Source organism: Mytilus trossulus, chromosome 7 (genome assembly GCF_036588685.1).
Source record: "Mytilus trossulus isolate FHL-02 chromosome 7, PNRI_Mtr1.1.1.hap1, whole genome shotgun sequence".
In the NCBI taxonomy this organism is placed as follows: Eukaryota; Metazoa; Mollusca; class Bivalvia; order Mytilida; family Mytilidae; genus Mytilus; species Mytilus trossulus.
Genome location: NC_086379.1, coordinates 14,731,820 through 14,836,348, shown reverse-complemented (window position 1 = coordinate 14,836,348; position 104,529 = coordinate 14,731,820). Strand labels below are relative to the sequence as shown.

Below are 104,529 nucleotides of genomic sequence, written 5' to 3'. Positions count from 1 at the left end.
AAACATAGTCTTTTATAGTAATAAATAAGTGTTTACACCATTTATCAAGCTCCAAATCACACCTGACAATGTATATTAAATAGAATATATTGTAAAAATTTCCTTTCAAATCGTCATTGTTCTGAATAACTTATTGTGTGTTGCTCTACGCCAATTGCAAGTCAGCACACAAAAAAATGCTCTCGAAAATAGAACAATAATCGTTGCTCTTTATAAATTAATATTCTGTTTACATAATATATGTATACATATCTGTCTTTTTATATTTACATTTATGATATAGGACATTTCATGGGGCGTTTTGTGTATGAAAAAAACATGAATGTGGAAAAAACAGAATTTTTCAGAATATTTTTTTTTTGGTTAAAATTACAGGACTGGTACACAAATAAATTGTTGCTGAAATTGTGCCTAAGTCTCCTTTTATCCCCCTTCCATGTTGAGCCAGATGCATACAATGTGGGTAGTTTGTATTGCGTAACAGTTTATTGTGGGGTCCTCTTCACAGTCCTTGTTTAAAAGGTGTCGATTTCTTTAAGAATACAAAGAAATTTATTTGGATTTTAAAAACAGTTTCAAGTGCCTGGTATATATTGCAGGATAAAAACAATATATCTACATATAAAGAAAGAAGATGTGATATGATTGACAATGAGACAACCTTCATCAAGAGACCAAAATGACACAAAAATTAACATGTACAGGTCACCGTACGGCCTTCAAAAATGAAAAAGCCCATACCGCATAGACAGCTATAAAAGGCACCGAAATGACAATGTAAAACAACAAACGAGAAAACAAACGGCCTAATTTATGTTGAAAAAAATGAACGAAAAACAAAAATGTAACACATAAACAAACGAAAACCAATGAATTACAGGCTCCTGACTTGGGACAGACACATAAAAATAGAATATGGCGGGGTTAAACATGTAAGCTGGATCCCAAACCTCAGAATAACCTGCGACAGAGGTATAACAGTATGACAGTGGTATAAAATGAATTTGTACTCGCTACGGAACAAGAGAAAAGCTCGGTCAGGCTCGCTTTTCGTCTTGTTTCTAAATCTCGTACAAATGAATTTAATATTTCCAACAATGTATACATATTGCATATTTAGGTTGTTTATTTGTACACATAGACAAGTTATACGCGTTAGCTCTTAGTTTTGGAAACGTTTTAAACCTTGAACTCACAATGATAAATTGCAAAATTTATGTCGTGCGCATGAATTTGTTTTACCCATTTCCCCTTGTATATGCTAAAAGAGTTCTACTTTAGCACTTATGTGTGCATTGTCTTAAATTGAAATCAGCAAAGTGTACGATCTTTTGAAACTATTATGAAATTCGAGGTAGTCTGGGATTGCTCTAGCGTTCGGATGCTTTTTTAACAGAACAGCCACGGGATGTCAGAACAACCTCGGACTTTAGCCGAGCTTACTTAGATTTTCTCGAACGCTTGGTATAAATAAAAGCGTATTACAACAACGAATGAAATGTCACTTTGATGCTTAAGTTAGTTGTACATTTGTATTTCCACTCACTGCAAATATTGCAGACGCCTGACGCGTCTGGACGCGTTCCAATTTTAAACACAATATGTTCAGTTATTAACATTAGTGTTCCACATTGAACGTCTGCGTTAAAGAATATAACACATTGTGTTCAGTCTTTTAACGCACATATTCAAGACAAGTGTTCTAAATTGAACACTAAAAATGTTCTTATATTGTAATGGGTAGTGAAATTTTTTTTCATCATTTCAGAGTCAAACAGACGATGAATAAGGGTGATTCGTACTATGATTTGACGATAAATGTATTTTAGCTGTATCGGCATATAAGCAAATTATAGTTTGGTAAAAAAAAAATGAAACATTTTACAAGAGCGTATTTATAAGCGTGCAAATGATTGATTTTTAATATGAATCTTTTTCTAAACTTAATTAAGGTATTTTTTTTAACAATGTAAATGCGTAAATGCTCATGAAAACGTTGCTCTTGTAAAAGCGTTCTGGTGTCGAACATGATGCGTTCAAATTTACCATTTTCCCTGAACGCCATGTGTTCCAAACATATCCGCGTACATAACAGCGCATGACGTATTAATGTACCGGAAGTTTGGTTATTGATCGTGATTGAAGAAGCTTCACTGAAGAAAATTAACAACAAAACTTGATATAATAGGTATGTTTATCTATATTTATCTACACATGACGAACATAAAAAATATCTTTTTTAGTCATGAAATCAACATATGTCTACTTGGACAGGACACACTGAAGTATAAATGGAAGAACGTTTTGTTCGAACATAAAACTGCCCCCTCCACTTCCACTTAACTGTGCTGTCATAATTCGATTAAAAAAGTAGAGGTTCTTTGAGAGATTACATTCAAATTATCATGTTTAAAAAAAAAAATTAACCTCTGTAAATTTATACGTAAATGATGATATCGTTGCTATTGTAAATGTGTTCTGGTCTCGAACATGATGCGTTCTCAAACATTGTGTATAGAAAGCATTAAGAAGATCAAACGATCATCTTCACTTTTGAGGATGTACATTTTTTAATTAAATAAAACCAATGCATAAAGATTTGTTCACAAATGCAAAAACTGTCATGACATTGCAATGTCAAGACAGAAGTTTGTAAAAAAAGGCATACTGCAACACTAATTTTAAATTTCTCATGTATATGTTATTTATAATAGCTTTGTAATTAGTAATTCATTTTAGCAAATGTCCACCCTTGTGCACTGCATTCATGTATTGTAATGTATTCCTATGTTACTTTTATAGGGTACAAACCCAATTATACTGTACTTAAGGATAATTGTTCGTGCATACCTCGAGAATAAAGAGAACATGTTGCAGTTCAAGAGATGACTACTTATCCTGCACCATAAAAGTACTATATGTAAGTTTAAGAATTTTGAATAGGAGTGCATGTCCATTGACTTCTTACAAGTGTTGTTATTGCAGATTTATCAATAAAATGTGCACCATTCACTTGTTTACATTAATCAGAAAGCTATTTGAGCTAAATTTGATGCAATTACATCATCCGTCAATTATCCGTATACAGATCATAAGTGAAAAAATTACTAAATATCTTTCAAAATAAAGGCAAATGGTAATTAGTTTCTTGAAATGTTAGCAGTTAATTTAGTGACAAGTCTAAGTTGACGATAAAGTTTTGCCTAAAAAACATAATAGCACTTGCTGGACACTTTCTATCATTTTTTTTAAAAAGATATAGAACACGAGAGCACATTTGACCACTCAATTACCACTCATTTGCAAATGCATCTTATCTTATAATGCTGACAAGTATAATGGAATTACAAAAACGAAATAAGATTTTCTAATATTCTTAAAGAATGTCGACATGATGAATAATTTTTTTACTCATACACTTCATATTTCACATTTTAGAACTTACGGTTGATGGATAACAAGGTTAAAGAGTAGTTAACCCAAGGAGACGAATCCTCTAAAAATGGAAGCTCAAAATCAGTTGTAAATGACTCAAATCATGTTTAAAAGTGTCCAAGGAAGCAGTGTTACATGAACACCGACTCGACTACTAGCATCATATACACAGGGTATTTTATGTTTGATATTGACTATCTGAGTGCTATGCAGCCAGTGGATTATGGAACATTTTGGTGATAAAAGAGTCAGTGGCATCAGTATTTTGTAAAGAAATTCAGAACAGTTCTTGACTTAGGAAGTTGCAAACGATGAGTTAAACATAAGACACTTGACTTTGTTGTAACATAATAATTTTAAATATATGACGAACATTTTGTTTATGAGTAAATATTTGGACACATTTTGCAAATTACAAATGTTATATTTCTAACTTGTCTAACTTGTCATTTTAAAGTTGCTTCAATATTTCACATTTTATTGTACTTTTTTTTTTTAAAATGTTGCCTTTTTTAATCAATTAAAGACGTTTTTAATCAATTAAAATATTTGTTTTACAAGACCACAATAATGTTTCAGAGAATATAACACTTTTTCTGGAACATGTAAAATTGTGTTCCAGTAATATACACTATGTGTTCTGGATATTAACACATATTTCTGGAACACAGTCCGAGCGTTCCAGAAGTGTTACAAGGCTTAGAACGCGTAACGGCATACAATTTTGCTCACAAGGACATGTTCCAGATTCAAACACTAGGCGTTCAAGAAGTACACGCTATCCGTTCAAGAATAACACATAGCGTTCGAAAGATGCACACATGATGTTAAAAACTGGAACACGAAAGTTAATATCTAGAACACTGTTACGCGTTCCAGATTCAAACACTAGGTGTTCAAGGAGTACACACTATCCGTTCAAAAATAACACACATAGCGTTCGAAAGATGCACACATAATGTTAAAAACTGGAACACCAATGTTAATATTGAGAACACCGTTACGCGTTCCAGAAGTGTTACAAAAGGGCGTTCAAAAAGTGTTCAGATTCTTAACACTTTTATTTACAGTGAGCTTGTATGACATTTTTTCTGTCATTAATTAAAATAACAAAAAGTTCCTAAAAAATTTTGCATCACAATTTGAAAAAATATAACATGAAAAAAATGACTTTTACATGACGTCAAAATGTTTTTTGGAGACAGATGTATTGTCATTATGAGACAATTCGATTGAATATAAATAAGTTTAAAAACATTTATTTAATTATTTTTGTCATTCCCAGACGCTATCTATGTGGGTTTTTTTTCTTCTTCTCAAATATAAAGAACTTTGTATGGATGTGTACCGGAAGGTATTGTGGTGTAAATTGGTAATGCAAAGTGTTTATTTTTTTTAAATGACGTGTATTTTATTTCAATGTAATAACTGTAAAATATTTAAATTCAACTTACCATTAAGTTCTAAGCATATAAATAATATTAATATAGTTTTCATAACTAGTTTTTCATAACATGACTTTATCATAGCAGCACCAAAGGTAAAAAAGATCCGATAGAACAAAATCACAGAACCATTATAATCCTATAGAGATGTGGCGTTTTGTAACTATGCATTAAAATTATCTTTGAATCATACTACCAGTCTTTTAATGTTCTCGCGTGATTTATCGCAGAAATTCAATGATATCTCGTCTCACGATGTGTAATTAAGAAGCTGTTGATATTCCAATTTTGCAATTATTTTAGGTAGTGTCCCATTATCTAAATTGATCTAATCAAGTATCATTAAAAATTCATAAAATTACATCTCTTATCAACAAGTGATTACTTTTAATTCGAATCTTCATATAAACAAAGAAAACATATAAAGACGAAATAAAAACAATTTCTATACCAAAAATAACTCTTTTCTGACAGTTTTACTTGCATGTAAAATTGTTCAGTTTCCTTTAAATATTATTGAGCAATTGCAATAATACATAACTAGAGACATGCAGGTTCAAAGAAACAAAGTTCCACAAAACAGAGCACCTGCTAAAACTGGAAAACGGAAGTGGGTGTCTTTTTATTAAAATATCTAAAAGGCATCGTTATATACAAGGATGTTGTGATTAAGAATAATTACAGTTCTATAAACCGCTTCAGTTGTTCCGTGTTAGCTTGCAGTGCTGGAAGTCATTGGCTCGATTTTTGGACTGGGTCAAATCATAGACTTGTAGGGACATATGTATGTGTTATATTTCAGCTAAACATCCGGTATATTAGAGATAAAAAAACAAAAACAGATCGAATTCAGAATAGAGTGTCTGTGTAAGGTGAAACATCTTAAAATAACTATTGACGCTTCCTGTACTTAAAGGGGTTTCCGAGATATCCTTCAAAACGTAGCAAGGTCAAATGTCAAGGTCAACGTAAAAAAATCTTTAATTTTTTTTAATAAGGTCTAATCACATAATTCGCTTTCTTAGACATGACCTTATGACCTTTGTCAAGGTAATTGGTTCAATCTATAATTGCTAAATAACCTGTCCGTCTAGGAACTGTGATTTAATAGTTAAAGTTAATTTTGTTTTTTTAGAAACCGTTAATTGGGGTTTTACCTCTTACGGCAAGGTCCAATCTCTTGGGGAAAATGTGCCAAACTTGCGCCTTCACAATGTTAACATTTTCCACTCTTCAAGACTTCTGTAAGTTTTATGGTTTCTGAGATTGTCCCACAACAAGGAATAAGGTCGATGGTCAATGTCAATGTTAAAATTTGACCGTGGGAAATTATAAAGATCACCTAAATAAGTGACCATTGATTAAGATCCTAGGTGACTACGACTTACGGTTTCTGAGTTTGAGATGCTAACCGATATCGGTTAACTTTCGAAGGAAAAGATACTATATTACCGATGTGTCTTCAAACCTTTTCATTCAAAATGTAACGAAGAACCAGGAATGGTCCTGAAAAAATTGCACCCTCTCGGTGTTTTTTTCTACCTATAACAGTAACGATGTTTGTTCCATAACAATGATTTTAGATTTCTGGCAGATAACTCAGGACGGACAATATTTTACGACTCGCAGAAAAGTTCCGGTATTTTTTAAACCTGACTGACGCAAAGGGTGAACATGAAAGTAACATGTTTTAACGGTAAGGCTGCTTACTATGTCACAGTTTGGCGAGAAAAGAAAAATAACGATCAGAAAATAGGAAAGACCTTAAACATGACTTGTATTTTGAGCATAACTGAATTATGTATGTTGACCGCGAAATGTCCTTTAAATTTTATATTTGCGTTTTTGTTTCTGTTTTTTTTGCTGTGAAATTCATGTTCACTGATTTGACTAAAGTTCTCATATTCGACTTATAACATACTAAAACGATTATCTAAATTATGGGAAGCCTAAATCCATCAATTTACGATGCACGAACAGGATAATATGTGTCATCATTTCTTATGCATTTTAGTCTAGACGCCAGTAAATTAACAATCGATGTGATCTCCGATGACCTCCTATGGTAATTTAACCCGATATAAGCCGTAAATGTAGAAATAAATAGATAGAGATCTCGTGCAATTGGAATTTTCTAGGTCTGCTTGATTTCATATTATAGGTTTAACAAATATGCTAATCGTCGTTTTATAGATATAGGAAGATGTGGAATGAGTGCCAATGAGACAACTCTCCATCCAAATTACAACTTATATAAGTAAACCATTATAGGTCAATGTACGGTCTTTAACACGGAACCTATGCTCACACCGAACAGCTAGCTATAAAGTGCCTCAAACATTGTGTAAAATCATTCAAACGGGAAAACGGGAATCGAATCAGTCAACAAATTGGTTTACCCTTGTTCTAGTTTAATATTGACTTTCTGTTCCTTTAAATAGATAAATATGCGTTGTTCAGGCGTAATCATCAACCTCAAGCTAAGTGGTTAAATCGAAAGTCACATGAATGCGGATCCATTGAAGTATTCACTTGCAAGTGAATAATTCTACAACGAAGTTTCTTAATCTATTTCGATTAAATAGAACCAAACTGTCCTCAAATCAAAATTTTCACTATTTCACTTTCATTAATTATTGGGGAAAAAACATCATATCTTTATCTGTTTTTATATCTCGTAGATAATGCACCTTTGAAAAGCATGTTATAGTTTGTTGATTTTTAATTTCTTGATTAAACAAGATTTTGAACCTTCATACAATGGTGTATTTTTTTAACGCTGAGTAAAACTAATAATTCCTGATTGACTGTATTGAAATATTTTTGATGGAAAGAAAATCCGCAGAATTTATCAAAATATAAATGTAAATATTAAATAAACTGCTTCGTTGAGCGCAGCAGAGGTCTAAACCTGAACAGTAGGGGCAAAAATGGACATAATATTCAACCTTGATACAGGTCTGAATTTGGATTGTAATTTACTATTTGACATATTATAGGTTTCTGATAAATGTAGTCAAAGAACTTGAAATTGGTTATATGAATTGAGTGTATATTCGATTGAAGATTTCTTGCTGTTGTGCAATACAATGTGCTGTTGCGCAATACTTAATAAAGCTGTTGTCAGACTATAAACAAATAAAACCCCATAACTCAGAAATGTTAATCTAAAATTTACGAAATCCTAAAGGGAGCTTACATCAACATATATAAACAATTCACCAAAGTTTCATGAGAACTGTTAAAGTATTTTTTAGTTATTTCCCGAAAACTGGAAAAAATCCCCCTTCTTTATAAATAACCCTGTAACTTGGAAATGTTAAACCTAAAATTCATAGAAAACGTAAGGGAGCTCACGTCAATTGATATAAACAATTCCCTAAAGTTTTACGCAAATTGGATAAAGCTTTTTTTAGTTTATGTCCGATATGTTGACGACGGACGGACAGACGGTCAACGGTATACCATAATACGTCCCATAAACTGGCGTATAATAATGAAAAACAGTTTTTTTGTGTTCTCGTATCTTTTTTTTTTTTTTTATCTTTTTTTTTTGGATAAGTTTTAATTAAAAATGGATGTCCACAAGTTAAAATTTTTAAAAGTTTGAATAAAAGAATGGATTCGGATAAATACAGTCAAATGTATCTGGAAAAAATAAAAATATTTTTTATGTAGGCTTGACATGCTGATGTCCAATGAACTTTTCAGGACATAATTTAAAGTGCAGTGATGGTTGAATATTTTAGATAACAAAGTAATTGTTTGAAATCGTAAATATGCATCAGTTCTATCAAATAACATGGATATAAACAGTTACATCATTTTTGGGACCCTCTATAGCCTTCTGTTCGCTGTTGGCCAAGGTTTCGCGATAAAGACCGTACTTTCACATGATATAGTGGTTTCCTTAACAAATTGCAAATTGGATAGAAAGTTGTCGCACTGGCACTCGATCATACCACATTATATCTTAAGTCCTACCTCAACTCTATTAAAAAAATGCTATAGGTTTAATTTTGTTTTGTAAAGGTAAGTAAATATTTGATAGGTGGTTTTTTTTACATATTCAAAATATATGGAGAGGTGGGATGCTGGATGTCTCAGCTTCATGCCCATCCCTTCCAGAAAAATATTGGAGGCGTTGTGACTGCTAAAATGCAATTAAGTTTCATAACGATCTTGCTGCATTAATTCGATTACTGTTGTTCTATTTGAGTATATGTGTATATCATTAACTATGCAGCTATGCTCCTTCCCTCATTGATACAGTTTTAAAAATGCCATAGTTTGCAGTGATGACATCATTGGTTGCAAGCGTCGTCTCCTCAAATTGATATTTCAGAATCAAAAGAAGTTTTTAAACAATGCCAAATCGGTAAAATTAGTATCAATGCAATAGCTGTATAAACAAAGAATATGGATTGGAGCGCATAAAATGAGCCTTAATTCTAATGGAATACTCTATGGCATACAAAGGGTCGTGATAAAAAATATGTTTTAAACAAAAGCCAAAAATATATAAGACCATGCAAGACCGAAAACACGTATTTCCAGATGTCTGAATGACAATTATATTTTGTTTTTGTCTCATAGAATGTGATTGCAGAGTTAAATGACATCCAGCGGTTCCTTTGAATTCTACGAGTTATTTCTTGATTTTTTTAATTGACGTCCTTTATACATTCAATTTTATAGTTTACGGGTGTATTTGTAAAGGTTTTTCAGTACACAAGGAAAATAGTACCACGTCATCTGCCTTTGGGAAAGTTCAATAACATTTTGTCACGAAATGGCACCGATAATGTTTTAAAATACAAATAATTTAAACATTGGTGGACACGCAAATATGTCTCGCGTTTCCAAAATCCAATAATGGTGAAAAATCTGGAATATCACTTTTGAATGTAGTTTAAATATATAGTGTGAACTACACATGAGAATTACATTGCGAAGAACTTAACAACATTTATAAATCTCTATATAGAATTAACTAACGTGTTATATACAAACAGCTATGGATTGATTGTTTAGTCTTAGAGGCATGATTTTTTTATTGGTCCTCAGTGGCGTTGAACTAGCTGCCAGATAACTGCGAGTACTCTCAGATCTGTTCATTGTGTCTTTTTGTGTCTGGATGTATAAGTACCCGGCCAAGTCCACTTGTATGTTTAACCTATCTGATGAGTTAAGCCTTTGTCAACTGATTTTTATAGTTCGTTCTTATGTTGTACTGTTATACCACTGTCCCAGGTTAGGGGGAGGGTTGGGATCCCGCTAACATGTTTAACCCCGCCACATTATTTATGTATGTGCCTGTCCCAAGTCAGCAGTCTGTAATTCAGTGGTTGTTGTTTGTTTACTTGTTTTTCGTTCATTTTTTTACATAAATAAGGCCGTTAGTTTTCTCGTTTGAATTGTTTTACATTGTCTTATCGGGGCCTTTTATAGCTGAGTATGCGGTATGAGCTTTGCTCATTGTTGAAGGCCGTACGGTATAGTTGTTAATGTTTATGTCATTTTGGTCTTTTGTGGATAGTTGTCTCATTGGCAATCAAACCACATCTTTTTTATATAGCCGTGTCACCTCGCATTCCAAGAGTTGTTACACGAATTGTTGAACATTCAAAGACCAATACGTACAGCTTTGCTATGATCACAAAACAAAACAAAACAGAGAAGACAAACTTAAAAATAAAAAAAAACTACGAAACATAACCATTCATTTTACAAGGTCAACGGACAAACGTTATGCCATATACCATGCTTTTATCGCCCAGAGCCTTGAACATTTATAAATTAACTTCATCAGACTCATATTCTCATATTTGATTTACAACGTACTAAAATGTATATCCAAATTGCAACAAGTCTGAAACAATTTACAATACATGAACTCGATAATTATTACCAGCCTTTAGTGTGTATTTTAGTCTAGATACCATGTAAGTAACTACATGACATCCGGTGGTCACTTAACCCTATCAAAACATTCAATTCTTTATTACTTTGAACAATACAGTTCATCAGTAAAATATGCATAAATATACAATTTACAAGTTGTATACATGAGCATGATATAAAAGAAAGTGACCACGTGCAATTGTATTTTTCTAGGTCTGTTTTATTTCAGGTTATAGGTTAAAAAAATATCATGGTTTTAAACTGTATAAGAATGATTTTTGTGGATCAAATCGTTCAACGAAATGGTTCATTTTTGTTTCGCTTTCAATATCGAAATTATTTTCCTTTTAATGGGTAAAAAAAAACATATAAGTATACATGCGTGACCAATCTCAAGCTTAGGCATGTATTGAAGGTCACATTGATACGGATTTAATGAGGTCATGCAAGTGAATAATTCATTAGCGATGCTTCTTATATCTTATTTTGGAAAAATTGAACAATCACTGATGATTCAACAATGCTAATGCCCCTTTAAAGTCGCGTTATCCGGGTGACATGTAATTTTGTTGATTGCTAGCCCCTTGGTCTAACACTTCACTAAATGGTTCTTAATAATAAAAAAAAAATAAAGAAAAAAAAATAATAAAGAAAAAAGCACCACAGTATAACTGATTGATTTATTTTTGGTTGCTTAACTTCCAGTGGCAAATATGTCATGCATGTTCAGGACGATACACGGTATAACTGTTTTATTTTCTTAGATGCCAGGCAATGCCATAGACAGCGTCAATTAATCATATATAAGGTAGAAGTTTGTTCAAGAGATTCTTTGTCTGGAAACAGCGGGAACTTTTAAAATGGATTTTACCATATTGAGGCGATTTTTTTAATTTAAAAAAAAATCGAAATTATTTGTTATTTAAAATAGGTTCATAAATTTTTTATGTGATATCTTTCTGTCAGATTTGTTTTTGTATTGTCACTATGATATGCGTGTTTCCAAACCTTATACTATGTTGAAAAACAGATTTTCATACCCAGGGGTAATATTTAATTACAATATTATTAATTAACGGGAAATAGTCTCTTTAACAATGCGTGTAAATTAACTGATTAACTTTTGTGTTTAAAGATAGAGTTACGTCATGGAAGATAGAATTTAGTAATAGCATTACACACCCAATGACACCTCGACAAACCCGATTCTAAAAGAATAATTTTCATTGTAGTTGTAATTGATTGATTAGTGTGTGATTAACGTCCGTGCATGAGCTGGTTCACGGCTGACTACTACATGCAATTTAGGGGCGGATACAGACATTTTAACCCGGGACAAAAAGGAGGGGCAACTACATATCCCCATTCCAATGCAATGACCGTTAAAAAAAAGGGGGGACCCCCCCCCCCCCCCCCCGATCCGCCACTGCAATTTGTCCATAGGTTAAATAAAAGCGTATTCCAGTTGACGTTGTAATATGACTTGAGTCTCAATTGTGTATTTAATTAAGAAACATTGTACTATAGACGCCAGTATGAAAATATCACAATACAAACATAAGGAGATGTACAGTTGCAGATCCAGATATGTTTATAAGGGGAGGGGCGGAGGGGCACTATAATGCCTTAGAAGGTCCCGGCTCCAGTCATGCTTCAGAGATTCCCTAAACAATGAACTAAGTTCCCCCCAAAAGGGGGTTTCTTGGAAAACCTACTAAATCTGCTTCTAATGTATTATATAATTGCAAACGAGACAGCTATCCACCAAAAATAAAATGGAGTGGATGTAAAAAATTATTTTAATAACCTTACAGCCTTTAACAATGAAAAAACCCATATCGTAAAGTCGGTTATAAAAGATCCCGATTTGAAAAATATGACACAATTCAATTGAGATAATTAACTGATTTTAGTTTGACAGTATAACATATTGCTGTGTTTGTACCAGTTTTAAATATCGGCAATTCTGTTGAGGTAGAAGATGAAAAGGAAGATGTTTCTGATATTGTAGAACACTCTTAATTCGTCTAATAAAATGTGTCCTCAATCTATATGGAAAAGATGTACAAAAGCGGTATACAGAATCATTAATCTAAAGAAGCCGGCAATAAAAGGGTAATGCTACAAAATTGTAATGTATTTGCTGACCCTGATGGGCAAAACTGGACAAACATTGTTTCGAAAGCGTGGAATTGAACTGGAGAAACAGATACCAATCATGGTACCGCAGGGGAAATTTTACTGACAATAAAATATTGGAACCGCAGGGTAATTCTGTGAATAAAACATTGCAACCGCCGATCAATTCTTTAAATAAAATATTGGAACCCTAAGGAAATTTTTCCCCTAATAAAGGATTTTTCTATATTTTTTCATAAATGAACTTTATCATATACTTAATGAAAAAATGAAATAAAAAAATGGCCGGGTCTTCGTTCATTTAAGCTCACAATCTGCCTCCGAAATAAGCATACATTTTTGTTAATGTCCTTTTTTCTGTTGAACAAATAGGAGAAATAAAGGTCATATCGAATTAACGTAATTTATACGCTACCTAAAAATAACACACAATTATAGACACACAAGAACCATACAAAAACGCTACATAGCGGCATAAAAGATGGACTAAAGATTCCAGAGGGACAGTCAAACTCAAAAATCGAAAATAAACTGCCAACGTAATGGCTAAAAATGAAAAAAGTCGGAATGACAGACATAAACCAACGACAACCATTAAACTACAGGCTTTTGATTTGGGACAGGCACCGACTATAAAGAATATGGCAGGGTTAACCATGTTTATGAGCTCTTAACCCTCCCCTAGTGGTGTAACAGCACAGTATTAGTAAGAACTATAAAAATCAGTTGAAAAATATGCGAATATGTTGTTATTAACAGGAAATAATGGAGATATTAACTGATTTGTCTTGTTATTATTAATAGATCCGTGTTTTCCTTTCTCGGATACTAATAAATAATAACTATATATTTCTACGTACATGGGGGGCATATACTTGCCTCCCCATGCCGCCAACGTTATACATGTAGTTGCTTAAGAGCAATAAAAACACATCTATTTCCATAGCACGTTTATTTCAAAGAGACAGATAACATCACATGACAAATATGCATCAGCATCATACAAAGGGACACAACTCTCACGACTAAACTAGAAAACACATACGACTATACAATACAAGCGAAGGGGGACAACAAGTTGGTATAGAAGTATATACGATACAATATTTGAAGAGAAGTACTTTGGTTCCTTCTGGTATTATTCGGCTTAACTGTAAATGTCATAATCAGGAACAACGGAATCGATTAGAGATGTGAATTGCGACTTGAAATATGACAGACATAAATATAAACCAACGACAACCATTAAACTACAGGCTTTTTATTTTGGACAGGCACCGACTATAAAGTATATGGCAGGGTTAACCATGTTTATGAGCTCTTAATCTTCCCCTAGTGATGTAACAGCACAGTATAAGTAAGAACTATAAAAATCAGTTGAAAAAGGCTGAACTCGTCAGATCGATACAAACAATCAAAATAAACACACAGACTGAAAGTAGCAGTTTATATACATATCCTTATCTCTTTTTACTATTTTAAAATTTGGCTAGATTTTCATTTTAATCAAGTTTCATACTGCGTAAATGCGCAAAGAAATATCTATACATCTGACCAATAAGATTGAGAATGGAAATGGGTAATGTGTCAAAGAGACAAAACCCCGACCATATCTGCATTCAACGGCCGAAGGCCGCCAACGGGTCTTCAATGCAGCGAGAAATTCCCGCACCCGGAGGAGTCCTTCAGCTGGCACATAAACAAAATTATATGTAACTATAGTTCAGTGATAATGGACGTCATACTAAACTCAGAATCATACACAAGAAACTAAAATTAAAAATCATACAAGATTAACAAAGGTCAGAGACTCCTGACTTGGGACCGGCGTAAAAATGCGACGGGTTTAATTTTTAATGTTAACTATGGGTTAAGTACATTCTTTTACACTATAACTGCGAATATGTGGTTATTGACAGGAAATAATGGAGATATTAACTCATTTGTCTTGTTATTATACAAGCGAAGGGGGACAACAAGTTGGTGAAGAAGTATATACGATACAATATTTGAAGCGAACTACTTTGGTTCCTTCTGGTATTATCACATCTTCGTCGTTTGTCTTATATTTTGAATTTTCATCTATGTTTGTCTCTAGACACACCGAAGACTCTTAGGATAATAAATTGTCGAAATGTATTTGCACCTGTTGCATTAAAATGTGTACCGTCGTTAATGTTGATATTCGTATTACTTTTCTATGGGTTTTTTTCTTTGAAAAAATTATCGGTTTCTTATTTCAAGAAACCCTAAATTAACTGTAAATCTCATAATCAGGAACAACTTTATCGATTGGAGATGTGAATTGCGAAATTTCTTATCTTTATCCAGTGTTTATCTCTGAAATATTTGCCACTGGGAGTAAAACACACCACATCTTTATCTCATCACAAATCCAACACGACTATATCAATACTATTTTCAAATGTCAATTATGGTAATTCTGCATTTATTGTTATGGTACATTAAAGTAAAGAATGAACGATACATCCTTGTATACACAAAAAGAAGACAAAATAGGAAACAGACGAAACCGTCAATCTTCAAACTAATTATTAACATTTTTTTTATCTGTTTATGTAGGAGAAGAAATGAATTTGTGGAAATGTAGAAGTTGAATATAAATGTATTCTTCAAAGAAGTTTTGAAAAAATAAAGCTAATTGTAAAATGTAGAAAGTGTTATTTCTGAGAGGATAGATCATAAGAATTCAAGATAAAAAGAAATTGTAAACATAGTAATACATTGTAATACATGCCAGAAGATCAACATTTTTCCTAGCATCCGAACATAATTTTTTTTTGCAAATTGAAAGTGATAGATAACTGAACTATCTATCCAGGATTGACAGAATCAAATAAAACTAAAACAAGTGCAATTGTAATTTTGTAATAACAAAAAAAAAAGCAGTTCTCAGTTCCAATGACCATTCATTAACTGAAAGTGGCTCTGGTATAAGGAGATATTCCACTCCTGCATAAATATTCATATTGTAAACTGATATATTTTAGGACTTATAGTTTAGTATATTTGCACGTATTGCTTCTTAACTTGATTTCCTTAACTTAATTATCTTCAGAATTTGTTTCATATGGCTTTATGGAATATATCCAGAGCTGCATGAACTTAATGCTTCTTTTTATTTCTCGACTATACTTGATGTCGTTAACTACAAATAAAAGCACAGCAGGAGTGTCGATTGTCTGTTGAAAAATTGCTTCTCTATATATAGCAATATAACAATATAACAAGTCTATATATAAGCTGTATATGGGTTGTTTTTTTTTATCATTGTTGGGGCCCTACGGTGACCTACAGTTGTTAATTTATATGTCGTTTGGTCTCTTGTTGTGAGTTGTCTCATGCATTGACAATCCGAGCGTACAACATCGTTTTATTTGTATTTGTAGTTAAATACACTAGTTCAAACATTTTGTTGATTAAAATCTCATACTTTAATGTTTCTATATGAGGATAACTAAATTATGAAGCTTTAAAAAGTTGAAAAATATTTTCACGAGTCAAACAGTTGACGTGCTTTTTTTATCATGTTCTACGCATGCGAGAGTGTATTCTTAAAAAATCTAATAGACACAGAAAACGTTATATACGAAATCATTCAGTATAAAATTAAACGAGAGACACAAATATATGATCAAATATATTTTGATTCAAAAATAGACAATTCCCGCCTTTTTATTGAACACCAATCTGTATATGAATCTGGATTCATTCTAAATTTGTTATCCCTTGTCAACTACTGATTTCATTTCGTTCAAAAATCGAAGATAAACATTATCTATTCTTGATCAGACTAGACTAATGCTTTAAATTTAACAATTGGATCTTGTGTTGTTCTGTTGTGACTACATGCAGTGTATATAATATGTCTAAAATTCATTATGTATATCGGTTCAAAAAATAGCTCAGAGACTATGTTGTATTGTATTGTTAAAAAATATTTTGTACTGTTTTTTTTTTCTTTTTTGACATGCCGACTTAAAATAAAGCCTATTTGGAACTAAGCGTACATTAGGGTTGAGAAACATGTTTAACCCGTCGCACTTTTGCGTCTGTCCCAAGTTTCTTGTCACGGTAGAATTCGCAGTTTAGTAAGACGTCCATTATCACTGAACTAGTATATATATATATTTATTTATGGGCCAGTTGAAGGACGCCTCCAAGTGGGGGAGTTTCTCGCTACATTAAAGACCCATTGGTGGCCATCGGCTGTCATCTGCTCATTAGTTGGGTTGTTGTCTCTTATACATTCCCCATTTCCATTCTCAATTTTACATACTAGTATTGGTATTTTTTTACAAAGACAAGTGCCTTTGTCCATATATAAATATTTCATGGGTAATCAGTAATAAATTGGTCACAGCATTGTACTTTTTAAGGTGGTATGGGTGTCTCTCGCCATCATGGCTTAGATTGTAAAAAAACCCAGAGAACATAAGGTTCAGATTTTCAATCAAGTTAGCAAAACTTGATTTAGGAATGCAGATAACTTTTGTTTTCAGTCAAAAAAACACATTTAGCTTCTAAACTCATAATGATGCTTTTCTCCCTGTATAATCCATACAAAATGTGTCACTTTTTTTGTCACAACCTGAAGCTTCAGAAAATGACCGCCGTGACCTATCATTTTTATTATGTTTTTGAACATATTATATATAGAGAATAATACATGGCAAAATCCGTATCATATGTCGTATCATCCCGAGACATCAATATCAGCCCGAGGGCCTTTAGGCCCGAGGGATGATATTGGTCGAGGGTGATACGGCATGTGATACGGATTTTGCCATGTATTATACACTTTATCATATATTTCAACAGAAGAGTATTATAGTATATGAACTGTTTTCTGATCCAGAGCACTGGGTTACCTTCAGTTCTGCTTTTGTCTTGTTTCAAAGCTTTTTTAAATAACTGCTCAATTATTTATACGAAGCACCTAGGTTACCTTACAATCTGTTGTTTTGAAAATATTTTGTTTATTATTGTATATATTTAAGTGTTTTGTATTTTTTTTAGTTGCATTGAGTGTGCTAAAAAATATGTTGTAAAAACTTGCTGTTCGTGACGTCACATACAATATGAAAACTTGATGCACGTGACGTTACATACCAAACAATGACGTCATTCAAAAAATTACCTATTTTTAGAAAAAAAAATCTTAAGCAAAAAAAAACCCCTAAAAAACTGACTTTAGTTAAAAAAAAAAAAAAAAAAAAAAAAAAAAAAGGTATGCGATACGGGTTTTACCATGCGATACGGGGTATGCGATACGGGTTTAGCCATGCGATACGGGGTATGCGATACAGGGTAGGTGATACAGACTGGAAAAAGAACCTTTATTAGATATACAAAATAGCTGTATTTTGTACTAAATATATGATAAATGTATATAATACATTTTTTAATACCTAAATAAATCATTTATTTGAAATAGCTTTATAAAAATATTCAAACAAATAAGAACAAAATTTATTGTATTTTAAAAATATTTTGCGCATCCTTTTTGGACGTAGTTAGAACACTGAACGACTTAATTTAGCTAGTTCTGTAGTTACGGAGCATGCGCAAGGAACAATCATTACTACAAATCCCCGGATGTTGCATTTTGATGCATCGGATTTTTATTCAGGTAGGTTTGTTATGAAATTTCGTGTTCTAGCTATCAATAAACACTCCTGTATTTTATTTTGATACCATTTATCTTTTACAACACAATGTCAATGTTTGTCAACTCGTATAAGTTCAGTTGTAGCTCTCAATGGGTGGAAACCGGCGCAGTTGACAGAAGCCATGCTGTCGACTAGCTCGTGTTCATTTCTGTGATATTTTCTTTGCGTTATGTTGACTGCCTTCTAATATTTCGTGATGCCATGTTGGATTCTAATGTTTTTCCTATATGTGTAGTAATATTTGTACATTTTAAACTTGTATTGGCTTCCTAAAATTGTAAACAGCAATCAATGTCCATCAAACATGTAAACAGACTAACAGTTCACATGTGCTGATCCCCAAATATTCCTAGTATATTCCTAAAATACACATGAGACAAATGAAAATCATTTTAAATGTAACAAAAATCATACATCATTGAAAGATGTGTATTCAAAAAATGTCATTATGGTCAACTAAATTCGGAATTTAAGAAAGAACGTTTTGGGTGTGTACCTGTCAACCCTTGAAATCTCAAACTCTGCTGTCAAAGCTAAGAGTGATATCTTCCTCTTTCACTCTTAGCTTTGACAGCAGAGTTGGAGATTTTGTTCAGGGTTGTCAGGTATGATGTGTAACAGGAGGCAAAATTTGGGGTCATTGACTTTGATATAATTCATAGGAAACATAAATATTTTGATAACATTTTATTATTTTGTTGACTGAAAGTATTATATATTCTCATCTTTTACAGAAACATGCATGTGACTTTAATTTAAAAAATGTAGTCAAAAATTAGATACATGTACAAAACGATATACAGTTTAAACATCCAAGTTTTTTTTTGTTTGTGTAATTTTTGACAGTTTGTCATTGATTGATTTTAAATTTATACTACTGCTCTATGTAATACAAAAAAAAGAAAGAGGTGTGCCAGTGGTATGATTGCAAAACAGATAAATATCCACTTGGCAGATTTGGAAAGGCAATGTCTTGTACATAAACAAAAGAATGTGGTTTGATTGCCAATGAGACAACTCCACAAGAGACCAAATGACACAGAAATTAACAAATACCGCATAGTCAGCTAAAAAGATGCTAAATGACAAATGTTAAAGAATTCAATTTATCAAACAAGAAAACCAACAGCCTAATTTATGTAATAAAAAATGTAACAATAGTTGAGAATGTGTTACAGTTGGCATCCAAGATAAATGAGCGTAAAATTTATACTTTGCTTGAATTGTGTATCTAGTTCTTGTTTTGATTGGATGTGAGGAATCTGTTTTCTTTCTGATTTTCGCCAGATCTAATATCTATTTTATAAAGTAGATTATGTCAATGTTAAATTAACCTTTGAACAGATTGGGAACTCAATGTAAGACCTTTTTATGTGAGGTACATTTCAATTGATTTTTTGTTTGTTAAAATCACCTCTTAGTACTATACAAACATGTATTAATAGTATTTAAAGAACATTTTATGACTTTATGTCTGTCATTGTCTATCTGATATTACAAATTATTTTGTAATATTCATGGACTAGTATCTTCTGTAATATTAAAAATAAGTGGACCTCTCTTTTGTTGCCTTTTAGGAGAGTTGTTCCTAATATAATTAATTTTGCGTTTTTTGAGCTGAAAAAAATAAAGTTTTTCACTATTCTTTGAAAGTCCCTCATTTGTGGAGTTGTCCCCAACCTGTTGAACTAACATCTGAATCATAAGAAACAAATAACTACATGTACGATAACCTTGATGATCTTAGTGTAACATGTGTTACATAAATTGTACTACACATACTTGCTGTTTTATCAGTAGTTACTATTTATTAGTTCACATGACTTCTGTGTTAATAATTATCATCTGCATTATTTTTGTTCTATGACTTCTGCTATTTTTTTTTTAGCTCCTGTAAAATTTATTGTGACCTAATTCAAAAACTTTGATTTTTATTCAGATTGGATTAAATTATCAATGCTATGCCTGCAAGTTCTTCTGACAATATCTACCAAATTGAGGAGACTTTAAAGTCGTCCCTTTCTGGAGGTGGAGATTTAGATAGTGATATTACTTCATCATCTAAAAGGATTCTACTGACCCAGATTGTATTCAAACCTGCTGAGAAACCATATTCATTGCAAATTGATTCCTTAAGAAAGAAGTACATCCCCTTAAACCCTTCTCAGAACAATCAAGATCGTGGAGATGCTGAGCATAATAAAGGTCAGTACATGGAGAGAAAGTGTATCACATAAACAGTATCAACTCAAGATAATTATTTTAGAAAAAAAGAAGAGTAAATATCGTATTGATAGGTACATTCAAACTAGGTAAAAAATAAAGCAACAAGTAACAACGTCATTAAAGAAGAAAAAGACTAAAAGACAAACAAAATTATAGAAAAAGAAACAATATAGAAAACTAATCAACATGAACCCAACCAAAAAACAAGGTTTAAAAATCACTTAGTGATAGCACTGAGTTTGAAAAAGAAAGATACATTAAAACTTGAAAAATTTGACTTTTGAAATCTGTGCTGTTGTACTTGCCTTTGCATTAGTTAAATGTTTAAATGAACTGTAACAATGATCTGAGAAGAAATACTTTTTTTATAATTTTAATGTAAACAACAATTAAATTTTCAGAACGTAAAATGAATGGTTCCGGAGATGTTGAAGATGGTCTTCCTGTACCAAAAGTAGTGTTGTACCCAGAGGAAAACGTCAAGTTGGAATGGCGGAAGATTCAGAGGATAGGTGCTGGTCTGGTCAACATGGGCAACACTTGCTTTCTTAATTCTACACTACAATGTCTGACATACACAGCACCACTGGTTAATTACTGCATGAGTGATGAGCACAATTCTTCATGTAAGTAATATAATATTTTGTAGGCTCCTTTTAGTAATGTCTATATTGTCTGTTTCAAGTTTTAAACGGGGGGCAAGTGGTCTAAGTGGTTGTACTACTGTAATCACTAGCCAGTCAACACTGAGGTTGCAAGTTCAAACCCTGCTAATGTGGGTGCACTTGACTTCAATATTATTTGACTAGGATTGTCAGTTTTCTTTTCGAATAGAGTTCTAAACCAATAGTCATGCAAGAGGTTGATCTGGCTTATGAAAATTTCACTTTGAAATGTGCACCTTTTCTAGCTCTTTTATGATAGGCAATAATAATTTTTTTATCTGAATGGTATGTGTAAAAAAAGATTGAAATGGAATATTTTATGTAGATACATATATATGTAACATAATCTAATAATAATAACTTAGACTTTGATTTGACTAGATTCTTTCTATAATTACAGGCAAACAAGCAGGATTTTGCATGATGTGTGAGTTACAGAGGCACATCAAAAGATGCTTTGAGAATTATGGAAATGCTATTAAACCACAGTCAATTCTTCAAAAGCTTAGATGTAAGCAAAAATTGATAGCATAATGTGTCAATATAGAAATGTTAGGTTGAAGAAATTATACAAACAATTGGTTGTTGAAATTTGTAGAAATATTTGTAATTTCATTTCAAAAGCAAAAGACACCAAACCTCAAATTTTGTAAAGATTGTACATTGAAGTCGCATGGCTGCCCCATATTTTAAAGGCAATATGACTGCACTCAAACTTTTTCCTGATTTTATTAACGTAAAATATTTAATTTTAGTCATATGAACATGATGAATGTTAAAAACAGTAAAAATTAAGTATTCGCTTTATTTATTGATATTAAAATTTAGAAAAAAATCCTCTTATACTTGTTCCATGGAATGTTCTGTCTTATGGACATCAACCTCCAAGGATAAAAACAGAAAGAGGTGCCCATACAATAGCCTTTTTATTCACCATTTAACTATCTTTTAGTGATTGCCAAACACATGCATTGGGGAAGACAAGAAGATGCCCATGAGTTTCTACGTTATCTGGTGGAAGCCTTACAGAAGTCCTGTCATAACAATCTAAATGGATACGCTAAGTAAGTTAGAAAATATGACTAAACATATTTAAATAGATAAGATGTGGTAAAAACTAAGTTATTGAATACAAGATAACTGTTTCTAAAACACAGGAAAATACTCTTTAAGATGCAGAGTGCATGTTCTTACATGGCTAAAATATTACAGTTGTAAAAAAAACCACCAAGAAATATTTAAAATAGCTTGAAAAACAAAGAAGCACAGTAAACAGATATAACATGAAATGTGGACAAACCAGATTTATATTGATTGTCTCAGTCAGGGTTTCCCCTGGGTCAATTATTTTTTTCGCCACCTCTTTCGCCAAAACAATATATTTTTCGCCACTTTATTATTTTTTTCGCCAAGTAACACAAATATATATTTCTTAAAAAAAATCCTTTTTTTCCAGCACCCCCCCTCCCTCACCGCCCAAATAAGAATTGTTTTTTACAACAAAATGAAGCATCTTATCACTTGGAATTGATCCCTCGTGTAAGGTGTAGTCATTACATTGAAGGGTTACTCTCATGCCAACCTTTTGGATAGATTTCATAACGACAGTTTTCTTTTCTAGACCATCGATAATAAGTAAAACTTTATGCTTGAAACATGTGTGTAACTGAAACGACTTTAAAGTACCCACTCAAATCAATGATCTATATGAAAGTTTTAAATAAAATGATAAAGTTTTAAATCAGACCCTTTCTTGCTTTGAATATTTTTCGTCATAACAACAATTTTCTTTTCTGGACTATAATTAAAAGAAGGAGAATAAGCGTAAAAATTTTGCTTTAAACACGTGCGTTGCAAAGTTGTTAATAAATCCCTTTTGTGACATGTGACAGAAGCCATTTAACCATAATTTCATTTTGTAATATCATACAATCAATACCTTTATTAATTGGTCCTTTGATGTCGATAGCTTTGAATGCAATCAGCTGATTATTGATTTTCTGTCAAAATCTTAACGAGTTCAAGGTGAATTCCGAGTCTGGTCGGTAAAGTCAGAGAAACCCGTAAAAAGTAAATAAACAAGATGGCTGAAAATAAATCGTTTTATATATTTCTTTCGCCAAATTCTTTCGCCAATGACGAATTTTAATCGCCACAATTATTATTTTTTCGCAAATTGCGAAAATGGCAACCGCCAGCGGAAACCCTGGTCTCAGTACTATGATATGTTATGGATAATTTCAATATTTTAATTTGTTATAGTCTTATAGATAATTTTTATATGTTAATGGATGGAGAATTCATATTATTTATTGAAGAAAAAGAAAAATGGCCAAGATCCCACCATATCTTTTTTGGATATTAGTAATAATGAATGAATTAATGTATAATTTAAGGTTGGACAAATTTAGCAAAGAAACAACAGTAGTTAATCAGATATTTGGAGGATTTCTAAGAAGCCAGGGTATGTTTATGTGTTTATATTATTACATTGTTGAAAGGTTTCAAAACTTATTGATATAATTTTAAGTCTCTTAATATGAAACAAAGAAATTAAAGGATTTGAAATTGAATTCAGTTCACTTAGATAATGATAACAAACCCAATTTGAATATATTTATAACTTCATGAAAGTGAATTCATGACATTAAAGAGATATGCTTGAATAAAATAAGGAAGGTATGGAACCTTTACCAAAACATGATTTTATGAAGGCATAGAAAATAATTTAAAAATATGTGGAATTTGTAATATTTTGATTTTTTTACTTTTTCAGTGCAATGTTTGAAGTGTAAAGAGAGATCCAATACATTTGATCCCCTTCTGGACATTAGTTTAGATATCAAGGTATGGAAATAGAGGTTTTACTGGTAAATGAACAATGTAGTATTTTGCTAAAGAAACAATTACAAAAGTGGTTGTGTGCTATTTGCTTAATTTTGCTTGCTCAATTTTCAATTATGAATTATACAGTTGGGCTTAAAAGACGAAACACAATAAACATATGTTGATACACAACTTTATTTTGAAGATGTGAACATTTCTACTTTTGATATTCATGCAAATTAACAAGTAGACAAAGATATGAATATAAAAAAAACCTAGAAAGAATGAGTAGAAATTAAGTTCTGTATGTCTGCTATTCCCGAACACTGTCACTGATCTTGACTGATGATCGCATTTGTTTTCAGAATGTACCAACACTAGAGAAAGCTTTTGAAAAGTATGTGCATCCTGAGATGTTAGACAATGACAACGCTTACATGTGTACCAAGTAAGTGATATATGAAATTATCTATAAACAGTGCAATTAAATAAGAATTTAGGCTTGATGAACAAATCAATATATGAAGCAGAGCGATGTTTATGTGTTGATTTTGACCTTTCTTCAATGGGTACACCTATCTCATATTTGAAGATATTTTTTTTTCTAATAATAAGATACTGCCATGAAGGTTTGTTGAGAAATTTTGATACAGTTTCTCTTGGTGTGCAAAGAAGTGACTATTATTGCCATTTTAATAAAAAAAAAAAGTCAAGCTAGGGAAGGAATTAAAACACAAATGTACGCATGTAGAAACTATTAAATGATTTATATGATAAAAGAATGATGTTGATTAGGCATCAATTTCTTACCATGATATATTTTATTGTAGGTGTAAACAGAAGGTACCAGCTCAGAAAAGGTTCTCTGTTCATAAACCTCCAAATGTATTAACAATATCCTTTAAAAGGTTGGTATTATATTGATTTATATCTTGACATAGGTCTGAATAAAAAAGTTGTTTGGCATATATTGATGAGATACAACTAGCCTTATCACACAGAAAACAACTACAAAACTTATTTAGAGTTACCTGTTCAGTTGTCGACAATAGACATGAATCTAAAAATATGATAAGCTATAAATCTCAAAGAGTCTTAAAAAATATGGAATTCATTTATAATGTCAACACATTAAGATATGACAAATGGCTTTAGAACGACGCTTTTCATCTGGTCGTGTGTCAGGATTAAACTACCCTTCTCTTTTTCATATCAATCAAATTATTTAATCTTTTATTTTCTAAGTTGTTATATTTTTTCTCTCACAGGTTTGATTTCCATAGAATGATGGGTAAGATTACCAGACATGTCAACTTCCCAGAAAAGTTAAACATCAGACCTTACATGAGTATAAGACAGGTAAATATTCATGGCTGTAGGCTCATAATTTCTCGAATTTTAACAAATCTTTTATTATTATGTAATGTATTTCTCTATTCTGTAAACTGCATTTATATGTTTTTTGTTTGGGACAGTGTCGTAAAGTACCATATTATTGCCGTGTGACTTGAACAGAATCTATAACGTTGTGTGTTTTAGAAAATATTTACTTAAGCAAATTTAACTGGGGGAATTAATTCCATATAGATGTATTTGACTTATTAATCTTAGTGCATTTGAAAAGGTAAGAAGATGTGACTTGTACTCTTGTAGCATATATATATATATATATAATTTTTTCAGGGTGAACCTGTTCAGTATAGTCTGTATGCTGTGTTAGTACACTCAGGAGTACATTGTAATTCTGGTCATTACTACTGCTATGTAAAGTCTCCAAGTCAAGTATGGTACTGCATGAATGATTCAATGGTAAGTTCCACTCGCTCATTTATATTATACAGAAATCTGCCAGAGTCTTTTGATGGAATATTTTGTCCAGATAAGGACTGTTCCAGAATATACTATGCTTCTCAGTCCTAATGAAAATTCCTCAACTTTGTAAACATAAAATATAAAAAAGAAGATGTGGTATGGTTGCCAATGAGACAACCGTCCACAAGAGACCAAAATGACACAGACATTAACAACTATAGGTCACAGTACAGCCTTCAACAATGAGCAAAGCCCATACTGCATAGTAAGCTATAAAAGGCCACACTAAGACAATGTGAAACAATTCAAACGATAAAACTAACAGCCTTATTTTTATAAAAAAATGAAAAATAAAAGCCAATATTTTTTAACCATAGGTTTTACAATTTACTTTTGTATTTGTAATTGAAGAAAGTTATGTTTAAGATGTGAAATCATCTAAGTTTTATCAATGGAAATTAAATGTTGATACCTGTTTTTATTTGACATGTTTTAGGTTACCCAGGTCAGTGCTTCTAGAGTCTTATCTTCTGAAGCTTATCTGTTGTTTTACAGTAAAGTTAAACCATCTGCACAGAAACAAAAGGTAAATAAATAAGTTTTTGTTAACAAGAAAATATGTTTACAAATATGGTAACAAGTAGCACAATTCTTAAGGATAAAGTTCAATTTTGGAAAATAAAGTTTTAAGTTGAATTATTGAATTGATATTGAAACAGACCGTATTGTGGATTATGCAGTTAAATCCTCTTTGAGAAAATCTGAAATGTAAAGCTGAGAAATCAGTAATATGCAAACCTCTGAGATACATAAATATCAGGTACATGTTGTGTTGCTTTTTATTTCAGCCTAATAAAAGAAAATTAAAAATTAAACTGTTAATTTTTAATCTTTCTGTGTGTTTTACAGCCACATCTTATTGGACCAGTTCAACCTAATAACCACATTAACAACAAATTCAGCACAGCTGTAAATGGAATAAAAGGTAAAAACTTTATAAATACATTGTTTATCAAAATGTTTTGGATGACTAGTACAGCATATTCTATACAAATAAGTTACTGTAAAAGGCATCTATACACCAAACCACAACAAATTTTCTTTTGTATTTTAATGGTTAAATCCCAAGTGTTCTTTCAGGATTATTATAAACCAGCATGCTATTTTTGACTGATTCACTTTTTACTCTGCTGCAGGATCTTAGTCTAAAATGTAATGTTGTTTATGTTTTAACCAAAAAAACATTTGAGAACATTATTTATAAACATATAAATGAACAGATACAGAGGGAAGTTAATTATAAGTTGTTTTGAATTATAGCTAAAAAAATGCCTTATTTGATTAAAATGATTTTTCTTTTAATAGGTTTTGAAAACATGTAAAACTGTGTGAAAATCTATTTCATATGAGATATTAAGTGCCATTAAATTTAAAACTTTTCAAATTAAAATACATATGTACACATGAAATTAGACAAAAGATTGATCTGTCTCCTAATAGGAAATACATTTTCTCCCTTCAAAGTGCTATAAAAGAACAACCCTTACAGAAGCAGTATTTTCACTCTATTCTCTGTATTGAAATACTTCCAGTATACTTTTCCTATCTTTATACTTTTTTTTAAGGTGGGAATTTATCAATGGAATGCCATTCAACAATTGAAACAATCTATAACTTGGGAAGTTTTAGTAAAAAACTCAGAAAGAAATGTAGAAAATTGGCAAGAACGCCATTATATTATCTTTTATTGAAATGGGTTCTCGATAGTTGACATTTTGAGGTAAATATACACACTCAGACATTTAACCAGGTGATCATCTAATTAAAACTAAACATACAAGCCAGGGAAATGGAAAACTTTGAAAAATAATAAAACAGTTACAGTACTTTAAAATCATGCTGATCTATAAAAAAAAATTTGGTAGGGCTGAAAACTGCAGCGTATAAATAGCCTGAGAGAACACTTATTTCTACAAATTGATTCCTTGATTAGATATCTTTCTGAATTGTTTCAGTCATTCTTTGAACAGTGCGTAAGACTAAGATGAATAATTAAAAAAAACGTCATGAATATGCTGATAATTTCATTTCAAAAAAAATTCTGGTTTAAGTAAAGACAATTTAATTTCCACTTAGGTTGCAGAAAAAAGTATCTGACATCTGAATCATCTTTGAAGGGAAGATTTTATGGCAGTGGTGTATTTATTTGTATATGTTTGGCATTTTAGCAAGGGCAACTGATTAAAAAAAATATATATATGCAAAGTGTTTTTGAATGTGTAAATCATATTGCACATAGAAAAGAATAAATATTTAAAACAGAAACACTGTAAATGTAAATATTTGAACCAGATCAAAGTATAGCATCATAAAAATTCTTATGAATATAATTGGCATCATAGCCTTCAGTATAAACATTGCTTTTCATCAAATGATAATTGCATACCTATGTTTGAATATGTAGAAAATGAATGCAAAGTTTAATGACAATAATACAAGTTCTATTCTCATAATGATAAGCCAATGTTTTATAAGTATAAAAGTTTGATGATAAAATTGTGTTTTTTTTTAGTTCATCACAGCAATGATGTTGGAATGCTTGTACAGAGGAAATCAACTCCAGTCATTAAACCCCATACTAGTGCTTCTTCATCTATATCTCACATAAGTCATGACACAAAAAGACCGCCAGCCTCCACACCCCTCCCTGCAAACAGGGAAAAAGTAGCCTTTGGAATCAGGCCGAAACAAATGATTAAACCACATGATGAAAATCCAAAGGAAAAACCAAGAATTGTTATGCAGATTAAAAATGGTAAAGTGACAACTTATGAAAAATCTCCCAATGGAAAGTCAAAGTTGGTTCCCTATGACGGTGATAGTGATTCTGAGGAAGAAACTAGTCAAACTAAAATGAATGGTCCTTCAGCAAAAGTACAGATGGATAAAATGAAAGTAGACAATGAAAGTTCTACAAAACATAGAAATGGAAATGGTGTCATCTTTGATCAGAAACTGAATGCAACAACTTCTGTCCCGGGAAATCAGCATTTGTTGGAAACGTCACAAAAAGAGAGCAGATCCAATGGTGGGACGAAACAGAAAAATAATGGACATTCACAAAATATAAATACCAGCAGAGATTTAATGTCTGATAAGAAAAGTTTGCTTGAAATATCTAGTTTGTCTTGTGTTACCAGCACCAAGATTAATGCAACATCAAACTGGCATGTTTTAAATCAAGATTTGATCCTCAGTTCTTCGCGAGGCTCTAATTCCAGTAAAGAAAGTAACAATTCAACCACAGAATGGCAGATCAAGGATTCTAAAGATATTCCTCAATTTCCAAAAGTGCCAGACTGCCAGCATCCTGGATGGAAGGTCACAGATGGCTCCAATCAGACAGACTCTAGAAAAGGTCTTAAGCATGTAGCAGAAACATTTAAGGAGTCATTGGAAGATGTCAAGGTTCATGATACTGTTTCAGATGTGAGATCGGACCATAACTACCAGATATCTTCAAAATCTTCATCTGAAAAAGACAATCTTATCTCTTCGTCAAATGCAGATTCTTCAGAAGGTAGTAAGAAACATAAAAAGAAGAAACGTAAGCATGACAAAGAACATGAGGAGAATAAACATCAGGAATCTGTCAGCAGTTCTGACATGGAATCACAACGTAAAAAACATAAAAAGAAAAAACATAAACATAAGAAAGACAGAGAGGAGGAAGAAGTAAGTGAAAAAAAGAGGAAAAGACATAGGGATGACGAAGACAGAAAACATAACCATGACGACAGTAAGAAAAAGAAACTTGATACAGAGTCAGACGATAGTACAGAACTTGTCTGGGTAGAGAAAACAAAGGACTCCTTGACCAGTAAAACAATAGACTCTTTGACCACTAAAACAAGTGAGAGTGGTAAGTTACTTTGTGGTGTGTTGCAGACCAAAAGAAAAACCAATGTGGCAAAAACCTTAAACAAGACAAAAATGATAGTTAGATAGCAGATGATTTTTTTCATTGAATAAAGACTTAATTATTATTTACAAATGCACTCGGAAATGAAGGATTAGTTGTTGGTTGCTTAACATCTAGTAGTAAATATTTTATGCAGATTCAGAACAACAGTGCCATATATACGAGTGAAATGTTGTGAGAGTGTGATATGAGTAATGTCAGTGGCATTATTTCCATAATAGATATAAGGGAAATCTGTGTTATATCACATTTTTTTTTCTACATTCGAATTCTCAACAATCATTACTCCACTATTACTAATATTTGAATAATTATATAACTGTAATGACTTTTTGAACAAATGAACAAATAGTTTGTTAATTTCTTTATTTACATATATTATTTGTTTAGCTCCTGTACAGTCTTGGGACCATCATGTAAAAGATGGATATAAGAGACAGAAGAATGGATCTCACAGTAAACCAACCTGGGATGGTAGTAAAAACTCCTCTGTAGCTGAGACTTTAGAAAAAACTGCATCACTGCATAGCTTTGGTCCCTCAGGTAAATAATCTTCACTTTTGTTCATACGATTTTCTATTTGTGAAGCGTGATTCAAATGATCTAAAAAGACACAATATCACCAGTTCATTTGACGTTCATATGTTTAAGAGTTTTGTTCTTTTCTTATTGTTAATGAATCCCTGCCCAATTCTAAATTCATAATACTTTATGTAACACCAGATGTCCATTTTAAGATCAAAATGTTCTACAAATATGGAGAATCTAGATAACATCAGTTTTCAATGTTGTAAATTATTTTGTAATTTGAGGTTGGATAGGAATCTGAAATCAAGAACAAATAAAATTGTTGATTCGCACTACTGAATAATGTTGTCTACCGCTGTATGCTAAACCTGGCTTTTACAAAAAATCATTGTGAATGATAAAAATATATGATAATTTTGGACAAGTTCACACACATATTGTAACTATCAAAACAAACTGAATGGTTTGACTTAATTTATCTTTTTACTGATTCAAATGTTGTATTTTCAGTTTTATCTTTTTACTGATTCAAACGTATTTTCAGTTTTATCTTGGGATGGAGGAAAGAGCAACTTAGACAGAGAAGTAGAGAAGGATAAAGAGAGAAAGAGGCATTGGTCAGATGATGATTATGATGATGAAATAGACACAGGAAAGGTACTGATCAATAATAAAAAGAGTATAAGGGGGAAAAGAGAGGGGGGATCAAAACAATAGTTAAAACCTTACCACATGTTCCAATGTTCAAGAATAATACAAAATAATAATCTCACCAATGAGTTTCGGCTCTCTATAAGTCATGATATTTTAAATTCATAAAGTCCATTTCTACAGCATTTCAGAGTGACAGATGAAAGTATTGCTGTTTGATATATATTTATTGGCCAAATGATATAACCATCTTAACCAAGAAGCCATTTACACTGATTTTATTAGCAAATTATGAACTATTTCCAAAATTTTATTTGAAAGTAGAGTTCAATTTTTATTTTTTTTCAGGTTAAAAAGGTGAAGCAACATTACTCGGACACAACTTTACAAGGATCCAATGTATTTACATATGTCCAGAATGAAAAGAATAAAGATAAGGTAACACAAGCAGTCTTACAATAGCCCATGGAAATTACACCAGAACTTTCCAAATGATAAGAATAGGCTTTAATTGCTTACATCTGGTTCATTTAAATTTTGGTGGATTGTTGTCTTGTTGGCAATCATACCACATCTCTATTCTGAACAAGGAATTTTATGTTGCTATTGACAGAAAATATTTTTATGGTTTATAGAAATAATTAAAAGAAGACTTATTTTCCTATTTAAAATGCATGGTCTATTTTATGTATGCAGGGACGAAATGTTTATATGGTAGTAGTTGAAGTATTCTTCTTTTGCTTACAAACAGATATAAATTTTCTCTGATATCAGTAATCTTATTATTACCACTTATAAAACTGTTTGTAAGAATGTCATGAATTTTTAAAATTCATTTTAAGGAGTATCGTTCAGAGATAATTGATGAAGTTTTCCATTATTTTGTAGCATTTTGGTGGAAACCATGGCATTGGTCAGTCTCATTCTTACCACAATCATCAACATCATAACTCAGGTCACAAAGGTCATCACAACAGTTACCGTGGAAACAATGGTCATAGAAACTACAGGAATCACAACTCTGGCCAGAAGTATTAAAGTGCTGCTGAAGAATCATCAGGGAACCAGTCTACAACCAGACAGCTATATCCATGTTTTGTGTGAAATCAGGTCACATGATTTTTGTCCATGTTGATCTCAATGCCATTTCATTTTGTGTAAAAGTCGCAGTTATGAAGATGTGTGTATAATCGAAACAATTGTGCAACTTATGCTATAATACATGCATTTATATGCGAACTTATATATTTTTAACAAAATTCTCGCAGCTTTTTTTTCAATAAAATGTTTATGTTAATTTTTCCTGAAATGGCTGTCATCTGTTTCTGACATGGATTTCCCAGCTTGTTTAGAATCATTTGATGTTTTGTTAGTAGTACTGTTATTTAAGCACTTAAAAAACTGAGGAAATATACTTCTAGATTCTCTTCATGAATTATATTCAGCAGCAGCTAATCTATACTGTCTACTGAATGATTCTGTGTAGCAGTCAACGAAAATAGTCTCAAACTTGTTATATTTTTAAAGAATACTTAATGGTAAACATATACATGTTATTATTGAAAAAGAAAAAAATAAGGATGTTGTCAACATTATTTTGGATTAAGAGGTGGTTGGCAGCTTGGCATATATGTTGTTATGACCCTGGTTGTAAAAGTTTCTATGTAAAGAGTTGTATTATTAGCAAACAGTCAGAAAATATTTTCTGTTTTTAGTAGTATGTGCTTTTGACAATATTTGAAGTGCAATAGCTGTAATTATTGACTGCCACTGTACTTAAAATAATCATAAATGAAGAAAAATAATTAAAAACGTGATCATGAGTATTCTATTTGGCTTTCATGGAAAAGAGCTCTTTTTTTACATTTCTGCTCTGTTTATCTTGAATGTTTGATATTTAATTAGAAATACAGTAAAAACATGTCCCACTATTATTCACCTACAGTCAGATTGCAAGAACTCTCTTCTGTTGTGTAACCTTTTTGACAAGAACTACTTAATTCCTTTGTTTATTTGTTTAGATATATTATCAGGAATGATTAAATAAATAGATGGAATTGACTTAACCATAAGCTAATCATTGTGTAATATATTCCATATTTCCTTACTTCCATTTATTGTAAATTCATACTATGATAATAGGCTTAGGTATGAACACATGAATTCTTGATTAAATTTGTGTTAATAATTTATTCATTTGCTTTTTCCCCAATGACATACATCATCAAAAGTTATGATCATTTTTCACCATTCCCATGTCCTGAATATGTTTGAAATATTTGTCACTGGACAATTTACTAACTTTTTTAAGTACAGTGGTAAAATACTTAATTGTATAAGGTTGATATATACTATTTTGGTTGAGTCTTTCAGTTTTATGTTTGTTGTCTGTTTAATCGTAGTGAGAGAGAGAGTTGTTTATACTGTTTAATCGTAGTGAGAGAGAGAGTTGTTTATACTGGTATTCCTTATCTAAATCCCTGTAATGATTGAAAGTGGTGATGAGTCAGAATGTTTGTACACATTGGTGGAGATCTTGGAAGTTCGATGCAATTTTTTTTACATAAATTTTACCTGCAATTTTGTAACTTTTTTTTCAATAAATCAAGAATATTAAATTGTTTTCTGATATGATGAATTTTTTTTAAAACTAAATTTAATGGATTTCAAAAAGTTGAATATTACAACTTCCTGACTTTATGTCTTTAAAAAAAAATGATATTTGTATGTAATTTTTTTTATTATTAAAAATGAAATGAACTTTGTATGCAGATTTTATATAGAATAAAAGCTTACAGAATACTTCAAGTAGTATCATTAGATGAAAATATTGATTTGCAAAGTTTTAATGGCATACTGAAACGTGCCAAGGAATTACATGTATGCCTCTGAAATATGATGTATGAACATTTTCATTTTATATATATAATTTCATAATACATCCATACATAATCACAGTTCATCTATCTCCATACATTATTTCATATCATTTGATACATTAAATAGCATTATCTGTATGATTTACCCATTTGTGTACCATAAAATATTAGCTGCAAGCCACAATTTTAACTTTTTGTGAGTAAGAGAATGATTTGATTATCCTATAAACTGTTTATCATGCTATTTCTAGCAGGTTTTTATCCTAACCAAAGAAAAAGTAAATTTATAGTTGGAAAGATTTACCAAATTCTTTTATATAAGTTGTTTTGATTATCAAAGATAAATTTTAAATTACATTTCCTGTATAAATTGCTCCTTTGTGTAAAATCCTTCTTTCCTCTAAATTGTGAATTAATAAATTGCAACCAATAGATTCAGTTTTATTTGAATCCCTTCATCAGTGTGGAACATACACTAGGACATCTGAAAGTGCCTTCCTGTTGTTCAATGACAACTGAATGCAAAGAATTCATCAATATTTAAAAATATTTCATTAGATTCCATCATGTTAGATTGTTGTTGCTAGGTTGTTTTTTTATTAAGCTATTTAATTTATCCTGCAATGAAAAATCCACATGTCAATTTTCTTTCTTATATTCTGTACAAAAAATAATTAAGAAGTTCCTAGTCATTCATCTCAAAACTTTTAGTTAAACAATGAATGAAAACCAATAAAACTTGTATTAAAATTGAAAATTCTGAAATTGTATTTTACTGTCAGATAAAAAAAGGGTGAAATTTATAATAAATGTACTGTATTTTTTTTTTGGTTGATAAGAAAAACAATTTCGAAATTTTTATTTTAACATATTACATAGGAACAGGCCTGCATTTCAGAAAAGGTACAACCTAAACCAGGTGCAAATGATCACAGGTAATAAATTGTACAAGTCTGTGAAATGCATGCCTGAACCTGTTTGTATTAGAAAAACTTTAAATGGATGATTTCATCCTACACTTTATAGCCTATAGTCAGCCATTACAATTTTATAATAGCAGGATGATTCAATTTGATTTTACAGAAGGGAGTACCAGTAATTGATTTATTTATCTTGCTTGTTTTTGACTAAGAGATATTTATTGTATTTATTAAGAATTGCAATAATAATTGTATAAAATTAATGGTTGATAGATGAATGTTATCAAGAATTTATCATGAATTCAGAGTGAAATATATATAAATAAAATCATAAAATTCTTATTGTGTGTAATTAACCAGATTTACTAAGTATAAATTGGTTATTGATTTGGGGATATACGACAGGTGGCTGCCAAAGAGTGACTGCATTTATTCATGAACCGTTTAACCAAAGCTTTTCAAATTTGTTGTTACTGACAGTAAAATGGAGGTCAAGTTCTATATTGATTTCCACTTTCACCCTTCAGGAGTTATGGTTCTTAAAGAGATTGAAAAATGGTTTTTCTAGTCCTCTTTGTGCTGTAACTCAGGAACCGTTTAACCAAAGCTTTTCAAATTTTAATACTTTGTTACTGATAACAAAATTGAGATCAAGTTCAATATTGATGATTTGCATATTCACCCTTTAGGAGTTATGATCCTTGTGATATTGAAAAATGCAAGGACAGGAGTTATGATCCTTGTGATATTGAAAAATGCAAGGACAGGAGTTATGATCCTTGTGATATTGAAAATGCAAGGACAGGAGTTATGATCCTTGTGATATTGAAAATGCAAGGACAGGAGTTATGATCCTTGTGATATTGAAAAATACAAGGACAGGAGTTATGATCCTTGTGATATTAAAAATGCAAGGACAGGAGTTATGATCCTTGTGATATTGAAAAATGCAAGGACAGGAGTTATGATCCTTGTGATATTGATAATGCAAGGACAGGAGTTATGATCCTTGTGATATTGAAAATTGCAAGGACAGGAGTTATGATCCTTGTGATATTGAAAATGCAAGGACAGGAGTTATGATCCTTGTGATATTGAAAAATGCAAGGACAGGAGTTATGATCCTTGTGATATTGAAAAATGCAAGGACACATATAAATGTTAAAAATCTGGTTTGCTGACACTCTGACAGCCTCTTGTTTATGCGGTTAAATTCAAAAAGGGGAGAGGGAGTTGTGAATTATCTACAGTGATAGACAACCATAGATATAAGAAGATGTGGCAATGAGTCAACTCTCCATCCAAGTCATAATTTGTATAAGTAAACCATTCTCTTCAACACAGAGAATTGGCTCACACAGAACAACAAGCTATATAGGGTAGGTCTGTTTTGGCCTAATTACCATGCTCCACTGATTATGTTAACATTAATACCTCTGACTATCTTTTACGTGATGATGTGCTAGGGAGTTGGTGGGGATGTTTGATGTCAAAATAAAAAAAATAGTGACAGATATATATTCCATACTCGACCAAATTTGGATTTGGTATTAATTGAAATTGCAGTCTGATCATTTAGTGTAGGATCTAATAAAATTGAGAATGGAAATGGGGAATGTGTCAAAGAGATAACAACCAAATAATATAAAAAAACAACAGCAGAGGGTAATAATTAAAATTGCAGCCTGATCATTTAGTGTAGGATCTAAGTATTTATCAGTAACTTCAGAGAGACAGCATTCCTGATGATACAAATCCCTGACAAGTGATGAAAAGACATATTCCTTTACAATAACAAAAATATACTACTTTTCATTAGTTTTATTGTGGAGCCTGCAACTTTTGTCACAGAAAGCTGGACAGGGATAGTGATCCAACCGCTGTGGCAGCTTTAGCTAACCCCCTAAAGACTTAATATTTCAGAAGTTAAAAGACCTGAAGCCTTCATGCTTTGTATATACATTTGTATGTGACTTATGTTATGAGGTTTCTGTCTTTCCATTGTCCTTCACCTCATTTTCATGGTTCAGTGTCTTCTTGAAAAGGAAAGTAAGTAAAGTATTTTTAAGTTTTTATTAGAGTAATATGATAACTATATTTGGTATGTGTGTACCTTGCAAGGTTCTCATGCCCCTCAGACAGTTTTCACTTGCCCACGACCTCATTTCATGGGTCAGTGAACAAAGTATAGTTTTTCATGGTTAAGTCAATATCTCAGATACTATAAGCCATAGGTCACCTCTATTTGGTTTATGGAAAATTTGTAATTTGTACATGTCCAACTGGCATGTGTCATCTGACTGATTCGTTTTTCATGGTTCAGTTGTATAAAGGTAAGTTTTTGTGTTTTGGTCTTTTATTCTATACTGTATGCGACATGTCTACTCTATTTAGTGAATGGGGTGATTGCACGGTGTACATGTCCATCTGGCAGGTGTGATTGGACCTTTACCTCATTACTTGGTTATAGTTAAGTTTTTGTGTTTTGGTCTGTTTTAATACAGTATGCAAGAGGTCAAATATATTTGGTGTATAAAAATATTTTAAGATATACATGTCAGTCTGGTATGTTTTATATGACCTTAACCTCAATTTTATGCTTCATTTCTCAAAGTTATTTTTTTGTTTTTTGTCTGTTTTTATGCCCCACCTACCATGGTAGAGGGGCATTATGTTTTCTGGTCTGTGCGTCCGTTCGTCTGTTCGTTAGTTCATTCGTCCGTCTGTCCGTCTGTTTGTTCGTCCGTCTGTCCCGCTTCAGGTTAAAGTTTTGGGTCAAGGTAGTTTTTGATGAAGCTGAAGTCCAATCATCTTTAAACTTGGTACACATGTTACTTATGATATGATCTTTCTAATTTTAGAGCCAAATTAAACTTTTGACCCCAATTTCACAGTCCACTGAACATAGAAAATGGAAGTGCTAGTTTCAGGTTAATTTTTTTGGTCCAGGTAGTTTTTGATGAAGCTGAGGTCTAATCAACTTGAAACTTAGTACACATGTTCCCTGTGATATGATCATTCTAATTTTTATGCCTTATTATATTTTTTACCAATTTTCACGGTCCATTGAACATGGAAAATGATAGTGCGAGTGGGGCATCCGTGTACTTTGGACACATTCTTGTTTTTCTAATACTTTTGGCAATAGGTTAACTATAACTGACTTATCATCTGACCATGACCTCAATTTCTTGGTTCATTTGTCAATCTTTTTCCTGATAGAGTTTGTTTCTAAAATACTATAAGCAAAATGTAAACTATATTTCATGTTCATATGACCTTGGTCTCAGTTTCATGGTTCATTGATCAATGTAAAGTTTTCTTGGTTTAGTTTGTTTCTTCAATGTGTAATAGGTCAACTATATTTGAATGAATGTAAGGTGTACATGTATTTTCAGTTTGGTTCATCTGAATTTTACCTCATTTTCTTCTATCATGTTCAATTGCTGGGATAGTTGTAGTAAAGCTTTATACTGTGGATTCATTTATTTTCGTGGGTACCAATTTTCGTGGTTTGAGGAAAACTTACATATTCGTGGAGATCTAATTTCGTGGTTTTGGCAAATTCTGAGCTCATTCCTTTGCAAAATTTGTATTTCGTTGAACATTTGAATTCGTGGTTCTCCTGTACCCACGAAATCCACGAAAATTGGTGTCCAACGAATATAAATGAATCCACAGTATTTAGGACTATAAACATAATATCAATGGTAAGTAAAGAATGCCAGACATTTCAGTGTGCACTCTTGTTTACCAAAACTAGAGGTGGATCAGTACAAAATGAATTACCCGCCTGCAGTATTATTAATAAATGAAGAAATTGAATGGAATTCAGTTAAAAGGAGAGTTGTATCCGAGACATAAACTAACAATATTGTTCATGAATTTAAACTGTTGCTACTATTGTGAAAATGAGGAATGCATAATATATTGGTTGAATAGAAAAAGTTTGTCAACCAGAATGAAAAGATAAAACCAGAATTAAAATGTGACCTTGAATTACACGAGAAGTTGTTAAACCAAAACAAAAAGATATTAACAGATTTAAAATCTGACCTTAAACTACTCTAAGTGATTGTCAATTGTCAATTTGCTTTGCTCATTGTTGAAGGCTGTATGGTGACCTATAGTTGTTAACTTCTACTAGTATGTCATTTGTTCTTTTGTTGAGAGTTGGAAATCAATGCACATTTTCTTTACTATATATTTATACCGATAGTAATGCAACTTGGTAAATAGTTGTTTCATTGACAATCTTATAATAATTTATGTGTCAACATTACCGCCACCTGATAGTCATTCAAAATTGGCAGATCTGAATCAAAGAATGCCTCTTGCAGTCATATAGGTCTTTTCATTGGAAATTGATAACAAATATGTACAAAGCACTTTTCATGCATTTTTCCTGTCATTTTTGGTTTCAAAACGACTACCGGGTAATGGTTTAAGTAGAAAAGATGAAAATGTAAATTGTCTATGTAAAGACGCATGGTAGTCTGACTAAAGACCGCACCAACTGTCTACTTACATTTGTGACTTAAGCCAGCACTCAGACCTGGCTGGCTTTTATCAGACTGAATAGATGACCGAGGCCAATTGACAACAAAAGCACACATGGGTCAGGAAAACTAAACAAGAAAGAAAGTTTTCTTCTGGTGCAAGACAACATTTAATCAATGGGAATACAAAATCACATAAAATTAAGATTGGAACATCTTTATTTTTCATGATTACATTTGCATAACATTTCAATTTTCTTTATTATTTGTATACTTATTTGATTTCTCCATTTACTGTTTGTTATAAAATAAAATAAAATTGAGAGAATAATGACATATATCTTTATACTTATTCCCTGATATATGAGTGTCCATCTATTATGACTGATAAAAATTAAATAAAATCCAAACAATAATGAATTATGCCTTAAAATTATACTACTACTACAATTAAATTAAAATGAAAATGATTGTTAATATTTGTGTAATGTTATTTCACTATATCTGAACATGGTTAATCAAAATACACAAATGAAATGAAATAATGATATCTTGTGAGTGGCTACAGTTATTGAGTACTACCATTAAAAGTTCTATTTTTTAAAGCCAATTTGTGCAAGTTTTTTGGGGTTGATTTTATTAAATGTTTCATTTTTCTTTTTTAAGAATTTTCTAGATTTAGTCTAATTATGCAGATTATTCTATATGCAAAAACACCACAAAAGTTTTATTCCTTAGAAAAACAGACCTTGATTTATACAGAAATGTTATGATCTCAACATATAATGTCAACACAGGTCTGTTCTTTAATTTTTAACTTCTGGTGCATAACTAATCATTTATTCATACTTGAGTACAGTTAAAACAAAATACAACAATTATAATATCCATGTTATAATTAAATTAAACCCTCTGTTGTGTATAATGCACACGTATCACATTTACAAACAATGAACACACATCTCTTATTCAGTAACTCTCACCTCTTATTTTCCAACTACTAAACTTTATCACATTTATGAAAACATGTATTTTTCCTTTCATACACAAATAAGACTTGGCACAATCATCTATACACATATATTTGTCATAATTTACCTTTGTTCAAGAAATGATCTACACTGTTTAACTTTTGTATATTTTTAATTCATACCTGTAGCCAGGGGGGATTCGGGGGGTTCGTCTGAACCCCCCCTTGAAAACAAATAAGCACTGTTAAAGTCAATGTTCTGTTCAATTGTGACTGTTAAAGTCGAGTTTGTGAGTCCAACGAACCCCCCTTTGGAAATTCCTGGCTACGGGCCTGTAATTGGAACTGGTAACTTTCATACTTAATTTATGTCAGTTAAAACTTATTACGGAAAATTTCTCCTTTGATACATTTTTACCGTTTAGTCTTTTTTATACAGATTTAAAAAATTCCCAAACTGCTTTTTATTATCGAAGTCTTAAACTTTAAAATGACTCTTCAGTAAATCACCAAATCAAGAAAAAACTTGTTTTCTAACAATATTTATATTGTGTTGAAATCTTAATACAAAAATTTAAAAAGGTAACTTAAACTTCCTCTTATTTAGCTTATTTTTATTAAAATTTTTAAAATAATGTTGTTGAAATGTAAATATTCCTACCAATCTTTTACAATCTTAGTATCAATGACATACACTTACAATTTTACATTCATACTTACTTTTCAACAAACTATCAAATGCTCACTTTCACTCAATAGACTTATTTCTCTCTTAATCAAGACATTTACACATCACAACATACTAACATACACATATTCACACAGTTCATTTGTATACACACAAAAAACTTTCATCAGATAATAAAAGCTTACAACAAACAGACGCTTACAAAATTCCACAATATATAATATTACATCTATGACTAGGTTATATATATGAGTATATTACATTGTGAGCAAATCATTGACATGCTAATACTTGAATGAAATGGAGCGGGAACATATGAAAATCAGAAAATCTAAAAAACTAACTATATGGGTTTTGATACTAGTTTGAATACTATATCTATTTTCCGTTTTTTTTACTAGTCTACTTTAATAAATGGTTAGTTCTCCTCTTTTCATGAGCTTAACAGTAAATTATATACAATTTTCTATAGTTCCCATGCTTAAGATGAATACTGCAATGTTTTTTAAATGTGATGAACAAATGTTTTTGGTGAGATTTTCTATCAAGCTTTATCATGGCCCTATTCTATGAAGACATTTTTTTAGGCATTAGCTTATATCACATATTTTTAATTTGGTTTAGTCAAATAGAAATATAAACCAGATTGCGATATATATTAAACTGACCAGTTACACAAAATAATTGATTCAAAATGCAAATTGCTTCCACTGAAGATAATTAACAATGAGCTTTATGAGCTTGTTACCCTGATAAATAATATCTACACAACTTTTAATCTTTGACTCTACATTAAAGTAATCACAGAAACTTATATACAACAAGTCCTACCACTCTACAAAACTACTTTAAAAATTTGAAGCAGATTTTACCACTTCATCGTGTGAGATGTAAATTTCTGCAATGAGTATGATGAGTCAGGTAAATGTTTAAAAAAACAAACAAACAAAAAACTGACTTAAGCGAAATTCTGAATAGCAATCAATTGCATTGGTCGACTTGTTTCTTTAAATAATCATTTCTTGTTCTTGTGTGTTGGTAGAATCTGACATTCTTTATCTAATGAAGTTAAAAAAAGAGTCTGTGTGTTTAATTCCAATTATAATGATATAATATTCATGGTTAAATCTAGTTATATGTACATAATTAAAAATAAAACAACTGCAGTGATTGAAAAAAAAGTTATAATTGGAATTAAGGTATTCAAAAATAGTTTTACTCTTCCATGAAGATAAAATTTTTATGACATTCATCTAAACATAAGATAACCAATATATGAAAACTTGATTCCTGAGTTTCCCTGTTATTCTTTTTTAACTCAGAATGTATGAATGACAAAAAGGTGTGTTCCAGATTTCAGTTTTAAAATAATATGGAAGCATTTTTTTTTCTAGCTTGAATATAAAAAAAAGTGGTAGTATTTTTTTCTTATTACCAAAATAATGACCTTTTTTTTACAAACACTACGAAAAATGTTAGCACAATCTCAGGGTAAATATATATCACAAAGCTAGGAAACCTGAAACAATCTTTATCTATTTTTACATTTTGGCCTTTTATGAAAATTTATTAGAATTTGAAGGCAACTTGTATTATGATGGAATACAAGTTTTTTACCCATAAGTTTATAAAATGATTTGAATAGTTGCTGTTACAAAAAGCTGTACATGACAGTTCAGCTTTAAAAAAGCTTCTGGACAATAAACCTGATATACAACTGTGAGTAAGATAAATACACCTATATTTACACTATATACATGTGTTTATACATAAGACGTCATTTCTATTTTTGGTGTAGCACCTTCTTCCTCCTAGCTGCTAGCATGTCATAGAATGGATTTTCACTTATACTGGCTCTGAAATAGAATATACACCATTTTAATAAGCAATTAACAGTTAACTGCAGTTTGACCTCTTGTAAAGGTCAGAACTCTAAACAAATTCTTGTGCATTTTTGTCCAATTTTTTCCTAAATATATTTAAAGTTACTAAGTAATACAGATTCTATGAATTCTGTTTCACAATAATGCTTAAAAAGCATTGAAGAAACTGAATATTACCAACAAATTAAGATTTTAAAAAGTTGTCTCTCTTAAAGTCTATTCAGATCAAATAAAAGCTGTCTTGAACATGCTGTACATGCTGTAGGGTGTGCTTTAGTGACCTTCAAGCAATTGTCAAGGTGAAAAACAGAAATTATAGATCCCAAGCTTTGTTAAACAAAATACTTGAAAATAACCATCTGTTGTGTCTCATTTTAGTACATTCAAGAACAAGAACAGAGACTGGTCAGCTTTAAGTGAGCATAATATGTCTTGGTAGGGTGGCAATAGACTGAAATCTTAATGACCAATGAAAAACAGGTCAACAAAATGTCAATATATTGTAATCCCTGATAATACTTACTTAATACATCTGATCCATTCATCTTTGTCATCTTTAGTGGCTGCAGACATCCTGTAAACACTATGTTTACCTACAAGGATAGAGGTGATACTTATAATCTAATAAAACATGCTTAACTGCAAACAAAAAAGACTATAATTTCATTACAATGTCATTGCCTAATTTTCATTTCACAAAATTAAAATTTAGTCAAAACTGCCAAAATATTCCCAACTAAGGAAAGTTTTTTTAATGTGCTGGTTTACAAATTCTTACTGTAATAAAAATAACTTTTACAGAAGGAAGGAGAGTTTTAAACAAACAACTACATGTATATATTTATGTTACTTAGCGAAAAAAAATAATAAAGTAGCGAAAAATATATATTGCTTTGGGGAAAGAGGTGGCGAAAACCCTGAATAGGGCTTAGGTTGAGTTTAATGCTATCTATAACGCATAAACCTGTCCCAAATCAAGAATCTTCTAATTGTTTGTCTGTTTCTGACTGCTTTTGACATTTCAGTTTCTGTTTAGTCATATACAATACACAAAACCTTAACATGACCTTTCTTATTTTTCATAGGGTTTAATTGTTCACTTCATCAATATGTCATACGTATGAAAATTAATTGCCTGCAACAAAGGATTAAGAGCAAAATAAAGAATTTGTGAATAAATGGTTGATAGTTATAAGATGAATATTGTATATACCTTCTACTACTTTGCCTTCTTTGTCCATTTTACATGCTTTGATAATGTCTTGTACTGGGGTGTACAGCTCAAAACAATTAGGTTTGTTAGCTTTCTCTGTTGGTACCTCACGGACCTGAATATTCTCTAGAGGTATAATTCCTTTAGGCTCTTTGTCCTAGAAACATATTAAAATGCATGATATTTTGGTAAAAAGCTAAAGAAGAAATTCAAAAGGATTTGACCAAAACTGATAGCAGATCAATACCTAACACTGTAAAAAGAATACTCAGTACAGACAGGTTATTGTTTAGACTTCAGAACCTTTAAGGGAATACTCAAAACTGTAGCAGATCTACTGCCACTAAAACTCACAAAATAATAACCCTGTCCCTTGCAGTGCAAGATTTGCAAAGTGAAACTCAAACAAAAATCAGAGAGAATAAAATTAATAGGTGCAAAATTTCATTATATAAACATTCTGTTAAAAAATCATTAAAATTTGGTTTGGGATTTAAAAGAAAAGCAACTACCGGTACAAATATGTATTGAAGTGTATCATTTTTTTGGACCCTTTATAGCTTGCCGTTCCTTGAGAGCCAAGACTCCTTGTGGTTTACTTTTACAAATTGTGACTTGGATCTAGAGTTGTCTCATTGTCACTCATACCACATTTTCTTATATCTATGAAGTGTACAAATATGAAAAGTCCATGTCAATCTAAAGGAAATCTCAAAAAATATTTTTGAAGATATGCATACCCGTAGCCAGGGGGGGTTCAGGGGGTTCTGTGAACCCCCCCCTTGAAAACAAATAAGCACTGTTAAAGTCGATGTTCTGTTCGAATTGTGACTGTTAAAGTCGAGTTTGTGAGTCAAACGAACCCCCCTTTGGAAATTCCTGGCTACGGGCCTGATATGACATGGTTGGGGCAAAAGCACATCATGATAAGGATTCTGTGAGGCACAAAGTTCTATCATTCGCTTCACGAGGAGAAGCAGAAACAAAAGCAACACAGACGGACAGACATCCCCATCACTTACGGTTGTAAACTGGAAATAGTACAGACAATTGTCATTGAGTATAAACCACCTCCTCTTCCAGTTCTTTACACGCCCACCTGAAAATACAAATAAAATCATCTTCAATTATTATCTAATGGTCTACCAAATTAAAATTCCAGTAATCCTTTTTCAACACTTAGTTTTTGACTTTTTTTTCTTACATTGCATTACAACTTTTTTTTCTTACATTGCATTACAACTACAGACAAATAAATTCTCCAATAATCCATCCATCATATAAAGCTTGCAATACCATTGACAATACAAATTTCACTGCACCTACATCTATCATTTTCTTATATTAACATGCAAGGTTAATTCAAAATGGACACAGAATCTTTCACATTATTTCTATCTTTAATCATTTTTATGCAAAAGAGTTTAAATATGGATAAATTGCAATAATACAAGCAAATCTAAATTTCATGCATATTTTAGATGCATCAAGATTTGGATTTGATCAAACATAGAAAAAAATGTATCTTTAGAATGACTCAGAGTTTTACATCATCCATCACAACATGACTACTACAAAATTTTTAAAATCAAATGTCTATAATTTAAATGTAAATACACCCAACTATTTTTTTGGGAGAAAATACCTTTTATTAATGCATATATTGAAGCTTTCAGTGGCAGGGAAAAGCTTAACTTAACTGATAATACACTACTGGCAGTACTGCCGTTATGCAAAGATAAAAAAAAGTTACTTTTTTGAAGGTTTAAGCAGTTGAGTGCTTGCATAATAATTTGCTAGCAAAACTTCATAAATAAGATTAATTATGCATTCTTATTTTACCATGTGATCATGCTTGACTTTAATGACTTGATTACAGAGGCAGATCCAGCTATTTAATAAAAATTGAAAGGGTGGTTCAAACCCTGGAACCCCCACCTGAATCCACATTCAAGTGTTCCAAAGAATTTGTGTTTTAATAGCCTGTAAGGTAGATGGTGTTTATAATTTACAACCACGATGCTTAATGGTATAAAGTGGTGTCAAACCTCAACAGTCTATCTGTCTTTTTTAAAGAGTTTAGTGAGTTAAAGGTTAATTTTCCTCCACCATATCATCGATCTAATTAAAAACCGATCTCTCACCGCTCCTGTTTTTTTATATTTTGCTTGGGAGATCTAACGAAACCCGCTTTGAGGTCACATGTGAGTGAACTAGAGGTTATGAATTTATAATGATATGCAAATGAGTTGACAACCTATTAATAAGCCAATCAAAAAAGTTTATGAATTATTTTGACTGATGATTTCTTCGTATATAAAATGAGTTACATCCCTTTACCTTAAGATAAACTTTCAAGACCATCGAAGACTCAATTTCATTGGTCGAAAAAGACACACCTTCGAGGTCACTCACATGTGACCAGCTTTTGTTAGATCGCCCACACGACATATCAGAAAACGGGAGCGATGAGAGATCGTTTTTTAATTGGATTGCCATATCATCAACATGCTAAATTACATAAATAAATTGAAAAAAAATTACTTGCAACACGATACATCTAAATAAAACCTTCAATAATTTCAGTTTTTTAGTCTGGTTTAAATTTATTATTTTCACTTGATATATCATTGTTACAGGCAGTGGTGACTTATTTCACAAATGAAGACATATATGATTAAGCATGTCAAAGCAATGAGCCTTGATGAAGATCTATTTCACATCTTATCATCAAGAGTTTCTTCCCTTTGAGGGAATATAGTTGATATACAACAACAACTTTTAACAACTTGTTCTGATATATATTAAACATCATATTGACCATAATTTTTATCTAACATACTCCAAATTACCAAATGTACTAATTTTGATTTTGTTTGATATTATTTCTATGACATAAACTTGAAAAAGTGTAGAATGTGATGATGGAAGCTTAGTTGTGGACCATGTGTGATGTGTGTGAAGAGTGCCACATTACAAACATAGGACAAGGACGCTGTTATAACTGTATGATGTTAAAATTGGGTCTTGATATATATGAAACCAACAATCAATCAATCAAAAATAAATATACTAATCTAAATTTGCAGAAAAAAATGTCTCCAGGATGTAATAACAAGAGACAACTTTTGGAATTTTGAAGGATAAATATACTGGTATGTACAGAATTACACAGTAATTTAGAATGAATAATCTGATCTTCTTTTTTCATTAAAGTCTGAAATTATAGACTGCACAATATGGTACAAAGTGACTTTCATTTTGTTCAAGAACCACAGCACATTCTAAATAGTTATACAGATAAAACCCTTCTTAGATAATCACTTAATTATCATGCTCATAAAATTCAACTTCAGTAAAAACATAAAACATAAAAAAAAGTTATTCTTCTAAAAATATATGAAAAATTCGGAAATTAAAAATTTCCATAATTGAATTTCTGTAAGTAGTTATCATACACAAATAAAAAAAAACGGCCTAGAAAATAATAAATAACTAATTACTTGAAAGCTCTTGGACACTGTGAAGTTTTCACCCATTTCAAATTCAACTTTGCACCATCATGAAAAGCAAAAGCAAGCAAAACTTGGAGTTGGGAGGACCAATTACAAATTTAATTTCAGTTTCATGGAATAATCAGGGACAATCATAATAAACTTGGTTCCCATATGATGCAACATTGTTATGGTACTCCATTAAATTCAAATAACTCCTTTTCAAAAATTATTCTAAGATCTAATGAAAATGTGAGATGCAGGTGATTTAGGTTAAAATTCAAATAACAACATGCTAAAAACAAAACTCCTACTATAAAACATGCAACCCAGTAATACCCAGCAATAGCTGAACAAGTTCAAAAATAAAACAAAAGGTCAAAAGTCATTCACCACTTACACCTCTCTTAAGCTTACCTCCTGATAAAAGAACAACATGGTAATATTATCTGCATAATCTGGGAATATTTTGTTTTGCAGACAAAACTCCTTAAAATGTTATGCTACATGTATGAAAATTTGGATCTTACACAAGGTTTCTACTGTTTTTAATGGTAAAAATAAATTTAATTGTACCAAGTACTACTTTTGCAGATCTTCAAAAGCCATTGTTGAATTCATTCAAATTTCAATTTACTGTCAGGATACTTGTATATTCTAGAACCTTAGATCATATACATGTACCATCATATATTTTTATCATTTTGTTTAAGGTGGTACCAAACACTTTCACTAAAATAAATTTGGATCGTTTAATTTTCATAAAATTTTGAAAAAGTATTTACTTTGACCCTTTGACAAAAATAAAAATTTCAAAATATCTGAACCAATCAATTTATCAGAAAAATTGCACTGGTTATATAGCAGTTTGACAAACATTAATTTTGATCATTGAGAAGCTTAATATTCCCTTCACAACACAACGTAATTTAAACATTTAGCTGATTTTACAGAGTTATCTCCCTGTAGTGTTAGGTACCACCTTAAGTTGCTGTATCTTAGCCCCTTGGTATCCTCCAAGTTCACAAAACAGTTTATAAGAAATACTAATACTTTTAAAACCTAACTTTGCTCTTCTTTTGAAATTCAAACGTTTTCATCACTTATATTTAAGAAAAATTTCAACTAAACCTTATTTATGTATATATATACATATATAAAGCATAACTGAGAATTGCCAAAACATAAGATTATTTAAGATTTAACCATGATATTTTTGACACAGGTGCCCCCCTATAACAACTTTTTTTTATCATTTATACAAGCAGACATTGATCGTAGATTATTTAAGACTTTGTCACTGACAATTTTGACATTGGTGCCCCCTAAAAACAACTATTAGTCTTTAAGTGTAGTTAGTTTTCCTCATGCTCATAATATATGTTACTATCTCTGAAACATAGTTCAATCCTCTCTGCCATACAGAAATAGAAAATCCGGACATAACACAGCTAATGATCTCGAGTAGATTATAGACAGTTGAATATGAGCTTTATAAAATTTAAGATTCCTGTGAGGCAAAGCTGAAAGTTGAACAAATGACTGAGGCTACTGTTTCAGAGATTGTATAAACTCATGCTCTTAGTCAAACCCTCTTGTTAACCTATCTTCTCATGCAGGATTGTTAAACACAGTGTTAGTATTGAATAATTAATTGCATAAATTGTACTGTTCAAATCGATTTTGTTTTGTTTTGTTCTATCTTAATTTGTCATGTTCAATTTGATTTTGTTAAGCGCAAATTAATTGTATATTTAAACACTTAAAGTTGTAACATACAAATGTTTTATTTAAGAAATAACTTTTCATGAACTCCTGTTCAGATTACTTTTAGATTGTCAAGAAAAGGGGGGATGAGAATATTTATGGGAAATTAAATACGCCCGCCCCATCAGCATTTTGTTATCATACCTTTGATATAGATTTTATACATCAAAATTCATACAAAAGTTTATCAATTTTCTTGTCAGTCCAATTTAAATTTTAACCTAGATGTTGTGAGCTATTCAATATTTATTAGATGCCGCTTCAATTTAAGTCAATAACAAAGTCCCATTTAAATATGCAATTAAACAAGGAGGATGCTATCCAAATATATGTACTTTTACATACACATTTGTGGTTATAAGAAAAGTGATTCAGGAGTGTTCATTTGAAAAACGAATAATGTATTTAACTTCCTGTTTAGATATTTTTCTATTTTAAGCCAACAGTTCAGGATATACGTACATTGATGAACTTTAACAAAAGTACAATAAATATTTATTTTCCCCGTCTGTAAGAAGGTTGTTTTTACACTTTCAGTCTCCATTATGATCATAATGATTTTCACCAGGAAATTATTAATTCAAAACAAATAAGATCAGGATAAATCTTTTCTTTTTTTGTTTAACAAATAAGGAATGACAATCACTTGATAAAAGTGTCTCATTTGAAATGAAGTCCTAATTTCCTAATTTCTTATAATTTGTTCCTAAGAGTCTCAAATTTATGTTTAATAATTCATAAGGTTAAGGTCAATTTGTTTTAAAGATTGATGGGGAAGCAAATCTGGTATATATGTTGAGATGGTTTCTTGGATTTTCACTCATGATGAAAATACTTAACCTAATCTATCTTCTTACAACTGATTAATTCAAGTAAAATTTCTAAACATCTTTTTAATAATTATGTAATTATTAATGTTCACAAGATATTAGGAAAACAAACTTATCAAGGGGACTTTCCCTTATGTTTACCATAGATTGTCCAGGTTAAAAAAAAATGTGTAACAATCTTATGAAAAACAGAATATAGGAAGAGATAGTCAAGCCACAAATTTTAAGATGAACTAGGAAATAACCCATGTATTAAAAGGATTAAGACTTTTATAGCTGTACTTCATCTTAATAACACTAAACATTTCCCAAAACATTATCAGGGTGTTTTATCTTATCATTGGGTACAATTCCTAAAATGAAAAGCTATGTATAGATACAAATAGATTTCTCCAAGATTTCAGAATAAATAGTGTATGAAGTATTTGTGAAGAATTCGATATCGGTATTTGTAGTTAAAATAGTATTTGACACTGGTAAATTTAGAAAATACCTTATCTGACACTGGTAACTGTAGTCTTTAGATGACATTTAATATCTAATTATAACAACTGACCTTGTTTCCATAGCCAGCCTTCTTTGTCTGGATTGAAGAATGTATGCATAAGATCATTGCCATCGTCTTCTGGGATTTTGAAAGGTTCATTCTTTATACTCTCATATAGACTCTATAGAGATAAAAAACTTTATTAATCAGTAACTTACATATCAGTATATTATCAGTATTTATAAACATCAGCATTGATTGTTGTGGTTAGTCTGTATTATATCAAATGTTTTATTACGTAAACACTAGCAAATTGTTTAATCAAATATTTTTGTAATTTTTTTTGGGTAAAAATGTGCAGTCAGGTTTCAAATTTTGCCATTTGTAATTTTTGGTACAAAAGTGCATTCAAATTTGAAATTTTGCCATTTTTTAATTTTGGGTATAAATGTGCATTCAGATTTGCAATTTTGCCTTTCAGTAATTTTTGGTAAAATTGTGCAGTCAGGTTTCAAATTTTGCCTTTTGTTACAGACATTTATAATAAAGTCTATTTATAATGGTGTTGTTCTGTTTCAGATGCCAATTTTACAATCTTTATTTCACACTATAATTTTTTGCACCACATTTTTCTTTCTTTCCCATATCAATTTTATTTTCCTTCTTTTGCACCCAGATTTTACATTCTTTCTTTTGAACTCCAATTTTACTATTTTTTCTTTCACACCCCAATTTATCATTCTCTCTTTCACCTCTTTACTTTACATACTAGTGTAAAATCAACAATGTTGACAAACTCATAACTTTTTAACTCTACTGATAACTTATCACAATGATCTATAATAATGGGCAATAAGAATTTTCAATCAGTAGTAAAAACCCAATACAATATCTATTTATTTTCTTCATAGAGTTGACCTTACCTTAAGAAGTTCATCAGGCAGGTTTACACCATCATTTATGCCCCGGTTCATAGTTATAAATCTTTCAACAGATGGTTTGTCTTTTACTGCAGGGTTGTGTAAAGTTGTATTCAGCATAATGATAGCAAAAGACAGGATATAACAGGTATCTGAAATATATATTTATTACACTCATAAATAGTTGTATGTTTTGAGAACTTTATTTACATTGATTCAAGTCACAATTTTCGCTATCTTATTTCTAATTGTTATACATGTAATGAAGAAAATTAGGTTAAAGTCCCTTAGATGAAGTTGACAGTTGGTCCTTTCTGGTCATACTGCACTAGCCACTAGTTTAATGCCTCAGAATGGTCAATTTTATTTGTACTAGTTAGTTCTTGCAAAACTTTGCTTAGACACATAAGAAAAATTCTGGAATATTGGTCTTCAGACTAAAACCTAAAAAGATTATGGTGCAGACTGTCAGCTAATGACATGGTTTAGATGAAAACAACATTATGTATTAAACCATTCAAAAACCCCAACTATTAAAATTTCTTTCTTATGATCAATAAATTGTGAAAAGTAAAAACACAAAAATACCGAACTCCGAGGAAAATTCAAAAAGGAAAGTCCAAAATCAAAAGGCAAAATCAAAAGTTCAAACACATCAAACGAACGGATAACAACTGTCATATTCCTGACTTGGTACAGGTATTTTCTAATGTAGAAAATGGTGGATTGAACCTGGTTTTATAGCTAGCTAAACCTCTCACTTGTATGACAGTCGCATCAAATTCCATTACATTGTCAACGATGTATGAACAAAACAAACATACTCAAAGAGTAAAAATGTCAAAAATAGGGGTACAGCAGTCAATATTGTGTTATCATCTTAATATCACTATAAAAACAACAGTAAAGCAATCATAGAAATTGGGGTTTGACATTTACAGGAAGACAGATTAGATGATTCTCCAAATTTGGCTTAGGAATGTATGACATGTATTACAAAATTAACAAAAATCGACTGGACCTAATATATTTTATAGGAAATGTCCTGATGTGATAATTTCATGGACTGGTAAAGTAATTTGTTATACATTTTCAGCAAATATAATACCTGTACTAGTAAACATCCCTGGGTTTAATTCACAATATCTTTCAGCGAAACATTCCATCATTCTATCGATCTTCTGTGCCTCTCCTGGCAGACGGAAACTCCATAGGAACTGGCGTAAAGCTTGTACCAGTATCATATCAGAAAACTCATGGAGGTTTACAAATGCCTTTAGTACCGATATATTGAAATCTTTTCTGTAAATAGTAAAATATCATATAAATGCAGTGCCCAAAATATATAAGGAAAATCAGTAGTGTTTACTGTATAGTGGTTTATATTTGCAGGTGAAAAATTAACCAGGTTAGATTTAAACAAAATATTCTATGTGTTTTTTATTTAATATGAATCTATTCATGTGTTTATAAATTATCAGAATTTATTTTGGCGCCTTTGATTTATATATTTGCTTTATTAATCAATATATTAATATCAAGTGATAATAAATACCTACTTTTGGATTGGACAAAAATGTGAATTAAACCAAGGACCTCCTGCTTTCTTGGCAAGCTACTTATAGAAACTGAAAGATGCATATATCCTTATTGATTTGATTTTGCATGTTAAATATAGACAAGCAAGAGCCCAACCAAAGAATTAAAACTGTATCGAACAAAAACATGATGCTCATAAACAAATAGTAAATAAAATTTTATGCAATTATTTTCTGGCCTTTAGCCTATAATCCAATCCATTATAAAGTGAAATGGGACACCTACGCTTCACCAAGATAGTCTCCGATGGCAGTCTTATTTAGTCCTTCACCTTGGAACAGAAATTTAGCGACCTCCTCTGGTGTGTTGGGTAGAAGCTGATGTTCAATCAAATATTCTATACCCTACAAAATAATAAACATTTGTTAAGTGGTCCTACATAATGATGAGTAGTTCAAAAGTTAATGAATCCTTAGTAAAACCAGTTTTTTCCAAAGTGACATGAAAATATTGTATTCCAGACCTTTAGTTTCGAAAAAGGTCAAAATGATACATTTCAGATTCCCAGTAGAAATCAGAATGGTATCAGATATGATAAACCAATTATATCAAGAATAACTTTAAAAAAAAATCAATTGTATTATTATAATAAGCTAACTGACATGTACAAAGGATTTACAGCTGTTCAATTACACAGATTATCATCTAATAATTTAATTTTGGATGTAACACATCTTCTGATTGGTTGACGTTATATTGTTATGAGCCCATCTATAGACATAATTTAGTCAAGTGACCGTGACGTCATCAACGTTTTTTCATAGTTTTCTATGGTTTAAAATGGAATTTAGAATTAAATTATAAGAAATGACTGTAATATTTTTTCTGTCTATTCGAAATAACATGAAAAATGTGGTGCACACTGTTATATAACCCGCTACGCTCATTATTCAGTGTGCACCACATTTTTTATGTTATTTCGAATAGACAGAAAATATTACAGTCGTTCCTTAATTGTTGAAGATTGTATGGTAATTGAAGTCAATAGTCAAAGTCCTAATATTCTTATCCAAAGAACTATTAGATAAAATCTCAGCCTTCGGTATTTCTATGACCTACAATTTTAGATTATCCCCCTTGGCAGCTTTATATTTTATTTTGTTTATTGTTTGTTGCTTGTTGATTTCTTTACATTACTTTGCTGTCACAGCTGTTACATTGACATTTACCCTTTTTTTCCTGTAATTCATGAAAAAGATAAAAGAAGAATATGTCTGAGAACGCAGTTGCTCTCGCTGAAATGGGACAACAACAGAAGGACAGAGAGGGAAAGGCATCTAGACTAAAGGATGGACAAGGGTTACACTTAATGCCTTGTCGCCTACAGCATGGGTATATAAATTTGCTGTCACAGTGTCAATAACCTTATTTTTTCTTTTAATTATTTATAAAAAAATTCACAGTACATAAAATCTCTCAATTGAAGGTACCAGGTTGTCATTACAGATATTTTCTAGTTTCAATCTATTTTTAGAATGCTGCCTCACTGACAAAACCCACAAGATACTTCCTTATGTTCATATCTATTCCATGTATACTATGTATGTAATTTTATTTTTTAACAAAAATTTAGAAATTCAATTTCCTTCCTCATCAATTATTTTATACAATCTCAAACTCCTTCTAAATGGATGGAATGAATCATTACATCTGTAGCAGTGAATTTACCACAAGTTTTCACCTGATTTCAACATCTCTATTTAAAAGTTTTCCCACTTTTCCCAAATAAAACAGGTAACAGAATATCAATCATGTTTAGCCTTAATTTCAGTCCAAGTTTTTGGTGGGGTTTGTGTTGCTTTAGTCTGAATTTCTGTCAAAGTGTTTGGTGTAGGGTTCGTGTTGCTTTAGACTTAATTTTTCTATGTTATGTTTTGTGTACTATTGTTTGTCCCTTTTTTTAAACACGGCTTTGTCTGTTTATTTTCAATTGATGAACTTGAATGTCCCTCTGGTATCTTTCTCCCTTCTTTTATAATAATCACCTACCTTTTTGGGGTCCATGTTAAATTTCTTCTTCCCAATGGACATCTGTTTAGTCTTTGGGTTGTTCTGACTAAAAACAGTAACATTATTATATGTGAAATTACATATCAGTAAGTCTAAAGATATTAAATTTACAAAGCTAAGATGTCTTCAGGTTTTATGCCTATTCATTTTAGAAACAGAGCAAAAAAACTTGCAAAAATATGTCTGAGCTACAATAACACACTGTCATGACAGTTTTTATGAAGTTATCTAAAACATGACTAACAGAAGCTTCTATCAAACCATAAAACTTTACAGAAGAAGACATTCTGTTGTGATTTGTTGAATGATAAAAGAATTGGAAGTTTCCTTATCAACAAAAAATAAGAAATTAGCAGAATTTAATTTTGTGTATTGTTTTAATGGACAGATTACATAAGATGTCTCTGTACATCCTGTCTCTCAAGAAGGTTGACTGTATTCAAGTTTCATTTTTTAAGTGAGGAGTAGAGGAAGTCAATGATCTGAAGTCAAATGCATCCTCTTACATACATGTTAAGTGCACTATTACAGACCACAAAAGTACAAAGTCCATTGGACATGAATAAAGTGCAGATTCTGTGTTACAATCAGATTGTACCTCAGTGAAATAGTGCAATCACTTGTAATGTATGCAAGAGGATGCATTCAGCATGTTCAGAGATTATCCTTAAGGTGATAAGATAGTAAAAACAATAGTCTTCAGAATTCAATGAGAATTTGAGAATGTGCCAATAGACATTATAGGCACACATTGAAGCAATGAGAATGAAAATATCTACACACATTCAAGTAAAGGGACTATACAAATGTGTACACTTTAAAGAAAAGCAAGGAATAGCCTGGATTTTCATTTATTTCCAAACAAACTGAAATCTCTTTATTTTTTTGGAAAAGTTAAGTTACATACAATGTTATAAAGGGACATAATTCAAGACTGGTAAATGTGTTGCTACCCAAATTCAAACTTTGTCTAAGTTGAGTGGTAATGAGCATTGTGTATAAGTTAATTGTATTACTTCATGTACTTAAAGTGGATGCAAACTTTAGTTGGATAATGGAAATGAAAAATTCAGCAATTTTTCCATTGTAAAGGGGTATAACTCTAAAATGGAAACAGTGATGCCACCCTAATTCATACTGTATTTTTTGGTAATAAGTAATGTGTATAATTAGTTCTAGTTATAACATTTGATTGAAGCAAACTAAAGGTAAAGAACAGAAACCAATTTCAGGATGTACAGACCTACGCACAAGGGTAAAACTTTTAAAATTCCCGTCCACTATGTAGGTGGCTTAAAAACATTATGAACTGATCTTACCTGCCATCAGAGACATCTATCATGTCCATTTCAGACTGGACGTCCGCTATCTCATCTTTAAGTTCCTAAAATGATCAAATTTACAGTTAGATATTTTATCATCAATTATAATAAGTCAGTAAACTTACTATATGTAATGTTTGCTTGTCCTTCTTGGTATAGTATGAATTTGTAACAGATACTAGCAGTTCCATTTTACTATGTTTTATATTCATACTAAATCATAACTTTAAAGTTACGTACATTCCATTTGTACTTTATTAATTTAGAAAAGTTTTCGTTGCAATGTACAATTGTTCAATCAGATATAAAATAGCAGGATAAATCATGTCATCCTGATTTTATAATGCACTATAAGAATTTGCAGACCTTAACTGTTTCCATTGTTACAACTTGAAATAGACGACAAAAAGCTTCATAAGCATTAAAGTCTGTGGTTCAATTGCCATAGGAGCAAATCTACCGTTTAAAGCATAGATCCCAACTCATACTTCAAAGTATGGGAAAACAGGAAGGAAAATTCAAACAAATAAAAAAGCTCCCATATATCATAACTTTCATTGTCAAGTGGCTGACCAAATATCATCCTGTTCAGTAGTTTCTGGGAAAAAAGGGAGTTCATTTTTTTTTAATATTCATTCATGATTTCAAAATTCAAAGTAACAGCAAACATAATTTTTGACTTGGATGGAGAGGTGTTTCATTGGCACTCATACCACATCATCTTATGTCTATGAAGCAGGTGTATAACAGATCTGAAACATGCTCATATTGTTTAACTGATCATTGTCAAGCTGCCGAACAAATATAAAATCACTCTGTCAGGAATTTTTTGGGAAAGTTTGAGAAAAATATTTATTGTACAGACACACATACAGACAAGGTTATTACAACTCCAACTATTAAGTTATAAAAATCCACATAAAAGGTCAAGCTGTTTAAATGACAAGTGATGGCCTTATTTATAAAACCAGCTTAAAACAAACCTGATGTAAGAGGATTTAGGTTTTTTATAAAAAATTTTTTTATAGCAAATGAAAAATAGCGATTTAATTTAGAATTAAATTACTGGCTTGCCTCATAAATAATCACCAAATCTACAAAGATTAATACTCCACATCCAAATTACATAAAAAATGTACTATACTATCTGAATGGAGAGATAGGTAATGAGTTTATCAGATAATTAAATTGCCAATACTGAGTATCCAAAGACCAATTAGGCCAAGCATATAATATAAGTGTGTGGTTCCTATTTCATGCACAGGATTCAAATAAGGTTGAACGTGTGTAGGTTTTTTTATCTTTAAAAGATAAATTAAGGCAGAGGCATTATGTTTTACTTTTGATCTCTTAACAGTGTTTATGGTAAAGCACCAACAATAGTAGGTACCACACATTAGCCTCACTAATATAGCTGGTTCTCAAGGAATTGCCTTTTTTGTTTGTCCTTAACATTATGCAAGCCATGCATTATGTTCAACAAATCCTTTTATCAGCTTTATAAAAACACTGCTCATTAAAACTGTCTCTTTGCATTTGTCAAACTGGTACAAATGTCTCTTTTCATTGTGTCAATCTGATACCATACTGTTACCAAACTGGTACCAGTAATCTCTGACCTAATCTTATCAGCAACAGGAAGTACTACTTATGTGATTTAGTTGACATTGGGAAGACAAACATCTGGTAACCAGTACTACTTTATAGCTGTACCTGACTGCAGGTTACTCTTTTTATCTTTATTCCCCAGATACTTTATCATTATGATAAAACACATTGCTTTTTATGACGATTTTTAATCAAACGTTTATCTAGGTTACATTCAGCAATGAGATACTAACATCTGCAGTACAGATATCAGTGATAAAGTGTAATACAAGACTTCCTTCCATGATCAACAGAATGTCATGGTAAAGAAGTGTGACTGATTACTTTAACAGCATTAGAATGGATGGATGGACAAATGGATTTTACACACATACAAATATGAGTTTGAATTAACTTTTTGTGTACTTTGGTTGAGCGCACACAAACCTTGTTCAACCCTCAAGCAAACTGTACATGTATATGCTTGTCAGGGGCCTGAACTGAGTATCATTTTTGTTTTTTTCCTTTACCGTTAAGTACATAAATCCTTGGTTTTCTTGTTAGAATTGTTTTGCATTTTGTCATATCAGCTGACTTATGAGCAAAGACCCATCAAAACAACATCTGATAAACAAATTTAATAATACTTTTAGATATTTGGATGATATTTTGGCTCTCAATAATGACGACTTCAGTATGTATATTAATGAAATTTATCCTGGTGAACTCACTTTAAATAAAGCTTATACTAACAATGACCACTGCCCTTTCCTCGATCTTGATATCTATATCACTAACGGAAAGCTGAATACTAAAATTTATGATAAAAGGGATGATTTTTCATTTCCTATCGTTAATTATCCGTTTTTAGATGGTGACGTTCCCTTGTCACCATCTTACGGTGTTTATATATCTCAACTTGTACGATTCGCTCGTGTATGTAACAATGTTTTAGATTTTAACGAGAGAAATTTATGTATTACTGAAAAATTATTACACCAGGGTTTTCGATATCACAAACTAGTCAAAACATTTACTAAATTTTATCATCGGTATAAAGACATCATTCGTAAATATAGCTCAACATGCAGACTTTTTATACGTTCAGGTATTTCACATCCAATTTTTTATGGAAATATTCTTTATAAAGCACAAAGGTGTCAGTATTCACCTCATAAACTTACAAAACCTTTGAATAGACTTATTAAGAAGGGATATAATTACGATACTGTTGTCAAGTCATTAAAGATTGCATATTTTGGCGTTAATATTGAGTCACTGATAAGGTCTTTGCGTCGGAACTAAACACATTTATTCTAAAAACTGTTGTTGGCATGACACGGGTTATGTTCTTCTCATATATGTTATGATGGTATGATACTAAACCCCTTACGGGAAGGATTGTGCCTGATGTTCATATGATGAAATCATAATCTTTCAGTCAGTTTAATTGAAGTCTGGAGCTGGCATGTCAGTTAACTGCTAGTAGTCTGTTGTTATTTATGTATTATTGTCATTTTGTTTATTTTCTTTGGTTACATCTTCTGACATCAGACTCAGACTTCTCTTGAACTGAATTTTAATGTGCGTATTGTTATGCTTTTACTTTTCTACACTGGTTAGAGGTATAGGGGGAGGGTTGAGATCTCACAAACATGTTTAACCCCGCCGCATTTTTGCGCCTGTCCCAAGTCAGGAGCCTCTGGCCTTTGTTAGTCTTGTATTATTTAAATTTTAGTTTCTTGTGTACAATTTGGAAATTAGTATGGCGTTCATTATCACTGAACTAGTATATAATTGTTTAGGGGCCAGCTGAAGGACGCCTCCTGGTGCGGGAATTTCTCGCTACATTGAAGACCTGTTGGTGACCTTCTGCTGTTGTGTTTTTTTATTTTGGTCGGGTTGTTGTCTCTTTGACACATTCCCCATTTCCATTCTCAATTTTATCATTGTTTAAGGCCACATGGTGATAACTAGTGGCTTATGTCATTGGACGAGTAGTATCAAACCAATATATTCAAAATTTGTCATTTTAGTTTGATTTTATTATTTCAATACAACCTTGACAGCTGAACATGAACCAAACAGTGTTTCTTTGTCATTCAAATACAGGCGCAGATCCAGAGGGGGGTTCCGGGGTTGGAACTCCCCCCTTTATTTTTGGATGATCAATGCATTTGAATGAGGACATGTAATTGGAACCCCCCTTTGTCCTGGGTTAGGAACCCCCCCTTTTTAAAATGGCTGGATCCGCCCCTGAAATATTACCTTGTAGTTGCAGCAACCCCTCTATACTGACTAGAAGTAAATGAGAATTATCAATAGGAAGCCAGGTCTGCCAATATGTTTGCTTGCACAGATTTCTGACATAACAATGACCTAGTTTATACAGAACTTCTTACGTTAATGAACTAACTATGCATACATGTAGGATAATGTTCAATACCTATGACCTAAACCAATAAGTTTCAAGGTTCCCTGCATTGCACATATTTTTTGTATCCACAAAATAATTGATTGAAACTGATTTTTCGAACTCCTCTAAGACATCAATGATATAAACCTACGACAAAAGTTTCATAAAAATTAAACTTGTGAGAGCACTGACAAGAGTGGACAGACAAACTGACTGACGCCCCATATTTATTTGTCCCATGCATCCCCCAATGTCTTGTGAGCAGGGGATAAAGTATTGAGGCTAGCCTATAAAAGAAGGTATGTTGCAACCACAATCACAGACCTGTCCTGAGCTAGTGAAATGTGCCCAATAACTTCTATCTTATACAAGCTCACCTTTTTGTCAGGGGGTGTAAAAGCCTTTCCTAAACAAGCTCTTTTCTTCTTTTTATATTTAACCCTGACATAAGCATCCTTTCTTTTCAATTTAGAAGTAACCGTTTTTTTCATTTTAGCATCTTCAACTAAAGATTTCATCACTAATTGCCAGGTATCATTATATTCTGCCAGAAACAGGGTGGACATGTGCTCCTTTCCAGTCACAGAGACCATGCTTAAATTTGTCTAACCACACAGATGAAAATTTTCTATTATTTATAGTGAAAAATTTCCTTAATGATTTGCAATTTGGCATACGGTAAATATAAATATTGTGAAAATTTTCTTCAGTTTTATTCAGGCATCCTCAAAAGACAAATTAGTATAATCCTTTTGAACAATTGAGAAATTATTATACAGCACATCACATCAACTCTGTTGTATTCCACATGTAACATTATCAAATCGCCAGCAGATTATATGAGCATCCATTTTTCTTTTTACATTTTTGAACCACTTTAAAAATACCTATTACATCCACAAAATATACTATAATAAAACGAAAGTATACATTTTTCACTCTAATGTTTCCTTTTTTAATCCATTTCAAACTTATCACTGTGTAAAAATTCACAAAGGGGGAATAACGAAAAAAAAGCCAAAAACCAAACAACAGGAAACATACAAGCCAGTCAGTCCTTATAGCTTTGAAGTGCTTTTATAACATTACCCATTGTTAATATATTGTGCAGCATAATGATTCACAAAAGAGTTAGTAACACACATATTATACATTTATGTATGACATTATAGCCTTTTAACATTTTAGGAAATAGCAACTTCAGTTTTAGTAACAAAGTTATACATTTTAAGACTGATATCTTCTCACGGGAAGATTTGCTACTTACTAATGTAGTGTATATTGGAATGTGGGATCAACTACAGGTACACCGGTACATCGAGCCTTGATTCATCATTTTAAGGATGTTTCTCAAATACACTGTATGTATTAATTGTGCAATTGCATGCATTTGTTACAAACATATACATTATTTTAAAGATAACATAATTTCACCCATCCATAACCCAATTGCAAAGACATGCATTACCAAAATATACAACTCTGCTTTTGGAACAAGTTTGGACATTTTCTTCAACTATTCCAACTCCTTCTGTGAGTGGGTATAAAGCACTAAGTTCACTTGATCTATATACAATGATATATAGGGTAGGTTATTTCCTCATGAGATTGACCAATTAATTATTTGCTGTTAAACAAGTTTTTACAGAATATTTACTAGCAATATATATAAGCTGCTTAAATAAAGCCTTTAAAACATACAACATAAAGACAAGTTGTCTACATAATAACTAGAGGCTCTAATGAGCCTGTGTCGCTCACCTTGGTCTATGTGCATATTAAACAAAGGACACAAATGGATTCATGACAAAATTGTATTTTGGTGATGGTGATGTGTTTGAAGTTCTTACTTTACTGAACGATTTTGCTTCTTACAATTATATCTATCATGAACTTTGCCCATTAGTAACAGAGAACTATATTTGGTAAAAATTTACATAAATTTACCAAATTAATGAAAATTGTTAAAAATTGACTATAAAGGGCATTAACTCCTTAAGGGGTCAATTGACCATTTAGGTCATGTTGACTTATTTGTAGATCTTACTTTGCTGAACATTATTGCTGTTTACAGTTTATCGCTATCTATAATAGTATTCAAGATAACCAAAAACGGCAAAATTTCTTTAAAAATTACCAATTGGAGGGCAGCAACCCAACAACCAGTTGTCCAATTCATCTGAAAAATTCAGGGCAGATAGATATTGACTTGATTAACAATTTAACTTCTTGTCAGATTTGCTCTAGATGCTTTGGTTTCATAGTTATAAGCAAAAAACTGCATTTTACCCCTATGTTCTATTTTTAGCCGTGGCGGCCATCTTGGTTGAATGGCCAGGTCATCGGACACATTTTTCATACTAGATATCCCAAAGATGATTGTGGCCTAGTAGTTTCAGTGGAGATTTTGTAAAAGATTACTTAGATTTATGAAAAATGGTTAAAGATTGACTATAAAGGGCAATAACTCCTAAACGGGTCAACTGACCATTTTGGTCATGTTGACTTATTTGTAGATCTTACTTTACTGAACATTATTGCTTTTTACAATTTATCTCTATCTATAATAATATTCAAGATAATAACCAAAAACAGCAAAATTTCCTCAAAATTACCAATTCAGGGGCAGCAACCCAACAACCGATTGACCGATTCATCTGAAAATTTTAGGGCAGATAGATCTTGACCTGATAAACATTTTTATCCCATGTCAGATTTCCTCAAAATGCTTTGGTTTTTGAGTTATAAGCCAAAAACTGCATTTTACCCCTTTGTTCTATTTTTAGCCGTTGCGGCCATCTTGGTTGGTTGACCAGGTCACGCCACACATTTTTTAAACTAGATACCCCAAAGATGATTGTGGCCAAGTTTGGATTAATTTGGCCAAGTAGTTTCAGAGGAGAAGATTTTTGTAAAAGATTACTTTAATTAACGAAAAATGGTTAAAAATTGACTATAAAGGGCAATAACTCCTAAACGGGTCAACTGACCATTTTGGTCATGTTGACTTATTTGTAGATCTTACTTTGCTGAACATTATTGCTGTTTACAGTTTATCTCTAACTATAATAATATTCAAGATAATAACCAAAAACAGCAAAATTTCTTCAAAATTACCAATTCAGGGGCAGCAACCCAACAACCGATTGACAGATTCATCTGAAAATTTCAGGGCAGATAGATCTTGACCTGATAAACATTTTTACCCCATGTCAGATTTGCTCTAAATGCTTTGGTTTTTGAGTTATAAGCCAAAAACTGCATTTTACCCCTATGTTCTATTTTTAGCCGTGGCGGCCATCTTGGTTGGTTGACAGGGTCACGCCAAACTTTTTTTAAACTAGATACCCCAATGATGATTGTGGCTAAGTTTGGTTTGATTTGGCCCAGTAGTTTCAGAGGAGAAGATTTTTGTAAAAGTTAACGACGACGGACGACGACGGACGCCAAGTGATGAGAAAAGCTCACTTGGCCCTTCGGGCCAGGTGAGCTAAAAAGGGAGATAATTATAACAATACAGTTCACTAGATCTTTCTTCCATCATGTAATTACACTTCTTTTTTTATTTTTTTTTACAATTAAACTGATTAGCTTCGACAAAATTTAAAAACTGACCTTGTAAGTGAATCAAAATTGCTTGTTTGTAAGCAGCTCAGTATGCCATTACTATGTATATCAGGATAGTACTCACTATAAATCATAATTTTATGATTGTACTTTTCACCTAACGACAGGTGTTTTGGATGTATTTACTGGTACCCTAGACTGTCAATGACCGATTGATCTGATATCTAATCCAAACACATCAAATATAACATGTATAACAAGATTTCTTTCCATTATCATCACCTGACCAATCAATTCCTGGTAATTATGTTTCAGATCTTCCTTTGTCTGATATTCTAAAACTTTGCTATTTGCCAGATTCTGTCATTGGCAGGTTTATAGTCATGATTGTAAACATGTAAAGACCTCTATTTATACAAGCTTGGAAAGTCTAAGAACTACTTTACTGTAAATGGAAATAACGAACCAAAGATGGCAATTAAAACCTGAGTAACACAGTCTATGCATGCATGCTCCCATATTCTGGTCAGGGCTACTAGACTTTTGTCTATAAAGTAATGGAATGAAAACACAAAGACATTGCTTTTACTCCTTGGTATAAGATAAGATATTTTTATTCCAATAGACAACTTTCGAGTTCGATGCATTTCTGTTAAAAACTCTGTTTTTAGTGAACGTCATTTGTGCGTTTAGGGGCGTCGTCACATCCATTCCAATGTTGAGCGAGTGGTAGGAAAACTTTAATTCTATATTGTACAAATTATTCTGCAAATTGAATTCTCAAATTAAAAATCAGCACTGCTGTCATTAGGGAATTGTCATTAAGTACCTACAGAACAACCGTTATTTCTAGTTTATCCTGCACAATGACGATCACTAAGACGCTTGATGAAAGTTAATAGCAGAAAATGAATAGTGCAGGGATACAGGCGACCCCCTCCCCCCCTATCTGGTAAATGACGTCACAAAGGTGTGTATAATTGAGGAGTTTTTTCCGGTGACGGATGAACTCGAAAGTGGTCTATTAAAAGACCCATGAAGAGCAAAGTAATTTATTACAATGATTTTTAAAAATAGGCACCATTTTTTTTAAAGCTGGATTTACCCAGTTATACAAATATTCTAGTTCAATTAAATGAAAAATGAAATTGATATAAATGTTTGTTATATTTTACCAATTCTCTTATCTTCCAATTAAAATTGTCAATGAGTACTAGGTACATGTACCAAGTTTTAAAAGGAAGGTTTTTTTTATGGAAATTGTCTTTTTTGAGTCACTATGGTATACATAGTTTAAACATCTAGATATTTAGCACTAGTAGATTGACTATTCGTGTATTAACTTAACTTTTAAGTGCCAATTTGGGGCTATTTCATGTGGCAGCCAGTTTTTATTGCTGGAGGAAGACAGAGTACCTGGAGAAAACAACAAACCTTCAATAGGACAACTGACAACCCTAGTCAATTAAGATTGGAGTCTAATGCATGCACACCAGTGGGGTTAGAACTCTATTGACTGGCTAGTACTAACACCTTAGACCACACAGTCCCTTCTAACATTCTAACACTAAAACGTTACAAATGTAACCTAAAGTGAAATGAAACTGTTTAGTAGCTAATAAAACTTCCAGTTTGCCAGTAAAAAATATGCAGAAAATTAGGTGCAATATATAAGATCACTGTAATTTCGATCAAAGTAATAGTAATAGTAGCAATAAAAGTAAATCTATATATCTAGAGAAATTTTATATACCCATTATTGCTATTATATGTACCATACTTCTATTTAATATTTCTCTTTTATCAATACAGGGGGAAAATTGCCTCTTTCAGCACTTAAGCAGTTGTCTGTACAAAAACATTAATTCCATTAAACTTCAGCATGCAGCAATATAATATGCACATTAAACCGTATGATAAGTTGACTACACATACCTGTATTTCCTGTAGAAGCTGTAGCTTTCTCTTTCTAATGCTATCAAGAAGCAGCTTTTCCTCAGGCGTCAAATCTAAAACAAATGGCGAACAATTAAGTATATCAACATCGCTAATGATTCACTGTATACATGTGGCTACTTAAGTCTAAATATTGCAAAAACAAACTGCCAACTGTTTTTTCTTACAATAAATCATGATAAAATAAACTGTCAGGTGAATTTCTGTAATTATCAGGTGTAATCGTTATGCAGTTTGTTTTATAAAACTTTGTAGCAAAAATAGAAACATTGGGAGAGAAAGAACAAAGAAAAGGAGGCAAGTTATCAATTGTTCTACTTATATACATCTCAGTTTGTTTTACAAATTTTGTGACAAAAACAGAAGAGAGAAAGAACAAAGAAAAAAGAAAGAAAACAAAAAGAATGGATTTTAAAATTTGAATTTTTTAATTAAAAGTTAACTCACAGCAGGTTGTCCAAAACTAGGTGTATTCATTATTCTTTGTTATATATCAGAATAAAAAGTATGCATGCAACAAAGAAAGAACAAAGAAAAACCAGAAAGGAAGAACAAAAGAAAGAAGAGATAAGAATCCATTAAGTCATAATCCATGTAATTATCATAAAAAAAAAGTTCTCACTGCAGTTTTGTTGTGTAGATCTCAAATCAAAGTCACAAGAGAGATTTATCTTCATCAATTAATGAACTAACACCAAACTTCTCTTTTGATGTTGAACTTTGAATACACAAATCTTTAGATTTCACATGGTTAACAAAGATATATATAATCCAATTTATTTCACATCCAACATGTTGAATTTATATCAATGTCTAAAGATAAACACTTTTATGTGGAGCAACACATGAAAATAAATATGCAAAAACTGCTTCAACTTAAAAACAGCATCTGTGTTTATATTTTTGTATTTTCACACAAAAACCTTGACCAGCTTTTTTGAACACTTTAATCCATCTGTTTTCAACTAATCAAATTCCTGTCTAGAGTTTTCTAACCATGCATGAAATGAAACATGGTACGAAATGAACATGTTTTATAACAGAGATATTTGTAACCACCATATGGTACAATCTATACATAAAATTAATTACTTGGGCTATTTATATATGTATATATCAGTTTGTAATAGCTGGATATTTTCATTTTCTTGCTAACTGAATATCTTTAAACACTTTCCATTCATAAATTTGCATACATAATATGTACACACACTGATAAGTATAAACTGTGTAAGGTAAATTAGGGTTGAAGGACAATTCAAAGTGGACCCTGGAGATCAGTGCAGGATGCGTCAGAATCAAACAGTTGTAGTTATTTTTTGCCAACACTTCAGATGAAATTTTGTTCTCCCGAGTGTTTTTACTTCAACAAATTCTTTAAGTGAACATTTTCAGGAAACGTAGAAATTTGACAGAGTTAACCATTGCTCCTGAACTGCACATAAATGCAACATTGATGATGATACCATGTAATATGATATTGATGCAATATAAAAAAAATTGTAAGGGTTCCGCAGAACCCAGTGTCTCGCCTATTTTTGCTGTAAATCGCAGGCTCAACAAAAATGAAAAAAAGCAATAAAAATATTCCTCTTGTTACTATTTTATGATTGTAAGAAAATCTAAGTGCATTTAAAAGTAAATTACAGAAAAAACGAAGTCATCTTTTTACAAACATTACTTCTGGATACAATCTTATGATTATAAATAAGCTTCTGTCCAAGTTTGGTACAAACCCAGGATAGTTTAAGAAAATTATTAAAATTTTAAAAACTTTAACCACAGAGTGAATGTAATGGTACCCCGCAGAAAAACTAAGTCCATTTAAAAGTAAAATATGGAAAAAATAGATCTATTTATTTACAAAATTTACTTCTGGATACTATCTTATGATCATAAACAAGCTTCTTTTTTCTTTTGAACCAACCGTTTTGTCAGAAAAATTACACTGGTTATATAGCAGTTTGACAAACACCAATTTTGATCATAGAGAACCTTAATATTCCCTTAAGACACAACGTAATTAAAACGTTAGGACGATTTTACAGAGTTATCTCCCTGTAGTGTTAGGTACAACCTTAATATGTTTTAGGTTTTTTGCAATCCACTAATGAAACTCATGATTCAAATAGATGGCATTTGTTTAAAAATTTCTGTTTTTAAAGAAATAGTGACCTTGACTCTAAAAGTATCAAGCATCTGACCTTTGAACGTCTGATTTTTAATCTCTGACACTGTATTTTCCAACAATTATATTATGGTCAATTTAACTTTTTATGGTAGAGAAAACCCAGTGTTGGACACAGCCGGTCGCCTGGTCGCCAAATGCGACCAAAACCTTGATTGGGCGATTAGAAACTGTAAAAAGATAGATAGTTACTGACCCAAAAATAAATCATTGGGCGAGTTCATTATTATTCTCAAAATCGTAATTACTCCTATATAAATAACACACCCCAACTTCGGAACAATCATTTTCGGAAATCCTCTGGTCACACCGTCAAAACGTACAATGTGAGGAGGTGTTCCATAATTGGAAGGATATACATATAGAAGAGGAATAAGTGCATGGCGGATGACAATATACCACTTTCGATTTCATCCGTCACCGGCAAAAACTCGTCAATTATGCACGCCTTTATGACGTCATTTACCAGATAGAGGGGCTCGCCTGTGTCCCTGCACTATTTACGTTCATCAAGCGTCTTAGTGATCGTCTTTGTGCATGATAAACTAGAAATAATGGTTGCTCTGTAGGTACTTACTGACAATTCCCTAATGACATCAGTGTTGATTGTCAATTTTGAGAATTCAATTTGCCGAATAATTCGTACAATATAGAATTATAGTTTTCCAACCACTCGCTCAACATTGGAAGGAAGTGACGACGCCCCTAAACGCACAAATGACGGTGATAAAGGCGCGTATAATTGACGAGTTTTTTCCGGTGATGGATGAACTCGAAAGTGGTCTATTACGTCGTGCGTGATATTGCTTGTTTAGTGAGGGGGATAGGAGGGGTCCTGATCCTGAAATCCTGGACTTAAAAAAACGAAATTCCGAGGTCCCGAATTTAAATAAAGTCGTCCCGAAATCCGAAAAAAAAGGATTCCCGGATCCCGAAAGGCCGGGTCAATCCCGAAATCCCAAGCTTAAAGTAACACCCGATCCCAGAATCCCGATAAAGGCCCTATCCCCCCTCTTTAGTGGGACAAATAAGGCTTTACTGGCAATGGTGGTCGCAAAACAAATTGTGTTTTATAAAAAATAAAGACAGTCATTGACAGTAAAATCTCGTCTAACCCACTAAACCAAACAAGGACAAGGGAATTCTGAAAAGAACTCCAAACACGGATACAACTGAGAAGCTGTCAAAATATTTTTCATACCATTATGGATAGTAAACCCCAACGGACAGAAACAAGTGATAAGAAAATATTACGTTAAAAAAACTAAAAATGACTAAAAAAATGTCATTTGATTTTGTTTTGCACTGACATTTTGTACTGAAATACAAACTTTTGAAATGACTGACCGAATAGAATATCGCGGAAATTCTCAGTACTAATTTGAATAGATCGATTAACAGAAAACTGTTTAATTTTAAACGCAACAACAAAATCTTCAGTGATGGCCACGAAATCACTATGCAACCTAAACGGTAATGGAACTTCACTTCTCGCTACTCTCATGGAATGAGAGGTCACCTTTTCCTCTTCAAAACCCTAAATTGATCTATATTAGGCACTGGACAGTGAGGTTTCATTAATTCAGTGACAATGAAGACTTGGAAATTATGTGTTTATAATAGGGTTATGTGTCGGCAAGGTTTGATTGAAGAATTTTAAGAACATCAATTTATATTTTTATTTTTTTCATTTTTTATGGCTCAACACGAAAAAAAATTGAATAAAATAATTGGGCTACCAATTTGCATTTTGGGCCTGTGAAGTAATTTTTTCACTGGCCCAAAAAAAAGTTTTCGGGCCAGCCGAAGCCCGACTGTCCTGCACTGAAACCTGTAACCCCTGGATTACAAGCTCTATCTTCACATGTTCACCAAGTTAAGATAAAAGTATTACATCAAAGTAAATAAATTATACTTTGCTACATTTTATTAAAAAAGTTAATCCAACCCTTATAGTTAATGAAGGAAATAGTTCTATCAATAAATCAGAGGCTGTTTCAAAAGGGATGGGGACCACTCAGCTAACGCCACATACACCTCTTTAAATACAGCAATGCCCATACCAGTTGGGATTTATTATAAGCATACATGTAACCTCTGGTATTGTTTTTTTTGCACTTCATATAGCCTAAATATCTTTGATCCACACACCTAAGACTACTGTGGATTCATTTATTTTCGTGGGTACCAATTTTCGTGGTTGGTGGAAAATTTACATATTCGTGGATATTTAATTTCGTGGTTTTGACAAAGTTTACACTCAATCCTTTAGAAAATTTGTTATTCGTTGAACATTTGAATTCGTGGTTCTCCTGTGCCCACGAAAACCACGAAAATTGGTATCCAACGAATATTAATGAATCCACAGTATCATGAATATCCTTTTTTAATTCTGATATGCTAGTGGCCTTATAAGACACCAACATTTCAAATACAGATATCCAAAGTTTTTTAAAAAGTATCAAAATTTACATAAGTTACAACATCTATTTCACTGACATCCTGGTCTTCTTGTGATCACATAATTAGTTCCAGAAACGAGGACGACGAGGATGCTTTTTGACAACCAGGACCTTTGATATGGTACCCACGAGGGTCTAGCACAGTTGGTATAAACCAAACTGGATCTGTGTTTTGTGTTAATAAACAGTGTGTATAAGTTTCATAACATTTGGTTGAGGCAAACTCAAGTTAGAGAACAGAAACTAAAAATTTTGTGATTTAACTATTTATTAAGGGGCACAAATCTAGAAATCATAAAGTGACGCTACCAAAATTCAAACTTGATCTGCAGTATACAGTATATTCTGATAATAAACATTGTGTATAAGTTTCACTGCTTTGTCAGGGGCATTAAAAAAACACACACACATAAACTTAGGTATCCATATATTTGGAATTTGAAACAGAATGCATTAAAATGTCAATAGTATAATTAAAACACTAGAACATGTTAATGAACATGATGAATCTTCTCAAATATTTAGACTCTAATTCATTTTTTCTTTTGTAAACAAATCATTGGCTAATAAATGATGTCACAATTTCATGAAGTTTCAAGGCAAACATTTTTGTCTTGACGTTTTACAATAAATTGTAGGAGTTATAGATTTGCAGATTTCAACAAGATAAGATTCACAACATTTTGATTCTTCTCAATTATTTTTTTAGCCCAACACTAATTCAGTAAAAAGTTATCAAAGGTAATGTACTGTTCCCATGTACCAGGATTATAATTCAATAAGTAATTGAAAGTGGCTAGTTTGTTCAAGTCATAGTTTGTTTTTAAACAGGGAGTAACTCATGAAACATACTGATTAAGAACCTATAAGTTTAAAGAAAAAGTAATTTATGCTGAGATCATAGATCTACAAACATGCTTACCTCTACTAAAAATGGTGCTCTTTTGTCTACTTTTGGTATGTCAGGCCTGAGGGGTATTACTTTACAAAGTCTTATTTTTGTTAAAAAAAAAAAAGTCATTTTTCTTTTTTTGAATTTCTATTGACTAAGGCCTTACTCATTTACTTAACACAACTGATTGCTTGTTTAGCTTTAGAGATAATAGGTTGAACTCTTATCAAAAGGTAAATATATCAAACCAGAACAAAAAGGGTTTTTAAAAAAATACTAGATTTTTTTTAGAGGAGAAGATAAATAGGAGATTATAATTATTAAAACCTTCAAAATAAAATGAAATTCTTACATATTTACATATACATGATATAAAATTGAGAATGGTAATGGGGACTGTATCAAAGAGACAACAACCCGACCATAGAAAAAAACAACAGCGGAAGGTCACCAACAGGTCTTCAATGTTACGAGAAATTTCCGCACCCGGAGGTGTCCTTCAGCTGGCCTCTAAACAAATATATACTAGTTCAGTGATAATGAACGCCATACTAATTTCCAAATTGTACACAAGAAACTAAAATTAAAATAATACAAGACTAACAAAGACCAGAGGCTCCTGACTTGGGACAGGCGCAAAAATGCGGCGGGGTTAAACATGTTTAAGAGATCTCAACCCTCCCCCTATACATGCTATACCTCTAGCCAATGTAGAAAAGTAAACATAACTTCTAATCTATATTTACATGTAAGTAAATAAACATGATTTGTATCAGTACAATGTATGTCGTGCATGTGTGTATATATTGTATTTATACTTTGTGACCTGTATTTCAAAATGCGTCTGACCAATCTTTTCAAGTGAACTAGTTTGTTAACCTTTACCTTTTAATGATAAGTTGACCATCTTTTCAAGTGAACTAGTTTGTTAACCTTTACCTTTTAATGATAGGTTGTCAACTTCATATCTTTCTATGTAATTCCAAGATTGAATGTCCAGTGGCAATCATTACAATCATATTTAGAACAATAATCATTGTTAATAGTTGTTGTTTCCTAAAGATTGCCTCACACTTGTTTTGAATTAGTGAAAACCAAACAATGATTTTGATGTTTGAATACATTTGTAGCTAGTTTACAATATACTGTTTGCTGGCAGACTTTTCGCCCTTAAGCAGTCTGCATCAAAATCTTTTCTGAGGACTTGTCCGAAGACCAATATTCCAACATTTTTCAGGTGTCTAAACAAAGTTTTGCAAAAACTCATTAGTCTGTATGAAATTTTACTAGTCTGGGGCAAAGTACTTCATGTCCTAGTGGCTAATGGTGCAGACTGCCAAAAAAACACAACCTGATATTATCATACTCAAATTATGTGTGTTCCCCTACTTCAATTATATGTGTATCTGGCACTGTTACTACAGGTGAGATAAAACTAATTTACAATCCCAAGTCATTTGTATTCAGTAAGTTCAGCTTTTGACAGTTAATATTATCATGATTATAATACAAATAAAAATACAAAATTTTACTGGTATTTCAACAGTACATCTGCATTCCCTGGTCCTTATAATTCCACCACAGCAACAATCACCTTACATAATTTCAATGATGTCTGACTCAACTATGGAATCAATAAAGTAAATGAAACGGAACCAAATACTAAAATCAAACTATAAACTCTCTGAAATGTCTTTAAAGTTTGCATTTATTCAAAAGAGTAATTAACAATAAAAAGTGCAACAAAACTTGATATACCTTTATAAGAAAATGGTAGTTTTAACCAATGTCATGTGAAAAGTAAGGCTGTAGCGCTCGCTACCCTTTAGTTTAGGAATTATTGAGTGAGTTGTTTATTTTTTATGAATCATAACGAGTGACAGATTAATGCAGCTTGAATCAGCTAACACTAACAGCAAATGAGTATGAATAAACAAAAACTAAAATATAACTTTATATCCGACATGACCTTTGCCTCAATAATAATTATTTTAATGGATGTATACATGTATTTATTGACCTTTATAAATTATTTAATGTTGATAAACATAGTTCGCGGACAAAGCAGCCTATTTTAAAACAAGAATTGCATTAGTACTGACCTGATAGATCAAACGAGTTGCAAGTTTCTGAACTCATTGTCACTTGGATCACCATTTAATATTATCTTCTGTAAATATTATCTGACTGTATAACCAAAACAGTAGCCAATCCAACTTCCTCCTCCGCCTACACAGCAGCGGCCATTACACAAAGTAATTATACAAGGAATTCCGAATGTGAAGGTGATTCTACGTTTTCTCGTCCCTCAAAAAGGATGTACCAACCAGAACGTGCTATCTACGAAACAAATCCATTTACACAAATTTTCGTTACTCACAATTATGCTATTTGCGATTATATACAATTTAAAAGAAATTCAAATTCAGTCAAATTCATCAGATTTAGATCAAGTTCAAGATTTAGATCAAGCAAGGATTCAAGATTTAGATCAAGCAAGGATTTGTACAGTAAAATTCAAATTCAAATTCAAATTCAAATTCAAATTCAAATTCAAATTCAAATTCAAATTCAAATTCAAATTCAAATTCAAATTCAAATTCAAATTCAAATTCAAATTCAAATTCAAATTCAAATTCAAAAAACAAATTTACATATATTACATTCGAATTTCATTTCCAATCAAATTCGAATTTCATTTAAATTCGAATTTCATTGAAATTCCAATTTCATTTCAACTCAGATCCGAATTTCATTTCAATTTTAAATCGAATTTCATTTCTTTTCAACATCAAATTTCATTTCAATATAAATTCCAATTTCATTTCAATTCAAATTTAATTTTCAGTTTGATTTCAATTCGAATTTCAAACTTATATAATTCACATTCATTTCTTTTCAATTCAAATTCAAATTCATTTCAATTCAAATTCAAATTCATTTCAATTCAAATTCAAATTCAAATTCATTTCAATTCAAATTCAAACTCATTTCGATTCAAATTCAAACTTATGTCAATTCAAATTCATATTCAAATTCAAATTTTAATATTATATTTCTAGTCATAAGACAGAGCCTTTATAGCAGTAAAACAACTTGAACCAAAATACATAATAAATGTATCGATTAATATGCCCTGTTTACATGTTAAATGATATGATAGTAATCAAATACGTTGCAATTCTTCCATTATTCGCTTATTTCATATTTTTTTCAAAAGATTATCTGATATCTTTGAGTCTTTGTTTTCCACATAAATCAAAGAAAACATAACTTTAGACTAAGAAAACTATAATACGGTTGTCAAACTTGTCATAATGTATAACTTAATTTGGCCTTATCTGAAAATAACTTATACTTTGGCATAACTACAGTAGACTAACTACAATGTTTTTCTTATATCTCCTCTATGCATTGGCCTAAGTAAACTGCATCAAAGACAAGTTTTGTCATATCAAACATATTATGCTTTGGTCTAAGTCAACTGTGTGGTAGGCACGTTTTGTCATAATACATATTATGCTGTGGTCTAAGTCAACTGTGTGGTAGGCACATAATACATATTATGCTTTGGTCTAAGTCAACTGTGTGGTAGGCACGTTTTGTCATAATACATATTATGCTTTGGTCTAAGTAAACTGTGTGGTAGGCATGTTTTGTCATAATACATATTATGTTTTGGTCTAAGTAAGCTTTGTGGTATGCAAGATTGTCATAATACACATATTAATTATGCTTTGGTCTAAGTAAGCTGTGTGGTAGGCAAGTTTTGTTATAATACATATTATGCTTTGGTCTAAGTCAACTGTGTGGTATGCAAGTTTTGTCTTAATGTAATTCATACTTTGGCCTAGGTAAACCGTATCTCCTGTATGCATGGTAGGTAATTTTGAAATAATATAGCTTATACATTTGCATAAGTTAAGAACATGTGCGGGAGGCAAGTTTTTTCGTAAGGTATAGCATCTTGTTTATATGTTGGCCTATAGGTAAACTATATACGATAGACACGTTTTGTCATCATGTATTTTATGCTTTGGCCATGATAAATTGAACAGTAGCCAATTTTGTCATAATATATCTTATAGTTTCTAAACGTTTCTAAAGTAAACTGAAGACTGAGACATCCTTGTAAACACTGACATATAAAAATTAAATCCCAATTAACACTCTTAATATTATTACCAACTGAATATTGAGAAAAGGAAATTTTGAAAAGAAAATGGAAAGTCATCCCGACTATCATTAATTTTGGTACGTCAAAACTAGGGGAGATTTTAATCGCGTTCCCTTTTCGTGAATGTGATCTACCGAATTAGACTGTTTACCGGGTTTGTAATAACATGAACAACACGACGGTTGCCACATGTGTAGCAGGATCTGCTTTCCATTCCGGACCACTCTAGATCTACCCAAATTTTTGGTGGGTTAAATGTTGCTATGTCTTTAGTTTTCTAAGTTGTGTTTTGTGTACTATTGTATATTTGTCTGTTTTTCTTCTCCTTCTTTAGCCATAGCTTTGTCAGTTTATTTTCGATCTCTGAGTTTGAATGTCTCTCTGGTATCTTTCGCCCCCCTTTTAATCAATGTCCAAAACCTGACAACGTCTACTTAATGTTGAATCTAGTAACAGCAAATTTAGGTAGATAAATTTCCTTTGGAAATTATAACAGTGTTAATTGCGGTTTAAAGATGATATATTTTTAGAAATTTATACATCCTATGCAATGGGTCATTTTCTATAAAGGTTAGTCGTATTTTGTGATTCACCAGCCTGGGGACACATTTTCGACAACAGTGTTGAAGTTATCAAATGATATCATTATATGCAAAAGCATGGTCATCATGCAAAATTAGAACGTACAGATTTGAATACAGTTACTAAGCTGTGTCAATTTCATGATTGGAAAATATTTGAAAATGCTGGAAGGTAGATATATATTTATAAAAAAAAACACGACAAAGTTATGTCCATGTGCCTGTATATTTATTTGTTTCTTCTATCAAGTTACAGAAGTTTCTAAAGAAAAGGCTGATTTCTTACAAAAATGTAATAATTCTAGAACTGACTAATTATTCTAAACATTTTTTCCGTTATGGAAAAAATGTTGTTATATTCTTCCATAGGAAATAATATAACAGAATTGCGAAACATATAGATTATATCCTATTAAATGAACCTGTAGCTAGGTATATGACATATGCAATGCACCATTTTCTTTATTATTATAAGTAATTAAAAAAAATGATGCACCAGTTACAATAAAACAGGTTCAATATATGTATTTGTTTAAAAGAATAAGATGTTTTATATTCTAATGAGGTACCACAATAAAATGTTAAAATTCAAGACTCAATTACTTGGGTCGAGCTTGTCGAAGGGGCGAGATTTAGCAATTCGAGAAAGATGAGTCAACAATGACCAGTCTAAAGGTATTCCGAAAGAAGATTAAAAATGGAAAGACGAAAGGGGAGAATTAAACAAATTATTAAGGCACACCTTCTTGTTATGTGAATGCAGAGAGTATAAAGTACGTTTCCTTTCCACCGTTCTATACTCTGATCATTTGAACACTTAAAGTTGTTGTTAAAGGAATTATGATGGGACCCAGAGGCGTGTTTGAAAGATGATTTGATTGGGTAGTCATCCAAAAAATATTCAGAAACTAGTCTATCCACATATTAAATTCAAACAACTAGATATCTAAAGATTATAATCAGTTAGAGATGATGTATTTTTGTCGCAGTAAAACAGGGACAATATAAAAATTGCCCAAATGTCATAAATTTATAAAAAATCTTTTAGTACTAGTCTATTGTGACGGGATTGCTTCCCTTCCTTACTGACATCAGTAGAGACTTATCGTCGTGTCATATGTTTTCGTATCAACCACATTTCGTCGGTTTCGACTGCATACTCGTACATTATGGCATGTTTTTAGATTTCTATATTTAGAACAACAACACCACTACAACTTGACATACATGTATTTAAAACATATTCAACATAGCTTTTTTTAAGACGTTAGAACAAATTTAATAAAACTGATCTATTTAGCCATTTTTATTTAATGTCAAAAATATGCATCACTAAAATAGTTTTGGAAAAAAATTCTGAAGGGTTAAAATAATGTCCAGATATTTTTTTGCAAGTCAGGCACCGGATCTTCAAGACATATGACTGTCATGTGGTTTTTTGGACGTTTTAATTACAAGCCAGTGAGTTAAAATTAGCAGGTTACTTAAACATGTTATATAAAATGTTTGTTCAAAATCTAATTATTCAATATTTCATTGACAATTTTTTTTTATCATGTTTATACATCCTTGAAACATGAAGATGAAAACAGTCTTTTTTTCGACATACAAAAATCGTAAACAGTAAAAAATCGTAGTAAGCATTGACAAAAAAACTAGATACCTAAAATCAATCTACAGGACATGCTTTTTAAATTTGTGTAAACACCTGAATAAAAACTCAACAATGAAAACCGTAAGCAGTGAACATTGTTATTAGTACGAAAACATATTACACAATGATACTTGAAGTCAGCTGTGAGTGGTTCTTTAGCTCAGTTGGTTAACACACTTCCTTGTTACACAAAGGTCCCAGGTTTGAGTTCTGGTGGAGACCAAGACGATTTTGTACATTTATGTTAAAAATGGCTTCCTTATTTTTATAATGTGTCTGGAGAGCATCATGCTATTATTATAATGTATCATGCTCTTCAGACACATTATAAAAAACAAGGAAGATTGCTCATAAGCTAGAAATCTGTCAAGGAACATAAAGATGTGGATATACAGGAACTATAGATCCCTTATAGCCTTAAAAAAATTGCAAAAATTGTACCATATAGTAAGAAATAGATAGCCCTGCCCACTGGCATGGTCAATGATGGTAGTGTGAATAAATCCAATCAATCAAACAAATGGTTTAATATAAGAAAAATGTACCTAATTTGTACTGTAAATTCAGAAATTATTGCATGCATTTATTAATGCGATTTTTCAGCAAAGGACAACATTGCGAGTTTAATTATTGCGTTTACAAAAAAATCTACATAAAGATCTATGTTTCTGTTATCAAAATGTTCTTATTATTGCAATACTCACCCAACCCCATTATTCACATTCATTTAAACCTCACAATAATTTTTGAATTTACAGTTCATAACAAAAACTTTTACATTGTATAAATGAAAAAAACACAATACTTGTTTGATGATTTTCTGTATTATCAAATAATTATGATTATAAATAAAAAGAACAGAAACAGATATATCCATATAATACTTTATTTTTCTCAGGAGTATGCAATCAAATTTGCATGCCCAAAATATGATAGAATACCAAGAACAACCCCTTCCACCATATATATTATACATGTAACATTTAACTTGTAAGTGAAATATTCAATTAGATTAATTTTGGGTCCTTTTATAAAAAACCTCTATCTGAATTTAATTAACTTATTATTTGAGCATTACCTGTAGCATCAATGTAAAAACCATGATTGATAACACACATTTTCATTTAGTAACATGATATAAACAATTTAAAATTGAAAGTTTAAAAAAATCTGGAAAACCATTATGTGTTTATTGTATTTATCTTATCACAATGACAGTTATATATATCTGAATCACTGCTTACAATTATAAAATCAAAAATATCAAATGAACCAAAAAACAGTAACCGTTTATTTCAACATTTTGGAAGACTCTCTGAAATATGCATTACAATTAAGTGATTAATGCTAAATCAAAGTTGTCGGTTTGTTGTCGTTTTTTTTTATAGACATATGAGTTTGAATGTTCCTTTGGTAAAATGAACCTCTTTTAATCAATGATCTAAGATTAGGTGTTGTAATTAAATGTTATTTTTTTCAGACTAACATAGCAGGATGATAGACATAGCTGTACTGGCGGGAGTGGCTATTGTCATTTCCTCTGTTGTGATGGTATTTGGATGTGTTTGTCATCTGTTTAAGAGAGGATCAGGATTCACAGTAAGTTTTTGTAAAAAAGCTATGACCTACAAATGACCTTTGCCATGCATTTTTTTAAGAGACAGATAGATATAGTAATAAAAGCACTATTAAGAATTTGTATCATGAACATGATGTAGTAATCACCAAATTACAACTTTTCCTTTGCTTTCTATATAGTATCACAACATGAGCATTACACAAGGAACTCTATTAGTTTTACAAAAAATAGACAAAAAGAAACAACTCCTGTTTTAACCCATACTTGTCAGCTTAATCAAGATAAAAATGGCAAGAAAGTTGTGTAAAATCACAATGTTATTATAAAATGTAATATTCAAACGAATTCTTTAAAATTTAGTAATAAAAAAGTTGATAATGGAAATTTAGATATACATTTATATGCAAATAAGCTAATTGATTTTTCAAAGATTTTGATGGTATCAGTCAGTATCTTAACTCACAATAAGCAGCTGTCTTGACATGCAACAAACATCTAAGAATAGTTCTTGAATAGCCAAAATAGATGGTCAACTATTTTGAAAATATAAATGCAATAGCTGTAAACCGTTACATGGCACATTTTTATAAAAACATGTTTTGCATGAAGTCTATATTACTAATATTTTGTTAACCTTGATCAAGTTGAATAAAAATTTAAAAAATACTTTTGCTTGCTAAATATGCTATAGACGAACAATTAAGTTGCTTGTTTGCAAGAAAATTGTATATATTCTTTTCTTAAATACTATTTTTATTTTGTTCAGACATTTGAAAATGATTTGGAGGGTGGCTTTGGAAACACAGTCTTTTCCCAAGATACCTCTGATATATCACAAGTTACATTTGAGACCATCCCAGATATACTAGCCAAGACAGTGACTGCTACAGCATTGAGGCCTAGAATATCCTGTACCAATACAGAAATACAGAAACAGAGTGCTAAACGAGTCGGTAAGTCTGTAATACAATCACAAATTACCAAAGTGGCAAACAAGTTGATAAGCATGATAAGTGAAACCATCACAAATTACCAAATGGTAAACAAGTTGGTAAGTGAAACCATCACAAATTACTAAAGTGGTAAACAAGTTGGTAAGTGAAACCATCACAAATTACTAAAGTGGTAAACAAGTTGATAAGTGAAACCATCACAAATTACCAAATGGTAAACAAGTTGGTAAGTGAAACCATCTCAAATATCATGAACAAAGTTCTAAACAATTTGGTAAATGAAGTTTCCACAAGAGGTAGAAGTAAAGTTTAATTTCACTGGCTTCATTTACCAGATTACAAGCAAACAGAAATGGAGTGGTCAATGCGTTTGTTTTCTACTACAGCCGATTGCACTGAGTGTGTAGGTAAAGGTAATATCTTTGGTTAGCTTGCTTGCTAGCTGAACCGTGAAGTCATAAGGTAAGGTAATCTTCCCTCATTTAAGTGTAGACTAGTCCGATAGATAACCAATCTATCTGTCTGTAGGACTGGGTTACTTCGAAAGGAGGGTAGTATACCTCACCCAATAATGACTTCACAGTTCAGCTACATTTTAGCAAGTTAACCAAAGATATTACCTTTACTTACATACTTAATGCAATTGGCTGTAATACTAGTGAGGCCTTTATTATTAAAGAAAAAAATGGTGACATGCACTTTTGTATGTTAGATTAAATAATTGCTGAATTCTCAGAGACTTTCTGTATTACCAACATAAATGAATGCTAAAATATTGAATCATGTTTAATAAATACATTGAGGCCTTCACCTAACAATTTATATAAAATATATTCTTCGCTGGTTGCTATTTTGCAATTTCACTGCATCAACTTTTAACTTTGTGTGGGTGTTTAGGGCATCACCATAAATTTATACTTGATTTCAATATTTATGCATCAAATATATATTGTCTGGGATAAAATGAGGATGTGAAAAATAAGCCGAACAAAAAAAATCTTCATTTTCAGATAGAAAAATACAAACCTTATAAGCAAGGAACAATTAGGATCAAGAATATCTAAACAATTTTAAAATATAACTACTGTACAAAACCTTGCAATGTACAAAGTTCTTAATACTTTTTAACACACTATATTATTTTTTTTTTTATGCAATTTAGGTTAAGCACTTACATAGATATAAGAAGATGTGGTATGACTGCCATTGAGATGATTTTCCATCAAAGTCACAATTTGTAAAAATTAAACTGTTATAGGCCAAAGTATGGTCTTCAACAAGGAGCCTTGGCTCACACTAAACAGCGAGCTATAAAAAGCCCCAAAAATGACTAGTGTTAAACCATTCAAACGGGAAAACCTATGGTCTAATCTATATAAAAAAAATAGAAACGAGAAACACTTATAAACAACAAAACAACAAACGACAACTACTGAACATCAGGTTCCTGACTTAGGACAGGTACAAACAAATCCAGCTGGTATACATTTGTGTTCATAAAGTGTATTAACAGAAGTTTATTTTATTTCAGCATCCTTTAAAGCTTTTCCCAGGAGTCATCTGACCTACATAAAAGAAATGGGTGTTGGTTGGTTTGGTCAGGTTAGTACATTTTTTGTAATAGAAAAAAATGTTATGACCTTCAATGATAAATCCTTCCAAGATTATTATATTGTCACAAAAGTAGATTGATATTCTATTTGCTCTGGTTAAATAAAGCCTAGAATCCACCAAACCAAAGAAATGTATTTTAAAAATTTTTGTTTTTGTTTTTTAAAGGGTGTGATGGTGTACATGGTGTAGGCAAAGATAGCACAAAGCGCAATCAAAACCCTTTTGTCTTTGCTTTGAGATGTATATTTTGCTACTCGAGCCTTTTCTCTGCTATTTTTAGTTTAAATTAAAATCTGCAACAAGTTCAGTTTTAGATCTTATCCATGTCAAAGTCTGTACAGTTTCAAAAATGTGCAAAAAATATTTCATGGCTTATTAATCTGCCTGTTAGTCCTACAATTATGGAAAAAGGAAGGTAACTCGATCCAAAACATTACATAAATAAAAGATTAAATTTTAATTTAAAATGCAATCCAAAATCGAAACAATCTTAAGCCCTCACAAGCACTTTGATTATATTTTGGTATAGTTTTAGGATCAAGCTTAATTTAGGTTAAAATGATATATTTTATTCAGTGCTTGAGTAAATTTGAAAGGTTTGAACACCGATAAATTTCATGTAAATTAGCATTTGATTATAATAATTATAAAAATTTCATCATTCATTTTATGATGCGTCGTCTGTAACTTTTGGTGTCAATTTCAATTAAAGATAATGAAACTTTACTATATTAATTGCAGGTACTTGTAAGTGAAGCGTACAACATGGTGACAAGTAGTAGGAGTACACGTGTTGTTGTTAAAATGATGAAGGATGACGCTAACTCTACAGAACAACAACTATTCCTTCAGGATCTCTCAGTCTACAGGTAAAGCATACAACTTACATTTGCCACAATGGCCTCACTCCAAAGAAGATTTAGATTTCATACCCTGTAAACAAGAAACAAGAGGAGACAACTCATACAATTTAATGTACATAGCAGGTTGGACAGTGAAAAATTATATATATTAAATTCTTTTTTTTCCCATCAATTGTTGATGTAGAAATATAGATTCCATCTCTGCCACAATTGTGTTACAGTGTCTCTCCACTTGAGACAGTTAAATTTTAATATTTTCAGAGCGCAAGGCTTGTGGAGCCTTTTAAATAACTAAAATTTAACTGTTGAGAAAAATTGTAATAAACAAGTTATAGTGGTGAAATCTGTTTCACTATGATTTTTATCCCTCCTTTTCAAACATTTGCAGAAAGTTGTATATTTTAATGTGACGTCATCAGGCAAGGTCAACTTTTTTGGGAATGTCACAATAGGTAATTCATAAGATATCAAGAAAATCTGTCGTCATGATTAAATTTGGACTAATCATTTGCTAAGAACAGATTTTTCACTAATGATGAGAATTATTTTCTCACACTGCTCAGGAAATGTGAAAATAGCACAAAAATTAGAAAACAGACCATTCATGAGTTTACAGTATATTTTGACTGATAAAATAAAAAAAAATAACTATTTTTAAGTAGCCAGGTCTGTTTCAAGAAGTATAGAGGGTTAATTTAAACCATGTTTTCATATGTAACAATTGCTATTGATTATTTCAGAGAGATGGACCATCCCAATGTATTGAAGTTACTAGGACAATGTACAGAAGCCTCTCCTTTCTTAACTATTGTTGAGTATGCTAGCATGGTAAGTTACTAGGACAATGTACAGAAGCCTCTCCTTTCTTAACTATTGTTGAGTATGCTAGCATGGTAAGTTACTAGGACAATGTACAGAAGCCTCTCCTTTCTTAACTATTGTTGAGTATGCTAGCATGGTAAGTTACTAGGACAATGTACAGAAGCCTCTCCTTTCTTAACTATTGTTGAGTATGCTAGCATGGTAAGTTACTAGGACAATGTACAGAAGCCTCTCCTTTCTTAACTATTGTTGAGTATGCTAGCATGGTAAGTTACTAGGACAATGTACAGAAGCCTCTCCTTTCTTAACTATTGTTGAGTATGCTAGCATGGTAAGTTACTAGGACAATGTACAGAAGCCTCTCCTTTCTTAACTATTGTTGAGTATGATAGCATGGTAAGTCTAAATAATAAGTTTGAGAACATGAGATAGATAGCAGGGTTGCAGTGTTTTCCCTTTTTCACTAAGGAAAGGTGGGTGTTTTAAAAAAATTACTTGCAACCGGGTGTTTTTTTTTTAAATGTCCCACCGTTTTTTTTTATTTACTGTTGGTGCATGTGGGGGTCACAAAAATAAAGAATAGTATAATATTCACATTTAATGGAGTTGAACAAACATAAATAGAAGTAGTCATATAATTGTCAAACATTCTTTGATTTGAGTTGTTTTCAACAATTTATCTCTTTTCTCTCTTCTTTCATTTACAATTTTATGCATCAGCATGGATTTAACAACAGGGTTAAGTTCTTTGTTTCTTTAAGAATGCAAGGCCTTTCGATCCAGGTTTCTGTCCTGTTTCTTGCTTTTGTGCTGTTTTTTTGGCACACAGAACAGTAGTATCCTTCCTCTGCGACTATAAGCCATTTGAAGTCTTGCTCATATTTATCTTCACTTGCGTGTCTTTTCCGTTGTTTGGTTGATATTTGTTCAATTTCCACAACTTCAACATAACTATCAATTTAATTTAACTTATTTGGTCTGGTATTTTCTTTTATCATCATCGTCATTTACCTTTCTTTTTCCTCAATTGATAAATGAAAACATTGAAATTTGACGATTGGACGCCATCTTTGTCAATGAAAACAAATCAGCCAGGCGCGATCAGTATTCAAATTTTAATGGTACGGAACCCAAAAAAAAACCGGAATTTGAATAAAAAGCTTACCACCTCTTCAAACTGAAAGGTGGTCGGCACACCCAGCTTAAATGCCAAAAGGAAAACACTGGGTTGAAAACAAATAATTCACATTAAATGATTCAGCATTTTGATAAAAGGGATTTTGTCATTTTGGTCTAAAATGCAATTTTAATTGTTTGCGATATGAAAAAAAAATCTGTTTAAATCATATAAAAAAATTCACAATGCAAGTTTAAATTTTTGCAATTCTAACCTTGCCACACTTTTCGCAATAATTACAACATTGCAATAATTTCTAATTTGCAGAAGGATCTTTCATGATTTTCTAGTTCCACTGATATTGCAGAAATACAACTTTTTCCTGCCATCCAATAATCATAACAATAATAAGGCAGACATTATTGTTGTAAGAACATCTGAATCACAGCATCCATTCAGACAGTGTAATTGATGGTTGATTTGAAAAATATACAGAACAATAAAAGTATCTTATTGGTCGTCCCACTGTCTATATCACTCTGTTCAGCTCTTAATATTATTCCGTATCACAGCTTTGTGACGTCAAATACGTTGACCTGTCCTTAACAACTTTGACCCGGACATATCAGCAATGTCATAATGTTTGAACCGATGTTAATAACTTTGACCCAAACTTATTAAGTCATCTTCCGGTTTTCCGGTTTCAAACACGCAAATATAGCCTGATAAATCAATTATCAAATTATCTTTATATTAATATCGTAAAATATCAGCTGCTAGACATAATATGAAGACTTTTTGATCTTGTTCGCTGCACTCACTCAACAAAAACCTTCATATTATGTCTCGCAGCTGATATTTTACGATATCAATATGCAGACATCCTGATAATCGGTACTTACTAAATTAAAAACATGAGCAACAAAGGACTGTCTCAGAAATATTTTGTCTTCATATCTGTAATTACCAGTAGAGAATGTGGTTAATCTGTATGTCTTGTTTATAATAATACAATTTTCAGCTCTCTTGGTTATATAATGGCCAGCAGTTTATTTACAACTGTAAACGAATTAGTATGGTATACTGTTGTCCGACCATCAGTCTACACATAAGTTATTTCTTCCTGAAATAAAAAAGTTAGAAATTGATATCTGATTTGCATGTAAGGTGGGCATTTCAGGCTCTTAGGAGCCTCTTGTTTAAAGATACATGTATGGTCAGCTATATTTCATATTTTAGGGAGATCTGAAGAGTTACCTGAGAAAAGAACGACAGATTGTAAAAACGATGAAGGATGGTATAGTGAGGATGCAGTTCTTAACAGACATGGCGTCAGGACTGCAATGTCTTCATGTCAATGGATATCTTCATCAGTAAGTATCTGTAGTACAATTAAATCTACTTTACTGACTAAGGGGTAGTTTAACTGTATACTGACTGAGGAACAGTTTGACCGATTCTTTCATCAAATTTTGTATTATTGTTCTTCTTTGCAGCTGCCTTGTAGAACAAGCTAGCTTTAGAATATGCCTTTGGGAAGTAAAATCTGACTCTATAGTTGATATTTTTCTGAACTTACAAAGATATAAAACGAGACAGAATTTATACAGAATCTTATATCCCATAGACTAAATAAGATAATCAAATTGTATTATCTCCCTTGATTAAACTTTTTCTGTTCAAATGTTGATGTAGTACTGGGCGTTTGTGATGTTAACCTTGGAAGCTGAAAATGTTGAATTTAGTTGTATTTAACTTATATTAAACAATGAAGGTATATATTCATAATTTATTATTTATTTACAGTGATTTTGCTTGTCGTAATTGTGTGGTGATGTCAAATATGACTGTAAAGATTGGGGATTATGGTGTAGCTGAAGACCACTTTAGGGTGAGTATATATAATGGAAAACTGACCACCTCATCTTGTGTGATATTGAGATACAGTTTGGAAATTAAATTTTAGACTCGTGTCATTGTTTATTACCTGTCGGGCAGGTAAATATTAAGTGATTTTTCACTGGACGCACATGACCTAATTTTAGGTATAGATCAGGGCTTCCAAAAAATATTTGAGCCAGCCGGACATTTCATATTTGATCCCGATTTTAATCCCTTAAGACTTAGTCACAAAAGGCAATTAAGGTAATTAGATGGCCAATTCCAATGATTGACATTACATTAAAAGAAAAATTAATTTTAAACTTTACTTTGATATGATATAAATTTGATGTTCGGATGTTACTGTTGAATTGGCAGTGCATCATTCAAAGTGTGCACATCAGCGTGCTCCAATCTGCCTTAGATTTTTTATTTGTGCAATATGACATTGTCAAAAGCTTTCCTTTCGTTTTCAACCAGATGTTGACTTGACAATGGTACAAAGTGGACCATAAATGGATATGTAAAATCCGTGTACGTTTACAAAGCACGACTAAGAGAAGAAGCTCTTTCCACGTTATTTCTTCGACAAAATACTTGAATTGAACATTAGATACAGGTATCAATGATAATTTTAGCAATTTAAAGAAATGTAGGATGCATTATTAAATTTTCTACCTGTGCAGATGCGCACACATGTTCTAGTTCATACGACGTAGTTCTGACAATTTTTTATTTAAAACCTTTTTAGCTCACCTGGCCCGAAGGCGTCCGTCGTCGTCCATCGTCGTCCGTCGTCGTCTGTCGTCGTAAACTATTTCAAGAATCTTCTCCTCTGAAACTACTGGGACAAATACTTCCAAACTTTAACTGAATGTTCCCTAGGGTATCTAGTTTATAAATTGTATCCGAAGTTTTGATCTATCAACAAACATGGTCGCCATTGCTAAAAATAGAACATAGGGGTCAAATGCAGTTTTTGGCTTATAACTCAAAAACCAAAGCATTTAGAGCAAATCTGACATGGGGGTAACATTGTTTATCAGGTCAAGATCTATCTGCCCTGAAATTTTCAGATGAATCAGACAACCGGTTGTTGGGTTGCTGCCCCTCAATTGGTAATTTTAAGGAAATTTTGCTGTTTTTGGTTATTATCTTGAATATTATTATAGATAGAGATAAACTGTAAACAGCAATAATGTTCAGCAAAGTAAGATATACAAATAAAGTCAACGTGACGGAAATGGTCAGTTGACCCCTTTAGGAGTTATTGCCCTTTATAGTCAATTTTTAACCATTTTTCGTAAATCTTAGTAATCTTTTACAAAAATCTTCTCCTCTGAAACTACTGGGCCAAATACTTCCAAACTTTAACTGAATGTTCCTTAGGGTATCTAGTTTATAAATTGTATCCGAAGTTTTGTTCTATCAACAAACATGGTAGCCATTGCTAAAAATAGAACATAGGGGTCAAATGCAGTTTTTTGCTTATAACTCAAAGACCAAAGCATTTAGAGCAAATCTGACATGGGGGTAATATTGTTTATCAGGTCAAGATCTATCTGCCCTGAAATTTTCAGATGAATCGGACAACCCGTTGTTGGGTTGCTGCCCCTGAATTGGTAATTTTAAGGAAATTTTGCTGTTTTTGGTTATTATCTTGAATATGATTATAGATAGAGATAAACTGTAAACAGCAATAATGTTCAGCAAAGTCAGATTTACAAAGAAGTCAACATGACGGAAATGGTCAGTTGACACCTTTAGGAGTTATTGCCCTTTATAGTCAATTTTTAACCATTTTTCGTAAATCTTAGTAATCTTTTACAAAAATCTTCTCTGAAACTACTGGGCCAAATACATACTTCCAAACTTTAACTGAATGTTTCTTAGGGTATCTAGTTTGTAAATTGTATCCGAAGTTTTGATCTATCAACAAACATGGTCGCCATTGCTAAAAATAGAACATAGGGGTCAAATGCAGTTTTTTGATTATAACTCAAAAACCAAAGCATTTAGAGCAAATCTGACTTGGGTAATATTATTCATCAGGTCAAGATCTATCTACCCTGAAATTTTTAGATGAATCAGACAATCTGTTGTTGGGTTGCTGTCCCTAAATTGATAATTTTAAGGAAATTTTGCTGTTTTTTGTTTATTATCTTGAATATTATTATAGATAGAGATAAACTGTAAACAGCAATAATGTTCAGCAAAGTAAGATCTACAAATAAGTTAATTTGACCAAAATTGTCAATTGACCCCTTAAGGAGTTATTGCCCTTTAAAGACTTTTTTCACAATTTGTTCATCATGTTGACTTACTTTAAAAAATCTTCTCCTTTGAAACTGCTGTATCAATTTCAGCCAAACTTAGGCTAAATGAGTTTCAGAGTATCTAGTATAAATTTTATATTTTATTTCCTTGTATGTCAAGAAACATAGCTTCTATGGCTAAAATAGAACATATTATTTTTTTTGGCTTTTGAAGAAAATAGGACGATCCAAAGAACATTTAAATAAATTGAAAAGCCAAAATAATCATTGATGAGAGATTTAACCAAAAGAATTAAGGTGAGCGATTCAGGCTCTTGAGAGCCTCTTGTTAAATTTTTCATCAAATCATGTTAATAAACTAATTTCTAATAATTTTAATCATTTGGACTAAATCAATTAGATACAAACCGCTGAAATGTAAGAAAATAATACCGATCAATTTATACGATGTCCTGTACTGAACATGGTTCACCTGTCACCTGAACAGGTAGATTTCAGCTGTCCAACTACTAATAAGCCTTGATTAAAATTAGAAAGTATTGAAGTAGGTGTTGTTTTGATAGTAATTAATCATCATGTCACATTTATGACCGGAAATGTGTTGATGTTAAAGGCAAAAGGTGACGGTCAAAAAGATCGTGAATTATGTGAAAATGACCGAAAAAGCCTTGAAAACTAAAAAGTATATGACGGTTTCATGCTTTGCCCAGCCGGTCTTTTACCGGACATTATATAAATGACCGTTTTGGAAGCCCTGGTAAAGATTATACTATCATTAAAAGCATTTTTTCGATACAAAACTAAATGCTTGACTGTACCTACAAACTGAATATCTTATTTCCAAATTAGAATAATAAAAGAAGTAATCTTGGAAACACTTGTTAAAATCTATAAATTTACATTTGATACTACATGTATACTATTATAGCATATACATTATGCCATTTTAAAGTTATGCAACAGTTACCAACAAGCACACTAATTAAAAGAGAAAATTGGTTTCCATATATTTATAAATTTCTTATGCAGTACCTGTACTTTTATACCTGCTGTGATATAGCATGTTTGCGCTAAGGTGGTGTAAAGCAAAAATCAATGAAACTGGTATTTTTTTACCTTGTTGTTTTGCAGGAGGACTATTATGACAATGGCCAGGATCTTTTACCGATCAGATGGATGGCTCCAGAGAGTATATCGTTAACTAATTCTATTTGGCAAGTTACTGAGTTCACTAAACAGTCCAATATGTGGTATGTTTGTCTCATTTTTAGAAGCTTTCATTTGTTTAAACTAGAAATATGAAATTTAATTATGTTTCCTTTAATAAAAAACATATATAAAACCCATGACAACTTGAAAAATGAAGCTATTATTCAAAGAGTAAAACTATCTGAAGAAAAAAATCACGGAAACAAATAGAATTAAAAAAATTATTATGGAAACAAATGATAAAATCAATTTCCTGTTTACTAAACAATTGATTTGGTGTATTAACAAATAACACACTACAACTAATCTGATTTTTTTTTTAATTTTGACTAACAACATTAATTATATTATACAAATATTTAGATTATGAATTGATACATCAAGACATTTTGCCTATTTCATACTGTGGATTCATTATTATTTGTGATACACTAATATTTCGTAGATTCATGGGTAAAGGTGAACCACAAATTCAAATGTCTGACCAATTACAAATTTTCTTTTTGGTTGGATGTAAGCTTTTAATCAACCATGAAATTATTTGTCTTCAAAATCTTAAGATTTCATCAATCGTGTGTCTGGAATTTTTGTTATCCACAGTATATAATTGCAGTTTTCACAAAGGTTAATAATAAAGATGATACATGTTTTTCTTATTATTTGAAGGAGTTTTGGAGTAGCCATGTTTGAAGTAACTGAATATGGACACCAACCTTATAAAGATCTCTCAGATGAAATGGTCTTACAGAATATGATTAAAGCTTATCCAACAAGTATAGAGCTACCCCACACAGACGATCCTATCAAATCACAATTGTAAGTTATTATAAGTAATATGATTAAAGCTTATCCAACAAGTATAGAGCTACCCCACACAGACGATCCTATCAAATCACAATTGTAAGTTATTATAAGTCAAGGGTTTATTGTTAAGAAATATCAGGCGTCTGTTCATATGGTCTGGTTAGAGCTCTCACACTTAAATTCTTCCTAGATTTTTAGAAACTTATATCATAGGTTTGTATTAGCAATGTTTCCCACAATTTTAAAAATCAGTACTGATAAAATAATTTTAAGAGAGTTATGTCCCTTGGTAATAATTATTATATCAAAATTGTATTGCATTTGCTCTTAAGCCTTCCTTTTCTTAGATATGAAGATATTTATAAAAAGTTTTAAAAGATTTTTTTGTTTATTTTAGTTATTGCTCTTAGACAGATAAAATATGTGCAACACAGTGAACTTTGGAACTCAATTAAAAGTTCATGATAAAGTTTATTTCTTAGTTATATATCAATTACATTTAGAAAAAAAAAATTGTTTATGAGGTCCATTTAACAGTCTTAAGTTATAATCTTTATATTTAAAACAAATATGAACATGAGGATATCTGTAGGTTATATTTTTTATAATGGAAGCTTACAGCTATAAGTCAAACATGTATTTTAACAATACAAATGATTTTGACAGTTTATCATATTTATTTAAGCTTGAAGGCATTGGGTTGTACTCTTGGAAAGTAGATAGTGTAATTTAATGATATTGTAAAATGATTTTAGAAAGAAGTATACAATGTAAACAGTATCTCATAATGTTAAAAGCAAACAAGTATGAAACATGGAGTTAATCAAAGGTTTATCATATTTATATTACATACTCCAAGTAATTGTGGAAATAATAAGGTCAGTTCTGTTTATGAAGCATATTTCACCTAGCATTTAAAATTATTTAATGAAACAACACATCAAAATATAAACATATATATTATAATTTTGTAAATGAGATGACAAAACAAAAAGTAAATAAACCACAACTCTTGTCTTGTTCAATTTTGTAAGAACTAAGATTTTTTGTGTATGTTAAAAATGTGTTAAAACAAATCAGGTAGGTATTTGTATTGAATCGTAATTATGATAATTGTTCCCTGAAAGTGGCACCGAAAACCTTCACTAAAATTAATTTGGCTAGTTTAATTATCAACCAATTTTGACAAAATATTTACTTTCACCCTTTGACAAAAATATGAAAATTTCAAAAAACTTGAACCACACACTTTATCAGACATTTTGGGTTGGACAAATAGCAGCTTGACTAAAACCAATGTTGATCACTGAGAAGCTTAATATTTCCTGATGTAAGATGATAACAAGTGTAACAGATTGGACATACAAACTGCATACTGTGTCCAACATAAACACAAATTGAATGTCTTTGCTCTAACTACACTCTGAAGTAATTTAACTGTAATGTCCAGAACCGTACTTATCTATTTGTTACTTTAGTATTCTAGGTACCGGAACCACTGTCAAGGAATTTAACTGTTATGTCCAGAATCTAACTTATCTATTTGTCACTTAAACATTGTAGGTACCAGATGATGCAGCTGTGTTGGCAGGACTCGTCACATCGTCCACAGATAGAGGAGATTCATGCTCAGCTTCAGAAGATTCAATCTGAAAAAGAGGCTGCAGATGAAGCAGAGTTTGAGAGGAAGTGGGCCAAGATGTCCACACGGGAAGCTAGAGTTGTTAAAGTTGAAGTTCATGCTAGTGATATTTCGGGAATCAAACATAATGTTGTGGATGACATTTGTGCAGCAGATTTTAATTCCAATTCCTTGCCTACTCACATCAATGCTGATGAAAAGGGAGACAACTTTAATTGTGAAATTGTCAGTGGTAGTATAGGACATGACAGTCCTATTAGTACTCCTAACAGACCTACGGTCCATCGTTCTACTAGTACACCTGTAGGGTCTAATAAAGATTCAAACAAAGTCAGTAATTCTCAGCCTAGTACTCCTTTATCGTCAGTAAGAGATACGAACAAAGTCAGTAATTCTCAGCCTAGTACTCCTCTATCGTCAGTAAGAGATACGAACAAAGTCACTAGATCTCAACCTACTACTCCTCAAGTGTTCGCCAAAGATGTAAATAAAGACAGTTATTCTCAGATCAATACATCTAAAGTTTCATTGGATGACAGGAACAATGTCAGAAATTCTCAGTCCACCACAGATGAGGTCAAATTTAGTAATAGTGCTCAAATCCTTACAAACAAGTACCAAACTGATATTAGACCTCAGCTAGCTACAAACAATGACCAAGCCCTTATTTCTACTGACAAGGAACCAGTAAAGCTTAATAACAGTATACCGGACATATGTTTAAATGGTACAAAAATAGAGGACAGTCCTAGTTCAGACAGTAGCTTTTGTGAGACACAATTAGATTTAACAGTAGATAAAGAAAGTAAAAATTCACAAAGTGTCATTCCCGGTGGTATGGATAGAAGCCAAGAGAAAAAACATAAAAACGAGAATAGCGTTAGTTTTGCAAATAATGAAGTTACAAATTCACGAGATCCTTCGGGACAATTTAATAGTGTTGATAGTATTATAGATTTTGAAGAAAATTATGGCGAAACTCCTAATAGTGTTCATAAACAAGAAATGTTAGATAACTTGCCAAATAAGGACAATGTTGAAGATATCTATTCTGAAACAAATGATAAATCAGACAATATTGACGATTTGTCAGATGAGAATGAAGAGGATGAGGCTGAGAAACTAAGACTGTTAAAGCTAACTCTATCTGGTGTTTTATTATCGACAGACGTTAAAAGTTCCGTAGATGAAAATAGTGGAATATCTAGTCCAACATCAGACGACATGGATATTGCACGTGAAATTTACATTTCAAAGGGCATGTCTGCTCCTCCCTCTAAATATACATCAACTCGTAGTCTAAATACAATTCTGGAAGATGAACTTCTGTGTGAGGATGAACCTCAGACTAAAGCCTTCTCAAACGAACTAAAGTTTGTTGAACCTTCAGAGGAGTACAATATGTCTGATTCTTTCATAGACAGTTTTGAATGGGATGACTACATTGGAGATGAACTAGTGGGCCGGGTCCGTAGTAGTGACATATCTCCAAGAGAGTCCATTGATTTTCCAGATTGGACAATGGAACAAGACTCCTCTAGTCAAGACAGTGAAATTCATAATGACTCCAAAAACGATGCTAATCGGAGTGGAAAATCAGGAAGAAAAATTAATGCATCTAACTTGTCAGACTCTGAGGTAAAGAACAGTCCACTTGGAGCTATGGCTTCTTCTAAAAGTCCAAAGAGTCCGCTTGGAGCTTTGGCTTCTACTAAAAGTCCAAAGAGTCCGCTTGGAGCTGCTGCGCATTCTTATGTAAAACATATCCTCTCTAATCGTTCATCTAACACTAATAAGAATGTATCTTTCTACTCCTTCTCTCATAATACCGACCAGGACCAGGAGCATGGTACCAGTACTACTCCCCAATATAACCCTATGGATGAATGGGAAATATGACACACAAGGTAAACTATCCTGCTTGCTTAAATCACTACTTCAGAATCTAATGCATTCTGGGTAATATTTTCAAAAAACTATACAAGTAGGTTTTTCAAGATCAATAGCCAACATTCTATAAAACAGCTGGTCACTGGCCATTCTGATATTGTATACTATTTTTGGTGTTTGAATAATGATTTACCCATAATCTTTTAGATTCTGAAGCTGTGAATAAGGCTACAAAAATGAATATTTTGATTCTCTGTCTGAAAATTCTCTCTTTCAGAAATTCAAGTGGTGGTTAAAAGGCAAACTAAAATGTGCCTGGTCATGTTTTTCTGTTGTCCAGTAAATTATTTCTGAGATTTTGGTAAATTTGTACTTTGAAATACCTGCCTCCCATGAAAGTCACAGTCTCTATACCAAATAGAAAGTATAGATAGCTGTAAATCACCTCAAGTCACCAGACATCACACTCAAACCACTATGAAGGATTCATCCCTTCTCCAATCAAATTTATATAAGAACAAATGATAATAAAGGAGTAAACATTAATAGGCTAGCAAAGTTCTTATCAACTCAAATGGGCCACTCTGTTATGTAAAAACACATTGGGTGTTTTTCAGATATTTTGCTTATTGTTAATATTACTACCAGCATGACAAGGCACATTTAAGTTGGCCTTTTAGCCAACCCCTTGTAAATAAATATGAGTTCACTGACCACATAGCAGTGCTCAACCACTACCACTATTCTGATACTCAACTGTCTCTTGTTTTTGATGCATACCTGTAGCTGGGCGGGGTTCTGGGGGTTCGGACAACCCCCCTTGAAACCAAATAAGCACTGTTAAAGTTAACGTTCTGTTCAAATTGTGACTGTTAAAGTCGAGTTCATGAGTCCAAATAACCCCCCCCCCCCCCCCCCTTGGAAATTCCTGGCTAGTACGGGCCTGTGATGGGATGATTCATTGGGGAGGACTTGTTATCTTTTTTTGGGCAGTGTTTACAGACGCAACAAGGTGAACTGGTGTCACACATTCTAAAATCTATGACAGACATGAGAATCAACTATTACTTTTCAATGGCCTTACTCTAGTTCTTTATATAGCATGTTATTATATTGTATGTAGAAATATACATGATATAGTCATGATAGTACATATGTCTGAAATCTTATATGAAAGTTTCTTAAAAAGCATGTTGTATCCTTTATACACCTTATATCATCATTGAGGCTATACATGATATAGTCATGATAGTACTATGTCTGAAATCTTATATGAAAGTTACTTTAAAAGCATGTTGTATCCTTTATACATATGTATCTTGCATTCATGATTCTTGCTGCTAATAATTGCTGAATTGAAAGATTTATTATCATTTATGAAACTTTAATTAATATAACTTGAAAAGCATGTCCATTGTCCAGTAAATTATTCCTGAGATTTCGGTAAATTTGTTCATGAACATTATCAGGGTTATGTATCTGTCTTAGTGCCTGCACAGACCACAAATCTACTAGTCCCAGTGTCAGAAACATTGTTGGTCCGCAGACACCTGTGTTTGAAAATAAGAAGATGTTGTTCAATAAAATGTATGATTGCCAGTGAGCCAACTCTCCTCCAGAAATATCAAATGGCATAGCTTAAACTATAGGTTACCATACAGCCTGTAACACTGAGCAAAACCTACCTGTATATACCTCACAGTCAGCTATGAAAAGACCCCAAATGGCAAATGGTCGAGAACTGAAGAAGGCCAATGGCCGAAACGTCTTGAAAAATTGGCCTTATTTATGTACAAATAAATGAACAAAGAACAGATAGGATATACTGCAACTTACAACAACCAGACTTTAATATCAACCAGTATATGTACATGTTTTTTACCCCTCACTAGAGTACTAAATTATTTTTCCACAAAAAGGGGGGGGGCAGGGCATCTTGTGATAAGGTCTAGTTAGTTTATGGTCAACTACAAGTGGTAGGCCAATCATAATTGATATGCAGTTGTATTAGAGTTAGCACATCTCATTTCTTTGGAGATTATTTGGCCCTGCCCCCTCAGTCATGGTCTATTGACTTTCAAACTTTTGCTTATTATACATGTATGTTATAGTTTGTGATTATGTCAGTTTTTGGAGAACTACTTGTGGTAGGTCAATGTTAATTGGTATTTAGTTGTATAAGCCTTAGTACATCTCATTTTCAGGGAGAATATTTGACCCTGTTCCCTTAGTCATGGTATATGGACTTAGAAACTCTTGCTTAGTTTACATGTATTAGTTTGTGATTAGATCAGTTTGAGATGAACTGCTAATGATAAGTCAATGATGTTTGGTATGCAAACTTATTTGGATATTACATAACTTCACCCCCTCTTCATGGTTCATTAACTTTGAAACTTTTACATAGTTTACAAGTTAATATTTGTGTTTAGGTTTGTTGAAAGGGAATAACTTATAACAAGTCAATGCTATTTGGTAGGCAGTTGTATTAATTAGCATTGGCACATCTCATTTTGCAAGGAGATTATTTAGCCATGTACCAATCATGGTTCATTGACTTTGAATATTAGCCTAACTTATGAAACAGGTTGAGTACTGCTATTTTTATTTCAACATTTGCATAATAAAAAATTACCAAAAAATGAGACATATCTCTGTGATAACAGTTCATGTTTCTTTTCTCAGAGTAGCTGATTTCTGATGGTTGTCATACCTGTAGCCAGGGGGGTTCCGAGGGTTCAGATGACCCCCCCTCCCCCCCTGAAAACAAATAAGCACTGTTAAAGTCAACATTTTGTTCGAATTGTGACTGTTAAAGTCGAGTTTGTGAGTCCAAATAACCCCCCCTTGAAAATTCCTGGCAAGGGCCTGGTTGTTATTGTCCATTGTACTTTAAAATATTTTTGATGATTCTTGTTGCCTTTGTATGTAGTAAATATATTTTATAAGCTTTTATGAGATTTAATTCATCCGTAATTGAATGTGATTTCATTGATCATACCAGTGAAACTTACATGAATTGATGACCTGTTTTATGACAGTGGTATACTTAACTAGATCATATCTTTATTTCCCTTTAGACTGACCACCATAAAGATATAATGTAACTTGATATTACAAACTTTATTGATAAGTAATAAATGAATATAGATTTATAATACCCCCAGCTTGTCCACTCAAGTAAACATTGTTATTTAGAATATATGTGTACTGTACAATGCTGTCTTTCTGTACAGCATTTATAAAGTAAGGATATGTTATGATTTCCAATGAGACAGCTATCCAATGACCTTAATTAAAGCAATATGGCCTGAAACAAGGAGCATAATTTTACAAGAAATGTAAATCAGCCTTAAACATGTTAAATAATGAATTTTAGGGGGGGGGGACAAAACAGAAGAAACAATTAAAACACTTTATTGCTCAACTTATTTTTATATATGCCTGTATGATGTATTCAGAAATTTTAAAATTGGAGGACAGTTTTTTGGTTGTTACAGCTAGGAAAAGGGTATTCCAGTCAAAATTTGATTACTAGTAACTTTTAAATTAAGTGATTAAAAAAATAATTCTGAACAAGGACTTCAACTTCTGCGCACTTAAATCCCCTCTCTGCAATTACCTATATTATGTAAGTTCAATTTACAGATTATGAAAGCACAATCTTTTAAAAAGTAATAGAGCAAATACTAATAAAAAAAGTCACAAATCTAAAAGTGTCTTATTATGTTAAAATAACACTTCACAGACCATAAAATCTTTTTAAAATGTTCATAATTTTTAAAATAAAAATGAAGATATAGAATGTACCACAGGTATTTAGATTTTTAGGTACATTCCCTCTGTAATTGATGAGGAAAATGTTTTAGGCCATGAAACAAGTCATCTTTTTCTAGTTTCCCTAAATTTTATCTTCTTTTTGTTAGAAGTTTTCTCATCTGTTTGTTAGAAATTTTCCCTTTAATGTTAGCAAAAACTGTACCTGTTGAATTTAATGTGCATTTTGAAATTTAATTTATACAAAGTTGTCAAAAATGTGAAATTTATCAAAGAACAAAAAAAATCTCATTTGATGTGCAATTGCACATATGAATCACAATATGAAATTTCTTAAAGTGTAAATTACCATTTTGACTTTTAAAAGAAACTTTATATATAAATTAACATCCATAATACAGAATTTAAATTGCTGTTTATAAACCACTTGAAGTTTATAAAAATAAAAATTTAATGAGATATATGTAATTTAAAAAAAACTAAATGTTAAGTTTGATGAACTAATAAGTCATGTAAGTTACCTGGCAGCTGTTTCATTGCTCCTATCCTCAAAAAGAAGTACCTTTATTAAACTTTTATCCATTTATGATAAATTTTGGACTTTTGATGAAAGGTTTGACTGTTCTATATTTGTACACTTTAAAAGTATATAAGTATTATTTCAGAGTAATGAGAAAAAAATCACTCTTTGTGGTGATTTTTTATGTGAATGCTGTTGAAATTTGGGCTATTCACTCTGAAACATCACTCTATATTCAAAGAGTCTTAAATTAGAGGGTTACATCACCATCAATCACTTGATAAGTTAAATTGCATTGCATGGCAAATGATTTTTATGCCCCATTTATGGGCATTATGTTTTCTGGTCTGTGCGGCTTTAGGTTAAAGTTTTTGGTCAAGTTAGTTTTTGATGAAGTTGATGTCAACTGAAACTTATTAAACATGTTCCCTATTCTACCTACCTGGATTCTACCTGGATTATTGCGGCGATCATTAAGTTGAAAACTTCTTTTGCCGCCTCATAATTTACTTGATATTAAATTACTTATTTTAACTGTGAGCTGTGCGCATAAATAGAACGAATAATTTTTCTGTACTTCTATACATGTTGTACGATGGTTTCCACAATATTTTAAATACTTGTCGCATACATTTATAAACTGCTGCATTTATATTAAAATGTTATGTAGGATTTAACTTCTTCCCATTCCAATGTTCATCATTAATATGATTTTTTTTTTAAATATTGACAGATTCTGCACAAACTTTTACTGTTGAAAGCTATATAATATTAAGACTATTCCATTATGTAGGATTAAACTTCTTCCCATTCCAAAATGTTCATCATTAATATGATTTTTTTAAATATTGACAGATTCTGCACAAACTTTTACTGTTGAAATCTATATAATATTAAGACTATTCCATTATGTAGGATTAAACTTCTTCCTATTCCAATGTTCATCATTAATATGATTTTTAAAAATATTGACAGATTCTGCACAAACTGTTACGGTTGAAAGACTATTCCATTGATCAATGATCCTTTGAGAAAATGAATGGAGACGCTGAGTTGAATTACACCTCTTTTTACTTAATTTCCAAGGATGTCCTCTAGTAGAATTTGTAGATAACTCAAACATATTTTGCCATTTAATATCATCTATCCCATGTAAAGCTTTATAAACTTGTATCATATCATAACGATCTCTTCTGTATTCAAGTGTTGGAAGGCCCAAGGCTCTCAATCTTTCAACGTAACTTAACATTTTTATACTAGGCACTAATTTGGTAGCTCGACGCTGGATCTTTTCAATTCTCCTTATATCTTTCTTCAAATATGGTGACCACACTGTAGTGGAGTATTCCAACAAAGGACGTATAATTGACTTGTATAAAATAATAAACATATCTTTTTCCAAATAGTCGAAGGAAATACGGATTAATGCCAAGACTCTCTGGGCTTTATTCACACAGTTAGTAATATGTTTATCAAACTTTAGGTTAGGCTCAAAAGTTATTCCTAAGTCCTTTTCTTGAGAAACAGGATTAACCTGGACATAATCATCCTCATTATCTAACATGGTGTATCTAGACAAGTTATTATTTTGACCAAAATGCATAACTTTACATTTACTTGCATTAAACGATAATTTCCATTTTCTAGACCAATCACATAGTCTATCTAAATCGGCTTGCAAGTCCTGGTGTTGTTGCTCATTATCTACAGATGAATAAATTTTTGTGTCGTCTGCAAAAACCTTAATCAACCCAGCAACTGCATCCGGCATATCATTAATAAACGCCAAAAATAGTACGGGCCCCAGTACGCTACCCTGGGGTACGCCACTTATCACTTCAGCTCTAGTAGAGTATGTATTATTAAGTCTAACTCGCTGGGATCTATTTGTTAAAAAACATTTTATCCAATCCAAAACTTTTCCTTGAATTCCTAGATTGTAAAGTTTGCCAATAAGACGCTCATGAGGCACAGTGTCAAAAGCACGACTAAAATCTAAATAAATTGCATCCACTGAACAAAAATTATCCAATAACGATGACCAATGGTCAAGTATGATATGATCTTTCTGATTTTAATGCCAGTTTACAGTTTTTATCCCATTTTCACGGTCCACTGAACATAGAAAATGATAGTGAGGATGAGACATCCATGTTCTTGTGACACATTCTTGTTCAACTTATTGTTATGTATTAATGTATCACTGAATGATGAGACAGTTATCTCCCTTTCAGGATTCTGATGAAGACACTACACTACTGGATACAGATAAGACTCTGACAGAAGATGGTGTGGAAAAGGAGTAGAAAAGTCTGACAGACAATCCAGTTGTTTCGAAATATTGCTTTATATTTGCTGTGTGATATCTTAATTCACAAAAAAAATGTTACAGAAAAGTGCTTGATGTCTGCAATGTCTGCAATGTCAAATTTTGTTGATTTCACAATTTCGACTTATTTTCGGCAGACATATGGTGTGATATTTTCGTGTTTATTTTGAAATCAATTTAACTGGAAAACAATTGTTAATCCTTGTGGAATGATTTGGTTTAAATTGTTTTGGTTATTATATACCGGTACATTAATGCCAAAATTAATGAGTAAGAGCTTGTGACTTTGAATTCCCTCGTTTATCGTTTGAAGAGGAAATAGATACTATTTATATTTAAAAACAGTCTTGTATAATTAAAAAAACTACTAAACTTTTATGTCACAAGAGGACAGAAGTGCTTTCAATCCACAAATTTTGTATATAATATATTATATTAATAATATTGAAATAACAGTATTGGTTTAATCACATTTATTGCCGATTTCACAGATTTAAGTATCCAGCGCCATCTGTGGTTATTAGTGTACATGAAAACATCATTTAACAATCGATTTAAATATTTGTGTTATGACATTGATTACTCTGACCCAAGAACCTTTATAAATCCTGGATATAGAATTCCATAATTCATCATCGAATACATTTGGGGAAATTGCTGATGACTATCAGGTGATGTGTTTAATTGAGACAAAACATTTAAATAAACTTCTGTACAGTGTAAACAAACTGTTCCTCTTTGTTGTTAATATAAACTTAGACCACGAACCAGTTAAGGGACAGACTGCAACTTCAATGAAACTTTCAAACAGAATTTTTAAATAAATCTTGATATTTTAGAATTTTTACTTTGACAGATAAGAAAGATGAATTAGAATGATTCCCCTTTAGAATCCCTCTTGGGAAAAGATTTAAGTTAATTGTTCAAGAAATCAATGTTTATTTTTGATGCATGACAGATACAAACCATTTTATACTTTAATGTTTATTTGCTCTTAGTGTGTAAACTGTGTTCAGTTAGGCCAGAATGAAGATAGTTTTAGTGTCTCAACAACCTCTCAGCATCATCTTTTTCATTAGTTTTGATAAAAAAAACCAGAACATTGATATTCATAACTTTTAGTGTTTATTCCCTCATACCAAATTATTTTTTAAGAAAAGAAATTTAAGATGAAAAAAAATACAAACTTATTTTCCAATAAAATATTAATAAAAAAAAAAGAAAGAAAACCAATCTTTCTCATTAGAAATTAAGAAGATTTGGTGAGTAGGCCTTACATATAGAGATGACAACTCAAAATTTAGTTTGGTGTAGTGTTACATTAAAAACTTTTAAAAGTTTCATTTTTAATGGATTTCAGCAAGTTGAATTGAGAAATTTCTTCCTTTTTTTCTTCAAAATTTTGAAAGCATTCATATTTGTCATTGCTCTATCACCTTAAAATGATTTGACAACCAAAGAAATATTCCCATCTTATGGTTTTTTAAACATAGATAAAATAAGTATTTTTACATAAACACTTTTCTTAAGGAAGTGATGGTAAAGCCTATTGAGACAGCAACCCAACACCAACACTCAAGTATGTAAGGTGTCTAGTTGATCAACATAAAGCCATCACCAAAGTCCAACTATACCAAATATCAAGCCTAAACCTTCTATTTCAATGCAAGCTCAAAATCATCTTAACCTTCTTCGGTTAAGTCAAGTTTTTTCATTAACAATTGATTTATTTATAATGGTAGAGGTCAGGGAACTAACATTATTTTGTGCTGGGACCATTTCTAGTTTTATTTTGACTTAAATAAAATTAATTAAATTAGCCTTTTTACCTAGTTTATTTTAATTGGTTGATCGTAATTAGCATTTATTTAATAACACTGCTTATAAAATGAAAAAAAAGAGACGGCTCCTTTCAAAAAAGTATTTTACTTATATTAGCAATGATTTAGGTTATTCAATTATCACAAACTTGATATGTTTTGGTAAAATAAGATGTATTTTGTGCATATATTTTATAAACAGAAAATATATTTAAGTAATTACAAACATTTTTATATTTCAACTTAAACTAAATACACCACATTTGAAAATACCTTTGAAAGTTCATAAGATCAACATTATCTAGTTGCATTCTCATTATAAGAGTAAAATTGTCTCTGTTGTGTTTCATTGGTTTAAAAAATACCCACTGGACAAACAGTCAACATCCTGTAAATAGAAGTTATGAAATTTTTAGTACATTTAGTCAAAGTCCACACTTTATAATAAGCACATTTAAATGATAAAACAAAATTTCAATGTATTTATTTAATAGCTATCAATCAATATGCAAATGACTGCAATAGCTGTCCTGTTTATTGTCAATGAACAACAAGAATCCTACTGATGAAAAAGTGAGGATAAGTTCCTCCACATACACTGATATGTGATTGATAGGGAACTTTCAATGGTATTATTAAATGTAGTGTAAATGTAACTTATTTATATTAATCATGTATAACTAGTCATATCTAATATATTATATTTATTTTAATAAGAGATTCTAAACATGGTGCAATTGTCAGTAATATTTATTCATATTCGTTCATGTTCATTCACAAATTTTGTTTAAATAAAATCTTTTTTGTAAATTTGTTTTTCTATTATTCAAGATATCTGCTTTATCTATTATAAAAAGGATTCCATTGTGTATATTTCGTACATGAAAAAAAGAAATCCTTGCTTGTCAGATCATTAAACATTTCTATGTGATATTTGAGTATCACCAGACATCTGTCTGTGTGACCATTAACAACATTTTCTAAAGGCAAAGATCTAAGTTGCATCAACTCACTAACATTATTAATTATGAAATTTAATATTATATGAAAACATTGTTCAAAGTCGAAGTTCACAATATTTTTTGGCATTATTTCTTGTTGATACTTGGTATGTTGCTTTTGTTGCCATAATATTATATTTTTCATTGTTTTCAAGTTCAAAGTTC

The 104,529-nt window shown here is 31.6% G+C and overlaps 3 protein-coding genes across 5 annotated transcripts; 2 read left to right on the top strand and 1 right to left on the bottom strand.

Annotated features, from left to right (window-relative positions):
* Window positions 1-18,476: 18,476 nt before the first annotated feature.
* Window positions 18,477-32,585, top strand: LOC134724673 (ubiquitin carboxyl-terminal hydrolase 36-like). Its single transcript, XM_063587843.1, has 18 exons — window positions 18,477-18,576; window positions 20,556-20,821; window positions 21,244-21,468; window positions 21,908-22,018; window positions 22,460-22,571; window positions 23,904-23,971; window positions 24,284-24,354; window positions 24,699-24,781; window positions 25,164-25,241; window positions 25,602-25,692; window positions 26,017-26,142; window positions 26,642-26,731; window positions 27,055-27,130; window positions 28,718-30,067; window positions 30,518-30,670; window positions 31,200-31,312; window positions 31,655-31,744; window positions 32,195-32,585. Exons 2-18 carry the CDS (start codon window positions 20,578-20,580, stop codon window positions 32,342-32,344), a joined length of 3,231 nt encoding a protein of 1,076 aa, XP_063443913.1. The 5' UTR covers window positions 18,477-18,576; window positions 20,556-20,577; the 3' UTR covers window positions 32,345-32,585.
* Window positions 32,586-42,800: 10,215 nt separating this feature from the next.
* On the bottom strand, window positions 42,801-74,134 carry LOC134724672 (cytohesin-1-like). Of its 2 annotated transcripts, XM_063587842.1 has the most exons (12): window positions 73,958-74,134; window positions 66,293-66,366; window positions 56,785-56,849; window positions 55,445-55,511; window positions 53,681-53,799; window positions 52,965-53,158; window positions 51,860-52,008; window positions 51,006-51,117; window positions 45,381-45,457; window positions 44,359-44,515; window positions 43,669-43,738; window positions 42,801-43,118 (listed from the first exon to the last, which is right to left on the bottom strand). In XM_063587842.1, exons 1-12 carry the CDS (start codon window positions 74,010-74,012, stop codon window positions 43,046-43,048), a joined length of 1,212 nt encoding a protein of 403 aa, XP_063443912.1. In that variant the 5' UTR covers window positions 74,013-74,134; the 3' UTR covers window positions 42,801-43,045. The 2 variants fall into 2 exon arrangements, with proteins under 2 accessions (XP_063443912.1, XP_063443911.1); XM_063587841.1 differs by lacking the exons at window positions 66,293-66,366; window positions 73,958-74,134 and adding an exon at window positions 61,168-61,861.
* Window positions 74,135-77,266: 3,132 nt separating this feature from the next.
* On the top strand, window positions 77,267-104,155 carry LOC134724671 (serine/threonine-protein kinase LMTK2-like). Of its 2 annotated transcripts, none has more exons than XM_063587838.1 (12): window positions 77,267-77,386; window positions 79,748-79,866; window positions 80,613-80,799; window positions 82,331-82,401; window positions 83,155-83,282; window positions 84,017-84,104; window positions 86,455-86,588; window positions 87,022-87,106; window positions 90,504-90,622; window positions 91,248-91,397; window positions 92,949-94,934; window positions 101,449-104,153. In XM_063587838.1, exons 2-11 carry the CDS (start codon window positions 79,762-79,764, stop codon window positions 94,924-94,926), a joined length of 3,045 nt encoding a protein of 1,014 aa, XP_063443908.1. In that variant the 5' UTR covers window positions 77,267-77,386; window positions 79,748-79,761; the 3' UTR covers window positions 94,927-94,934; window positions 101,449-104,153. The 2 variants fall into 2 exon arrangements, with proteins under 2 accessions (XP_063443908.1, XP_063443909.1); XM_063587839.1 differs by having other exon boundaries at window positions 77,300-77,386; window positions 92,949-94,665; window positions 101,449-104,155.
* Window positions 104,156-104,529: the final 374 nt, after the last annotated feature.

Excerpts from the sequence above, each read along its gene's own strand:
- LOC134724673 (XM_063587843.1), top strand. The coding sequence starts at position 20,578 with ATGCCTGCAAGTTCTTCTGACAATATCTACCAAATTGAGGAGACTTTA. Across the intron at positions 26,143-26,641 it reads ACTGCATGAATGATTCAATG|GTTACCCAGGTCAGTGCTTC; the intron begins GTAAGTTCCACT and ends GACATGTTTTAG. Across the intron at positions 30,671-31,199 it reads GCATAGCTTTGGTCCCTCAG|TTTTATCTTGGGATGGAGGA; the intron begins GTAAATAATCTT and ends ACGTATTTTCAG.
- LOC134724671 (XM_063587838.1), top strand. The coding sequence starts at position 79,762 with ATGATAGACATAGCTGTACTGGCGGGAGTGGCTATTGTCATTTCCTCT. Across the intron at positions 79,867-80,612 it reads AGAGAGGATCAGGATTCACA|ACATTTGAAAATGATTTGGA; the intron begins GTAAGTTTTTGT and ends TATTTTGTTCAG. Across the intron at positions 83,283-84,016 it reads CAGGATCTCTCAGTCTACAG|AGAGATGGACCATCCCAATG; the intron begins GTAAAGCATACA and ends TGATTATTTCAG.
- LOC134724672 (XM_063587841.1), bottom strand. The coding sequence starts at position 61,383 with ATGGTCTCTGTGACTGGAAAGGAGCACATGTCCACCCTGTTTCTGGCA. Across the intron at positions 55,512-56,784 it reads ATAGATGTCTCTGATGGCAG|TCAGAACAACCCAAAGACTA; the intron begins GTAAGATCAGTT and ends TACTGTTTTTAG. Across the intron at positions 45,458-51,005 it reads AGGCTGGCTATGGAAACAAG|GTGGGCGTGTAAAGAACTGG; the intron begins GTCAGTTGTTAT and ends TTGTATTTTCAG.